This window comes from Oryctolagus cuniculus, chromosome 17 (genome assembly GCF_964237555.1).
Source record: "Oryctolagus cuniculus chromosome 17, mOryCun1.1, whole genome shotgun sequence".
NCBI lineage: Eukaryota > Metazoa > Chordata > Mammalia > Lagomorpha > Leporidae > Oryctolagus > Oryctolagus cuniculus.
Genome location: NC_091448.1, coordinates 65,848,694 through 65,983,309, shown reverse-complemented (window position 1 = coordinate 65,983,309; position 134,616 = coordinate 65,848,694). Strand labels below are relative to the sequence as shown.

General features: G+C 58.9%; 4 protein-coding genes and 2 long non-coding RNA genes across 10 annotated transcripts; 2 read left to right on the top strand and 4 right to left on the bottom strand.

Annotated features, from left to right (window-relative positions):
* Positions 1–18,764: 18,764 nt before the first annotated feature.
* LOC138846333 (uncharacterized) lies at positions 18,765–24,390 on the bottom strand. The gene is made up of 3 exons (XR_011383801.1): positions 24,065–24,390; positions 23,611–23,778; positions 18,765–18,943 (listed from the first exon to the last, which is right to left on the bottom strand). It is a non-coding gene; the product is annotated as an uncharacterized lncRNA (long non-coding RNA).
* A 126-nt stretch (positions 24,391–24,516) lies between these two features.
* On the top strand, positions 24,517–66,539 carry DHRS7B (dehydrogenase/reductase 7B). 3 transcript variants are annotated; one of them, XM_051839777.2, is made up of 8 exons: positions 24,517–24,558; positions 26,917–27,178; positions 53,020–53,198; positions 58,484–58,593; positions 63,092–63,308; positions 63,605–63,697; positions 65,047–65,199; positions 65,842–66,539. In XM_051839777.2, exons 2-8 carry the CDS (start codon positions 27,159–27,161, stop codon positions 66,045–66,047), a joined length of 978 nt encoding a protein of 325 aa, XP_051695737.1. In that variant the 5' UTR covers positions 24,517–24,558; positions 26,917–27,158; the 3' UTR covers positions 66,048–66,539. The 3 variants fall into 3 exon arrangements, with proteins under 3 accessions (XP_051695737.1, XP_051695736.1, XP_051695738.1); XM_051839776.2 differs by lacking the exons at positions 24,517–24,558; positions 26,917–27,178 and adding exons at positions 44,274–45,207; positions 46,772–46,897; XM_051839778.2 differs by lacking the exons at positions 24,517–24,558; positions 26,917–27,178 and adding an exon at positions 44,274–45,207.
* A 1,676-nt stretch (positions 66,540–68,215) lies between these two features.
* TMEM11 (transmembrane protein 11) lies at positions 68,216–79,187 on the bottom strand. Its single transcript, XM_002723651.5, has 2 exons — positions 79,037–79,187; positions 68,216–68,964 (listed from the first exon to the last, which is right to left on the bottom strand). Exons 1-2 carry the CDS (start codon positions 79,096–79,098, stop codon positions 68,448–68,450), a joined length of 579 nt encoding a protein of 192 aa, XP_002723697.3. The 5' UTR covers positions 79,099–79,187; the 3' UTR covers positions 68,216–68,447.
* An 8,559-nt stretch (positions 79,188–87,746) lies between these two features.
* On the bottom strand, positions 87,747–96,583 carry NATD1 (N-acetyltransferase domain containing 1). Its single transcript, XM_051839772.2, has 3 exons — positions 96,246–96,583; positions 90,889–91,007; positions 87,747–90,380 (listed from the first exon to the last, which is right to left on the bottom strand). Exons 1-3 carry the CDS (start codon positions 96,379–96,381, stop codon positions 90,264–90,266), a joined length of 372 nt encoding a protein of 123 aa, XP_051695732.2. The 5' UTR covers positions 96,382–96,583; the 3' UTR covers positions 87,747–90,263.
* Positions 96,584–112,810: 16,227 nt separating this feature from the next.
* MAP2K3 (mitogen-activated protein kinase kinase 3) lies at positions 112,811–130,412 on the top strand. Of its 3 annotated transcripts, XM_070061737.1 has the most exons (13): positions 112,820–113,097; positions 113,752–113,788; positions 123,391–123,457; positions 123,710–123,758; positions 124,385–124,498; positions 124,628–124,747; positions 125,309–125,425; positions 126,141–126,192; positions 126,590–126,717; positions 127,016–127,093; positions 128,892–129,031; positions 129,151–129,196; positions 129,616–130,412. In XM_070061737.1, the coding sequence occupies exons 2-13, from the start codon at positions 113,764–113,766 to the stop codon at positions 129,697–129,699; spliced, it is 1,020 nt and encodes a 339-aa protein (XP_069917838.1). In that variant the 5' UTR covers positions 112,820–113,097; positions 113,752–113,763; the 3' UTR covers positions 129,700–130,412. The 3 variants fall into 3 exon arrangements, with proteins under 3 accessions (XP_008250508.1, XP_069917838.1, XP_069917839.1); XM_008252286.4 differs by lacking the exon at positions 113,752–113,788 and having other exon boundaries at positions 112,811–113,097; XM_070061738.1 differs by lacking the exons at positions 112,820–113,097; positions 113,752–113,788 and adding an exon at positions 115,694–115,886.
* On the bottom strand, positions 113,782–115,442 carry LOC108176058 (uncharacterized). Its single transcript, XR_001792733.3, has 2 exons — positions 115,170–115,442; positions 113,782–114,560 (listed from the first exon to the last, which is right to left on the bottom strand). It is a non-coding gene; the product is annotated as an uncharacterized lncRNA (long non-coding RNA).
* Positions 130,413–134,616: the final 4,204 nt, after the last annotated feature.

Below are 134,616 nucleotides of genomic sequence, written 5' to 3'. Positions count from 1 at the left end.
TCCTGAAACAGAGAGTGGGAATGCGGGGACAAGGACGCAAAGAATGGAGCCAAGACAAGTCCTGATCAAGGCTCGTTTATTGAATAAATCCAGTAGTATTTAAACATGACCAGTTGTTTACAAGAAGGAGCACAAAAGATTTACATATCAAAAAGGCTCTTAAGGTTACAAAGAGTTCCCGATAAGGTTCTTAATTATTGATTACAAGGGTACAATAAAACACTGAGGTGATAAATGCAGGTTACAGGTGTGACTGATTATCTGTATCATCTCTTGTGAGAGGTTTAGGTTCTTCCTGCCTCTTCCGGGAATCTCCCTAGCACAATTGTCTCCATTCATTTGTTTAAGTGTAAACAAAGGGACTACCTGTGGCTGCCCACACGTTGCTTCACTCCCTGAACAGCGGGGGGGGGGGGGGGGGGGGGGGGGGGGGGGATGCTGAATCAGAGCCAGGAGCTTCCTCTGGGTCTCCCACATGGGTGCAGGAGCCCAAGCACTTGGACCATCTTCTACTGCTTTCCCAGACCATACCAAAGAGCTGGATGGGAAGTGGAGCAGCTGGGACGTGAAGCAGTGCCCCACATGGCTGACAGAGGCTTTACCTGCTAAGCCATAGCGCCAGCCCCATACATGACTGTTTAAAACAAAAATTATGACATTGTTTTGAAGGGTTTATAATGCATAGGACACACATGGCAACTATGACACAAAAGATTGGCGGCAGGTGTGAATTAAGTTACAAGGTTCCGAAACTTTTTTTGGAGTCAAAGGTAGGTTATTAAAAATAAGGGGTGTTGAGGCTGGCTCTGTGTTTGCAGGAGGTAAAGCTGCAGCCTGCAATACCAGCATCCCATTTGGGCACTGGTTCGAGTCCCGGCTGCTCCACTTCCCATCCAGCTCCCTGCTAATGCACCTGGGAAGGCAGTAGAAGATGGCCCAAGTGCTTGGGCCCCTGCACCCGTGTGGGAGACCCGGAAGAAGCCCCTGGCACCTGACTTTGGATCGGCCCAGCCCTGGCCATTGCGGCCATCTGGGGAGTGAACCAGCAAATGGAAGACATCTCTCTCTCTCTGTCTCTCCCTCTCTCTGTCTGTAACTCTTACCTCTCAAATAAATAAAAACGTTAAAAAAAAAAAAAGCTGCAAAGTGTCAAACCACTGTGGGTACCTTCCCTGGATACAAAACCAAACCCCCCAAATACTTTGAATATAAAAACAAAATATTTTTTAAAAAGAAACAGGAAGGAGGAAGAAGCACCAAAAAAGGTGGCATTTTCTATGACTGCATCCAATCAAAAATCACCAAGCATGGGAAATGCAACCCATTGTAGGACCCCAAAAGCGGTGTCCTTTTGTGACGACCCCAGAAACACAGACTCCAGACCAGACGATCCAAAAGAACAGGAGGCAATTTTATTTCATTTGCGCAAATGGGCCCTCTGCTGCTGCAAGCAGCGAGCAAGAGAGAGGAGCCCTGAACAATCATTTTACACAGTTTTTAAAGGGCAAAACCACAAAATTAACATACCATAGGGTGGCGTAAGTTTATTGGGCAACTACAAGGGGAGGAGGTCGTCGAGGAGGAGGAGAAACAGGGGGCTACGTGCCCTACGTGTCTAAGCTTGGATATGGGGAGGGGGTCCTTGAAGAGCAGAAAGGGGTGGCTACGTGCCCTACGTGCCTCGCGGTTTCTTTGTTAAGCTTGAACAAGCACAGGGGAGGGGGCTTAGGTGCGTACCAGGATGTTCTGTCGCCCTTATCTCTGGGTAGTAGCCCTTATCTCTGGCTAGTAGCTATCTGCCTTCTCTGTGAACTTAGTTTACTCCCCATTTCCCAGGACTGTTTTATTAAGGCCATTCTTATGGCGGCTCTTGGCTCTCGGCCGTTCCTTTCACCCATAAGAAGGAGAAATATAAGGAGACAACACACGGTGACTGGTTCCACAGGCTGGACGTTAAAATGACAATGATAATTATATTCCAAAGTGTTCAAAAAGCTAGATAGGAGGCTGGTATTTCACCTAGTGGTTAAGATGCTGGTTTGTGGTTGGTTCGAGTCCCAGCTGCTCCACTTCTGAGCCGGCTCTCTGCTATGGCCTGGGAAAGCAGTGGAGGATGGCCAGGAAGAAGCTCCGTGCTCCTGGCTTCAGCTGGCCCAGCCCCTGCTGAAGTGTCCGTTAGGGAGTAAACTAGCAAATGGAAGATCTCTCTCTCTCTGTTTCTCCCCTCCCTTCTCTGTCTTCATAACTGCTTTCTACCTTTCAAATAAATAAATAAATAAATACAATTTTGGAAAAAGAAAAAGATGCTAGTCTGGATACCTGTGTCCAACATCCGAGTACCAGGGTTCCAATCCTGGCCCCACTCCCAACTCCAACTTCTTGCTAATGCTCACCCTGGGAGGCAATGGTGATGGCTCAAGAAACAGCTCCTGCCACCCACAGAGGAGGCTTGAATTGAGTTCCAGCTCCCAGCTTTAGCCCAGGCCATTGCAGGCATTTGGGGAGTGAGCCAGCAGATGGGGATTATGTCTGTTTGCTTCTGTCTCTCTCTCTCTCTTTAAAAAAAAAAAAAAAAAAGGAAAATTAGAAGAAAGACAAATTTTTTTTAGAATTTTTAACCAGCAGATGGGGACTATGTCTGTTTGCCTCTGTCTCTCTCTCTCTCTCTTTAAAAAAAAAAAAAAAAGGAAAATTAGAAGACAATTTTTTTTTAGAATTTTTATTTATTTGAAAGACAGTGACAGAGAAGGAGAGACATAGAGAGGTTTTTGTATCCTCTGGTTCATTCCCCCAAAATGGGCTGAGCCAGGCCAAGGCCAAGAGCCAGGAGCTCCATCTGGGTCTCCCTGGTGGGTGCAGGGGCCCTAGCACCTGAGCCATCTTCTGCTGCTTTCCCAGGAACATTAGCAGGAAGCTGGATCAGAAGTGGAGCAGCCAGGACTTGAACGGGCAGCCATATGGGATGCCTATGCTGTAGATGGTGGCTTTACCCGCTATGCCACCTCACCGGCCCCTTAACGGAAGTTAAATAGAATGAAACAGGCAGGTCCTAAGCCAGGCCAGTCAGGCCAGCCCAGGGCTCAGCAACAGCATGTGGCTGGCAGGTGAGGGGAAAAGAACTTGTCACTTGAGGAGGAGCGGTAGAGACCTATGGGCACACAGAAGGGACAGGACCCCCCCCCCCCCCAGAGAACTGAGTGGCGTGACCACTCCACCTCCTCAGGCGGATCTCATGGGGATCGCGGAAACAGTGAGCATAGTTAGGGATCTGCTCAGTCCCTTGGGTCCCAAACCACAACCCAAACAGATCTCTGCTCTTTGTGGGAGCAGCCTGAGCCACTGCCTGCAAACGAGCCAGCCAGCCCCTCCACCAGTTAGAAATGCAGACGCAACAGGTGGGCCAGTGTGTGTGTTGGGAGGGGGCACGAGACTCCCCAGAGCACCCCTCACTGGGCAGTGCCGACTCGCTGCGCCCCCGGGTTCACCAAGAACCACAGGTGCACGGCCAGCACCCTACTCCCCACCACGAGCCTTGGCCTGACAGCCTGAAAACAGGGGGGCTCGCTGGCACAGAGACTGGGGGTGGGGGGCCCCCAGCGTGATGTTGACGCAAGGGTGGGGGATGGAACAGGCTGCTGTGGTCCTTTCGATCTAGCCCTGTCCACCACCCGGGCGGCCGCCTCCCCTGCTTCGCTGTGAGTTTCTCTGACAACGGTCGCCCTCGGTTATGACTGTGGCCCTGCAGATCTGCTGCTGGGGACGCGTGCTGCAGAGATGCGGTGTTCTCTAGGACCGCAGACTGTCGGCAGCCGTGCTGCGTGAAGCCCTGTGGTGAGACTGGAACATTCTGCCAGACCCAGGGAAGCAGGCTTCATTAGCAGCACAGGTGCAGGGCTCTGGGTAAGGGGTTTGCAAACACAGCAGCCCTTTGTGGTTTCCAAGGTAACAGGACCCCGAAGGCCACTTCTCAGTCCAGGCCTGGGCATAGCCCTTCCCACCTTCTCCTGCCTGCCTGGGCCCGCCAAACCATGCTCAGACCCTGTCGCCTGCCCCCCTCCACACCCGAGGGAGGAAGAGCCAGCTGCCTCTGGCAGTATGGAAGTTGATAAATTGGTTGTTGTTGGACTTCAGGTTAACCCCGTTTGCTTTTTTTTTTTTTTTTTAAGATTTTATTTATTTATTTGAGAGGTAGAGTTACAGACAGAGAGAGGGAGAGACAGAGAGAGAGAGAGAGGTCTTCCATTTGCTGGTTCACTCCCCAAATGGCTACAAAGGTAGGAGCCAGGAGCTTCTTCCAGGTCTCCCATGCGGGTGCAGGGGTTCAAGCACCTGGGCCATCTTCCACTGCCCTCCTGGGCCACAGCAGAGAGCTGGATCAGAAGCGGAGCAGTGGGACTTGAATTGGCACTCAGATATAGGGTGCCAGTGTCGCAGGCGGTGACTTAACTCACTGCCCAATGGTGCTGGCCCCTGGGACCATTGTGACTCCTTCACAACCTTCCCTATGATACTCCCTTTGTTCCTTTAAATCAATGCCTCTCTCTGATTATCAGAGTGTACCGTCTGGGGCCAGAGCTGCGGTGTAGTAGGCTAAGTCTCTGCCTGCAGTGCCGGCATCCAATATGGGTGCCAGTGGCAGTCCCAGCTGCTCCTCTTCCAATCCGGTTCTTTGCTACAGCCTGGGAAAGCAATAGACAATGGCCCAAGCCCTTGGGGCCCCTGCACTCTCATGGGAGACCTGGAAGAAGCTCCTGGCTCCTGCCTTCGGATCATCCCATCTCCTGCCATTGTGGCCATTTGGGGAATGAACCAGCAGGGGGACGACCTCTCTCTCTCTGTCTCTCCCTTTCTCTGTAACTCTACCTCTCAAATAAACAAATGCATATTTAAAAAAAAAAAAGTACAGTCCAGTCTCTTTACAAACATAGGAGCCTTTGCAAAATCCTCTCTCATGGACAGTTTCTGAAAATAAAAAAAAGTAGCCAGAAGAATATTGTGACAAATCTTCAAGTAAGCATACACCATGCAGCTTAAATAATGACCGATTTGGGGTCACTCCGGTTTGGGGTCAATCTTCTTTTATACGGGGTTCCCCAAGTCAATGCTCCCCAGATCATCTGGACCTGGTGTTCCAAAGCAGCAGCACTGAATGCCGGGGTGATCGGCCCCAAGCGGTGATGCGGGCGACTGGTAGAATGGGAGACAAGAGGCGTGCGCCCTAAGTGGGGGGCGGGGTCTTGGAGGGAGATTTAAGGAACTGGGCTCAGGACTGGTTTCCACGTCTTCAGCCACTCGTTGGATCTTTCAGTGTTTCAGGACGCAACCTAAGCAAGTTGGACAGTGCCTAGGAAAGTTCAAGGTCCTGGCATGGGTGGCCCCGGGTCAGCACGGTCAAGGACTCTGTGTTTCCTGGTCAGAACCGAGGAAGCAAGTGGGGAGGGGGGAGCCTGGGGGACATATTCGTACTCCCACCTCCTCTGGGGAGCTTTGCCTTCAAGCTCGCCCTAGGAGATCGCGGATGAGCCGCTGAACAAGATGCGGGATTCAGCAGGAACTGTTAGGTTATCGTTTCGGGTCTGGTTGGCTGGACATGGCTGCCACGGTGTTCCACGGGGAGGGGCGTCTGTGCCATGAGCTGGCTGCTCAGGTCTGGGCTGACATTCCATGTAACGTTCATGTGATTGGAGCTTCCTGCTGCTATTGGGAAAAGCGTGGTCTACCGTTTGCTAAAGCACACTGAGAGTGAAAAGTAAAACTGTCGCTACTGCAATATAACAAATAGTCACTTCCCTTATTTTCTTTTACTTTGCTCTTTTTCCTAAAGAAAAGTCACGAGAATAGTGCAGAGAGCACTGCACACCCCTTGTGGAGAAGCTTGTGTTACTCACACACCTTTTTTTTTTTTTTTTAAAGATTTATTTATTTGAGAAGCAGAGTTAACAGCAGAGAGGGACACAGAGAGGGGTCTTCCATCCCCTGGTTCACTCCCCAAATGGCCACGACAGCCAGAGCTGGCCCTATCTGAAGCCAGGAGCCAGGAGTTTCTTCCGGCTCTCCCACATGGGTGCAGGGGCCCAAGCACTTGGGCCAACCTCTACTGCTTTCCCAGGTGCATTAGCAAAGAGCTGGATTGGAATTGGAGCAGCTGGGATTGAACCAGCGCCCATATGGGATGCCAGCACTACAGGTGAAGGCTTTACCTGCTACGCCACAGCACCAGCCCTGTCATGTACTTTCTTAAAAATTTTTTAGACTTTTTTTTTCAAAGATTTATTTGCAAATCAGAGTTATACAGAGAGAGAAGGAGAGGCAGAGAGAGAGAGAGGTCTTCCACCTGCTGGTTCACTCCCCAAATGGCTGTAACGGCGGAGCTGTGCTGATCCGAAGCCAGGAGCTTCTTTCGGGTCTCCCATGGCACCCATATAGGAGGCTGGCACTGCAGGTGGCAGCTCTACCCACTATGCCACAGCACCAGTCCCTCTTTTTCTATTTTTAACCCAACTAATGGATTGGGCATTGTAGCATAGCAGGTTGAGCCACCTCTTGGGACAGGAGAGCATCCCAGAAGAGCACCGGTTCAAGTCCCAGCTGCTCCACTTCTGATCCAGCTCCCTGCTAATGCACCTGGAAAACCAATGGAAGATGGCTCAAGTGCTTGTGCCCCTGCACCCATGCGGGAGACCCAGAGGAAGCGCCTGTCTCCTGTCTTCAGTCTGGCCCAGCTCCAGCTGTTGCAGTCATTTGGGGAGTGAACCAGCACATGGAAGACATCTCCCCCACCCCCCACCCCCGCAACCCTGAACTCTGCCTTTCAATAAAATAAACAAATCTTTTAAAAAAAAAATCCAGCCAAGGATCTCACACCGCCCCCGATTTCATGTCACATGCGACAGTGTTGTGAAGTTTCTCTGTGTGGGCAGGGCAGGCATAGAAGTGATCCCTGGAAGGGACCAGGGAATGCTCTTTCACCTCAACGCACTGCAGAACTGGGCTCCAAGATTCCCAGACCACTGTGAGCAGCCCCCTCCCTCCATCCGCCCTGCCCTGGAGTTGTTTTTTTTTTTTTTTTTTTTTTTTTTTTGACAGGCAGAGTGGACAGTGAGAGAGACAGAGAGAAAGGTCTTCCTTTGCCGTTGGTTCACCCTCCAATGGCTGCCGTGGCCGGCGCGCTGCAGCCGACGCACCACGCTGATCCGAAGCCAGGAGCCAGGTGCTTCTCCTAGTCTCCCATGGGGTGCAGGGCCCAAGGACTTGGGCCATCCTCCACTGCACTCCCAGGCCACAGCAGAGAGCTGGACTGGAAGAGGAGCAACCGGGACAGAATCCGGCGCCCCGACTGGGACTAGAACTGCCAGCCCTGCAGTTCTTGCCAGCAACAAACTTGTTTGAAAAATCACATGTCCGGCCGGCGCCGTGGCTCACTAGGCTAATCCTCCACCTTGCGGCGCCGGCACACTGGGTTCTAGTCCCGGTTGGGGCGCCGGATTCTGTCCCGGTTGCCCCTCTTCCAGGCCAGCTCTCTGCTGTGGCCTGGGAGTGCAGTGGAGGATGGCCCAAGTGCTTGGGCCCTGCACCCCATGGGAGACCAGGAGAAGCACCTGGCTCCTGCCATCGGATCAGGGCGGTGCGCCGGCCGTAGCGTGCCAGCCGCGGCGGCCATTGGAGGGTGAACCAACGGCAAAGGAAGACCTTTCTCTCTGTCTCTCTCTCTCACTGTCCACTCTGCCTGTCAAAAAAAATTAAAAAAAAAAAAATCACATGTCCATGGTTCTTTTTTTCTTTTTCCACCAGAAGGGCAGAGGGGTGGTGCCATCTAGAGCAAGGAACTACAGGTCCCAGGGGGAGAGGTGACAGCATTGGGCAGGTGCAGCAGTCTGCCATTGTCCAGAAATGGGTGGGACAGGTCCCTGAGAGCCAAACCCTAAGCCACACACACTTGCCAGGTACATGGCCTCAAGGCGTGGCTGCCTGAGCCAATTTCTACAAAATTAGACATTTGGACATGCCAGAATACACGTCGTTTGAGTATCTCTTGCCACATGAAGTGTCGAGTTTTGTAGCAATGGGCACTGCATCACGAAGTCTCCTCTCTGGGCTTGCTGTGACGAATCAAGAGACACACTCCAGCTCGCTTAAGCAATAAAGGAGACCAGGGAGCCTCCAGGAGGCCACAGAGCCAGCACTCCTGCAGGTACTGCCCTCAGAAAGTGGCTCCTGCCCCCAGGCACGTCTGAGCCACGGAACTGCTGCCTTTCACACCTTGGAGAAACGGCACACTGGGAGACCGAGTCTCTGACCTTCTAGGGAATGGATGTCCATGGGCTGGAGGCTTGGTCCTCAATGGGGTGAGACTCAGAGGTGGGAGCCCTAAGAAGTGAGGCCTCGAGGCCAGCAATGGTGGCACAGTGGGTTAAGCCACCACCTACAGCACCAGCATCCCATAGGGACGCCGGTTTGAGTCCTGGCTGCTCCACTTCCAACCAAGCTCCCTGCTAATGAGCCTGGGAAAAGCAGCGGAAGATGCTGCTGCTGCCACTCATGTGGGAGACCCAGGGAGTTCCAGGGTCCTGGGTTCGGGTATTTCATTGCAGAAAGTCAAAGCTGACGAATTCATAGCTGAGACATCTTCAACGAGGAAGATGAAGGAAGATGAAGCCCAGGCAGCTGCTATGGGGCACTAGGAAGCCACTGAGTATGACAGCACCCTACTGGTCACCAAGGAAGAAACAGAAATCCTGTGGGGTTCCTTTTAAAAAATAAAAATATTTGTTTTTATTGATTTGAAAGGTGGGGTTACAGAGAGAGAAAGAAAGAGAGAAATCTTCCACCTGCTAGTTCCCACCCCAAATGATCAGACCTAGGAAGAAGGAGCTTCTTCCATGTCTCCCACGTGGGTGCAGGGGCCCAAGCACTTGGGCATCATCTGCTGTTTTCCCAGGTCATTAACAAGGAGCTGGATTGGAAGTGGAACAGCTGAGATTTAAAATGGTGCCTATATGGGAAGCCAGCAACTAAGGCAGCGGCTTAACCTACTTTTCACAATGCTGGCCTTAGAATATGACTTTTAAATTTTTTTAAAGATTTCATTTATTGGGGCTGGTGCTGTGGCATAGCAGGTAAAGCCACCGTATGTGGTGCTGGAATCCCATATGGGCACTGGTTCAGATCCTGCCTGCTCCACTTCCGATCCAGCTCTCTGCTATGGCCTGGAAAGTAGTAGAAGATGGCCCAAGTCCTTGGATCCCTGAACCTACATGGGAGACCTGGAAGAAGCTCCTGGCTCCTGGCTTTGGATCAGCACAGCTCCAGCTGTTGCAGCCATTTGGGGAGTGAACCAGCGGATGCAAGACCTCTCTCTCTCTCTCTCTCTCTCTTGCTCTCGCTCTCGCTCTCACTGTCTCTCTCTCTCTCTCTCTGCCTCTGCCTCTCTGTAACTCTGCCTTTCAAATAAATAAATCTTTTTTTTTTTTTGACAGGCAGAGTGGACAGTGAGAGAGAGAGTCAGAGAGAAAGGTCTTCCTTTGCCGTTGATTCACCCTCCAATGGCCGCCGCGGCCGGCGCGCTGCAGCCAGCGCACCACGCTGATCCGAAGCCAGGAGCCAGGTGCTCCTCCTAGTCTCCCATGGGGTGCAGGGCCCAAGCACCTGGGCCATCCTCCACGGCACTCCCTGGCCACAGCAGAGAGCTGGCCTGGAAGAGGGGCAACCGGGACAGAATCCGGCGCCCCGACCGGGACTAGAACCCGATGTGCCGGCGCCGCTAGGCAGAGGATTAGCCTAGTGAGCCGCAGTGCCGGCCTCAAATAAATAAATCTTTTTAAAAATAATTTAATTTATTTATTTGAGGTAAAGTTACACACAGAGAGGGAGAGAAAGAAAGAAAGGTCTTCTATCCACTGGTTTACTCCCCAAATGGCTGCAAAGGCTGGAGCTGGGCCAATCTGAAGCCAGGAGTCAGGAGCTTCTTCCAGGTCTCCCATGTGGGTACAGGGACCCAAGCACTTGGGCCATCTTCTACTGCTTTCCCAGGCTACAGCAGGGATCCGGATCAGAATAGGAGCAGTCTAGTCATGAATAAGTGCTCATATGGGATGCTGGCCGTGCAGGGGGAGGCTTAGCCTACTTATGTCACAGCACCAGCCCCTTTAAAATTTGTTTAAATTAATGATCATAAAAATGGGAAGCAAGCATATGTCAAAGTTGTGGGCTTTTTAATTTTCTTTAAATATTTATTTATTTGAAAGGCAGAGTTACACACAGAGAGAAGGAGAGGCAGAGAGAGAGAGAGAGAGAGAGAGGTCTTCCATCTGTTGGTTCATTCCCCAAATGGCCATAAGGGCCGGAGCTGGGCTGATCCAAAGCCAGGATCCAGGAGCTTCTTCTGGGTCTTCCACATGGGTGCAGGGACCCAAGGACTTGGGCCACCTTCCACTGCTTTCCCAGGCCATAGCAGAGAGCTGGATCAGAAGTGGAGCAGCTGGACACGAACCAGCACCCATATAGGATGCTTTACCCCCTACACCACAGCACTGGCCTTGAAAATTGTGTTTAATTCAGTAAAGAAACCAGCAGGAAGACCGACAGATCAAAAGATAGCATGCAAAAATGGAATTCTTATGCTCAGTGGGGGAGGGGAGGGAACACTATGGTCAGGCTTGCTAGTCAGGGCCTGGCATTTGATGCGGTAGTTAAATCGCTCTTTCAGGTGCCTGCATCCCCTACCAAAGTGCCTGGTTTGGATCCCAGCTCCTCTGCTTTCAATCCAGCTTCTTGCTAAGGCACACCCTGGGAGGTAGCAGGTGAGTCCCTGGCACCCCACTGGGAAAGTTGGAGTTCCTGGCTCCTGGCTTCCTCCTGTCCAGCCCCAGCTGTTGTGAGCATCTGGGGAGTGATCCAGCGGATGGGAGATCTCTCTCTCTCTCTCTCTCTCTCTCTTCCTCTCCCTCCCCGCCCCCCATTTCTCTATCACTCTACCTTTCAAGTAAATAAAACGTAAAAAAAAAAAAGTTGTAAGTCATCTTTTACTTTATGTCTAAGCTTTGGAAAACTTGTCCCATCTCCATTCATTAATTTTCATTTCATTCATTCATTTTCATTCATTCATCAAGTCATTGCTTGAGTCAGACAACGCCCCCTCACCGCCAGCTGCTCCTCTTTTCCCAGCATTGCCCACTCCCTGGCTTCTACCCCACACTACTCTGTTCCCACAGTGTATTCTCCGCTGAGCTGAGTCTGGGATCAGACTGTGTGGCTTTCACACTGGTCTCCAACACTCAGCTGTGGGTGGCTGCGAATGAGTTAATTAACTACCCAGTGCATAAGCTGCAACTTTTTTTTTTTTTTTTAAGATTTATTTATTTGAAAGGTGGAGTTACTAGAGAGAGGGGGAGACACACATATACACACACAGATCTTCCATCCACTGGTTCACTCCCCAACAGCAGGAGGGCCTGGGCCCTGCTGAAGCCAAGAGACAGGGACTCCACCTGGGTCTCCCACACGGGTGCAGGGGCCCAAGCACTTGGGCCATCCTCTGCTGCTTTCCCAGGTGTATTAGCCGGGAGCTGGATGGGAAGTGGAGCAGCCGGGACTTGAACCGATGCCCATAAGGGAAGCTGGCATTTTGGGTGGTGGCTTAACCCTCTGCACTACAGCTCCAGCCCCTTAATGCAGAGGTTAAGGTCAGTGTTCACCCCACTGGGTGGTTGTGAAGACTAAACAAGTTATAACAAGTGAAGGATCTAGGACAATGCTGGGCATGGGATAAACGCAACCTTTCTACGTAGTAAAGCAAATGCCATCCTGGCCATGAGAGCATGGACTGAGTGCCTACTGTGTACTGGGCACCCTAGTGCTTGCCTTATCCACGAAGATCTGGGCTAGATAGCTCAGTCAAGCCTGCCAAGGTCACACAAGGTCAAACTCTTGCTGAACCTTGCAGCTCCGCCAGGCAGCAGGCCAGCGATGGACCTACCCTCTTATGAGGAGCCCATACGGGGGGGCTTCAGACTCGGCAGGAAGCCAGATCCCTGCTAGTCACTCTCAGGGTGTCTGTAAGACTTGGATATGCCAAGGCTGAGAAGTCCAGCTCCGGATGGAGCAGGAGCAGGCATCATGTGGCTCTGTACACAGCGGCTCTCAGCTGTGCCAACAGGATGCGGGGGCAGCTAATCCCTGCTTCTGCCCTAAAGGAAAAGCCCTGTGTGGAACTGCCTCCCTTCCAACCCTCCCTCTCCTCCCCACCCACCCCGTGCCAGAACCCAGGAGGACGGGAGCTCAGCAGAGCACCCCACCACCACCATGCCTGAGCCTCCAGGGGCTCCTCGGCCCCCTGAGGCAGGGAGTAGGGACTGCAGAGGGTGCCGCTGAGCTTTGAGGAAGAGGGAGAAGGGGACAATCCCCTAGCCAGCACTCAGTACCCAGGTCCGGAGGTGGCGGCTGGGACACTTGGGAGGTACTTCTCAACTCACACAAGTTTCCGCTGTGGACGACAAGGGGGTTGCGTTCCCCGCGCGTCCTCTGTTGCACCCTCTCCTCCAGGAGACTGTGGATCCGCCAGGAAGCCAGGAGAGCAGGTGCCCGCAGGGAGGAGCCTACACCATGCTCAGCACCAGCTAACCCCAAGGCAGCATAGGACCCGGCACCCCCGCTGCCCATGTTCTGGGCTGCGGTGCAGTTGCTGTGAGCGCCAGCAGATGCGTCTTCCTGTCTGTTTCTTCCCCAGTGGCAACCGCAGAATCCTGTGGCCTCACCAGCCTGGGCCCGCCCCGCTCAGAGCCCTACACCATCTCCCACAGTACCCCATCAGAGCCAACTCCGGAAAAAGCCCTATATGTCCATCAGAGGACGAGAGGATCCTCAAAATGTGGTGCATCCTTCAAATAACACTTATATTTTCAGGTTTATTTATTGATCTGTTTGTTGTGAAAGGCAGAGGGACAGAAGGAGGGAAGGATCCAGAGAAAGATCCTCTACCCACTGGTTCACTCCCCAAATGGCCCCAGAGGCCAGGGCTGGGCCAGGCCAAAGCCAGGAGCTTGAAACTCTGTTTGCATCTCCTATGTGGGTGTAGGGCCCGGTGCTTGAGGGAGGCATCCTTTGCTGCTTTCTATGGCGCATTAGCAGGGAGCTGGATCTGAAGAGGACCAGCCCGGACCTGAACTGCATCGCAAGTGGCATTTCAGCACAATGCCAGCCCCAAAGAGCTTTTAAATCAGTCCATCAAGTTGGTGCCCTAAATTGTCTCAGACCAGAGAAACGGGTGCTGAAAGAAAGACACGAAACACACAGCAAAATGAAGAAAAGCAGGGCTTTCACAGGGGAGCACAAGAGCCCCGTTCTCTCTCCTTCTGATGTGTATCGGGGTCCCAGCAATTAATCAGTGTTTCATGGGTGACAACAACATCGCAACCAAACAAAGTGATCAAAACCCAGAAAGCTATACGTCTACTGGCACAGAACATTCAGTGTTTAAACGTGATGATCAACAAGCTTGTGACCTGTCTGAGTGCCGAGGGGCCAGGCTGCCATCAAGGTCAACAGGTAACCTTGATCCAATACGGCAAAGACCCCAGCTGTTGGGCTGCCTAGCGCCCTGTGATGACCGCATGCCTGCCAGCCATCATGCGGCGAGATTCATGTACTGAGCCGAGACACCAAGGCCTGTTATTATTTATGCCAGCATAAGGCCCAGGTGGAATTTCTTATCCAAAAACCTGAGCCCTGAACAAAGAAGGATTTTTTTTCCTTTCTTTTTCCTTCTTCTTCTTCTTCTTTTTTTTTTCTTTTTTTTACAGACAGAGTGGACAGTGAGAGAGAGAGAGAGACAGAGAGAAAGGTCTTCCTTTGCCATTGGTTCAACCTCCAATGGCCGCTGCGGCCGGTGTGCTGCAGCCGGTTCACCGCACTGATCCAAAGGCAGGAGCCAGGTGCTTCTCCTGGTCTCCCATGGGGTGCAGGGCCCAAGCACTTGGGCCATCCTCCACTGCACTCCCTGGCCATAGCAGAGAGCTGGCCTGGAAGAGGGGCAACCAGGACAGAATCCGGCCCCGACCGGGACTAGAACCTGGTGTGCTGGCGCCGCAGGTGGAGGATTAGCCTAGTGAGCCGCGGTGCCGGCCAGGATTTTTTTTCTTATGTACACTTTTAGCTTCTTTGTCTTCTTTATATGGCTGCAGGTATACATTTGATTGGCTATTCTTTTTTTTTTTTAAAGATTTTATTTATTTTTATTTGAGAAGTAGAGTTACAGACAATGAGAAGGGGAGACAGAGAAAGGTCTTCCTTCCGCTGGTTCACTCCCCAAATGGCCGCGACGGACAGAGCTGCGCTGATCTGAAGCCAGGAGCTTCTTCCCGGTCTCCCATGTGGGTGCAGGCGCCCAAGGACTTGGGCCATCTTCTCCTGCTTTCCCAGGCCATAGCAGAGAGCTGGGTTGGAAGTGGAGCAGCTGGGACTAGAACCAGAGCCCATATGGAATGTTGGTACCGCAGGCGGAGGATTAACCTTTAGCACCCCTTGATTAGCTATTCTAACGTTACGGGACAGTCACATGAATTGGTACAGTACTGTGCCTGGGTGCATAGATGTTGATGCTATTTTCTCTCCATACACACACTGGGCGGTAGGCTGTGTGGTGAGGGGTGACATCTCTGCTCTGTGCTCACCAGCGGAGTCGGAAATGGTTACATACAAGCAGATAATGATACATTTAACTAACTAGAAGCATTCATAGGCAAGCAGATAACAAATACATTTCATTCCCAGAACAGATGTCTCCTTTTTTCTTTCTTTTTTTTTCTGGCCTGGGAAGGCCTTTGCTACACCTTTAATCATGTCAGTTAGAAACAAGTTTAATTAAAAGACACAGGCCTTTGCCACAAAAACACCCTCCCAAGCGCTCCTCCCCTCCTCCCTACCGGGTCACGGCCAGAAGACTATGCGGAACGTTTAGGACGTCAGTCCCAGGGCAGTTTTCGAAGCTTGTCTCAGACTCCCTGGCTTATCTAACGGGTGAGGCAGTCCCCAACAGGTCCTCCTTTTTCCATTTGTTCACCTTCTTAGTTTTACGCTTTTGATATCTGGGTATGTAGCCTCTTCCCACTTTCGGCTTTTCCTTAATGTTCAGATGAATCTGAATTTGTTTTATGTTCTGAGTAATTATCATAGAAAGGCGGGACAGAATGCAGGGGCCAAACAACAAATATGAGATAACAATCAGAACCGGCTCTAGAAACGGAGAGAGCCACGCCAACCAAGAACCTTTTAGATTCCAGATTCCCAGAGATTGATGCAAATGATTAAGCTCTTCCTTCCTTTCATGTCTTGATTTCCTCCTGTATCAGGTGGGAATTATCAGTTATATTAAAACAACACACGCCAGGGAATCTCCAGCATCCAATGTGTTCTTTTAGCAACAAGTAATCTATGGCGGCCCTATTTTGTAATACGCCTCCTCGAATCTGGCTCATTTCGGTGTTAGTATAGGATAACGTCGTGGCAGAAATATTAGCAATTTTGGATACAATGCAAGCCAATTATTTTATCGCTTTGTGAACTCCCAGCATCACCACCAGTGCAGGCAAAATTCAAGTTGTCACCACAGCTGCAGTGAACAAACTCAATAAATTCAGGTTATCATCACAATCTGGCTGCAAAGATCTGAGCTCTGGCTATCCGAGATGTTTTTTGAAGCAGAGGCAGTAATAAAGGAACCACTGGTCCCACAGAACAAAAGCCAGAGTAAAAAGGTGGCAAAGTTACCTGGAAGTAATTCCCACAGAGGAACGCCCACCCTGTAGACAAAGAAACAGAAGAGGAGAAATTGACATGCGTTATTTTGGAGCAATTCTGCAGTCCTGCAGGATCGCACTGAATACAGAGACATTCCTTATGTAAAGTGGAAGAGATAGGCAGATAAGAGACAGAAAATTTGAATGTGCCACGAGGCAACTTAGGGAGCTGATAGCCTCTTGATCGTTTGAAATATTCGACAGAAGTGCCCAGTCCAATTAAATTAGTCATCAGGATGTCTGGTGGGGAGGTTCTGTCTCTCATACAAAAAGAGGTTTGATTCAAAACCTTAGAAGCCATATGTAGCCAAAAATTGTTACTGGGACCCTGGGACCCAAGGTATTCAGATTTGCTTTCACGTTCACTGTGGTGTTTTTTTGTTTGTTTGTTTTGTTTTGTTTTGTTTTGACAGGCAGAGTGGACAGTGAGAGAAACATAGAGAAAGGTCTTCCCTTGCCGTTGGTTCACCCTCCAATGGCTGCCGCGGCCGGTGTGCTGCGGCTGGCGCACCGCGCTGATCCGATGGCAGGAGCCAGGTGCTTCTCCTGGTCTCCCATGGGGTGCAGGGCCCAAGCACTTGGGCCATCCTCCACTGCACTCCAGGGCCACAGCAGAGAGCTGGCCTGGAAGAGGGGCAACAAGGATAGAATCCAGTGCCCGGACCAGGGCTAGAACCCGGTGTGCCAGCGCCACAAGGCGGAGGATTAGCCTAGTGAGCCTTGGCGCCGGCCTACGTTCACTGTTATATTAGATTGTATAAAACCTTCACGATGATAGTAACCCTTGGTGCAGCTATAAATTCCACTATCTTCCATAATAACCTGTGATTTTCCAATAGAGAACTCACGGACGCCCCCTTTCGGGAATTTTCTATCAGTTAAATTATACCAATCTTTGTCTTGATAGGGGGGGAAGTAGACTATAACACCTTTTCATTTTTGTGCCATTCCACTCGTCCCGGCATATAGTTAGAACAGTTCAGTACACACGCTAGACTAATGGTGCCCTTTCCTTTCCCCCACGTCAATGACAGGTGTTTCAGCTGTTCAAGTACATGCAGAGGCAGAATTTACAATAGCCAGCATCGCCAAAAAGAGGGTAGCAGCTGTTCGAGGCTGTTGCTGTTGCTCAACCAATTTTTCCACCTCCAGGATCAATTTTTTGATCTGTCCCCAGGTGGGAGGCGTTGTTTTCTTGGTGTTAGCAGCCGGGCTCTGCGTCGCCTTGAGTGTCATTCTGTGAAATTCTATTGTCAGAGGGTCGTCGAGGTCAATTCTGGCCCTGTTGGCCATGTCTGGGTTTAATCTGGCGAGGAGGTAACCGCTCGGGACTAGATTCTGTGGAAACACAAGCATACCCTTGTCTCCATGTTGCAACCTCTCCAGCTTTGTGCTGTCCCGTGAGTAGATTTTTTTTTTTTTCACCATAGCGGCTGAGGAGCCATCTCATCGTCGGGGAAGGTCATTGCCTCCACCTTCAGCCCTATTTTATCTCCACTTAAAAAAGTTATAGTGGGGCTGGTGCTGTGGCTCACTAGGCTAATCCTCCGCCTTGCGGCATCGGCACACCGGGTTCTAGTCTGGGTCAGGGCGCCTGATTCTGTCCCGGTTGCCCCTCTTCCAGGCCAGCTCTCTGCTGTGGCCCGGGAGTGCAGTGGAGGATGGCCCGAGTGCTTGGGCCCTGCACCCCATGGGAGACCAGCATAAGTACCTGGCTCCTGCCATCGGATCAGCATGGTGCGCCGGCCGCAGTGCGCCGGCCGCAGCAGCCATTGGAGGGTGAACCAACAGCAAAGGAAGACCTTTCTCTCTGTCTCTCTCTCTCACTGTCCACTCTGCCTGTCAAAAAAAAAAAAAAATGTTATAGTGGGGATGACACTGTGGCGCAGTAGGTAAAGTCTCCGTCTGCAGTGCCAGCATCCCCTGTGGGCACTGGTTTGAGTCCCCGCTGCTCGATATCAGGTCCAGCTCCCTGCTAATGCACCTGGGAAAGCAGCGGAAGATGGCCCAAGTGCTTGGGCCCCTGCACCCACTTGGGATACCTGGAAAAAGCTCCTGGCTCCTGACTTCAGGCTTCCATTGCAGTCATTTGGAAAGTGAACCAGCAGATGGAAGACCTCTCTCTGTGTGTCTCTACCTCTCTCTGTAATTCCATCTTTCTAATAAATAAAGTAAATCTTAAAAAAAATAAGTGGACCGTAATTAGCAACTTTTCCATTACTTTTACCATCTGTAAAATAGGTTGGAGCATTAAGAAAAGGTTTATCTTTAAGGATAGTGGGGTAATATCCAAGCTGTCTTTAAGAAATTAAATAATCTCAAAGAGTGAAAATGACAATCCAGTATACCAAACAAGTTTGCTAAAGCTCTTTGCCACCCAAGAGACTGTTGAACAGCTGATTCAATTTGCGTTTCACACAGAAGTATAATATGGTCAGGATCCTGTCCAGCTAAGACTTTTAGTCTTTCATGTCCTTTTTCTATAATCAATCCTATTTTTTCTAAAAAAGTTTACATTCTGGGGCCGGCACTGTGGCCTAGCAGGTTAAAGCCCTGGCTTGCAGCACTGGTATCCCATATGGGTGCCAGTTTGAGTCCCAGCTGCTCCACTTCCAATCCAGCTCCCTGATAATGGGCCTGGGAAAGCAGTGGAAGGTGGCCCAAGTCCTTGGGCCCCTGCACCTGTGTGGGAGACCCAGAGGAAGCTCCTGGCTCCTGGCTTCGGATTGGTGTAGCTCTGGCCATTGTGGGCATTTGGGGAGTGAACCAGTGGATGGAAGTCCTCTCTCTCTCTCTCTCTCTCTCTCTCTCTCTGCCTCTGCCTCTTTGTAACTCTGCCTTTCAAATAAATAAATAAATAAACAAATCTTTAAACAAAGGTTTGTTTCTTAACTGAAACTCCAGAAGAGCAGAGAATTGCCTTCAGTTTTTTTATATATTAGGAATTTTTAGTCATTTTGCCCCATTCTTACCTTGATGTCCTGAGCGAGGATCCTGCTGCACACCGCAGACCCGTCTGTCTCCTCTGCTGCTTCTGTCTGTCGCACACTCTGTCTTCCAGGACGCCCTCCGACTTCCACCTGCTTGAGCCCCACGCTGGGCGCTGCTTGTCACACACCAGCCGGCTGACAACAGGAGCAGAGAAACGGGCGCTGAAGGAACAAGAGACACAAGGTAAAACAAAGGAAAGCAGCGCTCTCACACGGGAGCGCAAGAGCCCCCTACGTATCTGGCTCTTAACGATTAATCGGTGTTTCATGGATGATAGCAACATCGCAAACCAACATAGTAATCGAAGCCTAGAAAGCTATACCGGTATACTCCCACAGAACATTCAGGGGATAAACGTGGTGGTTAACAAGTGCAGTGGAGGATGGTCCAAGTGCTTGGGCCCTGCACCCCATGGGAGACCAGGAGAAGCTCCTGGCTCCTGCCATCGGATCAGTGCGGTGCGCCGGCTGCAGCGCGCCGGCCGCGGAGGCCATTGGAGGGTGAACCAACGGCAAAGGAAGACCTTTCTCTCTGTCTCTCTCTCTCTCTCACTGTCCACTCTGCCTGTCAAAAAAAATAATAAATAAATAAATAAAATAAAAATAAAACAATGTAGCTTCTTTATTAAACAAAAAATTTATTTATTTATTCATTAGAAAGGCAGAGTTACAGAGAGGTGGAGGCTGAGAGAGAGAGGTCTTCTACCCTCTGGTTCACTCCCCAAAGGGCTGCAATGGCCAGAGTTGGGCTGGTCCAAAGCTAGGAATCAGGAGCATCTTCCGGGTCTCACACGTGAGTGAGGGGGCCCAAGGACTTGGGCCATCTTCTACTGCTTTCCCAGGCCACAGCAGAGAGCTGGATGGGAAGTGGAGCAGCCGGGTCTCGAGCCGGGGTTCATATGGGATGCCGACACTTCAGGCTGCAGCTTTAATCTGCTGTGCACAGCCCCAGCCCCTGGGCCCATACTTTCTTTCTGTATGAGGATGAAAGTCTGTGCTAGTCCAGATGACCTCATCATAACTTGATGAGGTCTGTGACGGCCTTATTTGAAAACAAGGCCACTTTCCCAGGTAAGGCGGGGACTTCAACTTATCTCTTGGGGGACACAGTTCCACTCACAACCATGGGCAAAGTCCCTGCGAGAGAACTCTGTGTTGTACCTTGGGATTCATTTTTGCTGGAATGGTTATGTCTAAAGGCAGCAAGCACAAGAGATACATTGTGTTGAAAATAAAGTAGCCAGAGGGCCAGTGCTGTGGTGCAGCAGGTTAATGCCCTGGCCTGAAGAGCCGGCATCCCATGTGGGCATCAGTTCGAGTCCCGGCTGCTCCTCTTCCAATCCAGCTCTCTGCTATGGCTTGGGAAAGCAGTAGAAGATGGCCCAAGTGCTTGGGCCTCTGCAACCACGTGGGAGACCTGGAGGAAGCTCCTGGCTCCTGGCTTCGGATCGGTGCAGCTCTAGCCGTTGCGGGCATTTGGGAAGTGAACCAGCAGATGGAAGACTTTTCTCTCTCTCTGCATTTCCTTCTCTCTCTGTGTAACTCTGACTTCCAAATAAATAAATAAATCTTAAAAAAAAAAAAAAAAAGGAAAGAGAGTTGGAGTTACAGAGAGAGGGAGAGAGACACAGAGAGATCTTCCATTTGCTGGTTCACTCCCTAGATGACCAGGACTGGGCTAGGTCAAAGCTGGGAGCTTCCGGGTCTGCCATGTGGGTAGCAGGGGACCAAGCACTTGGGCCATCTTCTGATGCTTTCCCAGGCCATTAGCAGGGAGCTGGATTGGAAGTGGAGCAACCGGGACTTGAACCGGTACCCATATGGATGCTGGCACAGCAGGTGGTAGCTGTACCTGCTCCACCATAGTGCTGGCCCCGTATAGTTTTTCCATAACACACATTTCCCATGAACTTGTTGAAGACCCCTTGTACCTAGATGAGCTGGCTTCTTCATACTGGCTGGGTTAGGCTGTGAGGATTCATTGGGAGCCCCTGGGGGAGTGCACAGCACAGACAGTCAGGCTGCAGCCTGGGGCTCACGGGAGGCAGTCTCTGGCCATCACCCCTGGACACTCATCACCACTGTCACCACCAGGAATCCTCTCTGCCTACCATTGCACCTTAAATCATTCCCTTTAGAATCCAGTTCCAAGGCACTTGCTGATCCTTACTCTCCTGCTGTAGCCTAGAGGGCCAGGGTCGCCTTTACCCCCCTGGCCTCCCAACAAGTCCTGGAGGATCCCCCTCCAAATGGGAAGAAGGCTACTGCAGAGGGATGGGACAATTGGAGGACATGCTTAGCACACACTCAGTGCACACTCAGCGGCGTCCCCAGCATGTAGAAGTAGCTCTTAGTGTTCAGAGTAAGACGAGGTACCAGGCGTCATCGGGATGAGTGTAGCAGCCAGCTTTCCACTCCTATAAGGAAATAGCCATGGCAAGCTTCTTATGCAGGAACCAGGTTGGTTTGGCTCACAGTTGTGGAGGTTCACAGTCCAAGCTCGTGGTGGGGGAGGGGCAGGGGGGACCACTGGTTCACTCACCTGGAGTGAATGGAGGATGGTGATGGTGGGTGGTGTTACAGGGAGGGTCCCCTGGATGGGGATGGTGGAGCGTGTGCAGGGAGGGTCACAAAGTAACAGATGGTACCGCGTGCGGCTGAGCTGCCACAAGAACTTACTGTCCTGACTCAAGGCCAGGCACCGGCTCCTGCGGGGCTTGCTGACCCTGATCCCCGATCCCTCCCACTGAAGGCGTAGAGGATCAGCAAGTGCATCCCAGAGCTGGCCGGCCCACTGGCCTCGCAATGCCAGCAATCGCCGCTGCTGAACAGTGAGGGAACTGTGTCCTGGCTCTGCCGAGAGGCGTGAGTCGGGGAGCAGCTGGGGAAGGGGGCACTGCAGGCAGACGGGGAGGGCAGGACGGGGGGAGAGGCCAGGACAGGAGGGGTAGGTTTGAGCAGGGAGCCGGCAGGCAGAGCTGTGAGAGTGAAGGGAGCAGGGGCTGCGCAGGGCAGGGGCAGGTTTACCTCGTCTCCATGTCGGTCACCTCACCAAACACCTGCAGCAACAGCAGGGGCTGGACCAAGGGGAAGCCAGGAGCTTCTCTCACGTGGGTGGCAGGGGTCCCCAAGCACTTGGGCCATCCTCCTCTGCTTTTCCACTAGCAGGAAGCTGGGTCGGAAGTGGAGCAGCTGGGCCTCAAACCGATGACTGTATGGGATGCTGACGTCGCAGGCTTAACCTGCCATGCAGCAACACCAGTCTCTCTCTCTCTTTTTTTTTTTTTTTGACAGGCAGAGTGGACAGTGAGAGAGAGAGACAGAGAGAAAGGTCTTCCTTTTGCTGTTGGTTCACCCTCCAATGGCCGCCACGGCCAGAGCGCTGCAGCCGGTGCACCGCCCTGATCCGATGGCAGGAGCCAGGAGCCAGGTGCTTCTCCTGGTCTCCCATGGGGTGCAGGGCCCAAGCACTTGGGCCATCCTCCACTGTACTCCCGGGCCACAGCAGAGAGCTGTCCTGGAAGAGGGGCAACCGGGACAGAATCTGGCGCCCTGAACGGGACTAGAACCCGGTGTGCCGGCGCCGCAAGGCGGAGGATTAGCCTAGTGAGCCGCGGTGCCGGCTGAAGGAATCATTTTGAAGTCAGCTCTTCTATCTTCAAGACAGATAGCAGGATTCCCTGATTCTACCTCTTAGCATGTCACTGGTCTAAGCAATGGGTTCACGTGCTGCCATCGCATGCTAATCGTTTTCAGTACGGCTCTTGCGTGTTTTGTAACGGACCTAGGTACCAAAGTTGAATGTGTGTGTTGTATTTCATGTGCTCTCTGTTGCCTCCATTGCGTTTCATTACTTTAAAATGTTGTTTTAAAGGAGTTAACTCTATGATTAGATCTGGCCTGCAGTCTTGGTTAAAATGCTCAGACCCAACTTACTTTGCCCAAATGTTTTAAACCTCTGGCAATTCTTTGGCATCTAAAGCTCTCACACTGAGTCTTGGAGGCTTCCGGCTGGATCCCTGGAACTCTCAGGAGATGAGGCTCTCGCTTGGGAGAGTAACTGTCTTACACCCTCTGTGTGATCCAGGACCAAACAAGCGGAAGCCCTCACACTCCAGACAGTCCTCCAGACGACGCCCTGGGGAAACCTGCCTTCCACCCGGGACCCTTGGAGTCACCCTCAGAAGACTGCTCTGCGCTGACGACACTCAACAACGCCCCGTTCAGTGTGAAGCAGCCATACCCCTAATGACAGTCAGGGTTCATCCTTCCCAGGGGAGGGGGCGATGTGAAGAGTCAGATGCGTTGGCCGGTGCCGCGGCTCACTAGGCTAATCCTCCACCTGCAGCGCCGGTACCCTGGGTTCTAGTCCCGGTCGGGGCACCTGATTCTGTCCCGGTTGCTCCTCTTCCAGGCCAGCTCACTGCTGTGGCCCGGGAGTGCAGTGGAGGATGGCCCAAGTGCCTGGGCCCTGCACCCCATGGGAGACCAGGAGAAGTACCTGGCCCCTGGCTTCGGATCAGCGTGGTGTGCTGGCTACAGCGCGCCGGCCGCGGCAGCCATTGGAGGGTGAACCAACGGGAAAGGAAGACCTTTCTCTCTGTCTCTCTCTCACTGTCCACTCTGCCTATCAAAAAAAAAAAAAATAATAATAATAAAATGAGTCAGATGCGCTAATAGGCAGTTAGGTCAGGTGCCTCTTGAAATGAGAAAATGGGCAGAGGCCCTTTAAGAGTAGATTAGATGCTTGCTGTCTTCAGCAAGACCAAATGCTGACCCCACCCCTCTGAGTGTCTAGTTTTATCAAGAGAACAGAAAGATGAAATTACCAGTGCCTGGGGCCAACGCTGTGGTGCAGCAGGTAAAGCCACCGCCTGCAGTGCCGACATCCCATATGGGCGCCACTTTGAGTCCCGGCTGCTCACATCCGATCCAGCTCCCTGCTATTGCTCCTGGGAAAGCAGCGGAGCATGACCCACGTGCATGCGTTCCTGCACCTGTGTAGGAGACCCAGAAGAAGCTTCTGGTTCCTGGGCCCAGCCCTGGAGATTGTGGCCATTTGGGGAGTGAACCAGCAGATGGAAGACCTCTCTCTGTCACTCTACCTTAAAAATCAACCATTTAAAAAAACTGCATTTTTTGTAATACACATGCAGTAAATACAACGCTCTAGTCTCGGGGGTACAGATCTGTGAACTGCACACCAGTGTGCACGCGTGAGCTGCGGGCACCAGCGGGCTCTCCCGCGGCCCCTGTACCGCCTTGCACTCCTGGCGCACGCACCCTCAGGCCCCGGCCCGGCATCCCCGAGGCCCACGGTGACTCTCCAAACACGAGGTCGCCTGCGCCGGGTAGCGGGCGCCGTCTGAGGGCCGCAGCCTCCACACCAGGACGCGGTACGGTTGCCATGGCTCCGCGCTCCGGCTTCCGGGCCCTTCCGGGCTGCAAGGGACGCTGGGAAATGTAGTCTTCAGCTGGGAGGCGGAGTGACCAGCTAAGAAGCGGCGGTCCTTTAGTACTAAATGTTGATGCACACCGATAGAAAGATTCTGTAGGCGGGAACGATCAGGGGACCGGGACGGCGGGCTGGATTCGCACCGCAACACACACAAAACGCCCGCCCCTCTTCTTTTTGGGCCTTGCGCAAAAGCCCTAGAGACAGAGCCTGATTGGCCCAGCCGTGAAACACGCCCACCCATTGGTGGAGACTTCATGATTGACAGCCCCAAGGGTTTCTGGGCCGTGGTTGACAGCGCTGTGGTTTCTGGGCCAACTCGGTGAGCAGGCTCGGGGCGGGGACGGAGGGGTTCTGGGTTTGGTAGCATCACTGCACAGGATCTGGCCTTACTTTGCTTTCTTTTCTTTTTTTCAATATTTTATAATTTATTTAAGAGGCAGAGTTAGACACACACACACACACACACACACACACACAGAGGTCTTCCATCCTCTGGTTCACTCCCCTGATGGTCCCAATGGCTGGAGCTGTGCCGATCCGAAGCCAGGAGCCAGGAGCTTCTTCCCGGTCTCCCACGTGGGTGCAGGGCCCAAGCACTTGGGCCATCCTCCACTGCTTTCCCAGGCCACAGCAGAGAGCTGGAGCAGAAGTGGAGCAGCCGGGACTAGAACTTGCATCCCTATGGGATGCCAGCACTGCAGGTGGCGGCCTTACCTGCCACAGCACAGCGCTGGCCCCAGCACGCATTCTTACACCATACAGAGGAGGAGCTTGAGGGCCAGCGGCTGGCATGCAGGAAGCAAAGGGACAGCAATGCCAGTCACTGCCTGCCGAGCAGGTAACAGGAGGAGGTGGGATCCTGAAATGCCCCTGGGGCAAGATGTCCCCTGGTGGCAGAGAGAGAGAAAGAAGAGGAGAGGAGAGAGGAAGGGAGGGGAGGCGAGGGGAGGAGAGATTGTTGCTCCTGGTAATCTCACACCACTGCCAACTGGCAGACTTTCCCATGCATTCTGCAATTGTCCTGTCCTGTCTGGGACACAAAGGCATTGCCTTGCATGTTAAAAATAATTGCTTGGGGGTCACCACCTGCAGTGCTGGCATCCCATATGGGTGCCAGATCGAGTCCTGGCTGCTCTACTTCCAATCCAGCTCTCTGCTGTGGCCTGGGAAAGCAGTGGAAGATGGCCCAAGACCTTGGGCCCCTGCACCCGTGTGGGAGGCCTGGAGGAAGCTCTTGGCTCCTGGCTTAGGACTGGCGCAGCTCCAGCCGTTATGGCCATCAAGGGAGTGAACCAGCGGATGGAAGCCCCCCCCGCCTCTTTTTCTCTCTTTGTGTAACTCTGACTTTCAAATAAATAAATACATCTTTAAAAAAAAAAAAAAAAGCAGAGAAGCCGGTACTTGAACCAGCACCCACATGGGATGCTGACACTGCAGGCAGCTGCTTAATCCACTACACCACAACACCAGTCCCTTTTCATTTTTTCAAAAACATAATTTCAGTCCACTCTGTCATCACAGGCTTAGTGCACCACTAACCATAATATTCAACAAGGCCTCAGATGCTCTTAACACAATAAAGTATTTGAGGTGGTAGATATGTTGATTAGCTGGACTTAATTATTCCATGTTGTATTCACAAATCATAACATCAACCGATAAATATAGACAATTATAGTTTCTCAGTTGATAGTAAAATAAAATGTTAAGTATCAATAGTAAAATGATTAAAAAGGAAAATAATTCAGGATAATTATAACCCCATTTTGGCATTCCCCCCTTCATTGATTATATTATTTTTTAAAATATTTATTTATTTATTTGAAAGGCAGAGTTAGACAGAGATCTTCCATCCACTGGTTCACTCTTCAAATGGACACAACAGCCGGGCCCGGGCCAGGCTGGAGCCAGGAGCCAGGAGCCTCTTCTGGGTCTCCCACGCCGGTGCAGGGGCCCAAGGACTTGGGCCATCTTCTACTGCTTTCCCAGGCCATAGCAGAGAGCTGGATTGGAAGTGGAGCAGCTGGGACTCAAACCGGCACCCATATGGGATGCCAGCACTGCAGGTGGTGGCTTTACCAGATACCCCTCAGTGCAGGCCCCTCATGCTGCCCTTTACCAAGCAAACAGTGCCCCAGAAATGATTTTGCTTTGCAAGTACATAGAATGGAGCTGGCACTGTACAGCAGTTAAGCATCTCGTATGGGCGCCGGTTCGAGTCCTGGCTGCTCCACTTCCCATCCAGCTCCCTGCTAATGCACCTGCGAAAGCAGTGGAAGATGGCCCACGTGCTTGGGCCCCTGCACCCGCGTGGAAGATGCGGATGGAGTTCCTGGCTCTTGGCTTTGCTCTGGCCATTGTGGCCATCTGAGGAGGGAACCAGCAGACGGAAGATTCTCTAACTCTGCCTGTCAAATAAACAAAATCTTGAAAAAACAAAAGTTCTGTGAACTTGAAAAAAATAAACAGTTTTTCTCTGTGGCATGATCACGACATTCTGCTATGTCGCTGTCCAGAGTTCACATATATGGATTCTTCTGCCTTCAACTGAACTCGCAATATCTGTGCGGGTTCCAGGGGCTGCTGGGAGCCCAGGGAATGGCCAGCTTCTTGTGGGCCTGTTCCCAACCTCTCTCTTCTTTCCACTGCCCTTTTAATCTTTGCGCTGTGGTTTTAGGATAACTGCAGGTCAATTCTCCAACTTCTCCCAGAGGCGCAAACCACCATCTGCAGCTGTGAAGCGGAAGGGGCGGAACTTAGTCAAGAGGACGCCACTCAAACCTCGGGGCCCTGCACATCCCTCCTGTGCCGCGCGGGGGCGCACTGCAGCCGCACATGCGCACCGCCGAAGCTGGGATTGGACGGAACGCAGCGGCCCGGCTACGTCACTTCCGAGGCGGGAGGCGCAGTTGATTGACTATGGTCTCTCCGGCAACCAGGTAGGCGCTGAGGCGCGAGGGCCCTCCGCGGTGAGGGAGGGGGGCTGCGTCCGGCCTTGAGGTGTGTGTCTCGACTCGAGTCAGCCCTGGACCCGAGCGGGAAGGAAGCGGTTAAAGCTTAATGGAGGCCGCGGGCCCCGAGCGGGCGGCTTCCGGGCTCCAGCAGCCGCCTCCGCGAGGGCCGACTGAGCTCAGGCCCGGGGACCGGAGCTCCGGCTCGGACATGTGCTCGCGGGGGCCCCGTCTGTCTCCGAGGTCGCGGGGGCCCGGTTTCCGCGGGCGCCCACCGGCGCGGGGAGGGCGGCGGGTGCCCCTGGCTCGCGCGCAGCCGGGGGCGTGTGCAGGTGTGGGGGCGGGGCGTGTGCATGTGGGTACGTGTGCAGGTGTGCAGGTGTGGGGGCGTGTGCATGTGTGGGGGGTGTGCAGGTGTAGGGGCGTGTGCGGGTGGGGCCTATGCAGGTGGGGAGGCCTATGCAGGTGTGTGGGGCGTAGGGGCGTGTCCATATGGGCATGTGCAGGTGTGGGGGGCGTGTCTGTGTGGGCGTGTGCTGGTGGGGGGCCTATACAGTGTGAGGGGGCGTGCAGCTGAGGCCTTGTGCAGGTGTGGGGGCGTGTGCATGTGTGGGCACGTGTGCGGGTGTAGGGGCGTGTCCATGTGGGCGTGTGCAGCTGGGGGCGTGTGCAGCTGTGAGGGTAGCTGAGGGTGTTGTGCAGCTGGGGGTATGGGGGGGCGCACATCTGGCGGGACATGTGCAGATGGGGGGTTATGTGAAGCTGGGGGTGCACTTGGGGGCTTGTGCCGCTGGGTGTGTGTGAAGCCAGGGTGTGCAGCTGGGGGGAGGGTGTGAGGTGGCCCAGGGCCGAGGTGCCCTAGCCGGCGACCAAGAGTCAGCAGAGCAGAGCAGACCCCGTTTCGCAGAAGGCGGGCGCTCCTGGCTGTCGGAACTCCCCTGATTTTGCACCGCAGCTGCCTGGCGGTGCCGCTCCGAGTGCAAGTCCTGTTAAATGCCTAGTGCTGCTGTCCTTAGCTGTTTAAAAGTCAGAGAGAATTCTTCCATCTGCTGGATCACTCCTCAGTTGGCCACAACGGCTGGAGCTGCGCTGATCCAAAACCAGGAGCCAGGAGCCTCTTCCGGGTCTCCCACGCAGGTGCAGGGGCCCAAGCGCTTGGGCCATCTTCCACTGCTTTCCCAGGCCATAGCAGAGAGCTGGATCGGAAGTGGAGCAGCCAGGACTTGAACCAGCGCCCATATGGGACCTCGGCACTGCAGGCGGCGGCTTTACCCACTATGCCACAACGCCGGCCGCATACAGCCTTTGACCTCAGGTTGCAAGAGAGATAGACATTGAATTGATAATTAATCAAGGGCAACTAATGGGCTGGCACTGTGGCTCAGGTTAAGCCACCGCTTGCAATGCTGGTGCCCGTATCAGAGTGCTGGTTAGAGTCGTGGGTGCTGTGTTCCTGCCGGTCCAGCTCCCTGCAATGCACCAGAGACAGCTTGGGTGGCAGCTGACCGCCACGCGGGAGATCCGGATGGAGCTCCTGGCCCTGGCCTGGCGTAGCCTCAGCCGTTGAGACCAAGGAGTGAACCAGCGAATGGACGATCTCTGTCTCTCCCTCTTTCTCTGTCACTACTTCTTTCAAAGGAGTAAATCTTAAAAAAAAAAAAAAAAAAAAAAAAAGTATTAGTTGTGATTGTGCTACGTGCTGTGCAGGACGGTAGAGGGCGCTGTGGGAGTAGAAAACAGGTTCACTCGCGGCGGCGGGGGCGGGGGGGGGGGATGAAGGAGGGGCTTTGCTGAGAAAATCACACTTGAGTTGGAGTTAAATTGGGCAGAGAGTTACCAGGGCGGGACCGGGCGCGTTTGCAGCTAGGAGGAAAGGGTGTGAGGTCAGAGGCCGTGTGTAGGCGGGGATCTTGTCCCGAGACCAGTACTGCTCCCAGGTCTTGGTATTTCCTTTTGAAAACATCCCGTTTGCCCTATTTACAGCCCCCCACCCCCCAATATGGGATGCCAACATTGCAAGACGGCAGGCAGAGGCTTAACCTTCTACCACAGAGCGCCGGCCCCCTAACGATTTATTTATTTGAAAGGCACAGTGACAAAAAGAGAAAGAGATCTTCCATCCGCCAGCTTGCTCCCCAGATGGCTGACATGGCCAGGTCTGGGCCAGCCTGAAGCCAGGAGCCCGGAACTCCATCCAAGTCTCCCATGGATGGGGTGGTGGCAGCCGGAGCAGGGAGCTGGAACTTGAACTGGCGTCCTGATTCGGGTGCTGGTATCTCCAGCCACGGCTTAACCCACTGCGCCATATTGCCTGCCCCCCTGAAATTTCTTTTACATGTATATATTTTTTTTTTCAGAGAAATGTTACCAATAATGTTACTTAAAACTTGTGGGTTTCTAACCAAAATTTTGGTCCCTGGTGGTTAGCCCGGACAGAACCTGTCTTATTAGTGAGGTCACTGACATCCTTTCTGGCTGCTACCCAGTTACACCCGAGAGCCCGTCTTTGGCAGGTGGGGCTATCTTGATGTTCTGGAGGGGCGTATGTGTTGGGGTGAGTGTGGAGGCTCCCTGCTGTGCAAGGTTCCCCATCCATAGCGGGAGCCGAGGCTGACTGGGACGGCCTCAGCCCTTTGTTCCACGCAGTAGGGCCGCTCTTTGTGCTAGGAACACTACCTTTGGAAGGCGGAATGTGTTTTTCCAGGTTTAGTGAGCAGCCCCTGGGGGTGGGTAAGTTGGAGGCCGTATTAGGAAACAGCTGCTGTTTCCCCGTTCTCGGAGACGGGGCAGGCGTTAGCTGAACCGCATCGGGGGTGCCCGGCTGCGTGGGGGCTGCGGCTGTCCCTGAGGTTTGGGACAGTGGAAGAGCCCTTCCTGAGGTAGGCCCCAGCTGGTGGACTGTTGCGGTTCTAGTTGGTTCGTTTTGTCTCTGGTCCTTATTTGATGTGCTTCAGAACGAAGCTTGTGGGCTTTGGATTCGGACTCGCTGGGTCCGGCTGTCTCCTCGGTCGCCGGCTCTGAGCTCAGGCACTGTCCTCGCTTCTTCGGTGGATGGAAATAGCTCTCGTTCCTGCCTCAGACGATTGCTATGAGGATGGAATGAGATCATGGGTGTGCAGGATGTAGTGCAGTGTCTGGTACATTGCAAGGACTAAAAAAAAAAAAAAAGTATTTGTTATTAATATTTTCCTCTCCACCATAGCCATACATGGTCACAGGCTAAAACTTACTTTCTAAAGGATGATGTGGCCATTGTGTTACGTTGTCCCCTGTACTGGAAACAGCCACAGAAGAGGAAAGATTAATGATGTCAGAAATGAAAAGGTACTTGTGGTCTGAGGACTTGTGCGTCCTGTCACAGTCCGAGAGGAGTGAAGGATTGTAACCTCGGGCCTCCCAGCATCCCGTAATACGAAGTTCGCCTCCTAAGGAGTGTGGCCCCTGTCTGTCTGCCTGTCAGTTGCCAGGTTACAAATTATAGCAGTCAGATAGCTTCACACTCGGCACTGTGTGCACCTGCCCGGGCCCGCCCAGCAGCTGGCGCAGAAGAGCTGTGATCTTGCTGCCGCCGACCCCCGGGATCGCGCACAGGAAGCAGAGATGGATCAGGGAGCTCTTGGAGATCACCCAGGGCAGGCCGAGTGCCCTCAGTCGCTGGCAGACAGTTCTGGGCTTTCTCTCGGTCACTCTCGACCCTGGCGGGTGGAGACACTCCCACCCAGAGGTGCCAGCCGACCCCGTTCGACCTGTGGCGCTTCACGGTGTGTGAGGACCTGCTCCGTCTGCCTCCTGTCCTGTAACTGTCATGGGGAGAGTGTGGATTGTGTCCCTGTTCCCTAGGTGGGCAGGCTGGGGTCCAGCGAGGGTAAGTTCAGGGTCAAGCAGAGGAAGTAACAGGTGGCAGCGTTGTGACCCTGTGGTGACTGGCGTTTCGTTTGCAGTGCTGGGCTGCCTCAGTGTGATGAATGCACGTTGATAATCGCCCAGGTTCAGTGAGTGGCCCAGGCGGCCATGCTAACTGTGTGCATTGCAGAAAGATTTCCTAACAAACACAGGTGTACAAACGGGCATCTGGGGTTTGTAATTGCCTGAAATAATTTCCATAATTTTGCATATACTTGCATTTTAGCAGAGACATTGGTGTTTTTAATCAGATATTTTTAAAATCAGTTGTGTGTATTTTTTTTTAAAGATTGATTTATTTAAAAGGCAGAGTTGCAGAGAGAAAAATCTTCCATCCCCTGGTTCACTCCCCAAATGGCCGCAATGATCAGGGCTGAGCCAGACCGGAGCCAAGAGCTTCTTCTGCGTCTCCCATGGGGTGCAGGGGCCCAAGCACTTGGGCCATCCTCCACTGCTTTCCCAGGTCGTAGCAGAGAGCTGGATCAAAAGTGGAGCAGCCAGGACTTGAACCGGCACTCACATGTGTTGTTAGCACTGCAGGCATCGGCTTTACCTACTGTGCCACAGCACTGGCCTCCATTAATCATCTGTCAAAAGAATCTATACTGAGGAAGGTTGGAGAGTCCCACCATTGTAATAGATTTTTTTTTTAAAAATTAAACATTTACATTTAAAAAAAAATTTATTTGAAAGTCAGAATTACAGAGAGGCAGAGAGAGAGAGAGAGCTCCCATCTGTTGGTTCACTCCCACAATGGCTGGAACTATGATCCAAAGCCGGGAGCCAGAAGCTTCTTCTGGATCTCCCACGTGGGTGCAGGGCCCCAAGGACTTGGGCCATCTTCTTCTGCTTTCCCAGGCCACAGCAGAGAGCTGGATCAGAAGAGGAGCAGCCGAGACTGAAACCAGCACCTGTATGGGATGCCAGCACTGCAGGTGGCAGCTTTACCCGCTATGCCACAGCACCGGCCCCAACATTTACATTTTAAAATGATGGTAGAGTGACTTCCCATAAAATGTGACTAAAAGAAAGCATGCAAGTGCAGCATTATTGCAGGTGAACGCGGGTCGCATTTCTTAGTGTGCTACCTGAGTAAAAGCTTCTCAGTAGTGAAGCGGGTGAAAGGCCGCAGTCTCTCCCGCCCGTCGGCGGGTGAGGGCCAGTAGGAAGCACCTTGAAACTGGTTGATTTGGTTGCCTGTGGGTTCCGGCCACGGCGAGGGCGATGAGCGTGCACCTTTTACTGGTTCCTTCTCTTCGCCGTCTCTCATGCTCTCTGCCACCCTCTGGGTGTAGCTCTACAAGTCGCCCTTGTTTGTCTGGGCCCTGTAAAGCAGGGCAGGTGTGACAGAGTTCGCAGATGAGAACTTGCCCGGAGCCCCTCACCCAGCATGCTGCTGCCCGCGTGTGTTTGGACCGAGGCCGCGGGTTCCCAGACGGTTTTCCAACCAGTAACTATTTGAAATCAGCACTTCTGCCCCCTGATTGATTGATTTATAGATCTTAGTGGAAAAGTGGCTGCTGGCAACTTGATCGTAGGCCAGAGCAGCTGTGAACTTAAAGGGAAACTGCTTAGTGGAACAAGAACTGACTTGTGAGAGGCAGAAGTCGGACCCTGGCAGGGCTGGAAAGATGGTGGCACCTAATGCCAGGCTGGGTGCTGGACACAGGAAATGGGGCTCCTGACAGCAGCAGGTTCTGCCTTGTTTCCCTCTCATTAGCTTGAATAGAAGGTTATTGCCTTTCCCCACCAATGTTTTTTACTTAACTTGGCAAAGATAACACTTTATAAGGTATCTCTCTCTCTCTCTCTTTTTTTAAGATTTATTTATTTATTTGAAAGGCAGAGTTCTACAGAGAGAGGAGGAGAGGCAGAGAGAGAGGGCTTCCATCTGCTGGTTCACTCCCCAAATGGCCAGAGGTGAGCCAGTCCGAAGCCAGGAGCCTCTTCCAGGTCTCCTGTGAGGTTGCAGGGGCCCAAGCACTTGGGCCATCTTCCACTGCTTTCCTAGGCCATAGCACGGAGCTGGCTTGGAAGTGGAGCAGCCGGGACTCGAACTGGCGCCCATGTGAGATGCCGGCACTGCAGGCTAGGAGTTTTAACCCACTGAGCTATAGTGCCAACCCCTAAGATACCTCTTCTTGAAAGTTCCTAACTGACAGGCAGTATTTGGTGATGAACATGCAGATAAGAGTTTTTGAGGGGAGTAATTTCTTTTTTAGGATTTATTTATTTGAAGGGCAGAGCAACAGCAGGGGGATGGGGCACAGGCAAGCAAGGAAGGGAGAGGCAGGGAGAGATCTCTCATCTTCTAGGTCCCTCCCCAGTTGGTCGAAGACAGGAGCCAGGAGCCAGGACCTTCCTCCTGGTTTCCCACATGGGCGGCAGGGGCTCCGATACTTGAGCCATCAACCGCTGCTTTCCCAGGCACTGTAACAAGAAACTGAATCAGAAGACAGCAGCCAGGACTGGAGCTGGCGCTCTGATAGGGGATGCCAGTGTCCCTAGCAGCGGCTTAGCCCACTGCGGCACCACGGGCCCCCGAGAGACAGAATTTCTGAGATTGGGTGTTTGTGCCTGTTATCAGTAACATCTCGCAGTACATCATTATGTGTAGTCCTTGGGACAGGAGCAAGACTTCTTGTGATGGTGGCGAGAGGAGACAGATCTCAAATACCAGCTGTACACAGAGCAAAGGTGTCTAAACGGCTGTTGCAGGGTTTCGGAAATTGACCAAAGGCTTCCAACAAATGAAGAAGCATTGTTCAAGAAAACCAGTCATCGCACTTCGGACAAGAGTGACGGGAGTCCACCGTGAAACCAGTAGTCTCACCGTGAGAGGAGGCTGGCGCTGTCTGGAACAGAGGAAAACCCAGAGCAGTCCAAACCCTGCCAGCCCCTTTCTCAGGAAGCAGCCTGGGGGCACGTGAGTGGGGGAGGCAGCGGTTCTGCTCTGAGGTTGTAGCCCTCGTTGGGCAAGCAGTGGACCAGTAAAGCAGCCGGAAACTGGACAGGAAGTCTTGTGAGAGGCTGTAGACAGGGTTGAGAAACTCCCCCTGGATCCCAGGTGACTGCAGTACAACGTGGGTCAGCAGAGGAGACCGGGAGGGCCTGAGCTTGTCCGGCGGCTGTGTGCACCTGCAGAGGAGGTGGCAGAGGGCCTGGTGGGAAGTCAACGCCCAGGGGACTTGGAAGTCGTCTGCCCCTGGAACACACCTCCCATCCCACAGGAAGCCCTGCTCAGCTGTGTCTGAGGGCAGACTCTGCCCGGTGATTGACCACTAAGCTGTACAGATGTCGAGGCTACCCCTAGTAGAACACCAAGCATACAAATAAAAGCAGGAACAAGAACGGAGATGTGTCAGTGACTGCCCTGCAGGTGGCAGTGAGTCAAAGTTCATAGCTTTGGTACCAGAAGGCTACTAAACAAATAAACCACTAACCAAACCAGTCTTCAGACAGTCAGAAGCTAGATGCGTCCAGTTTTCAACAACAACAACAAAAATTACTGAGTGTCTAATTAGCAACAAAAAGCTGTAAGGTGTGTAAAGAGTGAGGAAAGCCTGTGGCCAGGAGGTAATGGCTGGTCACAGGGCACCCCCTGCCCCAGTGGCCCGGATGCTGCCCGTAAGAAGACCTCCACACAGCTGTTGTGAATGTCTGAAGGACTTGAGGAAGTGGGGACCCCAGGTAGAATGTGGGGGCACTTCAGAAAGATCACAGATGATGGAATTAAAAGATAAGCTGGAGCCGGCACTGTGGCGCAGTGGGTTAAAGCCCTGGCCTGCAGCACTGGCATCCCATCTGGTCGCCAGTTCGAGTCCTGGCTGCTCCACTTCTGATCCAGCTCTCTGCTGTGGCCTGGGAAAGCAGTAGAAGATACCCCAAGTCCTTGGGCCCCTGCACCTGCACGGGAGACTCAGAGGAAGCTCCTGGCTCCTGGCTTCAGATCAGCGCAGCTCCGGCCGTTGTGGCCATCTGAGGAGTGAACCAGCATACAGAAGACCCCACCCTCCGCCCCGTCTCTTTCTGCCTCTGCCTCTCTGTAACTCTGCCTTTCAAATAAATAAATATTTTTTTTAAAAAAGATAAGCTTATTTTGTTGCAAATAAAATGGAAGTCTGCGTATGTGGGAACGATGGTTTTGTGATGACTAACTCCTCTCATAGACGGCAGTGGCAGGACTTCTAGTTTCTGGGCTGGCACATAAGGGCCTTAGAAGTTGGCTACTTTTTTTTTTTTTTTTTTTAATCACTTTATCCAAAGAACACGTGGAAAGGTGAACAGCAGGGACATGAATTTACAGGGTGAGCCCCTGCCCCTCAAATTACAGACAGGTGAGTATACAGAATCACACCGACTGCAGCAAGCACACCCATAAGCGGGGTGGCATTTGGTGTAGGAGTTAAGGCACTGCTTGGGGGGCCGGCGCTGTGGCGTAGCAGGTAAAGCTGCCACCTGTAGTGCTGGCATCCCATATGGGCGCCAGTTCGAGTCCTAGCTGCTCCACTTCCGATCCAGCTCTCTGCTATGGCCTGGGAAAGCAGCGGAAGACGGCCTAAGTGCTTGGGCCCCTGCACCCATGTGGGAGACCCAGAAGAAGCTCCTGGCTCCTGGCTCCTGATCAGCTCAGCTATGGCCACTGCAGCCATTTGGAGGGTGAACCAGCAGATGGAAGACCTCTCCCCTCTCCCTCCCTCCCTGTCTCTGCCGCTCAAATAAATAAATAAATCTTTAAAAAAAAAATGAAAAAAAAAAAAAAAAAAAAAAAAAAAACAACCCATAGACAGAAAGTTCTGTGAGAACCAGCAAGGTGGCAGGGAAACCTGACCTGTACGTGACAGGCTGCTGGAGACACAGCAGGACGCACCTGAGGTTTTAAACCTCCGTGGACCCGGTCACAGGGTCCTTTGGGAATTTTGTCTCCACTATCATGAGCTTCTCACAGTGAATACTGAAGAAGAATCCCCCCCCCCACCAGGGGGGAGGCAGCTCGCCAGTCTGAAACACAGCAGGGCATCCCACGGTGCAGGGCCCGCCCTTGGGAGAAGCAGCGTCACTTCATTCTGAGAAAGCTTGTCCCCACCCCCGGCTCATGCTCGCCTCCCTCCCACGGAGCCCCTCCTGGCCTTCCTGTCCCACCTGGGGGAGGAAGCTGAGAGGCACTAGTGAAGTGCATACCCCAGGAGCTGTGGAACGCCTCCCGCTTGCCCTGCACCCCTAAAGCCTCGCTTAAGGAATGCGGTCCTTTGCACAGTGCGTCAGCCCCACCCCCACCCCCCCAAAAAAAAAAAAAAAAACTTAAAAGGCCCACGGAAACAGAGCACCAAGTTCAAAGAGACTAAACAGGCTCCAGACCCAGAGTCTGATGTGGTAGCAATGTGGGGGTTATCAGACCAGGAATGCTTCTAAGACTATAATTAGTCTGCTGAGGGTTCCTCTGTAAGACGTAGACAACACGCAGGAACAGAGGGGTACTGTGAGCAGAGACGGGACATCTAAGCGAGAATGAAAAAGTCGCTAGAGCCCGAGAAACCCTGCGGCCGAAATGAGGAATGGCCCCCGAGGGACTAATTAGAGGACTGGATATGGCTAGAGAAGGAGTCTGAGCTTTGAGAACAGGACAGTAGGACCTTCTGAAACTGCGAAAGCAAAGAGGAAAAAAAAGGGGTGGGGGAGAAACCAAACCGGAACAGTGAGGTGACTGTGAAGATGTGTGCACAAGGGGAGTTTCAGGAGGAGGAAGAAAGGCCCGGAGATATCGGGGCAGGCGTGATGGGGGTTTCCCTCAGATCCACCTCAGACGGCAAACTACAGCTCCAGGAGGCTGGGGACACCCGGCAGCACGTCTCAGGCTGCCTGTGCTGAGACAGTATATTGAGGCCAGCACTGGCGAAGCGGGTAAAGCTGCTGCCTGCAGTGCCGGCGTCCCATACGGGCACCGGTTCAAGTCCCGGCTGTTCCTCTTCCGATCCCGCTCTCTGCCATGACCTAGGAAAACATAGAAGATGGTCCATGGGCTTAGGCCCCTGCACCCGCGTGGGAGACCTGGAAGAGGCTCCTGGCTCCTGGCTTCTGGCTTCGGATTGGCCCAGCTCTGGCCGTTGCAGCCATTTGGGGGGTGAACCAGAGGATGAAAGGTCATCTCTCTCTCTCTCTGTCTCTCCCTCTCACTGTCTGTAACTCTAACTCTAAAATAAATTAAAATCTTTAAAAAAATAAAGAAAATCATAGGGCGGGTGATTTATAAAGAACAGAAAATTATTTCATAGTTTGGAAGGTTGGCAGTGCAGGACCAGTACCCTAGCCGGGTCTGGTGGGGGCCTCCTACCTGGTGTCACCCGTGTCTGCTCACAGGACAGAAGGGGGGGAAGGGGACCAAGCCTGCCGCCAGGGTGCCGGACCCCCTTCCCGAGGGCGCTTCGTTACTCAGCCACCTCCCAGAGGCTTTGCTTGTGCTGCTGTTGCTTTGAGGATAAAATTGTGCTGTGAATTTCGGAGGGGACTCAAAGACAAGCTGCCTGTAGGCTAACACATTGAAACTTCAGAAAATCAAAGATAAAGAAAAAAAAAAAAAAAAAGACGGTGAAAGAAGCCAGAGGTGAGAATCCAATGCTCACCTGACTTCTCTGCCACCCTGCAAGCAAGGGCGGGGAGCGGGCAGTGGGAGATAACCCCCGGCCAGGAGCCTGTGCCTGCAGAATTAGCCAGAGCCGAGACCCAGGGGAATCCGTGGCCAGCAGACCTGCCTTGCAGGAGAGGTTGACGGAAGTTTTCAGACAGGGAGAGCGATGCAAGTTAGAAACTTGTCTGAAGAGGAGCATTGGAGAAGAGTGAGTGAACGCGAAAGAGAAGCTCTTGTTCACGACTAAACCATTACAGCCGGCTGGAGCAGCAGCAGGGTATCTGACTGTGAGCGCTCGGGGGCCATCAGCCAGCTGTGCATCAAAAGTAGCAAAAATGGCTTTTGTACTGAAATGCGCAGCCTTTTTTTTTTTTTTACCATTATCTCCTGATCAACATGGGGTAGCCATGATTTGCGTGTTATCAGATGTTGTAAATAACCTACAGGTAATTTAAAGTATGTTGAGGGGGGCTGGCGCTATGGTGTAGCGGGTAAAGCTGCTGCCTGCAGTGCCAGCATCCCGTATTGGCGCTGGTTCAAGTCCCGGCTGCTCCACTTCTGATCCAGCTCTCTGCTGTGGCCTGGGAAAGCAACAGAAGATGGCCCAAGTCCTTGGGCCCCTGCACCTGCATGGGAGACCTAGAGGAAGCTCCTGGCTCCTGGCTTCAGATTGGCGCAACTCCGGCTGTTGTGGCCATCTCGGGAGTGAACCAGCGGATGAGGGGTGTGTGTCTGTATGTGTCTGCCTTTCAAATAAGTAAAAAAAAAAAAAAAAAAGACAATTTAAAGTGTATTACTGTTTAACACCTCCCACCCCAGTGAAATGCCTCCAGACCGTTTTGTGAGGCGTGTGGGGGACAGAACAGCCACCAGTGCACAGGGCCGTGGGGGTCCAAGTCCTCAGGAAGGGGAAGGGATGGAGGTTGAAGATGGCGCAAATGGGTTCAAAAAAGGCATTGTGCAGAGCGGTGTGGAGGTGGGAGCCAGGCTGTCCCAGGCACCTGGGCTCCCTTTGGTGACCTGGTATGGGGGGGAGGGACTTGAAGATTGTGTGCAGCTGCTTCCGGCAGGTGAGGGCGCTGAGGTTGAACACTGGGGTAGGGGTGTGGAGGGCCTTGGTAAGGGAGGCTGGCACCGGCCTGGTCCCTGCGGGTGGTGGCCGGCGGGTCACCCCGGGATAGGCCCAGGGTCTCGTGTCTTCTGTAGGCAACTGCAGAGGTCCTGGGGACATCACGATGTGGCAGCCCCCATGAGGTTGTCCTCAGAGGACGTGAGAGCCCAGCTCCGGCACCCGCTTTAGGGCTGGGTGGCTCTGCATTTAAATAGTGCTTCTGATGCAGGTAGGACTGGCTCTGATCCCAGCTGGCTCCTGGAGTGCATGAGGAAGTGAGGCCTGGCAAAGTGCAGCCCCCTCAGGCCCAGTGAGGGGCACAGAGACCCCGCCCCGAGCTGCCCCGAGAGACGCGGCTGTGGCTCCAAGGTGCTGGATTTGCTCCTCAGGGCCTGCTAGCTGGAGGATTTATTAGCCGACGTTGTCATACAAGGGATGCGTGTGACAGGGCTGATTATATTTACTTTTGCAGCCTCATTTGAGGAAAGCAGACATGAGACGTGCATTGCAGACATGCTCAGAGGTGCACAGAAGTACAGCAGTGGGCCAAGCCCCCTGGAGTCAGGACACTTGGTCTTACACTTCCTGGCCCACATCCTTGACCTTGAATCTGTCTGCCTTTGCCTTGTCCTGTGGCCAAGCTTAGTATGCTCGTTATGACCCTGAGCTAGCTCTGGTCCATAGCTGGATGTATTTGCCTTTGTAATTTAAACGCAGCGTGGAAAGGTGGTCCCTACACCATTACCTGCATTGCCAAGGACTGTAATGGATAGTAAAGATTTTTTGAACTTCAGGCATTTTTTTTTTTCCTTTTTAATACTTTGGAGTTAGCCAAATAGATTTTCTTTCCTTTTTTTTTTTTTTTTTTTGTTTGTTTTTAAGCCTGAAAAAACCCTATGAGAGAAATAAAGGGAGAGAAATGTATCTGTGCGGAACAGTGGGAAATGTGCTAGCGGTGGATGAGATAGATTGAGTGTTTACCGTGGCCTGTCCTGAGGTGACACGGGAGGCCTGGTGACAGGCAGTGATAGTGCTGGCTGGGCTATTTTTGGGTGAAAGGACAGCCGTTGGCGGTGGCGCAGCCTCTCCGGTTTCTGTGCGTTTCTTCCCCCTGTCCGTCTTGCCGCCCTCTGGCCCCGTCTGCCTGGGCTTGCAGTGTGGAGGTCGGTGCCCTGGCAAGGTTCACGTGGACTCGGAAAACCCTCCCTCCCTCTCTCCCTCCCTTTCTCTCTCTCTCTCTCTCTCTCAGAAGCTGCTTCAGAGAGTAGAGCATTTCCTAGTTAAATTTCATAATAACGTTTTTCAGTTCTATAAATAACTCAGATTCCGGGCAAGCCGCCGGCCTGGATAAGTTACAGTAAGGCAGATTGTCCGAGAGACCCAGGGGTCAGAGGCGGGGCTGCTCTCCAAGTCCACCAGGAGGCCCGGGGCCCAGCATGTGTTGGGATTCAGGCTAATCTGATTCCAGCCCTGATTCTCCACATCTAACCCTTTGTAAATGACATGTCTTTGGGGCCGCCGTTGTGGCATAGTAGGGCTTAGCCTCTACCTGCAGTGCCCAAATCCCATAAGGGTGCTGATTTGAGTCCTGGCTGCTCCACTTCCGATCCAGCTCTCTGCTATGGCCTGGGAAAGCAGTGGAAGATGGCCCAAGTCCTTGGGCCCCTGCACCCACGTGGGAGACCTGGAGGAAGCTCCTGGCTCTTGGCTTCAAATCGGTTCTAGCTGTAGCGGCCATCTGGGGAGTGAACCAGCGCATGGAAGACCTCTCTCTTTCTCTGCCTCTCCCTCTCTCTCTCTGTAACTCTGCCTCTCAAATAAATAAATAAAAATCTTTAAAAAAAAAATGACATGCCTTTATCCCGGTTGCTTTTACTGGTGTCTGCAATTGTTGTCCAGAAAGGAGCTGTGGCCGGGTGTGGTTCATACGGTGACTGGCCCAGGGCCAGAGCGTCCACTTGCTCCTCAGGCTTCGTCCTGGGGCTCTTGCGCATTACCAAGTAGAAGCAGTACAGCTGTGGTCTGAGGGCTGCCTCAGTTAATCTCCACAATTTGGCCTCACTCGGGAAGGCGTGGAAGGTGCTGGAGGCAGAGGGTGCAAGGCCAGACGCCCTTCTCAGAGGGCTGTGTGGATGTGGGGGGAGGCAGCTGCGCGGGCGTCACTGGGCTCTGTGTGGAGGCACGCAGGCTGCCCCTCCCTGGCAGTGGGACGTCAGGGCTGCCACAGGACACCCCGGGCGGGGATGCAGGTTGAGTAGGAGCTGAGGGGCGTGTGGCAGAGGCAAGAGCCTCCCGTTGCCATTCACCCCTGGAAGAATGTCTTCTGTCACAAAGGCCCTGAAAGTGCTGATTCACTATTTCTTGAGTACCTTTGGTACCATTGAACATACAGGCCCAGTCTGAACATCGAGTTCAGTGCGAGAGACGTGGCTTTGGTACAGTGTCAGGACTTGGGGGGCGCTACCCCTTGCCTGTCAGTCAGTCCCCTGTGTGTGGACCACCTTGCTGTATTTCAGTGAGAAAAGCACATTAGAAACCAAAATTGGGTCTTTATTTGTTTATTTGAAAGAGTGGCAGAGACAGAGAGGCCTTCCAGCTGCTGGTTCACTGCCCGAATGCGCACAACCACCAGCACTGGGCCAGGCAGAAGCCGGGAGCCACCGGCTCCACAGGGATCTCCCGCGTGGCCGGCAGGGGCCCTGGCAGTTGAGCGGCCATCCCTTTCTGCTTCCCAGGCACATGAGCAGGAAGCTGAACTGGAAGCACAGAGTAGCCGGGGCTTGAACCAGTATGGGATGCAGGTATCCCAAGCACCGGCTTAACCCGCTGCACCGCAAGGCCCACTCCTGAAATCGGCTTTTGTTGGGACCGGTGTTGTGGTACAGCAAGTTAGGCCACCACTTGCAACACTGGCGTCCCCTGTGAGTGCTGGTTTGAGTCCCGGCCGCGCTACTTCTGATCCAGCTCCCTGCTAGTGTACGCGTGGGAAAGCAGCAGAAGGTGGCCCAAGGGCTTGGGCCCCTGCCACCCATGTGAGAGGTCCTGGTGGTGTTCCCAGGCCCCTGGCTTCGGCCTGGCCCAGCCCAGGCACTTGGGGAGCTGCAGGCATTTGGAGAGTGAGCCGGTGGGTAGAAGATCTCTCTGTCTCTCTCTGTCTCTTTCTCTCTCTCTCTCTCTCTGCCTTTCAAAGAAACACTTTGTTTTTTTTTTAATGGCTTTTGCTGTGTTTCGTTCCTGCTCTAAACCTCCCTGAGCTGGCTCGCCGTGAGGAAATCCCATGGAGCATTGGTTCTCTGCCCTGCCGTAGTCTGTGGGCGCCGTGACCCCAGAGCCCGGGTCCCGCTCCCTGGCTGAGGTACCCGAGGCGCTGGCTGAGAGGTGAAGGAGGCCTGTGGCCGAGAAGGCCCGAGGCTGACTGTGCACTGCCGCTGCAGGTGTCCCCTCAGGCCTGCCTGCTCCCGCCACTGTCTCGTCTCTGTGAAGACAGTCACTTCCTTCCTGTTTGGTTCTCTGCAGCCCAGAGCCTGGGACAGATTGCACGCAGTAGGCGCTCAGTAAATCCTCACAGCCAGCATAGCGGGTGCTGTGTTTTGTCCTTGAGTGTCTGGGAGCGAGGCCTGCACATGGTTCCCGCCGCATACTCTGGCTTAGGGTCTGTTGGCTCCTTTCACACACATTAGGTTCTCGCCTTCATCTTTGCATTGACACTTCTCCACCTTGTTGCTGCAGAGGCAGAGAGAGAGAGAGGGAGAGACACTTCCCAAATGTTGAAACGGCTGGAGCTGGGCCAATCCGAAGTCAGGAGCCAGGAGCTTCCTCCAAGTCTCCCATGTGGGTGCAGGGGCCCTAGGACCTGGGCCATCTTCTGCTGCCTTCCCAGGCCATAGCAGACAGCAGGATTGGAAGTGGAGCAGCCAGGACCCGAAGTGGCACCCATATGGGATGCCAGCACTGCAGGCAGCGGCTTTTGTTGCTACGCCACAGCGCTAGCCCTGAGGAACAGCTTTTTGAACTATGAGCCTATTCAGAATACAATTTAGGAAGCTGACTCTGGGGCTGAAAATACTTTAAAAACTGTTTGAGGGGGGGCCGGGGGAGCAGGCATTGTTGCACAGCAGATGAAGGCCCACATCCCATGTAGGAGTGCCTGGATCTTTGGCTCCAGCTTCCTGCTGGTGTGCACCCCGGGAGGCTGCAGGTGATGGCTCCCTACGGTGCTCCCCTGCCACTCATGTAGGTTGTAGGGGAGCAGGATGGAGCTCCAGGCTCCTGGCTTCAGCCGGGCCCAGCCCTGGCCGCTGCATTCAGGGAGTGAGCCACAGGTGGGAGATCTTGCCCACTGTTTCTCTGCCTTTTCAAATAATAAAACTTACAGGGGGGATTATTTATGGTTTTAGAATTTTTTTAAGATTTATTTATTTATTTGAAAGAGTTACAGAGAGAGAGGAGAGGCAAAGAGACAGAGGTCTTCCATCTGATGGTTCACTCTCCAGATGGCCGCAATGGCCAGAGCTGGGCTGATCTGAAGCCACGAGCCAGGAGCTTCTTCCGGGTCTCCCATGTGGGTGCAGGGGCCCAAGGACTTGGGCCATCTTCCACTGCTTTCCCAGGCCATAGCAGAGAGCTGGACAGGAAGTGGAGCAGCTGGGTCTTGAACCGGTGCCCATATGGGATGCTGGCACTTCAGGCCAGGGCGTTAACCCACTGTGCCACAGCACTGGCCCCTATGGTCTTAGAATTACATGGAGGTGACAGCTGCACAGCCTTCTTTGTACTAAAATGCCCTCAGTTGCACACTTTATTTTATTTTTTTATTTGACAGGTAGAGTTATAGACAGTGAGAGAGAGAGAGAGAGAGAAAGGTCTTCTTGCGTTGGTTCATTCCCCAAATGGATGCTACGGCCGGCGCTGCGCCTATCCGAAGCCAGGAGCCAGGTGCTTCTTCTGGGTCTCCCACGTGGGTGCAGGGCCCAAGGACTTGGGCCATCCTCCACTGCCTTCCCGGGCCACAGCAGAGAGCTGGACTGGAAGAGGAGCAACCGGGACTAGAACCTGGCACCCATATGGGATGCCGGCGCCGCAGGCGGAGGACTAACCAAGTGAGCCATGGTGCCGGCCCCAAGTTGTACATTTTAAATTTTTAATGGTTGATGTTATGGTACATGAATTTTACCTCAATTTTTAAAAAAAGTATTTCTGAGGCCATAGTACAGGACTTAGGCTTAGGATTCAAAGATTACCAAGAGGGAAGAAGGATGGGAATATCCTTAGGTTCTTAGAACTGTAGCTACAAAACATATCAAATCTGTTGAAAACTGATTAAAAATTAAAAAAAAAAAAAAAACTAGTAGTTGAGTGGAGGAGCTGGCGACCTAGGACCCGAAGTGACCCACAGCTGTGGGTGCAAAGTTATAAGCATGGTCCTCTTACGGCACACACTTATTCAGACTTTATTTACTGATTGATTTATTTGAAAGGCAGAGAGAAAGAGAGCGAGCGAGCGAGCTTCCATGCGCTGGATCCAGAACTTAATCCAGGTCTCCCACGTGGGTAGCAGCGGCCCAAGTCCTTGACTCGCCCCTGCGCGCATACAGACCGTATTGAATGTGAAGAGCCCTATTACTCCTGTGTTTGCAGCTTTGGGTGCACCGTTTGCCGGGAGGGGGATGGCCCCGGCCAGCCAGCTCGGGAGCCAGCAGCACGTTTGCGTCTCTTCATGGGGATGAGCGTCGCCATCTCGGTCAGAGGACACCTTGTCGCGAGGCCCGTGTCCCACACCTGTCCACGCCGGGGACACTGAAACCAGCTCCCTAGAGCTGACTTGCGTCTGCTCTGCCACCGCGGCAAGTTGTCCACTGTCCACCCGGGGGGCTGGGCCTCTTGCAGACACTCGGTTCACTTTAAAGGCACACTAGAAACCAACAGCGTTTCTCTGCCGAGCATCTCGGTAGCCACGGCGGGTGCGTGTGCATCCTGTCTCGTGGCCACCCGACTCCTGGGAGCCGCACCACAGGGGCCGGGCTGGCCGCTGGCACCTCCCCTGGCCGCGCTGGCCAGGTTGCTGTGAAGCTGTGCTCAGCGTCTTACTGGAGAGCAGAGTCCCCTGCCACAGGCTCCTCTTCCCAGCACCGAACGCCCCGGGGACAGCCTGAAGTACTCCCAGCCTGCCATCTGCCTCCACCAGTGCCAGCCCGCACTGCTTTAAACCCAGGGCCTCCGGGCTCGCATCCCAAAATACACCCCATGGGCCGCTCGGCCGGGGCTTGTCCCAGCATTCCAGGGAGGGCCTGCTGACTCGAAGGTATCCTCTGGCTTCTGGCCTCAGCCGCTCTGCCCGAGGCCCAGGACCTGCCACGGGCACCGTAGCCGCCACCTGAGGTAGGATATTGTTCTTTCTTTCCAGTCAAAGGCAGCTTCTCAGACACTTGAAGTAAAATGAAGCAGCTTTATTCTGCTTTTACTTTGTGGAGATAAGGACTTTTTTCAGATGTGGGTCCCGAGCATGGTCCGTGGCTGTGTCACCTTAAATAGACCAGCCGATCAGAGCTGGTGGTCACTTAGGAAACGCAGGGCTCTGCGGACGTGTGTGGGAACAGCGCCCTGTGTGCTCCCGGGGTCCCGAGCGGGCTCCCTCTCTGCCCTCTGCCCTTCGGCCTGCTCTCCTGGAACATGGCAAACCGTACCTCAACTAATCCTTCTGACAGGCCTCCGTTCATTCTTTCTTGAGCTTCAGAGGGTTTTCAGATTCTCCCCTTTGATTCCCAGATACAGGTGTCCCGTTTCCATGCATGCTTTCTGGGTGGACACCAACAACCTGTTTTCCTGGACGAGTCGTGTTTGTCTGTCTGTCTTGCTGGAGCCAAGAAGGGAGTCTTGGGAACAGAATCCATCTGTGGGACGCAGTGCAGGGCCCAAATGCCCAAGTACAAAGGGTGGGATGCCTGGCAGAAAGGGAGGCGTTCCTGGCCAGAGCAGCTTTCTCATTTCTGGTTTGAAAGTCCTTTAAAAGCACCCCCCGGGGAGCAGCTGAACTCCAGGGGAACCTCACGACCCCAACTTCCCCAGTCCTACTGGACGGGGCCTCTCCCCCGCTCTGCGCGCCTAGCCCAGGTGAGAGTGCCCTGACCTGGTGGCACATGGAGGATAGGGGCAGGTGGGCGTGGCTCATCCGCCCACACCCCCGTGGTTGATGGCTTTGCATATGCCTCAGTTGTGGGTGCTGCATCCTTCTGATGACCACTGCATGACGGCTTCTGTTGTGGGGGTGTCTCCTCCCTTCTTTTCTGGCCCCGCCCTCTCCCTCTGTGTCCCTGTCCTGCTTCCTGCCAGGGCTCACAGGGGTGCTGGACAGACTGTCCCTTCTACTGGAAAGGAAACTGTGAGCGAGTTGCATTGTTCCCTAGCCCCTTTTTAATACGATCAGTCCTGCCTTCCCAGGCCGTAATCTGGCCGTATGTGTGAGAGGAGCAGTTACGAAGCATTCGGTGTCAAAGCCTCAATGTATAAGCTTGTTAGAGTGAGCCCGCGTCACGTACTTCCCCGAGAAAGCAGCTCCCCCTGCGTCACGGGGCGATCTGCCTCCTGGTCTGCAAGTGTGGCAGCTGGGACGCGGTTCCCTCCTGCTGAGGCAAGACAGCCACAGCTGCCACAGCAAGGTGGCTCCCTCCCATCGAGGTCCTGGCTGCCCAGGACAACAGGAAGGAGTTGGCACAGCTCTTGCTGGTAGCCTCACTCCCCAAGGGCCCATCGCTGTGACCAGGTGCACCGGGGAAGCTGTGGTGACCCTGAACCTGATTTTCAGCCAAGTGGCCGGCCGTGCAGTCTGCCTTCCACCACCCTCCTGCCCCAGCCCGGGAGAGTCAGTGCCGACTCCTGGTCTCCTGTGCCTCCCGGTGCTGTCCCGGCTTGCCACACTGAATGCACCTGTGCGCTCTCCCCACAGACAGTGGCCGTGGGCGAGGATGGAGCCTGTCCACCCGGCGCCACGTTTGCCCCCAGGGCCGGGAGACCCAGGCTGGCCCGCGCTGTTGAGTCAGGCGCTCACGGAATCCCACACGTGTCCCAGACGGTGTGTAGCTCTCTCTTTTTCTTCATGTCCCGGCTGGCTGGCTTGAGTTCTGATTCGGTTGCATGAAATTGCGGTGTGAGGGGGAAGCTTCGCCAGTCTTCCGCTGGGGCCCTTCCTCAGGGGGAGCCCTGCCCGGCCAGTCCGTGTTCACACTGCTCCTCCCCGGTGCACAGCAGGTGCCTGTGTGCTCACTGTCTGCTGTGCTGGCCTTGACACGAAACTTGCGGTCGCAACACGGGATCATGGCTGCCTCTGGGGACATCATTAAGTCAAAGGGCTTGCGGAGGCCTCACGGACAAACTGCACTGAACTCTGTTTAATGAGTGTCCTTCCTTTGCCAAGAAAACCCCAGTACTCATGAACCAGGGGCTCTGTCAGGCTGCCTTGGAAATCTAGTGGTTGGGAAATGCATTCTGTGCAGTGTGGGGGGTGGGGGTGCCAGTTCATTGTGGGCAGCTGTGTTGCAGCCCCACGTGACTCATCTAACCTCAGACCACACCTGGGTGTGGGGGGGAGCGGGGTGCTCCCACTCTCCCCTGAGGGTTAGGCTCCTTCCCCCAGGCTGCTGGGTGGCTGAAGCAGGCTACCTCTGGAACCTGTGCATTTTGGGAGGCAACAGGCTGCGTGCTTGATGCTTAAGCCCCATGGCCTTGCGTGGGGCTCTGGGCCCTGGCCCCAGGGCTGAGTGCTGCCATCCCTCCCTAAGCAGCACCCCCAATCCCTCTCCACCCCCTGCTCCTTGCAGGCAGTGGCTGGGCCCTGGGCCGCTCTGGGCAAGGCAGGGTGGTCCCGCTCAGAGCCCTGCCCGACACAAGCGCCTGGAATTGCAGTGCGGAAAAAAGCTTTTCCCAAACAGCCACCCAGCTGGGTTGAATTCTGCCTGGCCTGGCCGTTTGTTGTGTGAAAGTTCTAAGCTCTGTTTACCTCAAAGCCTACCCGTGCTTTCTGTCACTTGCTGTCATTTCCTGTTTGTTGGTGTACCAGCAAAAAGCTCCTCATTCCTGCCCTACCCCCACCCCACCCCGCAGTTACTGCTCCTGCCCCCCGGAAGCCCTCTCAGTCCCTGCATTCAGGGGCCAGGCCCCATGGAAGACCCCAGGCAGCACTGCAGAACCAGGATGGCGTGGACACCAGTGCCTGTTCTGAGCCAGGGGCCAGACAGAGGGTCCGTGGGGCCCGGCACCTCCCTGGGACTCGGCGTAGCCTGTGGCCCGAGCACACCTGGGCTGAGCATCCTGTGGTGGGCAGGGACGGTTCCAGCAGCAACTAGGGAAGGAGCTTGGCGCTTGTGATGCCACCTTCATTCCCAGCTCCTCAGGGTGTGCTTGGCACGACGTAGGCTCAGAGGGAAACACATCCACTTAGCCTGTAGAAGTGGACTGATAGAAAACAGTCTTTTTTTTTTTTTTTACAACCCAAGAACATTGTTCCTTTTGGGTGGATCAAGAACTTAGGTGTCCCGGTTGCCCCTCTTCCAGGCCAGCTCTCTGCTGTGGCCCGGGAGTGCAGTGGAGGATGGCCCAGGTGCTTGGGCCCTGCACCCCATGGGAGACCAGGATAAGCACCTGGTTCCTGCCATCAGATCAGTGCGGTGCGCTGGCCGCGGCGGCCATTGGAGGGTGAACCAACGGCAAAGGAAGACCTTTCTCTCTGTCTCTCTCTCACTGTCCACTCTGCCTGTCAAAAAATAAATAAATAAATAAAAGAACTTAGGTGTATTTGGAAAGGCAGGTTTGTGGTGGCCATTCCAGCTGGAGGCAGCGCTGTTGCCTGGCGGGGGGTTCCCTTAGGTCAGGGCAGCCCTTGAACGTGAAAGCAGAAAAGCGTTGTAAGTTTGTGGGGCTGAGGCCCTGCGGCACTTAGTACGTGGGTGAGGGTTTTGCATACTCTCGCATGTTCCCAAGCTGATGAAGGATTTAAAGCTTCAGGCTGGGGTGGACATTGGGGACTTGGGACACCTGTGTTGCACAGTGGAGGGCCTGGTTTGAATCTGAGCTAGTCTGCTTTTTTTTTTTTTTTTTTTTTTTAATTTATCTGTTTGGAAGTGTGGGGAGCAACTCGGACTAGACTAAGTTACTGGAATTAAGACTTATTCTATGCATCTGCTCTCCCACAATATGGCGCTGAGAAGGGGGAAACAGCTTCTATACAGCTGCCTCCAGTTCAACCAATAAACAGCAGGACCTGCTCCTGATTGGAGGAGAGCAGCGTACTCGGCGTGTGGGCAGCCGAGTTGGGACTGGCGGAAGAGGACTATAAAGGAGGAGAGAGACAACATGCACCGGGAACATCTATCTGAAGGAACACCTGTGCAGCCCCCGAGAGAGCCGGCCGGCGGTGTGCCGCTCCCCCGCGGAAGTGGGGAAAGTGGCTAGGGGGAACCGCCCTTCCACGGAGGTGGAAGGGACGGTAGCCAACCCGGGAAGAACCAGCAGCAAACCCGGGAAGGGCCGAGCAGACAAAAGAACAGCGCAGGGTCCTGTGTCGTTCCTCCGCGAAGAGGGGGAGTGACATAATGGTGCCGTGACTCGGATATGAAGCCCAGGCAGGGTTTAGTGTCGTTCCTCCACAAAGACGGAGAGCGACATAATGGTGCCGTGACTCGGATATGAAGCCTAGGCAGGGTTTAGTGTCGTTCCTCCACGAAGACGGGGAGCGACATAATGGTGCCGTGACTCGGATAGGAAACCTAGGAGGGAAGAAGCGGGAAGAAGTGGGAAAATACCGGAGAGACTAGCAAAGAGCCTAGGGAAAGCCGGACGGAAAATGTGCCAGAAGAAGCTATCGAAAGCCTAGGCATAGACTCGGATATGGACTGTGGGAAAGAAGTTAGGATTAAAAGCGAAAGTGAAAGCTTTCATAGACTCGGATGCGGACTATGGCGGGGAAGCTAGGAGATTGAAAGCGAAAGTGAAACCTGGAGGAGGCTTGGACTCGGATACGGACTGTGGGGAGAAGCCAGGAGAAATGAGGGAGGAATATTGTTGGAAGAAAACTTAGGGAAACATACCGGGTAGAGAAAAATGTTAGGGAAATTGAAGCCGCGGGGGGCAGGCCGAGGCGGAGACGTAAGCCAGCTTGGAATTCTTTAAGTCAGCCCGGGTAGCAAAAGGCGAAAAGTTAAACCAGAGGCAGAAACGTGGGCCAGGTTGGAATCCGTCAGATTAGCCCGGGGAGCAAAAGACAGGAAGCCAAACCATAAGGCGGAGATGCGTAAGCTAGGTTGAATTTGCCAGGTTAGCCCGGGGAACTTAGATTGAATACCGGTGGTGGCGGAAACGTAAGCTATGCTGTGTGACTCGCGGAAGCTGCCGCGTGCAGAGAGAGCGCGCGGGGCGTGAATAGATAGGGAACGTGGGGCTAGTGCGAGGCCGTGGTGCGGGCGCGAAGGGGCGCGGAGACTGCGGAGTGCGCGCGCGAAGCCGGGAAGCCGCGCAGATGAGAGAAGCGCGGGCTGAAGTGGCTCAGACCCGGGAAGCCGCCGAGAAGCAGCCTCGGGGTGGGCGCCGGGAAGCCGCAGGGATAAGAGAAACAGAAGTTTAGAAGTAAAATGAGAGAAATAGGAATGCTGGTAGATAGAAGTAAAATAGGAGAAATAGGAATGCCCGGAGATAGAGAAATAGAGAAATAGAAAGGCCTCCCCACAACATGGCAATGAGAGAGCTTGGATTCGGTCTGCCTGATTAGGGAGGTGGTGAGCACCTGCGGGCGGCTAGCAGCTTATGCGCCGCAGGTCACCGAAGACAGGCACGAATTAACATCAATAAGTCTCCCCACAATACCACAATGAGAAGGCTTGGATTCGGTCTGCCTGATTAGTAAGGCGATAAGCACCAGCAGGCAGCTCGACCAGAGTATGAGCTGCAGGTCACTGAAGATAGGCACGAATCAACACCAATAAGTCTCCCCACAATACGGCAATGAGAAGGCTTGGATTCGGTTTGCCTGATTGGTAGGGCTTGTAAGCACCTGCAGGCAGTTCTAGCAGAGCAGAGCATGCGTTGCAGGGCACCGAACACAGGCACGCATCAGCGCCTAAAAACCTCCTCACAACATGGCGAAGAGAGGACCCGGATTCGGTTTGCCTGATTGGTAGGGCTTGTAAGCACCTGTGGGCAACTCTAGCAAGCAGAGCAGAGTGTGTGCCGCAGGGCACCGAAGACAGGCGCGTATCAACGCCAAAAAATAAAAAGAAAGGGGGATCTGTGGGGAGCAACTCGGACTAGACTAAGTTACTGGAATTAAGACTTATTCTATGCATCTGCTCTCCCACAATGTGGCGCTGAGAAGGGGGAAACAGCTTCTATACAGCTGCCTCCAGTTCAACCAATAAACAGCAGGACCTGCTCCTGATTGGAGGAGAGCAGCGTACTCGGCGTGTGGGCAGCCGAGTTGGGATTGGTGGAAGAGGACTATAAAGGAGGAGAGAGACAACATGCACCGGGAACAGCGCAGGGTCCTGTGTCGTTCCTCCGCGAAGAGGGGGAGCGACATAATGGTGCCGTGACTCGGATATGAAGCCTAGGCAGGGTTTAGTGTTGTTCCTCCACGAAGACGGGGAGTGACATAATGGTGCCGTGACTCGGATATGAAGCCTAGGCAGGGTTTAGTGTCGTTCCTCCGCGAAGAGGGGGAGCGACATAATGGTGCCGTGACTCGGATATGAAGCCTAGGCAGGGTTTAGTGTCGTTCCTCCACGAAGACGGGGAGCGACAGGAAGTCAGAGTTACCAAGAAGGAGGGGCAGAGGCAGAGAGAGATCAAGATCTTCTGTCCGCTGGCTCGTTCTCCAAATGGCTGAAGCCAGGAGCCAGAAGCTTCTTCTAGGTCTCCCACGTGGTGCAGGGGCCCAAGCACTTGGGCCATCTTCTACTGCTTTCCCAGGCCATAGCAGAGAGCTGGATCGGAAGTGGAGCAGCCAGGACTCGAACCAGTGCTCACAGGGGATGCCGGCACTGTAGGCGGAGGATTTACCCACTATGCCGCAGCCCCGGTCCCTAGCTTCCTGTTGATGCAAACCCTGGGAAGCAGCAGGCGACGGCTCAGGTGGTTGGATTCCTTTTGCCCGTGTGGGAGGCCCGGGTTGAGTTCCAGGCTCCTGGCTTTGGCCCTGTCCAGCTCTGGCTGTTGCAGAGTGAGCAAACAGACCTGTTTCTCTTTTACCTCTCTGCCTTCCAAATGAAATGAAAATAAGTAAAGGAAAACTGAAGCTTCGGGCTGGCTCTCCAGGGTGCTGTTCTGGGTTGGCAGCGCCTTCCTTCCTGAAAAGGATTCCTGTGGTCATAGCACCGCAGCCCTGGGGGCCGACGGGGGCCTCTGGCCTGCTTGTCAAGCCCCTCCCCACCCCCACTTCTCACTAGCTCATCCTTTGCCTTCCTTCCCTGGCAGTGGCTTTGGGTACAGGAGCATGGGTGAGTGACAAGAAATAGGGGGGCTCAGGGGGCACAATAAAAGTAAGAGCATCCATGGGAAAAAGTGATACATTTCCAAAGGACGGCAGCACACTTGACGAGCGCTCACGTGGCCGACAGGGTCCACGGAGACTGCCCAGCGAGAACGCTGTGTGTGTGTGTGTGTGTGTGTGTGTGTCTGTCTGTCTGTCTGTCTGTGGGCGGTGGCACAGTGCAGCCCTGCCCTGAGCCCCTTGGGGCATCCGTGGGCCTGTGGTCGGAGGCTCCTCTGTGGTGTCACAGCTGCCGCCCAGAGCTGTCCTGCCCGGAGGCCCCTGTCCCTCGAGGGTTTGCTTAGAGGTGCAGAAGTGCCACGGTTCCCTTTTTCCTTTGCTTTAAAACTATTTTTTTTAAAGTCTCAAAATTACTCAGGGATTGAAAGTGATAATGGGCATTACTTAAGTTCCCGAACGTTAAGGAGAATCAGGTCGGCCGCCCTCTCCGTGACGCCCTCCGGGAGCCGAGTCCCTGAGCTGGGTGATAGCCTCAGCGTGTGCTCTGGGGACCGCGTGGGGTGGCGTAGCTGGAGAACAAGCGACGCGGAGCGCAGGGTCTGGAAGCCCCTGGCCGGGGCTCAGAGCGAGGGCAGTTGGGAGCGGGCAGTGTGGCAGTCCCGGGAGGGGCCTGGGCCCTGCCGCTCTGCCACTGCTCTGTCTGGTTTTGTGTCTCCCAGGAGGAGTCTGCTGCGAGTGCGGGCCATGGACTTCCTCACGTCCACCGCCATCCTGCCCCTGCTCTTTGGCTGCCTGGGCATCTTCGGCCTCTTCCGCCTGCTGCAGTGGATGCGAGCCAGGGCGTACCTGCGGGGGGCTGTGGTGGTGATAACGGGCGCCACGTCGGGTCTGGGGAGAGGTAGGTCCCGAGGTGGGGCTGGGGGGGGGGGGGCGGCGGCACGCCAGGGGTGTGGAGCAGCTGCGCTGGACACAGGAAGTGCAGATCAGGGGGCGGCCGGACGTCACCATCAGTGGTCCTTTGGAAAAAGCTGGGGCTTAAGTGCATTGCGAAGTGGCCCTGACTCTCTGCCTTGGGGTGGGGCCAAAGCCAGTTCTGACTCAGGCCAGCTGGAGACTACGTGGGCAGCCTCACTCTGCTCCAGCTGCTTATTTTTTGTTAAAAACGTCATTTTATTATTTATTTGAAAGACAAGGAGAGAGAGGTCTTCCATCTGCTGTTCACTTCTCAAATGGCTGCAATGGCCAGGGCTGGGCCAGGCTGAAGCCAGGAGCCAGGAGCGCCATCCAGGTCTCCTATGCAGGTGCAGGGACCCAGGCACTTGGGCCATCCTCCCATTGCCCTCCCAGGCGCATCAGCAGGGAGCTGGGTCAGGAGTGGAGCAGCCAGGACTTGAACAGGCGCTCCGATATGTGATGCCTGTGTCACAGGCAGTGGCTTAAGCTGAGCCACACACCAGCCCCCTCCAGCTGCTTAGTGAAATGGGGGGGGGGGGGTGTCTCTGTGTGGAAGTTCAGAATCTTCAGACAACAGACAACTAATTTGAAAAATGTTTTTAGGTTCCATTCTGATTCGTGAATACCCCGCCTCCGAGTTTCAGGGACTGTGTGCTGGGATGAGGGCCTGGAGTCGGTCGGTCAAGCCCCCGCCCACTCCCCCTGGACAGAGGAGCTGCAGAGGCCTTGTCCCTTGCCCTCTACGTACAGGCGTGCCGCACTGTGCCCCCTGCCCTCCAGCCTCGGCTTCTGCACGCGAGCACACGGCACACTAGCACGCCTTCCCCTTCCCAGTGCGGTTCCGCGGGCCAAGCGCTAGGGCAACAGAGGAGAGGCAGGGTCCCTGCCCTCCAGGGGGCCGCAGTCCACGGAGAAGGGCGCCTTTGCCTCCTGGTGTTGCCGTGCCACCAGGGACGTTCGCAGCGGGCCTGCTGGGCCAGGCGCATGTGGGCGTCCTCCTTTGCTCAGCAGTTTGAGGCGCGTGGTCTCACTGGATGCCCAGAGCTGAGAGGCCGTGCCCTGTGGGACCCAGAACTCACCGTCCGGAAGCCTCACCTGGCGAGACGGTGGGGCCGCCAGGCGGTGGGACTAGAGATGGGTGCAGGCAGGCGGGTCCTGCCTGGAGGGTGAGGGAGGGGCCCGCAGCCTGGCTTCACTCGTAGGCCCCTGTGGATAGGAGGTGACGCATGGGGACATGGGGGTGAGTGCCACCTCTGGCACTGGAGCTGCAGGCTTTCCAACGGACAGCTGCCTCCAGGCTCGCTGCCACCTGCCTGTCCTCGGACCTGACTCAGCTCCTATGTATAGGCCCGGCAGCAGCCGCTGCGCTGGCTCCCAGAGAGGAAGTGGGTCTGCGAGCTGGCTGGGGCGGAGCGGCGAGCGGCAGGTGCCCCCGAGTGCCCTCCTCGGTCCCACCCGCTGCCCGACCGCACCGTGGAGGGAGGAGACAGCACACTTGAGAAAAGCAAGCCTCTGTCCTAGGGCCCAGGGCGTTCTCTCTGAAGAGGGGCTCACAGGGGGCAGTCACTCTGCTTATGCTGTCGCAGGGAAAGCGGGGACAGGTTCTTTTTTTTTTTTTAATATTTACTTATTTATTTTGAAAGAGCTACACAGAGAGAGGAGAGGCAGAGAGAGAGAGAAAGAGAGAGAGAGGCATTTCATCTGATGGTTCACTCTGGCTGGAGCTGGGCCAATCTGAAGCCAGGAGCCAGGAGCTTCTTCTGAGTCTCCCATGCAGGTGCAGGGGCCCAAGGACTTGGGCCATCTTCTACTGCTTTCCCTGGCTATAGCAGAGAGCTGGATGGGAAGTGGAGCAGCTGGGACTCGAACCGGCGCCCATATGGGATGCCGGCACTTCAGGCCAGGGCGTTAACCTGCTGCGCCACAGCGCCAGCCCCAGGGACAGATTCTTAACCACTGGCCACCTCGAGTGTGACACCGCCGTGGCTGCCGCCGAGGACGCACTGCTGTGCCGTGGCTTCTAGGAGGGCCCGCTGGCCGTGCCAGCTCCGTGGAGGGTTGGGATTGCGCGGTGTCCAGACGGCTCCCTGTCTCTCTCCCGGCGGTCTCCTGTTTTGTGTGTTTAGGCTACGTGAGCTGCCCTTGTAGAACAGTAGAACCATTGAGTAGACGCACAGAATGTTCTGGATGCCTGCTTCAGCCAGCCCGAGCCGCACGGCCCTCACAGCTCTCCTGATTTATGAGCAGGCGTGCCGGCGGCACTGCACCGGCGCCTGCAGCCCCGGAGACACGGTGCCTTGGAGCTGCCCCCCCCCCCCCCCCCCCCGCCCCGACCTTCCTGTCTCCCTGAGGAAAGGCCGGTGGACTGCTTCCAGTCTCTTGTTCCCATGTCTGTCCCCGCCCTGCACAACATCTACTTCCTGCCGCCCCGGAGAGCGGAGAGCGGAGAGCGGGAGCAGAACCGAGGCGCCCGTCTTGGAGTGGTGATGCGCAGCACGCCTCCCTCCGTGTTCTGCGTCTTTGCCCCTCGGTAGCACCTTGCAGCGTGGTCCAACAGGAGGAAAAAACCAACTGAGCCCCAGGTTCCCGTCTTCGGGGATGCCTGAGCAGCCCCTCAGGAATGCTGGCACCGGCTGGGAGGGCCGCCCCGCCCCGCCCCACACTCACAGGCCTCTCACCAGGAAGGGGCTGGCGCTCAGGCCACGCCAGACCACCCCGGGACAGGCAGTAACTGTCTGCCCTTCTGTCCAGCGGGCCGGTGAACAAACCCAGGAGAAGCTGAGGAACACACCTGAGGGATGCCTGCCTTCCATCTCAGCCCCTCCTTCCGGGGAGCTCCAGGGGAGGGCTGAAAGCTGTTCACACCGCAGGAGCCCCCAGCCCTCTCCTCCCCGCCAGAGATGTCACAGCCTCCCCCCCTTCCCCCCCAGCAACGGCTCGCCCTGAGGGCAGGCCTGCCCCTTCCGCGAGCCGCGGAGACTGGCTTCCGTGTGGGACGGCCTGGGTGGCTCGCTGGCTGTGCCGTGGTCACCCAGGGGCCTGGGCAGAGAGAGAGATGAAGCCTTTGCCGAGCGCAGGCAGCCCCTCTTTGCACACGCCACGCGTTCCTGTTAGGCAGGTTCTAGAACATGCGGGAAAGGCCACTTCGAAACACGAGAGCGGTGGGCACTTGCGTGGTGCCTTCTGTCCACTCAGCGCAGTACTGAGTGCTCACCTCTTCCAGCTCCGCAGTCACCCCTGAGTGAGGCTGTCTGGCTACCTGTATCTTACGGAAGGGGGAAATGAGAAACAGGCTGTAACAGCGTGGTCACACAGCCAGTAGCGTTGGGAGTTGGCTTGGATATGGGAGGTCCAGCTCAGCCTGTTCTACTGACCGCTGGGCTCTATAGCTTTTCAAAACTAAGTTTCCAGGGACTGGCGCTGTGGCTCAGGGGATTAAGCCACTACCACCGCCACCGCCTGCGACGCCAGCATCCCATTTGGGCACCTGTTTGTGTCCCAGCTGCTCCACCTCTGATCCAGCTCCCTGCTAATGGCCTGGGAAAAGTAGGGGAAGATGGCCCAAGCGCTTGGGTGTGGGGTGCAGGTACACACCTGTGCCGTGCGGGGAGCGCCGTCACAGGGTTCTCATATGCTGGCGCTCCTCTTACCAGCACTGCAAGTCCCCCCCCCCACCATGGAGAGAGCCTCCCCTTTCTTCCTCCCGGATGGCTCATCTTTGGGGGCGCAGGTGATGGTGGGACTTGGCCGTGACCTTTTCAGATTGTCACAGTTGTGAAATAGGTCACACACATGCCATGTACCATTTCAGCCATTTCCAAGTGCGTAATTCGGCGGCATTAGCCACTGTCCACATCCACGTGGCACACCTGGAGGAAGCTCTCGGCCCCGCCCTGGCCGTCACAGCCATCTGGGGAGTGAGCCAGCGATGGGAGATTCTCTCTCCCTGTCTCTCCTTCTCGCTCTCCAACTCTGACTTTCAAATAAATGAATCTTCGAAAAACAACACTAGGTTTCCAGGCTGCTGAAGCTTTCGGCAGGACACACCCGTGGGAGGATGAGAGAGTCTCCCTCTGCCCTGCCCCCGGTCCTCGGGGTTCACCCCCTGCCTCCAGAGGATGTCTGTCTGACGAGGCCCAGGGCCGACCGCAGGCCTCCCCTGGGACTCCAGCAGCGGAGCTAGGAGGAGACAAGATGAAGGCTTTGTCCCAGAAAGCAGGGCGGTGGTGTCAACGGGAACCCAGGGCTGCCCACACGTCCCATTCCTGGAGAAGCCGCCGGGCTGGGGAACAATGGCGAGACAAGACCTGCCGGCACTTGAGAGAGCCGGGCACCTCTGCCTTGGCTCCAGCCGCCCCAGCCTTGGCCGTCAGCTCTTTCTCTTCGCTCTTGAACTACCCCAGCCCCTCTGATTTGTGCTCGTTTTGCTGTGTCCCAGTGTGAGTTGAGCTCTGTTTCTGGTAACCAAGAGAATATTGAGTGAGAGGCCCCCTCCCTGCTGTGGCCCTAGCTCAGGTCCTTTCTAGTGGGCTTGGTGGAGCCTGGTGTCTCGCCCAGGCCCCGCCGTCCCAGCAGTAGTGAGCCCGTTACACAAAGACACCCTGGGTCCTTTGCTGTTGCGGGCATTAACCTGTGACCTCCACTTGTGTCGTTTTGCTGCCTGAACTCATCCCCCCAAGCCCGGCCAGGCTGTGAGACCCTCCACTTCGGCCCAGTGTCATCGGTCCCCAACCCTCGGGTGCAGCACCCAGGAAAGTGGGCCGCCACGTTTCAGGACTCCCGAGCTGAGCCATATGAGTACCCCAGCAAATCTGAGCAACATGGGAGCAGTGTAGATAGGGCTACAGCACGGTTTTAGGAGACCGTGGCGCCAGGGTGGTTGGCTGCCCCCACCAGCTACGTGGGGTAGTTTTGCCGCCTGTCCCTGGGAACACTCCTGCGGCCTACGTGACTTCCTCAGCTGTGAAAATGGGACGGAGCCCAGAGGACTGACTGTCGATGGAAAGTTCTGAGCACAGAACTTAGCCTAGCTGTCTTCCGCCTGCCTGCTCCTTGCCCTGTGGACGCCCATCACCAGCCGGGCCCTGACGGTGGCTCCGTGAGGTCTGCAGGTCCTCCAGTGCGGGAAGGATCAGCCAGGCGTCCTGCAAGCCTGGATGAGCCCGCCCCACCCCGGGGAGAGGGGCTTTGCCCTTCCTCGGCCGTCAGGGTTCTCTCTTCCTCCCTCAGAATGTGCCAAAGTCTTCCATGCCGCTGGTGCCAAGCTGGTGCTCTGTGGCCGGAACGTGGAGGCCCTGGAAGAGCTCACCAAAGAACTCAGCGCTTCTCACGCCACCAAGGTGAGCCCAGGGCCGTGTTTCGTGTGGGTGTGGGCTGCAGGTGCACACCTGGGCCGTGTGGGGGCTGCCGTCACGGGGTTCTCATATGCTGGCACCCCTCTTACCAGCACTGCAAGTCCCCCCCGATGGAGAGAGTCTCCCCTTTCTTCCTCCCGGATGGCTCATCTTTGGGGGCGCAGGTGATGGTGGGACTTGGCCGTGACCTTTTCAGATTGTCACAGTTGTGAAACAGTTATGTTGCACACATACCATGTACCGCTTCAACCATTTCCAAGTGCCTAATTGAGTGGTATTACCCACTGTCCGCATCTGCGACTTTGCAACAGCCCCGTAGCCTCCCTCTCACCATGTGTCTCTGTGAGTTGGCCCGCCCCACCCAGGGGGGAGTCGTGCAGTATCCGGGTGCGTTTGTTTCCCTGTCTGACTCACCTCACTTGGCACCACGTCCACAAGCTTGTCTCCAGGCCGCAGCCTGTGCCGGAGGCCCCTTCCTCTTTAAGGCTGGGTAATGTTCCACGGTGCGTACGTGCCACATTCTGCTTAGCTGTGCCCATCGGCGGACACTGGATGGTTTCCACCTTTTGACCACGGTGAGGAAGGCCGCCGTGGCGTGGGTGTACGAGGATCCTCTCTTGGAGTTTCTGCTGTCACTGACCCAGGACAGACACCTAGGGGCAGAATTGCCCGGAGGTCTCTGTTCACCCTGGGGAGGGGCCGCAGTAAGGCCACGGTCTCTCCACCCCCCACCCCCGGCAGTGCCGCAGTCCGGTTTCAGCCTGCCCTCCTGTAACCCTTGGGACGCCTCCATCCTGGGAGGTAGGACGCGAGAGCTCGCCGTGCGTCCGACCTGCGTCTCCCGAGTCGCAGGCGATGCTGAGCGTCTTCTGTGTGTGCCGGGCACTTGTGTATCCTCGAGCGGTGTCCCGCTCCCTTGCCCTGCTCACAGTCACGTGGTCGTCACTGCTGGCTTGCGGCATTCTGTGTGTGTGCTGGACTTCCAGTCCTTAGATACTGTCTCTCCCATCGAGTAGATCGTCTTTTTCAGTTTTCTTCATTCTGTCCTTTGAAAAAAATCATTCCTTTTGGTGGATGAAACCCAGTTCATCGGTGTTTTTTTTTTTTGCCTGTGCCTTTGGTCACATCCATACACTTGCCGCCAAGTCCAGTGTCAGGTAGGTCTCCCCACGTTTCCTCCTGTGCGGGTTTTCACGCTCACGTCTGACCCAGCGGAGTTAGTGGCACTGTGCGGTGTGAGACCAGTCCAGCGCCCCCTTGGACAGCACCGCTGGCTGACTGTGCTTGCTGGATCTGTGTGGCGCCTGGGGAGAGAATCAGCTGGGCGCGTACGCTGAGGCTCTTTATTCTGTTGCATTGGTGATTACTACATCTGTCAATGTCGGTGCTGTACTCTTTCTTTTTTTTTTTTTTTAAAGATTTTATTTATTTATTTGAGAGGTAGAGTTACAGACAGTGAGAGGGAGAGACAGAGAGAGAGGTCTTCCACCCGCTGGTTCACTCCCCAGATGGCCACAACAGCTGGAGCTGCACTGATCTGAAGCCAGGAGCCAGGTGCCTCTCCTGGTCTCCCATGTGGGTGCAGGGCCAAAGCACTTGGGCCATCCTCCACTGCACTCCCGGGCCATAGCAGAGAGCTGGCCTGGAAGTGGAGCAGCTGGGGCATGAACCAGTGCCCATCTGGGATGCTGGCACTGCAGGCGGCGGCTCTACCCACTATGCCACAGCGCTGGCCCCGTGGGTCATCTCTTAAAAAGATCTGTTCTGGCTGTCTCTCTTGCTTGGAGAAGTTAGCCTGCTTACCACGCATGGAATCACGGGAGAGGGAGTTCTGCCCATTTTCTCTCTCCCGCATGCCTCCTAGCTCTCCCCTCACTCTTCCTTTACTGCGCCCGTTTGCGTTTGGTTGAATTATTTTGGTATGAAATGCTTTGATTCCCTTCTCTTCCCCACCTGTATGTTTTCGTCGCGGTCAGCTGGGAATTACAATCTAAGGTGCCACAGCTACAACACTAATTGAAATGCATACCAATTAGTTTCAGTGGCTAGGAAGACTCTGTCCAGCCCTCCCAGGCTCTCTTTCTGCTATAAGCGTAACAATAGGTTTGCTCCATAGGCTGTAGCTGTTTGTTATTCATCGTCTTTATAGTGGCCTCCAAAGCCAACATCACACCGCAGGCTCTGGGAGCACCCCCCCCCCGCGTGGCCGCCGCTCCCTCTGCTCCCGAGCCTGGAGGCCCTGAGTGCTTCCTGTATCTGGGAACATCTTGGTTTTCCCTTCATTTTTGAAAAAACAGCTGTGCCAGACACAGCATTCTTGTGTTTCTGTTTATTTGTTTTTGCTCTTAGCACTTTGAATATGTCAACCCCATGGGCCTTGGCTTTCAAGGTTTCTGATGAAAATCCCACCGAGGGTCACCTTGAGGACCCCTTGTACGTGAGGACTGCTCTGCCCTCGCTGAGCTCAGTCCCCGCTTTGTCCCTGTGATTTCTGTCTCCCGACGGCTTCGCTGTGTGTATCCGCGAGTCTCCTCCCCGCGTCCTCACCTGGAGTACCTAAGACACAGTTGTGTCCAAGCCTTTGCCTGGTTGAGTACATCACGTGGCTTTCTCAGGCGTGTTTGCCAGAGGCTTGTTTATGTTTTTGCACCTCTCCCCCAGACGGGTAGAGCACCTTTAACTGCACTGGAACTGGGGCTGCCATGAGGGGTAGCGGGTGGAGCCCCTGCTTGTGATGTCGGCACCTCCGTGCTGGGGCGCCAGGTTGTAGTCGGGCTGCCCCACTTGCGATACAGCTCTCTGCTAGAGGTGCCTGTGGGAAGCAGCAGGTGTTGGCCCAACTACTTGGGCTCCTCCCACTCACGTGGGAGACCTTGATGGGGTTCCTGGCTCCTGGCAGCCATCTGGGGAGTGAACTAGCAGCTGGAAGACCTGTCTCCCTCTTAGTGCCAGTCTGCCTTTCAAATAAATACATCTTTTTTTTAAAAAAAATCATTTATTTATTTCATTTAAAAGGCAGAAATACAGAGAGAGAAGGAGAGAGATACAGAGTGTCTTGCATCCATTGGTTCACTCCACCAAGTGGCCGCAACGGCCAGGGCTAAGCAAAGCCGAAGCCAGGAGCCAGGAGCTTCTTCTGGGCCTCCCACGTGGGTGCAGGGCTTCAGGCACTTGGGCCATCTTCTGCTGCCTTCCCAGGTGCATTAGCAGGGAGCCGGATGGGAAGTGGAAGAGCCGGGACTCGAACCAGTGCTCATATTAAGGCAGGCGGAGGCTTAACCACAGCGCTGGCTGCAATAAATAAATCTTAAAACAAACAAAGGGAAGCCTACTCGAGGCCGCTTTGGCTGGTGATGGTTGAAACAATGCTCATGTACTTCCGTGCTGCCCCCCAGCCAGGTGAGCCCCTGACCCAGACCTCAAGGTCAAGGTCCTTCTTGCCCATTCTGGTTCCCTCCAGCCACCCCAGAGGTATGGGCTGCCTTTCCCACAGCTGACGGCCGCCGGACCCAGATGGCCCCACCAAGCCGAAACTAACCACAGCCTACCGGCAGGGCTGTGTGATACCATACCCAGTAACAGCGTCCGGGTCTGCCCCCGACCCTTTATTTCAGGACAGCGACCCCCTGCCCGCCTGGCTGGTCCTGCTCTCCAGCCCCAAAGCTTGAGTCTTCCTGATGAGGTCTGAGCAAGGTGCTGAGGGGCCAGCTCCAACCAGCTCAGGCTGGCTCCCTGTTGGATCTGAATGTGTAGTCTCCCCTCTGCCTCCTGATGTGGGAACAGATCGGCCGTCCTCCCTGGCCCGGCATCCTGGGCCCAGGTTATCCCCAGGAAGCCTTCACTCTCCCAGAGCTCCCTTCTTCACGTCCCCAAGTCCCATCCTGGGGAACAGAAGCCCCCCTCGACCCCCGCGCTGGCAGCTGCAGACCCCAGAGACCCAGCAGACACTTGGAGACTCAGGCTGGGCTCCTGCGCCACCTCTGCCCTCACCCCGACTCGTCCCGCTGGTTTCTCCCCCCTCGCTCCCGCAGGGAAGCCCCCGAAGTGAGCTTGCGCAGTGACTCGTTCTCCAGCAACATTCACAGCCAGGGGCTGGTCTGTGCCTGCTGCTGGGTCCCCTGCCTGGCGCGGGGGCGTGCGGGGCGGGGGGGGGGGCGTATAAAGAACATTTCACAAGCAGGTGAAGCCGAGTGGCCTAACCTGGCCCGGCCAGCACCCGCAGGGCTCCGCTGAATGCCGTGGCTGCCCGGGAGGAGTGGGCAGGCAGAGCATCAGGCCTGACCCTGGCCTGTGCCCGACCCCCAGGCAGGGCGGGGCAGGAGTGGCCCCTAGATTAAGTCCGAGGCTCCCGCCGCCGGGAAGCAGCCCGGGCCGCCGCCCCTTGGGAAGAGGGTTGCTGCAGGCAGGCGGGTCCCTAAGCAGGAGCGTGTGGTTCACGTGGCCGGTCCCTGAGGTGTGTCTGCTGTCTGTGGCATTTGACCAGGTGCAGACGCACAAGCCTCACACAGTGACCTTCGACCTCACAGACCCCGGGGCCGTAGCCACAGCAGCCGCCGAGATCACACGGTGCTTCGGCCACGTGGACATCCTCATCAACAATGCCGGCATCAGCTACCGCGGGGCCGTCCAGGACACCACACTGGACGTGGACAAGAGGGTCATGGAGACAAACTACTTCGGCCCGGTTGCTCTGACGAAAGGTATCGGTCTGGGGCCGGAAGGGAAGAGAGCCTGGCCCGGCCTCCCTCACCGGGCTCAGCCCCACCGGGCCCCGCCCCACCGGGCCCCATCCTCCCCGGGCCCCATCCTCCCCGTCACCCTGGGCATTTGCTGCACCTGGCTGATCCAGATGCTCCCCCCAGTGACGGGCTCAGCTCCTCTCCTGGGTGGCCTGTGGCCGGCACTGGCAGAGGGAATTCTGCGGGCAGCGGAGGGGGCTCCCGCGGGTCTCCCCGGCTGGCCCGGGGGTGGCCCAGCCTGCGCCCTCTCTCCTCAGCACTCCTGCCCGGCATGCTCAGGAGGCGGCAGGGCCACGTCGTGGCCATCAGCAGCGTCCAGGGCAGGATCGGCATCCCCTTCCGGTCGGCCTGTGAGTACTGCCTCCCCACCCCCGCTGTCTTTACTCCTGGTCGTAAAGCTGCCACAGGGTGGGCACTTCCCAGGAGGCGTCCCCCCCCCCCCCCCGGGCTTCAGGTGCCAGGGCGCTCCGAGCCGTGCACCCCCCAGCAGGTGGATCGGGCCTCCGCCGGCCCCTCTGCCGGCCGCTACGCTGTCACGCCCCGGGCGGAAACGTTGAGCACGTTGGGGCTGTGACATGAGATCTGTGCGTCCTCTCCGTCTCCTGAAACTCTGGCCGGGGGCCCTGGGCGGCTGCGGCATGGGGGTGGTCGCTGGGAGGTACCAGGGCGGGACAAGAAGGCGGGGCCTCAGGAGGAGGAAGTGGCGCCGAGTGGCCGGTGGTGCGTCAGTTGTGGCTGTGTGGCCAGTGCGGCTCCCCGGAAACCCCAGAGAACGGCGTTCCTTGCTTCCACACAGCTGGACCCGGCGGGTCCTGGAGGCGGCGCCCCGGGGGGAGGGCAGGGCGGCCGCACAGCCCCGCAGTCTCTCGCCCACGTAGCTTCCATGGCCCCCGGGACACGCGCCCCCCCCAGCTCCCTGGGCCGCACGTGTGGACGTGAGGAGGGGTCCTGGCAATCCACGGGTGAAAACCTGGGGCCTTGCGGCTGCCGTCCACCGTGGGGGGCAGGGGCCATCTCGGGACCGAGCCCCCAGCCACGGCCGGGTGGGCTGGGTCAGGACGGGGTGAGTTAGAGGATCCCCCAGCTGCTGGCATGGTCTGACCCCACCCGTGGCGAGTGCAGCTGTGGGGGGGGGGGCGGGCGTGGACTTGGTTTTGCTGCTGGGCAGCACGTGCCACCAGGTTTTCCTGCGTGGACTCAAACACAGAATGACGGGGCGCGCAGTGGGAACCCTCCCGCGCGGCAGGGTGCGTCTTGGCACCGGGCCGTGGCCCTGCCGCAGCTAAGGATGTGACTTCGTTACACAGTGGCAGGTACACGGAGTGTAGGTTTTTTTTTTTTTTTTTTTAATTGATTTGAAAGGCAGAAAGAGAGAGCTGCAAATTGCTAGTTCACTCCCCAAATGTCCCGACAGCTGAGGCCAGACCCAGGAGCCTGTAACTCAATCCGTCTTGCACGTGGGCGGCAGGAACCCCATTACTTGAGCCGCCCCTGCGGCCTCCCCAGGTCCTGGCTGATCGGCACCGATCGGCACGTGTGTCATAAATACAGCCCCCCCCCCCGGGCGTGTGTGCGCATGCGTGAGCGAGAGTGAGCAGGCAAGAGGATAGGAGTGAGGGGTGGGCGGGGTGGATGGGCGGCAGCCCCCGCCCGGCAGGGCACCCACCACCCACCCACCACCCACCGCCCCGCCCCGCAGACGCGGCCTCCAAGCACGCGACCCAGGCCTTCTTCGACTGCCTGCGCGCCGAGGTGGAGCAGGATGAGATAGAGGTGACGGTCATCAGCCCCGGCTACATCCACACCAACCTGTCGGTCAACGCCGTCACGGCGGACGGCTCCCGATACGGAGGTGAGGCCCGGCCGGCCGCAGAGGGCGCTCGCCTCCGGGAATCCCTGGTCACTTTTACGTGGAACATACTGTCACAGGAGACGTGCCGCAGGGGCGGGGGACTCCTCTCCATCCCAGCCGCCCCGTGCCCGGGTCCCGGGGCCAAGGCGGTCAGCCCCCACCCAGTGTGCCTGACCAGTGACCCGCTTCAGGGTCTCCCTCCCGTCCCACGCGCTGGGGCCGCTGGGGCCGGCCTGCCCTCCCCCTCCAGCGCAGCCCCCCAGTGCCTGCCTCATTGAGAACAGCTGCTCGGCCCTCCCGGGGTCTCCTGGAGCCCTGGGTCCCCCCAGAACCCCGGAAGGCTTCCCTGTGGTACTCGGCAGCGGGTACAGCTGGGCCTTCCTGGCCGTGAGCTGGTAGCGCCCGCGGGGCCAGGCCACCCTGCCACGGGTTGTTCCGGCCGTCAGAGGTCAGGAAGCCCCTCCTCAGGCGGCGCTGGGGGCTTGCTTGGAGTGCGCTCCGGCCGGCCTGTGCCCCAGACCACCAGGCAGTGACCGGGGTCCCATCGTCCTGGACCCTGCGTCTCCCCAGAGCGCAGAGTCGGCAGGGGAGGCCCTGCGCTGCCCCAGGCCTCATGTTTGCGTTGTGTTGTGTTTACCTCAGCCATGGACCAGAACACAGCCCAGGGCCGCAGCCCCGCCGAGGTGGCGCGGGCCGTGCTGGCCGCCGTGGGGAGGAAGCAGAAGGACGTGGTGCTGGCCGACCTGCAGCCGTCCCTGGGCATCTACCTGCGCACTCTGGCGCCCGGGCTCTTCTTCCGGCTCATGGCCTCCAGGGCCAGGAAGGAACGCAAGGCCAAGGACTCCTAGGGCCGCCTCCTGCCTCCCCAGGGGTGAGGGGCAAAGGTGAGAGATAAAAATACGCAATAAACAGCCAGGCCCCCGGTGCTCCAGGCCTGGAAGAAGCTCGCGTCTCTGAATTCCAGCCCTGCCAGCTCCTGGAAGTCGGCGTCAGAACCGCCATGTGCGAGGTCCGCACCGACTGCTGGGGTGCAGGCCACACCTAAAAGGAACCCCCATCCCCCCCACCCGCTCTCAGCACAGCCCCTGGACGGCGGATGAGCGCACTGGGCGACAGCGGCCGATAGGGGGCGCAGGAGGCTGCCCGGCCCAGCGTGCTCTGGGAAGCCGGCGGAGGGGCAGGGCCCGGACCCAGGCCCCTGGCGCAGGGCGGCCTGCAGTGGTTGGCCTGCTTCCGCTCTGTAGGGGCTCCCTGAGCCAGCCTCACTTCTCAAGTTGAGGGAGCAGCCCACTGTACACTTCCCGAAATTGGAATAAAATCCTCCCAGTGTGGACACCTTGCTCCGAGTCCCAACTCTGGCCCGGCTGGGCTGGCGTCTTCTGTCTGATGAAGCTCCACCTAGACCTCCCACGTGGGTGGCAGGCACCCAAGCACCCGAACCATCACGGCTGCCCCTCCAGGTCTGCGCCAGTCCAGGGTTCAAACCCGGGCACTCGGATGCAGGACTCAGGCATCCTAAGCCCTAGGCCCCACGCCTGCCCGGCCCGTGACAGGTGACGCGAGATGCAGGTGCACACAGGATGGGCCTCAGCTCAGTCTTCCGCAGCCGCCGCTCTAGAGCTCAGCCCGGGTCAGCAGGACGCCCAGGGCACAGCAGTAACGGCACGATGCCACCCGGGGCCTGGCCGTCTCTCCATGAGGCCGAGGTGTCTGGTTTGGGAGCCCTGTGACAGGCCCACACCCCAGCACCGTGGGAGGTGCATTTACCTAACATTTTAAAAAAACCAATGCACTCTGTAAAACCTACTCTGTGGTCAGTGACACACATAGGAAACTACACGGTGCGACCTGAGCAGCCACTCCAAGCTCCATGCAGCGGTCTGCCGCGAGGCCCAGGGCCTGCTCCTCCCGGTCAGAGGCTGAGGCCTGTGGGCCCGTGAGCCCTGGAGTCCACACTGCTCTGAACTGAAGCCGCCTCGCCCCAGGACAGGGCACCCTCAACGAAGGAAGCGCAGGTGTGCAGGGCCCTTTCTCGGGGCCCGATCCGGCTCCTGCTCGCAGCTCTTGGCTCTATGCTTGGCTTTGCCGCACGACCATGTGCCACCTGGGGCAGTCCCATGGCTCTGCTCCGGTACTCACCTCTGTCCACAAAGCACGGGGTATGTCGGGGCCCCCACGCGTCCCACTGCTCGGAGATGCTCTGTACTTTGCTCCTCGGGCCTGGGGGTGTCGAGTTTCCTGCCAGCGCAGACCGGTGCGGGAGGCTCTGGGGAGGGCCCCGTGGTGTTCTTGGTCTCCCAGTTTTGGCCCAGCCCAGTCCCAGCTATTGTAGATATCACGGAGCAGACAGGAGCTTGTTCTCAAAAAAGAAGTCGACTAAAAAACCACCACCACAAAGACCAGGCCGGTTTACCTCGAGGATGGCCTGATCTTCCCAGGCCGTGGTACCACACGGGAGGGCCGCGGGGACGAGGCCTTGGGGTGACTGCACGCTGTCCCTGCAGCAGCTGCCACAGCACAGGCCCAGGAAGTGACAGCCCCTCCGACCTGGCTCCCCGCACCCGCAGAGCCCCCGCCCTTTGCACCCGGTTTCTGTTTGGGGGGTGGGCTTCTGCTCTGTTTGTCATTCCCGCCTGGCCAAGGGGCTGCAGGCACCACTCTCACAGCTGACCCTGTGTGGCCCAGGCAGGCGCTCTGATTGCGTCCCTGACGTCGAATGGCCACCCTGGGCCACGAGAGCCCCGCCCCCAGGCTGCGCCCCCCTTCTGGACTGGTGTCAGATGCGGGGGACCCCCCTGGCTGTCCTGGCGGAGGCAGGCCTGAGGAGTGGAGGTGGGGGAATAAGGCAGGGCGGGCCCACCAACCCAAAGCCGGAAGTCCCAGAGCCGACTTCCCGTGTGCTCCTCGCCAGCCCCACCCCCTGCGGAAGGGTCCCGGGCTCCCCACCCCCCCTCCGCGCGCCAGGGCCAGCCCCGGGACCCCCGCCGCAGCAGCCAATCAGGGAAGGAGAACGGCGGGCGCTGAAATTGTCATCATTTTAATGGTCAGCAGCTTCTGGTCGGCTCTGGATGGTGCAGTTTAACAGCTCACGTGAAGCCCCCCCAAGCGCGCACCCCCGCCAGCGCCGCCACCGCACCCCACGCGGCCTCGGCCCTTCCGGGCCGCGGGAAGCCGCCTCTTAGTGTAACGAGCTGGAAACCCCTTGGCACACCCATGATCTATGAACCGCACACGTCGGCGGGCCGCAGTCATACGGCGCAGAGCTCGTAGACCTTCTTTACACAGTACACCAGCGCGGCCAGCGCCACCGTGTTGTGCAGTCTCTTCCTGTGCAGGTCGTCCTTGCGCACCAGCACCACGGGCGTGGACGAGGTGAGCGTGTGCAGCGGCAGGCGCGACAGTTTGTAGGCGTCGTACTCCACCTGGTACTTGCAGCACGGGTCGAACTGCCACGAGATGCCGTAGAGCGTGCAGCAGGCCAGGCTCAGCACGCCGGCCGGCAGGGAGATGTAGTGCGAGTAATCCAGCGGCAGCGCCCAGGGCGTGCAGAGGCACGCGGTGCCCGCCAGCACGGCCGTCTTGTGCAGGCAGTTGCCCACGGTGATCCAGCGCGCCGTCTCGTCGCCGATGCGCGTGGGCTCGATCACGATGTACTTGTACTGGGCCTCCAGGGCCTGCTCCAGCTCGTACTCAAACTGGTCCTGCGCGTTCTCCCCATTGTAGATCTCGTGCACGATGTAGCAGTCGGTGGCCGACAGGCTCACCCTGGGGAGAGAGGGCAGAGGGTGAGGCTGAGAGGCGCGGAGCCCAGGCTCCCGGGACGCCCACGCCCGGGGCAAGCGGCGGCAGCGGCGCCGAGGTCTCCGTCCACGGGGTCACCCGGCCAGACCCTGTTCTGAGAAAACACAACGGGCACCTAAGAGGGGACAGCAACAGGCCACCTGCAGGGGGGAGGAGCACTGGAAGCCCCCAACACAGACACACAGAGAAGAGGGGGACGGCCGGCTGCGCCCTGGACAACCAAACTCCCAGCCGTCTGGCCCCACAGGCCTTCAGAGCCAGGCCTCACTCAGCCCTTGGGGGCAGGTCACCAGAGCGCCTCTTGCAGGACTGACTGGCCCCCGACATGGGCACAGCCCCCGCTGGCGAGAGAGGTTTCCAGAACCGCGTGAGCGCTCGGCTCCGCGGCCCTGTAGCCTGGCATTTAGTGGCTCTGGGTCCGGACCTGAACACAGTGCCGTATTTCCCTGGCCTGTTCCGCCTGCCCGGGGCGGTGTGAAGCTGCAGGCCACCAGCAGCACAGCGGGCAACAGCACTGGCGACAGCCTGGGGGGATGTGGGAGGCAGGGGCTGTGGCCCGTGGGTTAGGCCTCCACTCCTAACACCTGTGTCCCATAGCACGGCCCAGTTTGAGTCCCAGTTGCTCCGCTTCCGATCCAGCTCCTTGCTACTGCACCAGACGACGGCCCAGCTGCCCTGGTCCCAGCCACCCACATGGGACACCAGCTCCTGGCTCAGTCCCAACTGTCGTGGCCACTTGGGGAGGGAACCGTGGATGGAAGACGTTTCTTTTGGTAGATCTTCCTTTCAAACAAGTCTTTAAAATGGAGATTTGGGCACAAAAAACATTGGGATCCACACACACTCCTATTTCTCCTTGTTTTAAGCCACCTGCTTTCCTGACAGGAAGCCATTTTTAACAAGTTTTTTAGGGGGCGGCGCTGTGGTGTAGCAGGTAAAGCCGCCGCCTGCAGTACCGGCATCCCATATGGGCACCGGCTCGAGTTCCGGCTGCTCCACTTCCCATCCAGCTCTCTGCTGTGGCCTGGGAAAGCAGTGGAGGATGGCCCAAGTGCTTGGGCCCCTGCATCCACGTGGGAGACCTGGAAGAAGCTCCTGGCTTTGGATCGGCGCAGCTCCAGCCTTTGGGGCCAACTGGGAGTGAACCAGCGGATGGAAGACTCTCTCTCTGCCTCCTTCTGTGTAACTCTTTCAAATAAATAAATAAATCTTTAAAAATTTTTATTACTATTATTATCATTATTAGAAAGGCAGAGGTCTTCCATCCGCTGGTTCACTCCCTAGATGGCCACAATGCCACGGCTGGGCCAGGCCAAAGCCAGGAGCTTCTCCCAGGTTCCCCATGCGGGTGCAGGGTCCCAGTACTCGGGCCATGTTCCTCTGCTTTCCCAGGTGCACCGGCAGGGAGCTGGATGGGAAGCGCAGCAGCCGGACTCAAGTTGGTACCCAAATGGGATGCCAGCACTGCAGGCAGCAATTTAACCCGCTGTGCCATGGCGCCAGCCCAGGAAGCCTTCCGTATCCAAGTCAGACAGGGCCAGACCAGGTTTTCTAACTCAATATTACCGCCCAGAGCCGGGGTGGGACGGTACAGCCCAAGGGCCTCAAGCCCTGTGAATCGCCTGGTGTGCGCCAGCGCAGGCAGCCTACAGTGGGTCACTTTTAGGTCAATGGCTTTGTCCTGCAGGGTGATATAAATATCCAAGCAGCCCTCAGCAGAAAAAAAGTTCCCGCCCCTGCCAGACTCCTTCCACGCCACTCCAGAAGGGCTCGCACCGGAAGCTACTTCCAGCAGACCTAAGAGGAGGCTCTGCTCTGGCTGTGTAGGCGGGCCCCCAGAGCAGAGAGCGGGGACTCCACTCCGGGAGGAGCCCCCGATCGCTCTGGGCAAGGCGATTCCCCAGGGAAAGTGCCTGTAGTTCAGCAGCGCCGAGGTGGAGCCCCCATCACAGCACCGGCGCTAACGAAGCTGTGTGCTCCGGGGCGAGACCCGTTCCCCAGGGGAGAGCAGGGGTGCTGCCTGGCGTCCTGCATCCGTGCCCGCTGCAGGGAGAGCCCGCCCGGGACAAAGGGTGTCCCTCCCGGGTCCTGCCCCATCGTCGGGGAACTCCACTCCAAGGGCTGCAGAGCAGGGGACAGACCATGCATGCGGCCACCTGCCAGTGAGGGCGGCTTCCTGTCCATGTCATCCCACCGCCACCCATGGACACGAGCATGGGGCATGGTGTGCAGGCAGGAGTCCACGCCCCCAGAGGGGACCCCCGGTGCCTGCCCCCAGGACACTCAAACACAAGTACTGGCCCAGCCCTGGAAGTTGACAGCACCCACTCTGAAGTCGAGCCAATTTCCAGGGTACACAGCGGGGAGGGCGGCACGGTTCAAACCAGGACAGGCACGAAGCAGGGGGATCCCTGTCAGAGCCCCAGCTGCCTGGCACCTACTACCCACGCGTGCTCCCGTTTCTGGCTGAAGGGTGACCTACGGCAGGAACAGCCTGTGAGGTGCCTAGGGCCCTGTGCACCTGCCCAGCCTGCAGGGCAGGGGAGTGGCACCACCCAGTCCCTGGCCCACTGGGCGGGTGCAGAGCCAGTGGCCCCTGCTTGGTCTTGAGAGGGGACCAGCGAGGGAGCCAGGTGCGGGGCAAGTGCCTGCCGAGCCGACGGAGGGCCTGGGGCGGCGCCCAGCTCCTGCCACCCACAGCGGAGACCTGGACTGAGTTCCTAGCACCGACTGCAAGCACAGACGCCGGCACAGGCACCTGGGGAGTGAAGCAGAGGCTCCGAGCTCTCGCTTTCTGCTTCTGTGCCTCGCAGATATGTTTAAAGAGTATAAAAAGTGCCTTTTTTTTTTTTTGAAGATTTATTTACTTATTTGAAAGGCAGAATCACAGAGACAAAGAGAGAGAGAGTCTTCCATCTGCCAGTTCACTCCCCAGATGGCCACAATGGCTGGAGCTGTGCTGATCCGAAGCCAGGAGCTTCTTCTGGGTCTCCCACGTGGGTGCAGGGGCCTTGGGCCACCTTCTACTGCTTTCCCAGGCCATGGCAGAGAGCTGGATCAGAAGCAGAGCAGCCAGGACTCAAACCAGCGCCCATCTGGGATGCTGGCACTGCAGGCAGCAGCTTTACCCGCTACGCCACAGCGCTGGCCCCACATTGTGGCACTGTGGGTTAAGCCACTGCCTGTGATGCTGACATCCCACATCGGAGCACTGGTTCGAGTCCCAGCTGCTCCACTTCCAATCCAGCTCCCTGCTACTCCCAGGGGAGACCCAGATGGAGTCCCAGGCTCCTGGCTTTGACCTGGCCCAACCCTATCTGTTGCAGCCATTTGGGGAGTGAGTCAGTGGGTGTAAGTTCTTTTTCCCTCATCACCCCACCTTTCAAATACATAATCAATGAGTGAAGTAGTGCTGGGAAAGCCAAGACCCCGTGTCTACAGTGTGCCAGCTGAAAACAGACGGAAGGCCTCACTGTCACCAGGGAGGGGGCTGCGTGGCTCGGAAAGGAAAGCCCCCACCCGACTTGGATCCGTTTCAGTCTGGCATCACTCTGCCTCACACTGCCTCCTGCCCTCAACTCTCCAGCAGGGCAGGGCAGTGCAGGGCGTGGGCCCTGGGGCTGCTGACGGTCCCCTAAGGCCCCACAGGACAGCCTGTGTCCCTGTGAGGCCAGGCGCCCAGCCCCAGGCCTGCAGTCCACCCGCGCCGGGCTGCTCTCCCTGTTCACGTTGAGAGCTGGTGGGAAGAGAGCCGCAGGCATGCCTCAGTGGGACCACACCTCCACAGCTCATGGCCCTGGGAGCCTGACACTGGGGGTCACCATCCCAGCAGTCACCGCCCAGACAGCTGAGGGGTGAGACGGCCTGTGCCTGTCTTGCTGTGTGGACCAGGGCAACACTGAGTCCCTTCTTCTTTCTTTATATATAAAGATTTACTCTGTTTATTTGAAAGGCAGTTACTGAGAGAAAGAAAGGGAGGCAGAGAGATCTTTCATCCACCTGTTCTCTCCCCAGATGACCACACTGGCTACAGCTGGGCCAGACTGGAGCTTCGGGGGCCCCAGCACTTGGGCCATCTTCCACTGCTTTCCCAGGTGCATCAGGATCCAAAGCCAGGAGCTTCTTCCGGGTCCCCCACACGGGTGCAGGGGCACAAGGACTGGACCATCTTCCACTGCTTTCCCAGGGCATAGCAGAGAGCTGGATCGGAAGAGGAGCAGCCGGGACTGAAACCGGCGCCCACATGGGACGCCGGCTTTACCCTCTTCGCCCCCCAGTGCTCATTCCCTACCTGAACTGTGGTGAGATAGGTAGTAAATCTCCCACCTGCGCTGGCACTGGGGTACAGGTTAAGCCGCTGCTCCCAACACTGCCATCCCACGTGTGAGCACTGGGACTCCCGGCGGCTCCTTTCCCTGCTGGTGTACCAGGGAAGCAGCGCAGACACTCGGCTGCTTGGGGCCCTGCCACCCAACGTGGGAGACCAGCTCTGAGCTCCAGGCCCCTGGCTCTGGCCTGGCCCAGTGCTGGGGTGCCGCCGTCTGGGGGAGTGAACCAGCAGATGGAAGCTCGCTTGCTCTTCTTTTTGTCTCTCCCTGTCACTCTGCCTTCAGGTAAAATAACAAAAATAATAGTAAGTACCACCCTGACCATGAAGTGACTCACTCCCGTGTGATCCATCTCCAGAACTCCCAGCCCTGCGCACCTCCCGGGGAGAGCCACCGCGCCCTCACCTCACCCGGCACACGGTCCTCAGACTCCCCACCTCACTGTGGCCCACCAGAACCGCCCTCCCGCTCGAGGTGGGTGACGCGCCCCCCACTCTGCACAGGGCTCCAAGGCCTCGCCGGCACTGGCTCCTGGCTGCTTGGTTTAACAGTTGCCATTCCAAGGGAAGGCGGTGGTAAATCTCACTGGGACTCCCCTTGCTATCTCGTTTGTATTTGTATTTTTGCTTTGTGCTTATTTGAGAGAGAAGGACGCATGCTTCCATCCGTGGTTCACTACTCCCCAAGTGCCTAAAGCGGCCAGGGCAGGGCTGGGGCCGAAGCTGGCAGCCAGGAATTGAATCCAGGTCTTTCAGGTGGGTGGCAGGGACCCGGCCACGTGGGCCTCCCAGGGGCCACGTGGGTAGGAAGCTGGAGCCACGGCCTCCGCCGTGGGACACAGGCACCCTGGCCCGCCCTGATCCGCACGGTTTTGTCAACGTGGACATCACAGGCCACAACCACCACCCCTTTAAGGCGGGCAGTCCAGTGCCCCGCGGGGTCAGAGCTGCGCAGACAGCGCCTCTCATCGCCTCCAGAGGGAAGTCCAGGCCCTTGCAAGGTCAGCACTGAACGTGTTGGCCCAGCTTTATAAACTTTTACTTTTAAAATGCATCTGAGAGGCAGAGCAGCAGAAGGCGAAGACAGGTTTTTCCATCGAGTAGTTCACTCCCCACACGCCTACCATGGCCAGGCAGGGCCAGCCCAGAGCCAGGAGCTGCAGCTGGCTCTCCCTCATGGTGGCAGGGACCCGAGGACTTGAGCGCCACCCACCTCCCAGGTGCACTACAGCAGGAGGCAGAGGCCCGCGGGCACCCACGCTGCGGCCTGCCCCGCCCCTAACTCTGGATGTGCTCCGGTGCTTTTAGGAACCTGCGACCAGATGACGGAGTGTCACAGGAGCCACACAGTGGTCAACGCTGGCTTCTCCACACGGAGGCCTCACGGGGGACTTACATTTTCTTTTTCTTCCTGCTTTTCTATATTTTCCCCAAAACCAAATAAACAGGTACTTCTTTTCCAATGATAAAGACAATTGTACACTCTTCTTCTTCTTCTTTTTTTTTTTTTTTTTTGACAGGCGGAGTGGACAGTGAGAGAGAGAGACAGAGAGAAAGGTCTTCCTTTGCCGTTGGTTCACCCTCCAATGGCCGCCACGGCTGGCGCACTGCGCTGATCCGATGGCAGGAGCCAGGTACTTATCCTGGTCTCCCATGGGGTGCAGGGCCCAAGCACTTGGGCCATCCTCCACTGCACTCCCGGGCCACAGCAGAGAGCTGGCCTGGAAGAGGGGCAACCGGGACTAGAACCCGGTGTGCCGGCGCCACAAGGTGGAGGATTAGCCTAGCGTACACTCTTCTTAAAAACAAAAGCCTGGGCCGGTGCCGCGGCTCACTAGGCTAATCCTCCGCCTGCGGCTCCAGCACCCCAGGTTCTAGTCCCCGTTGGGGCACCGGATTCTGTCCCGGTTGCCCCTCTTCCAGGCCAGCTCTCTGCTGTGGCCCGGGAGTGCAGTGGAGGATGGCCCAAGTGCTTGGGTCCTGCACCCCATGGGAGACCAGGGGAAGCACCTGGCTCCTGCCATCAGATCAGCGTGGTGCACTGGCCGCGGCGGCCATTGGAGGGTGAACCAATGGCAAAGGAAGACCTTTCTCCCTCTCTCTCTCTCACTGTCCACTCTGCCTGTCAAAAAACAAAAAACAAAAACAAAAAAAACCACAAAAGCCTGGCTCACCCGGCACCCCCTCAGTGTGCAAGTGCAGGGCTGGACCCCCACCCCTGCCAGAGAATGGGATGGCCCACGCGGGGATGCTGCTCCCCAGGCCCCTGCACAGCGTCTCAGCCTGACCCTAGCAGGTTCCACTCCAAGCTTCCGCTGGGAGGGGCAGGCTGCCGCTGCTTTCCCACACGGTCACATCTCCCCGGCAGGAACCCCACCGTGGGCGGACCGGAAGGAAAGCAGAGCGATGGCGCAGAGGAGTCAGAGCCCCCAGCGCTGAGGGCGGCGCGGGCAGTGCAGGTAAGGGGCGAGGCCTGGATCCACGCCCCCTCTCAGCCACCGACTTGGGCAAGGGCAAACACTCTGGTTCTCCCCTGCCCGGGTGTGTGGGGCACAGGGGCAGCGGCCAGGCGGCACCCCGTGCAAGGCCCCTCAGGCCATTCACACCTAAATGAGCTAAAACCAGATGAATCCCCCACCCCAGTCCTCGGGCACACCCAGCTGTCAGGACCACGAGTGGCTCCTGGCTTTTCCCAACAACTCCACGCTCAGATGCCGCCGGCACCAGGGCAGACCCGGGACACCTCCCACAGGGGCTCCCTGGACAGCAGCTCAGAAGGGCACGGGCAGCAGGCTCCATGCGGCTGGACCCAGAGTGCCTGGGTGAATCGGGGAGAGCAGAAACTCCCCCCACCCCAGCCCAGGGCTGGCGCTGTGGCTCAGCGGTGAGAGCCACGTGGGAGCCCCGGGAGCCCCCACCCTTCCCCAGCCAGGAGAGCTGAACCTCCGCCCCACGGTGGCCCTGGGTGCAAATCCTGCGTGCACTCATCTCAGCCCGACCAGGGGAAGGAAACCATTTGCCACGGCATCCCGGGTCTTTCGGGGGAAATTAAAGCCCCCAGACTCTAAGGGCTCTCAGCTCCGAAAGGAAAGCACGGGATCAGGAAGGGGGGTGGCTGTCGCCCCAGAACACAACTCCACCACACTGGAGGCTCCCGGGCCCTGGGGTCAGCAGCACCGGGCACCCACCCCGCCACGACCACCTGAGACCTCGTCCACCGGAACCCAACAGGAGGACGAGGTCCTGGGGGGACCACAGCACGGCACAGGAAGACGCACAGGTGACCTGCGGGCTTCCCACCGGGATGCTGCACGGACCAGAGGGGCGGATGGTGCGGAAGGCCACCGACCCCAGGAACCCGGGCGCCCTGGGACCACACCCGCGGGGACTGCTCGGCGGCACGCAGGTGGCAGAACACACAGATACCTGCGCTGGGCTTTCCTAGATGGGCACGCGTGCCTCAGCGACGCCGGCGGGACCAGTGGCAATCTGTGTGGCGTGCTCGCCGCGGCGGGCTGCGCTTTGGGCAAGAACTCGGGCTACAGCTCAGAGTCTGCTGTTCTTCACTGCAGACACTGCTGGGTCCCTGGATTTAACGGAGTGGAGAGGAAAGTCAACACGGAGGCAGCCAGCAGCGGGCCTCGGAGCCCCTTCTGCTCCCGCCTAGGCCAGCTCTGTCCCTGCAGACTTCTGCGCTGTCCCGTGGGCCGGCCACCAGCCGCGAGAGCCCACCTCGGGGACTTCTCCCGGGCACCTGGCTAGCAGCGCCTGAACTGCGGTGAGTCCAGGCGCTTGTTCCCGGCTTGCCCAGAGGTGGCTCAGGACAGCAACACGTGGGGACACTGGCACTGGGCACGGAGTCCGGGGCGCAGGCCAACCTGGCAAGTGCGCCCACAGAGCCGCTCTGCACGGCACCCGCCGGCCAGGTGTGTGCAGCTGAGATCTGCGCCCGCCCGGCTGGGACCCGGGGCAAAGGCATTTCAGAGAGTGGATAGTGGGGGACCCGGCGGGGTGGGGGTGGCCTCGCGTCAGCAAGGCTCTGCCCCGTATCCCCATCCAGCGTCCGCGCTCGCAGGACCCCAGGGGACACCTCCGAGAGCACCCGGCGGGGGCCTCACGGCCCGGAGGGGGCGCTCTCCGGCCACAGCACAGACCTGGAAGGAGGGCAAACGGCGATACCCAAGTAGCCGAGCCAGAAGGCTCACACACCAGTGTGTGAGCAGAAGCCTACAGCTCCAGGCTAGAGGTCGCCGCCGGCGAGCCAGGTGAGGAGCCACACGCCGCGTGCACCTGCCCAGGCCTGCAGCCAGCCAGTCCCCAGTCCCCGCGGACGGCCCCCGTGGCCTCCGTCGGCTGGACAAGGCCCCGGGGATGCCGGAGGGCAGCTCCCCGCCCAGTGAGCCCCTGGTTCAGGCCGACGGGAAAACCACGCTGGGGCTGTCTTAGCCGCATCCTCGTGGGCCCTTCCGGCCCCTCCCCCTGCCTGATCCCGAGTTTTATAAACAGACTACTTCCTGCCACTCGAGAGGAACGCTTGCATGAACGCCTGGAAACCCAGGCCGTAACCTCGGCCCACGGGCTGAGCCACGAGACGCCAGGGCCGGGGAGACACACAGCAAAGTCGGCCCTGCTCCTCGTTTGCATGCAAAAAACTCCCGAGGTCCGCGTCTCGGAGGGGCTGGGATCTTCCAGAAGTTCCCAGAAGACGCCTTAGTATGAAAAAAAAAAAAAAAAAGCTCCGCACGGACTTAACAAGTTTGCACCTAAGCAAATGCGTCCTTTAATTCAACTGCCCGTGCACCGATCGGAAGTAGCCACAACACAGAAAAAAATCCTCTGTTCACCTGCCGGCCCCTGCGTCTCCCAGGCAGACGGCGGGGTGCTGGGGGTCCCAACGCGGCCGGGCCCGGCCCCCCAACCAAGCGATCACCCCTGCCGGCCCCTGCGTCTCCCAGGCAGACGGCGGGGTGCTGGGGGTCCCAACGCGGCCCGGGCCCGGCCCCCCAACCAAGCGATCACGCACAACAGAGACGGCGCCTTTCCCGCTTAAGCCTCACCCGGGGGAATTAGAAAAATAAAAGGCAAGATGGAAACTCTGCTGTCCCAGCCTGCAGCCCAGGCGGCTCCGCCGACTCTCACGCGCGCGTGCACCCCCGCAGGCCTCCCACCGCCCGCCTCGGCTTCCCCGACCCCGGCTGCTCGGCGCTCCCGGCACACGCACGCCCGCGGCCCCCGAGCCGCGACCCACGCACCATTCATTGTCCCGCAGAGGTCACGTCAGAGGACTTCCGCGGCGCGCCCGCCAAGTCGCACGAGGCGTCCCGCGCGCCTGCAAGGCCGGCGGGCGAGCAGCTGCGGCCCGGCGAGGGTCCCGCGGAGACCGCGCCGCCCTGGCCGCCCCCCGGGCCCCCGTCTCGCCACGTGCGTCGGCCAGGCGGGGCGCGACCTCTGCGCCGCCCCCTGCCCGCCGGCGGCCCTGCGGGTCCCTAGGGCCCCGTGCGGCCCTGGCCGTCGCCTCTCCCTCCGGGCCCTCGCGCTCGGCCCAGGCCGCCGCGGCCCGGCGGCTCCCACCGCCGCGAGCCCGGGCGCCCGCGAGCCCCGGCGTGGGGTGAGGGCTGAGCAGCGCCATCCCCGCGTCCCGGGAGGCCCGCCGCGGCCCCGCACCCCCGCGCCGCCCGCGCCCCGCCGGCGCCGAGCCCCGCGCCTCACCTCTCTCGGGCGCTGCCGCCGCTGCTGCCCGGGCCGAGACGCCTCCTTCCCCAGGCGGCCATCTTGGAGACACTCGGCTCGCCGGCGCCGGCGCGGCGGCCTGGGCGGGGCGGGCGGCGGCGGGAAATGTAGTCCGGGCGTGCGCTCGCTGAGGCGGCTGGGAAATGTAGTCCTGCGCGGACCCGCGGGGGCGGCTGGGAAATGTAGTCCGCGCGCGCGCTCGCAGGGACGGAGCCCGGGGCCCAGGGCGGCCCCCGCCGCCGCCACCGCCCCCCGAGTGTGTGGGCGCCCACCCGCGCGGACGTTCTTGGGTGTGCAGAGCGCGCGGGCCAAGGGGAGCGGGAGGGAGGTGCCTACAATTCCCAGGGGTGCGTGGGCCGGGGGCTGGATCCGAAGTGGAGCAGCCGGGGCTCGAACCTGGGTCCATCTGGGATGCCTGCATCGCAAGCGGCAGCTTAACCTGCTGGCCCCCAAAATCAACACCTCTACATTCTTCCCTGACCGGGACCCCTGTCTGCAAGGGGGAATGGTGGAGGCCTGAGACCCCCAGGGGCCAGTCCCCCCCTTGCCACGGTCCAGCCCTCAGACGAGGAGGCCACAGCCCAGGCTGGGGGGAGGGGGCGTGGTGACGTCATGGAGGGCATCGGCAGGGAGAAGGCAGAAGAGGGGCAGCTTGGCAGAAAGGGCGGGGTGCAACCCCAGAGACCCAGAGCAGCCCTGCGGCTCATGGCACTGCATCAACTCTGTTCTTCAAATCGTTCAAGCCTGTAGTCCTGCCTCAGGACCTTTGCAGGTGCCATTCTGGCTCCCTGACAGGTTCCTCCTCCTCCGGATACTTTCATAGCTTGATCTTCCTAGTTAGGCACTCACCTGCTAGGATAAAAGAAAAAAAAATACTTGGTGACAATAATTCACTTTCTCCTTATGCTTGTTGCCTCGGGGTCCCAACATGGCCACCACGCCTCCAGACATTCCATCCACATTCTAGATACTGCATTCCCTGACCTTCTGCCCCAAAATGCCTGACTAGATGCCCTTTTATTGATTTTTTTTAAATAAATATTTGAACTATTTATTAAAAGGCGAGCTCCGGGCAAGATGGCCTGCAGTCTCCCAGACCCAGAGTTGGGGGTGGGGGCAGCGGCTGCCTGCTGGGAAGGGGTCGCCCACGGGGAGGAGCTTCCAATGCCTGTGGAGGTGGAGGAGGGGGCTGCTACCCCACCCCCGGGGCTGGCTCAGGCTGCTGTGGGTCAGCTCCCAGCAGCACAGCAGGGGAGGGAGCAGCAGCACCCCGCCCCCTCTCCATGAGTTCAGGCCCCGCCCCCTGATTGGACTTGAACTTGGGGGGGGCTCCACCTCCCTCTCCACCAACCTCCTGGCATGTGGTCCAGGCACCTTTTCCAGTCACTGCCCAGCAGTCGCCTGGGGTGGGGGAGCGGACCGCGGGGTGGGAGCGGGGCAGGAGCCCCCTCTGGTCCCAGCACTGCCACCAGTGCTCTGATGTCAGCCTGAGGTTCCCACTGCGGGGCTTCACTGGGTTTTCCTAGGAAGGGGAGAGGGACATATGGGTCCCCAAGGCCCTGGAGCTGCAGAGAGAGAGAGAGAGAGAGAGAGAGAGAGAGAGAGAGAGGTCTTCCATCTGTTGGTTCACTCCCCAGATGGTCTCCCACGCAGGTGCAGGGGCCCAAGGACTTGGGCCATCTTTTTTTTTTTTTTGACAGGCAGAGTGGACAGTGAGAGAGAGAGACAGAGAGAAAGGTGGGCCATCTTCTACTGCTTTCCCAGGCCATAGCAGAGAGCTGGATTGGAAGAGGAGCAGCCAGGACTTGAACTGGCGCCATATGGGATGCCGGCAGTGTCACAGGCGGTGGCTTTACCCGCTCTGCCACAGCGCCGGCCCCTTGTGCCTCTGTGTACCCAGTCTGATGGGCTCACCCAGGAGACACACCCAGCCTGTGCCTCTGGCTCGCCCTCTGGGCTCACACCAGACACGGTAGCCGGGGTCAGGACCCCAAACCTTGCCTTACCCCACAGTGTGCACGCTGGGGTCACCCTGCCTTTGGTGACCATGGACAGCGCTGGAGAACACACGGCGGCGCTCAGGCCCTGCTGACGCCCACACAGGCCCCTGCCTTTTGGAATCCACATGCTGTGACCCCACCATGTCCTGTTCCAACCCCTAGGGATCTGGTGACCATCCTCCCAGGTCCCCTGGTCCCTTCAGTCACCCCCTCAGGCAGGACGGGGTCTGGAAGAGCCCCTCTGCCTTCCCACAGCCACAGCGGGCCCTCTCTCTGGGGACAAAATTGAATTACAAGATCTATTTAGGGGCTGGCGCTGTGGCATAGCAGGTAAAGCTGCCGCCTGCAGTGCCAGCATCCCATATGAGCGCTGGTTCGAGTCCTGGCTGCTCCACTTCTGATCCAACTCCCCGCTAATGCACCTGGGAAAGCAGCAGAAGATGGCCCAAGTATTTTGGGCCCCTGCCACCCACATGGGAGACCCAGAGAGAGTTCCAGGCTCCTGGCTTTGGCGTGGCCCAGCCCCAGCCATTGTGGCCATTTGGGGAGTGAACCTGCTCGCTCGCTCTCTCTCTCTCTCTCTCTCTCTCTCCCCTCTCTCTCTGGTTTGCTGTCATCTTTTGCACCTGCTCTGTGGCTCTGTGTCCTGCCCCCCGCCCCCTGAGGCCACCTGAGCTTACGGCAGGGAGGGTCCCGTCCGTGCAGGGGCCTCTCTCTCTCCAGGTCTGGCACACAGAGCCACCAGGTGACGTTCTGGTATGCACAGTCCTCTAGTGGTGGCCGACGCTTTGCCAGCTCTCACCCTGCAGAGCTGGGTGAGAAAGCATTGCTCACGCGTGTACCCCATGGCCCCCCAAGTCCAAGGTGGGGACCGCCGTGGCTGGGGTGCACGGAAGTTCCCGGAGCACTGGCAGGCTGGCTGCAGCTTCAAGTCGCAGGCTGTCACGTGCCAGCCCAGCCGCCCTACTCTGCATGGCGCTTCCATGGTTCGGGTCTCCAGAGGCCCACGGCGGGGAGGGTGGCTCCACCCGGCCGGGCCTGGGGCTCAGCAGCCAGGGCCAACGATGACCCCTTCTGCCTCAGGACCACCAGGCCCTCCCGTGCAGGCCAGAGCTGGTGTGGCTGTTCACGGGTCAGAGGGTGGCCCTTCCTCCATCCAGGTATCATGTACAGGAAAGAAAGCAGAAGAGGCTATGATTCAGCTGTTTCCACCACAGGGTGCTGGGGGGGGGGGGGACAGATTCCAGGTGCCTGGGACAAGAGGGGAGAGAGCGAGAGAGCGAGAGAGCGAGAGAGTGAGAGCTTTCATTCTCTGGTTCACTTGCTAATGTGTGCAATGCTCGCTGCTGGGCCAGGCTGAAGCCAGAAGCCTGGAACCCCATCTGGGTCTCCCTTGTGGGTGCAGGGGCCCAAGCACTTGAGCCGTCATCTGCTGCTTTCCCAGGTGCATGAGCAGGGAGCCAGACGGTAAGAGGCAGAATCCAATCGCACGCATTCCGATACAGGATGCGGCTGTGCCCAGGGCGGTCCCCACTCTGTACCACAATGCCTGCCCCCGGGAGCTCTGGTGGTCTCAATAACATGTTGTAGAAGACCTGCCCCAGGGCCAGCGTTGGGTGTAGCAGGTATAGCCACCACCCTCAACAGCAGCATCCCAAATGGGCAGCGGTTTGAGTCCCAGCTGCTCTGCTTCCCATCCAGCTCTCTGCTATGGCCTGGGAAAGCAGTAGAAGATGGCCCAAGTGCTTGGGCCCCTGCACCCGCGTGGGGGAACCTGGGTGGAGTTCCAGGCTCCTGGCTTCAGCCTGGCCCAGTACTGGCTGTTGTGGGCATTTGGGGAGTGAACCAGGAGAAAGAAGCTCTCTCTGTGTCTCCTCTCCTCTCTCTGCGTAACTCTGACTTCCAAATAAATACGCAGGTCTTCAAAACAAAACAAAACAAACAGCCATGTGTGCAGGATGCATTCTAAGGAAAAAGGAAAACAATTTTTTTTTAAGATTTATTAATCCTTTTTTTTTTTTTTTTTTTTTTTTTTTTTTTTTTTTACAGGCAGAGTGGACAGTGAGAGAGAGAGACAGAGAGAAAGGTCTTCCTTTGCCGTTGGTTCACCCTCCAATGGCCGCCGCGGCCGGCGCGCTGCGGCCGGCGCAGCGCGCTGATCCGATGGCAGGAGCCAGGAGCCAGGTGCTTTTCCTGGTCTCCCATGGGGTGCAGGGCCCAAGCACCTGGGCCATCCTCCACTGCACTCCCTGGCCACAGCAGAGGGCTGGCCTGGAAGAGGGGCAACCGGGACAGAATCCGGCGCCCCGACCGGGACTAGAACCCGGTGTGCCGGCGCCGCTAGGCGGAGGATTAGCCTAGTGAGCCGCGGCGCCGGCCTATTAATCCTTTTGAAAGAAGATTAACAGGCAGAGGGAGAGAGAGACAGAAAGGTCTTCCATCTGCTGGTTCACTCCCCAGATGGCTGCAACAGCTGGAGCTGTGCCGATCCAAAGCCAGAAGCCAGGAGCTTCCTCCAGGTCTCCCATGTGGGTGACAGGGGCCCAAGGACTTGGACCATCTTCCAGGTGCATTGGCAGGGAGCTGGATCAGAAGCAGAGCAGCCAGGACTCGAACCAGCACCCATATGGGATGCTGGCACTGCAGGCGGCAGCTTTACCCACTACGCCACAGTGCCAGCCCCCAAAACCAATCATTTTAAATGTGTGCTTATACTCTGTTGTATGTGGAGTGTCTGCAGCCGATACCTCAGGAAACACCAGTAACAGCCACCCAGGGAGGTATTGCTAAGGATGGAGTAAAATAAACGCATCACTGCATATTATTTTATAATATGAATTGCATATCACTATATTTCCCAATTAGAATTTAAATTCTATTTTAAATATTAGTGTGAGAAGCAGACACACACACACACAAAGAGAGAGAGACAGAGACAGAGAGAGAGAGATCCTCTCCACTGGTTCACCCCTCACCCCCCAAATTCCCACAATGGCCAAGGCTGGGCTAGGGTTGAAACTGAGGAGCTGGAAACTCCATCCGGGTCTCCCATGTGGGAGACAGGAGCCCAAATGCTTGAGCCATCTCTGCTGGCTCCCAGGGTGTGCAGTAACAGGAAGCTGGAGTCGGGAGCTGGAGCCAGGAATCGAACCCAGGGACTCCCAGACGGGACACAGGTGGTCCAAATGTCGGCTCCAAATTACCTTTGCTTCCAGTTGTCCAAAAGGTATTTGTGACCCTCTCGTATAAAACCAAAGATACGTTTTGGGAAGAGTTGCCTTCCCTGGGTGTACCCAGTACTGTTAAGGAGCTCATACTCCCTGCTCCGGCTCCGGACACCTGCAGGCCAGCTGGTGTGTGATGGCTTCTCCCGCTTCTGTCCCCAGCCATGCCCAGCAGCCTGCAAACTACATCTCCCAGACTCCCTCGCCCGCTGGCTCTGCCCACAGGAGGCCCTCCCCCACCCCTACTCCCCATCCCACCCCACCCCACCCCACCCCTGGCTGGACCTGGGCCCTCATGCCACCAGCAGCTGTGCAGTGGCGCCCCTAGCAGGTGTTCCCCCAGCAGGTGTGGCTCCAGGCTCCTGCTTAGCAGTGCAGGGACCAAGGCTTCTGGAAACATTGTTTTTATTTATCTATTTATTTTATTCCACCTCTCCAGCCTGAGGGCTCTCTCAGTACCTCCCAGCTCCCCACCTTCTGGGAGCTTTGTGGACAACACCTCATGTTGACACCTTCCACTTGTTCCAATCTCAATGACCCCCTACCCCCTTTTTAAAGTTGAGAAAGCTGAAATTCCAGAAAAAAGGCAACTTAACCAAAGGCAAGCTAAGAACTGCTCCACCTCAAGGTAGTCACCTGCTCTGCCTGAAGGTGTTCAGTCCCCTGGGCCTGTCACCAGGACACACCAGACCCCCTCCTGACCTGGAGTGACACAATGTATTCTCTTCATGCTGGACTAGCTTGCTCTTCACCCCCCGCCCCCACAAGCTTTGATTGTTTTATTTATTTGAAAGGCAGAGAGACAGAGAGAGAAACAGAGATTTTTCCACCCTCTGGTTCACTCCCCTAAAAGACCACAATGGCTGGAGCTGCGCCGATCCGAAGCCAGGAGCTTCTTCCATGTCTCCCATGCGGGTGCAGGGCACAAGCACTTGGGCCTTCCTCCACTGCACTCCCGGGCCACAGCAGAGAGCTGGCCTGGAAGAGGAGCAGCCAGGACTCGAACCGGCACCCATATGGGATGCCAGCACTGAAGGCGGCGGCTTTACCCTCTACACCACAGCGCCAGCCCCAGGGCACTGTGTCTTGGGCCTTAAGTTCTGGCAATGCTGAGCTGGAAGGCAGGGGTGGAGGAGAATCTTTTCCCTGCCAAGGGCCGCTTGGATGCTGATCACATCATTCATGGGCCACAGGAAACAATCAGCTGAAACGTTAGCCTCTCTGGATCTATTGAGTATGGAGGTTCACCTGCGGTGGTCTTGGTAGGACCAGAGCAAATGATTTTTGTGGGCATTATATGGCCCGTGGGCCAGATGCTTTGGGAATGCTTTGGGGGTGTTGGTTAGAATCCCATCCCATCCATCCATCTACAATTTCCAGCCAAGCACTGGTCTAGATGCTAGGATACTGCAGTGAACAAAATGGAAAACAAAACAAATCCCTGCCTATTCCAGGGAGAGGCAAGCAATGAGTAACAAACAAGAGAAAATAAACAGTATGTATTACATAAGAAGAAACCAGGGTTTGGAAAGATAGAGCACCGGGGAGTTGGGAGTGGAGGGGAATGGAACTGTAGACGGGGGCGGGCGAGAACAGGCCTTCCTACGGCCTCACTGAGAGGGTGGTGGCCGGGCCAGGCCTGAAGAAAGTTGGAGAGGGGCCGGCGCCGCGGCTCACTAGGCTAATCCTCCGCCTTGTGGCGCCGGCACACCGGGTTCTAGTCCCGGTCGGGGCGCCGGATTCTGTCCCAGTTGCCCCTCTTCCAGGCCAGCTCTCTGCTGTGGCCAGGGAGTGCAGTGGAGGATGGCCCAAATGCTTGGCCCTGCACCCCATGGGAGACCAGGAAAAGCACCTGGCTCCTGCCTTTGGATCAGCGCGGTGCGCCGGTCGTAACATGCCAGCCGCGGCAGCCATTGGAGGGTGAACCAACGGCAAAGGAAGACCTTTCTCTCTGTCTCTCTCTCTCACTGTCCACTCTGCCTGTCAAAAAAAAAAAAGTTGGAGAGGAAAACCCTGGGTGGCAGGGTGAGAAACCGCGGGAGGCCGGAGTATAGTCTTGACACAGGCTGTTCTGGGGTCTTTTAGACCCCAGCCCACTTGTCCCTTCTTCCATGTCCTCCATGTCTGGGCTGTCACTTTGCAGCACGAGAGGACGTCCTCTCTCACCCCCTCCGCTGCACTGTCTCAGCGGCCCCGCCTCCTCCCTGGCCACTGAAAGACTCCGCCCCTTCCGGGAGGATTGAGCCTCCTGTCCCCACAGGCGCTAGGAAGTTCTCTGGACCGGGTTTTGGTTCTCAGGCAGCGGGTCAAGCCCCGACTTGCTCCTCCTGCCGCCTCTCCTCTTCCTGGATTCCAGGAGGGAGGAGAGGCCGACCCTGGGCACCCTGATCTAGTAACTCCCAGCGGTCAGGGCAGCCGCTAGGACTAACCCTCCCCAGGGCCCCCCTCCCACGGTCCACCCCTCCCCAATCCAGAAAAACGTCTGAATCTCACTGGGTCAGATCTTGTACCACATCCATGTTTGCTTGGCCTGCAAGGGTCTCCCTTGACCTCCCCAGACAGGGGGCTTTTCCTCATAAGCAGAGACACACACGCTGGGATGTCGGGTGGGTTCTGGGGCCCACCACTCTCCAGCCGTTGGCAACGGTGGATGGGGCCGGGGCCCCACGCCACACCACCAGCTATGAGCAGCTTATGTGCCCACCGACAGCCAGGTCATCAGGAGAGCTTGTCGGGGGGTGCGGGCTCTGGCAGGAGGTGGGATTGGGTGGCTGGGGGGGGGCGGTGATGAGCCCCCTGCACACACCCCCAGCAGCCTCGTGTGGAGTCAGCTGCCTGCACCCTCAGGGAGCGTCCTCCGCTCACCCTCACTGCCTGTCTGTGAGCTTGCGGCTTGCGTAACCAACCCCCTGCTGGGAGCGCCCAAGCCCTTCTCACTCTGCTGAGTGGCGCAGAGATCACCTTCCAGAACGGTCCCTCAAAGCTGGGGTCTACCCCGGTTTGGGCTGGAAAGCGGGCATGACCTCGCTATCGGGTAGGAGTAGGGAATTCGTCCCACACCCAAGTTCACGTGCTGGAAACTTAATCCCCAACGCGGCAGTGTTGAGCGGGGCAGGGTGGGGGCTCACGACTGGACAGCTATCATACTCTGGGGTGGGATCCACAGGCTCGCTTGCCCTTCTGTCTCCCCTACCGTGGGGTGACCTGGATGAAGGCCCCCTGACCTCCCAGGGCTCCTGGGCTCTAAGAAACAAATCTGCAGCTACATAAGCTATCCGGCTTCAGGTACCATCCCAGCAGCACAGACAGGAACTTTATCACCCGTGGAGAACACTCAGAGCCCAAGGGCCTCTTATCACGGTCAAGGTCACCTGGAGACTCCAGAGCCCCCCCCCCACTCCCGCCCCTGCCTGCCGGGAATGTTGGCGGAAACAAACAAGACACAGTACAGACAACGAGACGGTGTCCTCGACAACCAGGAAAGAAATCTCTTTAATATCTCGCAGACGTTAAGACGGATACAGCTGGAAAAAAAAAAACAAAAAAAAACCAAAAAACGGAAAACCCTCCATCCGACCCTGCGCGGGCCGCAGAGTCACAACGCGAGAACTCACAGCCTCGCCGGATCTCTGGTGTGGAATTCTGGGCACTGATCTGGAAGGAGTGACACCCTGAGAATAGCACAGAGACTCTTGGGGTGCACGGGGACAAGCCCGAGAGTCCTGGGCTGATGGGGGCGGGGAGGGGTGTGGGAGCGAGGGCAGCCGCTCCGGGGTCCCGCTGCGTGCAGCCCAGCCACGCACCTGTTGCTCGCGTGCACAGCACCACGGCTGCCTTGCAAGGGAGCAGGAGACCCGCACCTGCATCTGTTTATTGCTTTCTGTGGCCACCTGTCACCTAGATGCTGAGACCCTGCAACACAGGAGCCCAGGGGTGCCATGGGCAAGGGGTGGGGGGGAGACAGCAGGGGCAGGTTTGTACCCCAGGGCTGCTCCAGCTGTGTAGGCCTGTGATCACACCCCCGCCCCCTTCGGAGCCTAAGTCTTATTCTTTGTCCAACAGACCTAGCAGCTGGCAGCTCCAGGAACAGCTGGGAGAGAGAACTGAGGGTGGCCTTGACCCTACCTAGGAGGAAAAAAAAGTCCCTAGGCAAGGGCCTGCGCTGACCTGGCCTGTGGCGGCATCCAGGCTGCTGGGCCAGGGATGGGCAAGTGGGGGGTGGGGGCTGGGATCTGATGCTGCCGCACCCCATGCTCTCACCTGGAAGGCGAGGCCACTTCCGCTCCAGGTTAAATAGAACCACAGCAGGACACCTGCCGAGCACGCCTGCTCCTTGGTCACACCCCAGAGCTCCCTAGCTGTTAAAAGTGCGGTGACAGCTGTCAGAGTGAGACCGGGCCCGCACATGGACCTCCACGCCCGCCCCTCCCCCAGCTCCGGCCCTGGAGTTGGCGGCGAGCCATGCCCCTTCCAGACAGGCATCACGCAATGAACAGGTGCAGAGAGCAGCCGGGGCCCACGGCAGGTCCTGAGTAGAAAGGCACGCAAGTCCTCACCTGTTCCCACCGGCCGAGGAGGAGCAGTGTCCAACCTTGTGCCCCTGCCCCTGCCGAGGGTCTCGTCCCAGCCGTGCACTGGCCCCCAGTGACCAGAGGGCTCCTGGGGCGTCTCGGGCCGGGGCGGGGTGCGGGTGAGGCTGGGACGCCAGAGGGGATGGGATAGCACCAGAGGACAGGCCAGCCATGGCCGTCAGGATATGTTGGCTGAGGGGTGGATGGGAGCGGGGAGGGTCTCCCCTGCGGGACCCCAAGGCCCGTTGGTCAAGTACTGGGAGCACAGTCACCTGTTAGGGGACACAGTGTAGGTCAGGTGGCTCCTGGCTACTCCTCGCCAGGTCACTGTGCCACAGGCATTGGGGAGTCTGTGCAGTGTGTGTGTGTGGGGGGGACGGGGGTGATCCCAGCGAGGGACCCCCTCCCGAGCCCGTGGCCTGCTCTCTCCTTGACCTGCTTGGTTGGGAGGGCACATGGGACAGCGGAGCGGGCCTCCTGCAGCCCTGGGTGACACGGGCTAGGGACGACAACCACTGCTAGTCCGTAGCGCTGTGCGTGTGTGCGCATGCTCAGACTGGTGAGAGAGCGCCCGTGCACACGTGGCTGGGATGGGGACCAAGGAGAGCAGGGGTCTCAGCGCCAGCACTGGGTACAGAAAGGGTGGAGACCCTGGGACCTGAGAAAACCAACAGAAACGCCCCCCCCTTGCCCATAGGAGGGCCGAGGCCACTCTCCCCCTGCCCCACCTCCAAGCCCCAAGGTATCCTTGGGCCCCACAGCCGCCTGAGCTCAGCCCCTGGAGCTGGCTCCTGGTGGACGGGCCGGTGGGGGCGGGGACCTCCATGCCCCGCGTGTTCGCATGTGTGCGTGCGTGCATGTGCGTGTGTGAGTGTGCGCGGCTGAGCCTGGGCTGGCGCTCAGTCCCGGCTCTCCTTGGCTCTTAAACAGCGTCCGTGGGCGCTGGCTCTGGCCGCGCGGCACCTGCCGGGACACAGGATTCTGGGAAGGCGGGGGTGGGCGTGGGCGTGGGATGGAGTGGTGGTGAGCGCTGGTGGCAGCCGGGGCGCGGCGTGACCGCCCTCGGAAGTTGGCACGCGAGGTTTCTTATTGCTCCTTTTGACTTCAGGGGATGCCTTCCTGGTTCGAGCACGGACAAGACAGCCCCGAGGGGAGGGGGTGGTCACAGAAGGCGGGACCCAGGCCGCCCCAGGGTGGGGGATTGAGGGTGGGGGTGGGGCCCTGCGCGACGGCGCTGGCGGCAGGCTGGGGTCCGCGGGCCACTGGGAGCCTTGGACGCCCCTCGGCCCTGCTCCCAGGCACGTCGCCCATCCTCAGCCAGCCGCCTCCGGGAGCCTGACTGGGGGCCCGTGGACGCACGCCCCCGCCCACCCCGCAGGGACAACTCAGTCTGTGCCCGCCCCTGGCGCGGTCACGGCTGCAGGCGCTCCAAGTACTGCGGCAGGGGGTTCTCCTTGACGTACTTCTGGATGTACCAGCACGTGAGGTGAGCTTTCAGGTTCTCCTCCACCACGAAGTCCAGGGCAGCCTGGGGCCAGGGAGGGGGAAAGGGGGGGGCAGTCAGACCCCGCAGCGGACATCCCAGGGCCTGTGCCGTCATGGTCTCACAAAAGATGACGCCAGCCCTCGCCTTCACAGGTACAAGCCCGCAGGCACTACCTCACTCCAGAGCCGCCCTGGGGCGGAGCAGAGGCCAGGGTGGGTGGGCAGAGGCCGGGGCCAGCTTGGAGGGCCATTCTCTGCTACAGCAATTCCCCTTGTCAAGCTGGAGCCGGCTATCCACGTGGCTAGGGTGGGATGAGCCTGTTTGTGTGAACACCTCCCACCCCCGCTCTCCAAAGTTTTTCTGAGCACCTGCTACCTGCCAGGGACTAGGGTCCTAGGATGGGAACGGGTGGCCCAGAACGCTCTTGCCCACACAGAGGTGTGAGGTGACCCTAGTGGGATCACCTGTGCTAGGGGCCTGCAGAACAGAAGCCCTGACCCAGAACAGCCGCTGGCAACCCTGGGAGAAGCCGAGGAGCGTACCCCCTTACCTTGGCCAGGTGCTTGGCGATGCCTCGGCCGCGGTAGGCATCGGGGACCTCGGTGTGCTGCAGGTCCACGATCCGCTTGCCCACATACTCGTAGAGCAGGACAGCCCGGTCATGGCAGCCTGGGCAGTGGGGGTGGGGCGGGGGGAGAAACAGGTGCACTTAGGGATGCCTGAGACCGGAGGCACTCAGGTGCCCCAGGTGTTGGGAGCCATACAGCTGCTGGAGTTGGATCCTGAGCAAACCTCTCCACACCCAGGCTCTGTGACCGTCAGTGGGGTGAGCGGCAATGCCCCTGCCCCTGCCCCCTGCCGCCTTTCGCCCCCCCCCCCCCGCCCACCCGGTGCATGCCTCGGCTACTCCCATCAGTGGCAGCTGCCCCACCTGAGCCCCCTCCCAAGGTCTGAGAGGCCCAGTGCAGGCCACCAGCAGGGCAACTCCAGGAGATTGGGACGAGGCAGAGGTGCGGCAGCAGAGTCCACGCTGACCTGGCACTGGCCCATGAAGCCAGGGCAGACAGGTGCCCACGCCTCCTCGCCAGGCCTGTGAGAACTGCAGCTCACTTGTCTCCACCCCTACCACGTTCCCAGGGGAGAAACACGGAATGGGAGTCCCCTAACCACATCCTCACTGCCCCGACTACCCACCCCTCCACCCATGCCCCTGCCCACCATCTATTAACCCACCTGCTCCCCCACCCTTCAGTCCACTCATGCATCCAACCATCCATCCAACCATTCACCGACCCATCCATCCATTCAACCATCCATCTACCCATACATCAAGTCACCCATGTATCCATACAGCAAGTCATCCACCCACCCACCCACCCATTCATTCACCTCCCGTCCTTCCACACATCCATCCATCCATTCATGAACACATCTATCCATCCAACCACCTGACCACTCATCTGTTAACCTATCTACTCATCCACCCTTTGATCCACTCATGCACCCAACCACCCACCTACCCATGCATGCATGCATCTGTTCATCAATTCAACCATCCACCCACCCATTCATACCCATCAATTCAACCATCCATCTACCCATTCATACTCCCATTCATTCACCTGCCCACCATTCATCTGTCCATTCATCTATCCACTGACCCATTCACTAACAGATCCAGCCAGCCACCCACCCATTCATTGACCTATAGATCCACTCTAGCCCAGCCACCCACCCACTCACCAACCCATACACTTGCTCATCAAGCCATGCCTTACTTCTGTCCACTCTAAATCCACACATCCACCCACCAAACGGTTACTGAACACAGAGAGGGCTTTAGGTACCGGGACAAAGCAACAAACAAGCCAATTAAGAAGTCCTGGTTTCCTGAAACTGACACGGAGGGGGTCAAGGCAGTGAACAAACAAAGCAAGCAGGCAGGGATGGAGCAGCAGTGTCAGGAGTCCTGGGTGGTGGACAGAGACAGGAAGGAGGAGAGGGTGGAGGTCACGTGACGTCTGAGGGACCGGTGTCGTAGGCAGAGGGATCGGCCAGTGCAAAGGCTCTGAGGTGCGATATGGCTGAGCCGGAACACGCGCATTACGGTACATGCAACGTGTGTGGGTCTCTGCTCCCACGTGAGCCCAGCGAGACGTGCTTAGGGACTCCTCTCAGGGTGGCACGTTCGGTCCCCGTCCTCCACTTTCCTACAAATGTCTTGTGATAGGGACAGCAAGAGGGGCTGGGGTGGCTGGAATGGACAGGGGGAGGCTGGGAGAGCCGAGGGCAGGGCGGAAGCAGGAGCTGGGAGCCACAGGAGGGTCCTCCGTGGAGGAGGCACGGGGATGACTTGTGACTTCCCAGGATCCGTCTGGCTGCAGAGAGATGAGCAGGCTGGGGCAGGGGCAGTGACCGCAGAGGGTGGAGGCAGCAGGGGGGCTGACGGCTGACCTGGGCGTGGTCAACCAGAGAAACAAGAGTCCAGGGTAACACCAAGGTCTCATGTCCAGCAGTCGCAAACGCAATGAATAACCCGGGAAGGGCCGTGAAGCCAGCAGGAGAGCACCTGTGAGCTGAGGGGTAAACAGGGAGCCCGCAGTGGCTGGGGGGAAGAGCCAGGTAAGCACAGGCTGAGGGCATGGCCTGTGCAAAGGCCCTGGGGTTGGGAGACCCAATTCTCTGGCCCTGAAAGGGCTGCCTCTATTTCAGAAGCAAACCTTATTTTCATTGTCCTGACTCCCAAGCACTGGAGAACCTCCTCCCAAATGTTTCTTGGGCCCCCAGGTCCTGGCCATGGCAGGAGGAAGACTGACAGGGACACCAGAACAGGGCCCAGCCCAGGGAGGGTGCTTTCTGTTCCCCCAGCGCCTCCCATCTTCCCCCCAAAGCTCCAGGAGGTGACGGTCTCCTCCTCTGTGTCCAGTGAGGACGCTGAGGCCACGCGGCCTGGTCTCATGGTGGGTCCAAGAGGAAGCGGCATCCAGACCCGACCCACGTTCTCGACGTCCCTTCTCTGCCCCATGCTCTCAGGCCCCCTGGCACCAGTGTCTCCCAGTCGTGGGGCCTGATGACCACTCTGTGGATCGTGCCTACTGTGTTTGGCCGTGGCCCAAGCCATGGCCTCCGCTGCTGCCTGCCCTGGCCACTTGGCACAGGCCTTGGGCCTAGGCTCTGCACCTGTCAGGGTTAATCCAGCCAGCAAACACTGGGACACTGTTCTGGCCCTGACCTGGTCACCCAGGGAGCTGCCTGGCCACACAGTGGGGACCTCTCTGGAGCAAGGACCTGCAGAGATCCCAGGGCAGATCTGGAGACGGGCAGCCTGGGTGGTGGGAATGGCATGTGCAAAGGCCCTGGGGTAGGCTGATGAAAGAACAGCAAAGGAGGCCAGGGTGGTTAGGCGGGAATGAGTGTGTGTAGGGTATGTGTGTGTGTGTCAGGTCAGGGGGTCTCCTACAAATAGTCCTGACTCCCACAGCTCCATTCACACCTGGACAGGGAAACTGAGGACCAGAGGGGCTGGGGGCTGGGGGGGTCTTGTCCGTGCTTCTGGTCCCTGTGGTCCCTGGAGACGGCTGAACATGGCCACGCCAAGCTGGAGGCCCCGTAGCTCCCCTGAACTTGCTGATTTTGCATTGGGCGCTAAGCCCCAGCGACGTCCCCGGGGGAGTCGGGCACTGCCTCCCAGGGACGTCCCCGGGTGTGCCCAGGACCACGGGGCGGGGAACCCTTCCTTTGTCGCTCCAGGTGAGCCCCAGTGTCACTTCCCCAGAGGCTTCCTCAGCCCGGTGTGGGGTCAGGGCGTCCACAGATGAGCAGACTGAGGCAGGGGCCCGGCCAGAACCAGGTCTCAGGGAGTGGAGGCGTGCGACCACCCACAAGCAGGTGCAGGAGCAGGTGTGGGGGGAGGGCCTCTCTGGGCTGCCTGCAGGTGCACAGCTTGGTTTGGGGGGGGGACGCGGGTGGCTTAGGGGTGGCCACAGGCCACTCCCTGCAGGGCCATGGCCTGACGTGGCCTGACACAGCCAGCAGGCAGGCAGGCAGGACCAGCGGGAAGGGACTCCCAGCCCCAGCCCTCACTGAGCATGCTGGGATCTCAGCCCTGACTGGGGGGAGGGGGAGGAGGAAGACTGCCGGAGGGATCATGGGGAGGGGGCGGGGCCACAGCCTGCAGGTGACAGCCCTCCTCTGATGGAGGCGGGACCTCTCTTCAGGCTCAGCCACCTCTCTTGCCTTTGTTTTCCTGGCTGTAGAATGGAAAGCTGCCCCTTACAGAGCAGACCTGGGGTCAGTCAACCCTGTGCTCAACTGCTCGGACCTGTGCAGTAGCCACCTTCCAGCTCCATCCTGCCCGCCGTAGTCTTGCTTCCTGCGCAGCCTCTGCTCAGGACCTTCCTGGGAGCCCGTGTCACCCAGAGCCAAGGCCAGGTTCCCCGGGGTTCACACCTGTGAGCCCTGCACCATCTGTGCCCTCCACGGCCCAATCTCCTCTCTCCGTGCCTCCATCTCCTGCTGCTCTGAGCACCACAGGGCCTTTGCGCTTGCTGCTCCCTCCACCTGGACCACTCCCCTGCTGTTGCTCTGTTTCTCACCGTCTTCCGGGACCCCTGCGCCCTGCCACATTCTCCCCACCTAGCCCCCGGGGTCCTGGTTTTCCAAGACACATTCGACAATTCGCTCCATCTGCTGTCCCCTGGAACCTCCCCACTCCCCCAGCACCTAGAAGAGCAGTGCTCAGCACATCCTTGGGGCATGCGATCTCGGTTTTCCCACATGGGAGGGGCAAAGTCCCAGGGCAAGTCCCTGCACGTCTCCTTTGGGAACCAGGAGAGGGGTTTCCGGTGTCTCTCCAGGGATACAGCAAGTGCTCAATAAATGCAGCTGCTCAAACATCTTCCCTCATCCAGACACAGAGCTCGCAGGAAGAGAATCAGCCTAGCTCTGCCACCGGGGACAGCCAGGACACGGACACACACACACACACAGACACCCAGAGCCACAGGGACAAGGCCCTTCCTCCCCTGCAGGGTTCCAAGGAGGCCAGATGCAAACAACACACTGGTTCCCCAAACACCCAGCTTCCGCCCTGCCAGGAGGCAGGTCCCAGAAAGAGGCAAGATGGGAACTGTGGCTGGGCAGACCTGCAGGGCTGTCCTGTGGTCCGGCTGGAAGCCGTGGCTTGACCCGGTGCCCAGCACAGCCCAAATGCGGGTGGGCCTGGTGCCCAGCACAGCCCAAATGGGGCTGGGGGGGGGTGTCCTGCGGGGCGGCTGGGCCCCTCCTGACCTTGGCCAACCTGGGTCAAGCGCGGGTGGGGGCCAACTCCAACTCATTAGCCCCAACTGACTAGCTGACTTGAGACAAGTGTCTCCTTTACCTGGGCCTTTGCCTTCCTGGCTCAGAAATGGGTACAGTAACCCTTGGGAGCTCTCCTCGCTGGAACAGCCTTGGGGGGCGTTGGGGGGGGGGCGTACAGGGAGGGCCTGGTCCCGGAATCCTAATTCTGTCTGCCCCTAGAGAGAGGGCGGGTGTGGGCTGGTATAAAAGTTCTCTCCAGGAAACTGCTGCCACGCGCAGCACCAGCCCGGATCCTGGACGGACAACGCTCCCCGGGGGTGCTGGGGGAGAAACTAAGGCACGGGGGGCGGGGCGAGGCACCCAGCCCAAACCTCAGAGCCGCTGGGGCAGGGGCAGGCCGGTGGGGGCGGTCAGCCCCAGTGCGCCCCCGGAGACGCCAAGACGGCCCGGCCCGGCCCGGGGCAGGTGCGGGGCGCGCGGCCAAGGCCGGGGACCCGCGCGCGCCCCCACCCCCTCCCCGGCCCCGGCCCCGGCCCACCCCGCGCGGCCGCGACGCCTCTCCCCCGGGGCTGCGCAAACAAAAGGCGGGGGCGCGCGGCGCGTTACCGTTGAGCCGGACGGTGAACTGGCGGCGCTGCCGGTCGTGCTCCACGCGGATGGGGCAGCCCTGCTCCAGCGCGCCCGGCGGCGCGGCGGCGGCGGCGGCGGCGGCGGCGGTGGCGGTGGCCGCCGAGTGCGCCATCTGCGCGCGGGCCGCGGGCGCGGGCGGCGGCGGGGCGGCTGCGGGGCGGCGGCGGGGCGGCGGGGCGGCCGGGGGCGCGCGGGCGGCGGCCACACACACGCACAAAAAAGAGACGGCGGGGGGCGTCGGGGCCGCGGGGTCTCTGTGTCTGAGTGTCTGTGTGTCGGGGAGGGGGGCGGCCAGGAAATCAGCTGTGCGGTCACGTGCGGCGCGCAGCCAATGGGCGCGCGGCCTTTTTGTTTTGATACATTCCTGTCGGCTCTTAAAGGGGCCGCGCGCCTCGCGGGCCGCGTGCCGCTCGCAGCCCCAAACAAAACAACGCGCCGGCTGCTCCCCCACCTCGCGCGCTTTCTTAAAATAAATAAATAAATAAAATAAATATGGACACCCTCCCCCACCCCAACTTGGAGGGAAATTCTGATCGTCCTCCAAGGCAGCCAGCATTTATTTATTAGGCGCCTGCTGTATGCACCCAAGTTCTCAGGAGTCTGGGGCCGGCAGGGGCGCGTGGCGCCATTTTGCCCAGGGAGCCCTGGAGGTAGGGGGCTTTATTTCAGCCCTGCCACTCAGCGCAGGCGTCTGCTGGTACTTTCTTGGGCACCCTTGTCGTGAGCGAACATTTATCGCCACCTTGTTGTTTTATGGATGCCTGTTCCGGAGAGGGTCTCTGTAGACCTGGACATGGAGGTGACATGGTGGTCAGCACACCAGGGGGACCCCTGCATCCCATATGACGGCACCTGGCAGGGAGCTCCAGCTCCTGCTAGTGCCTGGAGGGGTAGGTGGTTGGTTTATTTTATTTTATTTATTTATTTATTTATTTTTGACAGGCAGAGTGGACAGGGAGAGAGAGACAGAGAGAAAGGTCTTCCTTTTGCCGTTGGTTCACCCTCCAATGGTCGCCACGGCCAGCGCGCTGCGGCGGGTGCACTGTGCCTATCTGAAGGCTGGAGCCAGGTGCTTATCCTGGTCTCCCATGGGGTGCAGGGCCCAAGCACTTGGGCCATCCTCCACTGCACTCCCTGGCCACAGCAGAGCTGGCCTGGAAGAGGGGCAACCGGGACAGAATCCGGCGCCCCGACCGGGAATAGAACCCGGTGTGCCGGTGCCGCAAGGCGGAGAATTAGCCTAGTGAGCCGCGGCGCCGGCCAGGTGGTTGGTTTAAAAACCCCGTGGGCGACCCGGGTGGCTCGTAGCTCATGGGTGGCTCCTGGGCTGGATTCCCAGTCTTCTGACTGGGGTGCGTTTAGTCTTGGCGGAGACCCCAGATCCGTGCCCGCGGTGGCCCCCATTGTGCCTCCCTCAGCCCCCAATTCTGAGTGTGGTGGGGATGGGGAGACCAAACACTACACTGGTTTCTCCGCCTCTGGGCTTTTGCACCTGCCCAAACAACACCTCCTCTGGGGAGCCCTCCTCCCTGCAGTCATAGTCATTTATTTATACATCTATCCCCAGCTGGCCTGGATTCTCTCTGATTAGTTTCTGCCAGGGCCCCATGTGCCAGGCTCAGATAAGAGCCAGGAGCTTCCTGCCTCTGGTTCCCTTCCCCCCACCACCTTTTTTTTTTTTTTTTTTTTTTTTTTTTTAAGAGAGAGAGGCAGCTTCCATCTGCTGGTTTACCCCCACCCCCCAATGGCCACAAAAGCCAGGGCTGAGCCAGGGGAATCTGGGAGCCAGAGACTCCATCCTGGTCTCCCAGGTGGACAGCACGGGCCCAGCTGGAGCTGGGACTCCAGTCCAGGTGCTGTGATGTGGGATGCAGGGGTCCCGGTGGGCATCTTAACCGCCAAGCCAAACGCCTCCCCACCCGCGGCTGTGCGTGTCTCTTCCTTCTGGGGGCCTCCCCGCTCTGCAGAGACCCTCTCTGGAACAAGAGTCAGTAAAAGCATAAAGTGGCGATTAATGTTTGCCCATGACAAAGCGGCGATGAGTTGTTTGCCTGGTCTCTTAGGACACCTTGGGGAGGGGGTGCTGAGTGAAGGCGGGGCCTGGCGGGGCCGTGTGGAGAACAGGTCGCCGATACTGGGTATCATTTCTTCACTTGGTCATTAATTCACAGAGCAGATAGTGAGTGCCTCGTGTGTGCCGGGAAACAGGACAGGCAGGGACACCGTCGCAATGCCCTTCGGGAGCTTGGCAAAGACAGCAACACAGATCAGTGACCTGGAGGGAGGGTCAGCAGGGGCGGGAGTGGCCTGGGACCCACAGGAGAGACCACAGTGGGCACGGGAGGAGGGGGAGGGAGTTAGGAGGTGGAGCTGGGAAGACAGCCAGTGTAAAGGCCCTGGTGTGGGTTTAGGGACTCTGAGAGAGCCCATGTGACAGGTGCACGGAGTGTCTGGGGGCGGCGCCGGCGGGGGAGCTGTGGGTCCCTGGGTGAGACAGCCATGGAAGACTCGGGTGGGGGTGGGGTGTAGGGGGTTGGGGGGCACGCGTTTAGTGTTGTGCCGCTTGCTTGTTTTTTAGTATCTGGAAGATCACCCACAAGGGTCAGTAAAAGGGAGCAGCATGTGTCTGTCACACGGCAGAGGTTTGGCTTTTGCTGGAGGCGATTTAAGGTGGTGTTTGTGCTGCTGCAGGGCAGAACTTCCTCCTTTGGGACCTCAGTTGAGGCCACTGCTGGGGATGCCTGCCCCTCTCTGGAGCGCTTGCCTTCAGTCTCACCTTCTGTTCCCATCTCATGGGCTCCCTGGGAGGCATCGAGTGGTGGCTCAAGTCCCTGGGCCCCTGGCACCCACGTGGGAGACCAGGATGAAGCTGCTGGCTCCTGGCTTTGGCCTGGCCCAGCCCTGGCTGTTGCAGATATTTGAGGCGTGAACCAGCGGATGGAAGATCTCTCTCTCCGCTCTCTCTGTTACACTGCCTTTCAAATAAAAGGATATATAAATTAAAACTTTATAAAAAAGATCTGATAATTGAAATTTAAAAATTCCTCCTGTCAGCATATTGTTCTGTAAATCTTTTTTTTTTTTTTTAATTTATTTGGAAGGCTGAGTTACAGAAAGGCAGAGGCAGAGACAGAGAGAAAGAGAGAGAGGTCTTCCATCCGCTGGTTCACTCCCCAGATGGCCGCAACATCTGTAGCTGAGCCATTCCGAAGCCAGGAGCCAGGAGCTTCTTCTGGGTCTCCCACGTGGGTGCAGGGGCCCAAGGACCTGGGCCATCTTCTACTGCTTTCCCAGGCCATAGCAGAGAGCTGATCTGAAGTGGGCAGTTGGGATTAGAACCGGCGCCCATATGGGATGCTGGCACTGCAGCCATACCTGCTACGCCACAGTACTGACCCTGCAAATCTTTTTTAAAAATATTTATTTATTTGATTTGGAAGGCAGAGTCTCTCTCTCTCTCTCTCTCTCTCTCTCTCTCTCTCTCTCACACACACACACACATACATACACACACACCGGGGTGGGGGGGACCTCCATGTACTGGCTCACTCCTCAAATGGTTACAACTGCCTAGGCAGAGCCAGGAGAGCTTCATTTGGGTCTCCCACATGAGTGCAGGCGACCAAGCACTTGGCCCATCCTCCACTGCTTTCTCAGGCTATGAGTAGAGAGCTGGATCAGAAGAGGAGCAGCCGGGACTCGAACTGGTGCCTGTATGGGATGCCAGTGCCACAGGCAGAGGGCGGCTCAACCTACCACACCACAATGCCAGCCCCCATTTGGTGAGTTTTGACAAATGCATCTGATTACACAGCCCACCCATACTGAATTATAAAGTAGTATATGCATTCGATATGGCGCCAGTTCAAATCCTGCTGCTCTACTTTGGATCCAGCTCCCTTGCTGATGGCCTGGGAAAGCACTGGAAGATGGCCCAAGCCCTTGGGCCCCTGCACTTGGGGAAGACGCTCTTGGCTCCTGGCTTCTGCCTGGCCCAGCCCCAGCTGTTTCGGCCATTTAGGGAGTGAACCAGTGGATGGAAAATCAATTTCTCTGTCTCTGTCTCTGTCTCTCTCTTTCTCTCTCTCCATCTCTCCCTCCCTCTGTCTGTGACACTATCTCTCAAATAAATGATTCTTTTTGAAAAAAAAAAAAAATTAAGGCAGTTCATCCCCCAGGTCCCCAGCCCCTCCTTAGCCCGCCCGCCCGGTACTCTGTCCCTGTGGCTTTGTCTTTCTTTTTTCTTTCTTTCTTTTCTTTTTTCTTTCTTTCTTTCTTTTTTTTTTTTTTGACAGGCAGAGTGAACAGTGAGAGAGAGATAGAGAGGAAGGTCTTCCTTTTGCCGTTGCTTCACCCTCCAATGGCCGCCACGGCCGGCACACCACGCTGATCCGATGGCAGGAGCCAGGTGCTTCTCCTGGTCTCCCATGGGGTGCAGGGCCCAAGCACTTGGGCCATCCTCCACTGCACTCCTGGGCCACAGCAGAGAGCTGGCCTGGAAGAGGGGCAACCGGGACAGAATCCGGCGCCCCGACCAGGACTAGAACCCGGTGTGCCGGCGCTGCAAGGTGGAGGATTAGCCTATTGAGCCGTGGCGCCGGCTCTGTGGCTTTGTCTTTCTGAGTGTCCCAAGCAGGGGACTCGTGCAGCCTATACAGCCCCCCCAGACCGGACACCTGCCCCCCATAGTGGCTGCAGCACCAAGCCGATCCACACTCTGCTCCCTGCGTTGCGGGACTCGGGGAGTATTTGAGGGTCTGGGTTTTTGAGGACCCCCTGCCCATAATGTGGGGGCAGTGGGCGTTCTCTCCACCCCAGTGGCAGTGCTCTGGGTCCCGAGCATGGAGTCCCGTCCTTGGGTCACACAGCTGCCAGGCAGGGGGCAGGGGGCGTGTGTGTGATTCAAACCCCGCCCCTCCTGTTCTGTCCCCAGGGGTGGGTCTCTGGGGGTGCTGTGACCTCCACTGTGGAGCCTGGGACTTGGGATCCTAACAGCATCCCCGGTCCCTGGGGATCCCAGCCTGGAGCAGGTGGCTCCCCCATTGCAGGGGGAGGGGCTGGGGTGCCTGCCGGTGTTTAGGGACAGATCTAGGATTTGACCCTGAGACTTTGGCTCTGCACCCTCAGGCCTCGGTTTCCTCATCACTCAGTCAGTCACTCACACATTCACTCCTTCATTAATTCACTCCTTCATTTGCGCATTCATTCACTCACGTGTTTGTCTGATGTTTACTGAGCAACCAGTGTGTGTCTCAAATTCTGGGAGCACAGCAGTGAGTGAGGCAGACAAAACTCCTGCTCTAGTTTGACGACAACTGTAGGACAATTGTGGGGTCTGGAGCTGTGGTGCAGTGGGTAAATCCACCACCTGGAACGCTGGCATCTACATGGGCACCGCTTTGAGTCCTGGCTGCTCCACTTCTGATCCAGCTTCCTGCTGATGCGCTTGGGAACGAAGGTGGCGCAAGTGCTTGGGCCCCTGCACCCATGTGGGAGACCCAGATGGAGTTCCAGGCTCCTGGATTCAACTTGGCCAGACTTGGTTATTGTGGTCATCTGAGGAGTGAACCAGCAGATGAAAGATTTCTCCCTCCCTCTCTCTCTCTATATATATATATATGTGTGTGTGTGTGTGTGTGTGTGTGTAACTCTGACTTTCAAATAAATAAAATAATCTTAATAAATAATAAACCTGCAAGTCACGAGTTAATGGCACTTCATGATGAGCGTGGAACCTCGTCCAGTTGTGAGGTTTAGAAGGTGGACCCGGGCGGACTTTAGGTCGCTGAGGCGTGTCCTCTGCCCTGGGACTGTGGCTCTCCAAGGAGGATGGCCCTGGGGAGCTCTGGCCACTGGCTCGCCCCATAACCCTTCCTCTGCACACACCTCACCCCTCTCAGAGCCTGGACCCATGGGGCTGCCTGACCTTGGCCTTGAACTCTACAGCTGTGAGCTCAGCTATCTCACAGCAGTGATGAGCTGACAGCCGCTCTACACACAAGCAGGACTAATGAGAGGCAGGCGTTTGACTCAGCCATAAAGACGCCTGCATTCTGTATTGGAGCGCCTGGGTTCCGGTCCTGGCTCTGATTCCCAGCCCCAGCTCCCTGGGAGGCAGCTGCAATGGCTCAAGTAACTGGGTCCCTGTCAACCATGTGGGGGACCTGGATGGACTTCCTGGCTCCTGGCTTCCACTTTGCCCAGTTCCTGCCTTTGCAGGCGTTTTGGGGAGTGGACCAGCCAATGGGAGCTCTGTCTGTCTGTCCGTCTGTCTGTATCTCTCAGTCACATTTATTGTTTGATAGCCTGTGTATCCCCACCCCCCAAACTTGTTGTTATACAAGAAAGCACAGAATCGTCTTTTGATGCAATTCGATTGGGTAATATATTCATGTTCCAGCCAGCACCACAGCTCACTAGGCTAATCCTTCGCCTGCGGCGCCGGTACCTCTGGTTCTAGTCCTGGTTGGGGCGCCGGATTCTGTCCCAGTTGCTCCTCTTCCAGTCCAGCTCTCTGCTGTGGCCTGGGAAGGCAGCGGAGGATGGCCCAAGTGCTTGGGCCCTGCACCCGCATGGGAGACCAGGAGTAAGCACCTGGCTCCTGGCTTTGGATCAGCGCAGCACGCCGGCCGTAGCAGCCATCTGGGGGGTGAATCAACGGAAGGAAGACCTTTCTCTCTGCCTCTCTCTCTTACTGTCTAACTCTGCCTGTCAAATATATATATATATATATTCATGTTCTGAAGTCTGCCCCCTATGGCTGGCTCCCACCTGCCTGGCTCTCCTCTCTCACAGGGAAACCTGTTTCTCACTCCTTCTTCCAGGGTTCCCCACACATGAACACAAGGAAGCGCAAGGGAGCTTTCTCCCCTCGTGCCAACTTGGTCTCCCCCAAAGCTAGAGTGGGATGTCACAGTTTCTCTGGGAGACGTCTACCTTTGCCTAGTGAGGTGGCCTTGCCCTTCCGCAACTCAGTCATGGTTTCTCATTCAGCCATCTGTCCCCTGCCCCCCTGTGGCAGGGAAGGGAAACTGGAACATAACAAGGCGGGGCTGGGGGCTCCGTTTTCTTGGCTGACTTGTCACCTCCGTCCCAGTTCCCTGGGCTGTTGTAGCTGAGTGAGATTCTGGGATTGACCCACTTTACAGAGGGAGGAAACTGAAGACTTGCCCGAGCTAGAGTCCAGCTGGCCAGGGCACCAAGCTGGCCAGGGCACCACCCCTTCCTCTCCCCCCGTCCCTCCCCCCCCAGCTCTGGGTCAGCAGGTCTGGCGTGGCCACTGCTGTTGCTGTGTGATTCCTGGGGATGCACCTGGCCCTCCTCTGAGCTCCACAGGTGCGGGTTGACGAGGTGACCTGTGGGAAGACCCCTGCCCTGCTGCCCTACACGTGGACAGTTGTATCACATGTCCCTCTGCCCCTGTAGTCTCTCCAGTCCCAGAGCTGCCTGGCTGCTACCTCCTCCAACACAACAACAGCACAGGTCATGGTGCTGTCTAGGTTTGTGACCCTGAAGAATGGCTTGTGGGCATCCTTTTCTCTGCTCTCCTATTGGCAAACTCCTATTTGTTCTCTGAAGCCCAGACCAGATGCTCTTCCCTCTGCAAAACTTTCCCCAACTTCCCCTAACTCGAACCCCCAAGTTGGGTCAGCCCCACCCCACAGCTCTGCAGCTGAGTATCTTCGTTATGCAGGTGCGAGTCTTTCCGCCCTATCACTTGGGAGGGAAGTGGCCTGGGCCATGCCACCCCATTTTACAGAATGACAAACTGAGACCAGCTTGCAACATTACAGCAAAGGCAGGGCAGGGTCTGAAGAGTGGGCGCACCTGGGCCAGTCCCATCGTGGACTCAAGCACTTGGCCATCCCCTGCTGCCTTCCCAGGCATATTAGCAGGGAGCGGGATAGCAAGCAGAGAAACCAGGACTTGAACCAGTGCCCATACAGGGTGCCAGCACTATAGGCAGTAGCTTTACCTGCTAAGCCACAGCACCGGCCCCACAAACCCAGCCATTTAAGTGAACACTTTGATGCTGTGTAACAAGTGCCTGGCCACCAGCACAGTTGTCCTATAGAAGGCTTCTTTCACTCTCTCTCCCCAGCCCAAGTGCCATAAAGAGCCACCCAGGTGTTGTCTGTGTGTGTTGTTCTCTCCTTTTTTTTGTCACCAGTCCACTGATGGGCTAGAAGGCTCGCTCTGTTGGCAGGTGCATAGATGCTGGGGTTCTTACCAGGTCCTGCAAGCTGTGTCCAGGGGTGTGCATACGTGTGTGTGCATGCATGTGTGTGTGCTTTGAGCAGAATGGGTGAGTTGCAGGCAGGTGTGTATTGACTGTGCAAGAAACTGCCTGACTCTTTCGCGGGTGGCTGGAGCCCTCTGGATTTGCACAAGTTCTGCACATCCTCGCCACCCCCCAGAACTGCCCATCGTCTTAGTTCCCGGTGCCTGACAGGTGCGTGTGTTATCTCGCCGTGGCTTTAACGTCGGTCCCCGGGGTGACTCAGGGAGTCGAGCACCTCCCGTGAGCTCCTTTGCCACCTGCGCGTTTTGTGGCGGGGAAGTGTCTGGTCAGCTGTCTTGCACGCTTTTTATTGGGTTGTTTGTTTTCTTACTGTGCTGCTTTGGAATTCCTCATCTATTGCAGACATCCAGCCTCAATCTGTCATATGCTTTTTGCGAGAGTTCTCTCAGAGGGTTGTCTTCAGCATTAAATGACATCACAAACGCTCTGTAAGCAGGCACCCTTATCATTGTTATGGTCACTGTCCTTGTCTGATTACGCCACTGTGTCCTGGAGCTGGGACGAACTTCTCAGCCCAGGGCTGCCAAGTGGCACCTGCCCCTGAGCTTCCTCAGTGCCCCAAGCCACCACCCACGTGGGCTGGGCCTCCCTGCGCTGGTCTGGGTTGTCTGTTGTTTATAATATTCATTTATCAAACCCAGCCAGCTGGTTTCACCCATCTACGGGAGGGGAGTGAGAAGGAGGTTCTATGGGGTGGCCTCCCTGCCTCCCTGCCCCGCCCAAGGGACCAAGCCACAGCTCCCCAGCCCCTGGCCCAAGTGCAGAGCCTCAGCAGGCTGGGTGTCTGTGGGCAGCCAGGTCCTGACTCCTGTTCACCAGACAAAACAAAAAGGCTCAAAGAGGCGAGGTGGCCCAGAAGGGGTGGCACTGGGCTCTGGCTCGGGATCCGTGGCAGTGACACCAGTCACATCCATGTTCAGGCAGCTCCCACACATTGTCAGGCTTGTGGCAAATGACCAGAGCCAAACCGTGTGTACTGAGTCCCCCAAGGACGATCTCATGTTGTTGTCCCATTTTACAGGGGGAGGAAACTGAGGCCTGAGGACACCCAGTGACTCACTCAGTAAATTTGTGGCACAGCAGGATTCCAATCCAGGCCTTAGAGACTGAACCCCGCTCCCAGCTCTTTCCCTTCCCTGGAATCTGCCCCCCCAGATATGTGGCCCAACAGTTCTGGGGGCCAGCCAGGTGTGGTGTGTGCGCGTCAGGAGGAGGCCTCTGCTCCCTTGTCCTGGGATTGTCCCCTCTCCTTCCTGCTTTGAGTTCATCCTGGCCACACTGCTCTGTAGCTGGTCCCTGGTGCCCCATGCCTCCTGGGGCAAATGGGCTCTCAACTGCTCCAACATGGCCCTGGTATGCAGAGGGCAATTTGGCAAGCTCTGTGCATCCCAGGCTGTGTGGGCCCTTGGCCTCGCCACCTGCTCCCAGTGCTGCCTGCCCCGAGCCCCAGTGGGCTGTCATGCTTACCCAGATACCATCTGCAGTTGCGAGGGACCGGGGGCGAGCCAGACGTCTGTGTGCGGGCCTGGGCTAGGACAGCCCCTCCACGGAGCCCACACCCTGAGCTCACCCAGGTCCAATGAGGCCTCCTCCCCCCTCCCCGACTCTGGGGGCCTCAGGAGGGGGCTGGTGGGACCTGTGCCAGGCCCATTCAAATCCTCACCCTAACTGTTGACAGCCAGGACAATTCCAGCTCCCATTTCACAGATGAGTAAACTGAGCCTCAGGGCAGTCACATTCCACTTCCAAGGCTCGCAGGGGGAGCAGGAACTCAATCCCAGAGGCCTGGAAGGAGGATGGTGTCAGCAGAGGGGACCCGGGTCCTAGGAGACCCCTTGACCTGCACTGGGCTCACAACCCAGAGATACACCTGGCTTGGGCTGTGGGCTGTGAGGGCAGCACAGGGTGTGCAGGAGACCTGAGGAAGGAGCACAGGGAAGGCTTCCTGGAGGAGGGGCTGCTGGCGCGTGGCCTGTGAGGGCCCAGCCTTAGCTCACTGCCAAGCCCACACCCAGGGCTCTGCCTGGTTTTATCTTCGTGGTTGGCAGCTCCCACCTGCAATCCGCGGGAGGCTCCGAGCCTCCCCATCACCGTGGCCTCCTCCCCAGGCCTCCATCGCCTTCCCATCAAACACTGCGGGCTCAGAATCTTTCTCAGGTCCCGTTGGCACCCTCCATCCCCACCCGTCAGTGGGGAAGTGCCGCGGTGGTGGTGGTGGGGGTTTGCAAACAGTGAATTCGAGATGGGTGTGGTTGCAAGTTCAAGGTCATTCTTCCATTGTGAGGCTGGGGGGGGGGTCCCTTGGCTGCTTTTCTCCTTCTCCTGGGCCCACTGCCACACCCTGATTGTCTTTCAATGCACCTGGAACTAGCTCAGGCTGGAGCTACTGTCTGCCCCGCTCCTGGCAAAGAATGGGGCAGGACTGGAATCAGGGACCTTTTGCCAAAGCTCCCACTGCTCCCCTCAAACCACCACGCCCACCCAGCTCTTGCGCCTGTTTGAGTCAGGAGTCTTGGGTCACTAGTTGGGGTGGAAATCCTGGCTGTGAGGGAGGAGGATTTGTTTGGGTGATTCAGGAAGCCTGCAGGTCAGGGGTGGGATCTGAGTTGTAACAAATAGGCAGAACTGAAACATAGTATCATTGATGTTAAAATATTACATGGTTAATTATACTGATTGCATCACCATAGTCACATACTAAGCACTTGGGGCCATTGCTGGTAGTAAGTAAAGCTGCCGCCTGCTGTGCTGGCATCCCATAGGGGTGCTAGTGTGAGACCAGGCTGCTCCACTCCCCATCCAGCTCCCTGCTAACGCGCCTGGGAAAGCAACGGAAGATAGCTCAACTGCACCCACGTGGGAGACCCAGATGGAGCTCCTGGCTCCTGGCTTTGGCCTGGCGCAGCTCCGGCTGTTGTGGCCATTTGGGGAGTGAACCAGTGGATGGAAGACCTCTCTCTCTCTTTCTCTCTCTCTCTCCCTCCCTCCCTCCCTTTAATTCTGCCTTTCAAATGAACAAGTCTTTAAAAAAAAAAGATTTAAAAGAAGAAAAATGCAAGGTTCAACCAGCACTAAGGGCAAGTGGCAGGGGGAGACAGCCCACTCACACAGAAGACCCCATATTCAGGGTATGAGGCTGTGGGGGGCATAGCTCACTGCCCTTTGGGCCCGGCTGGGGCCAGGTGTACCAGGCGGGCTCCATCTTGTGGGGCCAGCTCAGCCCAGAAGGCCTGCCCCGAGGAATACCCTGGCTCAGGGCAGTGCAGGGGAGGCACCCCAGGACCTTCTGCCACCGGCCCAGCACATGGGTGCTCCTGGGTACCAGGGAGGACCTGCGCCTTCCCGGAAAGGATGGGTGGGTGAGCCTTTGACCGCGGCACTGGCGGCCTAGTGGGTGATGGGCCAGGGTGGCCCGTGAGCACCCCAAGGATGCAACCACTCTGTTTTTGCCCCAGGATACGGGGCCTCTGCTCTGCAGGGGGTGCCTGGGAACGCTCTCAGTCTTGCCTGGGCTACGCCCCGGGCCCAGGGCAGGCTGGGGGCACCATCCCGAGCTTCCCTCTCAGTCAGGGCTGCCACACCTGGAGACACGGCAGCCAGGGGTGGGACACGCGCTCTCCCAGCCTGCTTTGTGGCCAGGGAGTGCGCATGACTGAAGCAGCCAATCAGACACTTGCTTGGGCTGGGGGTGGGGTGGGGTAGGGTGGTGGTGGCCTGCTGTGGGTGTGGGGAGTGTGGCCAGCCGTGGGTGTCCAGCAGTGGGTGTGGCCAGGGTGTGGCCTGCGTGGGTGTGTCCAGCCATGGGTGTGCCCTGGGTGTGTCCTGCCATGGGTGTGGCCAGCCGTGGGTGTGGCTGGCTGGGGTGTGGCCAGCCATGGGTATGGTCTGGATGTGGCCTGCGTGGGTGTGGCCGCAGCCCAGGCAGTTTCCTCCACCCCAGTGTCTTCCTCCACCCTGCCACCCCGCACTGCACGGTGGCCTGTGGCTATCTTCCTAAATGTGTAGCCTGTAGGCGTTCGTGACTCCAGGGGTTCTGAAAATACTCTGCTTCTGCCCCCCCACCGCGTGGGCCACAGACCTCCCAACCCTGTCTGCCTCTGACACCTGCCCTCCCTCCCCCCACACTCCTGTACCTGTACCCGGTTTGACCCGACTTTTCACCTTTCCAAAGGCAGCGCCCACGTGCCGTGCTCAGGTCAGCCCGCGCTGTAGGCTGTGACAATGCTCGCACAGGTGGCTGCATGGAGGCTGTCTCGGCAGCACCCCGGGCCCTGGGCCAGCACCCACAGAGCGGCCTCCTCCATGCCCGGAGCTTCCCTTAGTCACGGGCCTCTGCTGCTACTGCTGTTGCTTTCTCTTTCTTCTTGATTGTCCACGGTGTCTGACTGAGGGTTCCCCGCCAGTGGAGCTCAGGGATTGAGCTGTTTGGGGTCTCCTTCCCCTCCTGCAAGCCCCTGACCTCACTTCAGCGCAGCTCTGGGAGGCTGCAATCTTGGCTATTGACCACCAGGTGGCCATGTCAACCTTGTCCCTGGCCGAGCACTGAGCTGGGTATGCTCTGGCTGCGTTTTCCTTGTTGTGTCCTTTGTTTTTCCAGGAGTTCATGATTGCCTTGCTTTCTGCTTGCATCAGGCTGGGCAATCAGTGTGTCCTGTCCGTTTGCATACCTTTGGTTGTGAGGAGCTGGAAGGCCTAACACATTTTCAGCTCAGCATCTCTCTGCCTCCCCTGCCCCTGCCCGTCCTCTTGTGCAGCTGATCCCATGAGGCAAACTCAGCACCACTTCAGAAGAAGCTGCCTGTATTTGCAGACCTTTGAGGGACTCTGCCATTGTGGGGAGGTAATCCCAGGCTTGGGGATGCCTGAAGGGAGACAGAGCACTGATAAAAATGGGTGGGTGACCTTGAAGGTGTGGCTGAGATGAGTGACTTGCTCAGGGTCACTTCTGGCTCTGATGGGACAACAGCACTTTGTGGGCAGCTGGTGGAAGCCAGCTCTGTCCAGGTGTGCTGCTGTGTCTTTTCTTCCTGGGGCTGCCTTGTGACCATGGGCACTCCATGGTGCAATATGGTAAGAAAGACCCCCACAGGCTCAGATCCCAGGGAACTAGCGCAAGCCATCCGGGATGAGCTCCAAGCACAGCAGGCTCGTCAAATTATCACGATGACTTGGGTAAAAATTTGGCTTCCTCCTGCCCGGCAGCAGGACCTGGGCAAGCTGTTCCAAGTCTTGGGCTCAAAGCCTAATGGGTAAGGTGAAGGTCTAGCCATACCGGCTTCACCAGGCCATCAAGTTGCCAGGAAGTGCCAAGACTGAGGCTGCTGGGACCCCAGGGAGCTTCTGTGTAGCCCACAGGGAGCGGGACAGGCTGGCCCTGAGAATACTGCCAGAGGCAAGGAGCTGGCTTCTTTCCAGGTGGCAGCTGTCTTGCTGAGAAGGGTGTGTGGCAGGAAGGGGTAGGGAGGGCCATCTTCACGAGACAGACCAGGATGTCAGTCATAGCTCTGCCACTAATGGCCCTGGGCACACTCCAGCACCTTTCTGAGCCACGCTGTTTTCTTCTTATTATTATTAGGTAAACGTACCTGAAAGCAATCAGATGCACCTTGTCGGGATGGCGTGAGTTTTCCTGTGTTCCACCAGTGTCTTCCAAGCACCTACTGTGTGCTCTGCAGCATAGTGGGTCCACAAGAGGAACTGATCCTTGGAAGAGGGGTGGGGAAGGTAGGGGAGGGGATTTCTGGCTGAGGGCGCAGCCTTTGCAAAGAGAGGCTCAAGGAAGCTTGGGCTGGGAGTGGCTGGACACGAGGGGGTGTGCGCGGTCGGCAGGGGCCCAGGCACCTGGAAGCTGAAGGGTGGGGGTGTTGGCTGGTCCTGGGTTCGGTGCTGCGGAGCATGGCTGTGCCAGGACTCACCACCAGAGGGCGCTGTGGGCCAGCAAGCCGTGGCGGCCCCTGCTGGTGGCAGAGTCAAGTACACAGCTGTGCGCAGCTGTTGCAGGTGTTTTGGGTCCACCACTGCACGCGTGCCCGTGCATGACCACACGCGTGCACCCTGTTGTGTGTGTGTGTGTGTGTGTGTGTGTGTGTGTGTGTGTGTGCCGGTGGGCTTGGGTACTGCGGCCAGCACATGGGGTTGAAACTGTGCAAGCCCATGAGAATCAGCAAGTTCAGGAGTGCATTTAGCTGAGAACTGGGACCGTGTGCCTGGTCTCTTTGAGACTCCCCTAGCAGCCATCCCCTCTCGGCCCCCAGCCTTGCACGTATCAGCTCCACCCCCCATGCCTGCAACACATCCCCTGCCTCCCCTGCTCTGCTCACCGGGCACCTCTTTGAAACGGGCGCTCCGCTTTGCCTGCCTTGCTGCTCCCACAGATCCAAGTCTGTGCAATGAATGCGGAATGAGCCGCCCGCCCGCATCCAGGCCTATGCCCTCTCTCCAGGCCTCTGTCAGCCCACGTCCCGCCCACCTCAACCTCAGTTTCCCGGTGCCTGCTTGGCACTGAAGGTGAGAGGCAGCCTGCCGTCACTCACCTTCTGGCTCTGAGTGGTCGTGGCACCCCTGGGCCTGGCCGTGCCACTGAGAGGCAGGAGGGCAGTGAGAGAAGAAGGACCGGGGGCCCCCAGCTCTCGCTCTCCCCAATCCTTGGCCTCCACCATTGCTTCTCTGCCTCGCAACCTCCTAACTGGTCCTCAGAGGAGCAGTCGCCAAGTCACCTCCTCCGAGGAGCCTTCCAGGACCCCACCCAGGTGGAGTCCAGCAGCTCATGCACCTGTTTACAGCACCCCACGTGGAGTGTTGTGATTCCTGGGGCGTTTGTCAGGTCCTCTGACTAAGCCATCAACTCCCCACGTGCGTGCGAGGACCTCTTCTGAGTCACCTACTGCCCCGGAGGCCGGTCCGGGCCCAGAGTCGCTTCACCCCTGGCCATGCCACCCTTTCCTGCTTCCCTGGGCCCGCAGTGGGCCGGGGGGTGGAGTGGGAACGCTGCAGGGAGTGGGACCCAAAGCCGTCCCGCTCAGCAGGGCACGTGAGCGCAGGGCTAAAATGAGGCAGAACCAGGGGCGTGGGTGGAGGATTAGCCTGACCGGGGCTGGCCACCCAGCAGGCATCGGAGTAGCACCGAAGGGGACAAGCCCTGGGAAGCCTGGTGTTGGTGGGGGGTGGCAGGCATGAGGGGCGTGGGCAGGTCCAGGGCCAGCCCCCAGCTGTGGATACCCGCGGGGCGGGGAGGGGCGTGCCGGCGGGAGGAGAGGAAGCTGGGGCAGAGAACCTGCTGGATGGGGCTTTAGTTCTGACCGGGAGGCCGCCACCGCTGGGTGCCCACTCTGCAGATGGGTCCTGAACCCCATGCCTGGCCTCCTACAGGAAGTGGGCCCAGGTGGAGTCCTGCCTTGCCCGGGCTGGGGAGACTGCCAGGTCCTTGCACGGGGGTCGGGGGGCTTGCAGGCCTGAGTGGCTGGAGATGCGCTCCCACCCGGGACAGGGGCGCGCACGCGGCACGGAGCTGCGGTGGCCGCTCCGGGGCCACAGAGCCGGCCTGCGGCTCGCCTTTCCACCGGACCTCGCCCCTGAGTGGGTGCGGCCTGCGGGCATCACCCCCTGCGGTGCACACAGTAGGGGGTGGCACCTGCCGCCCTCACGTGTGAGATCCTGCCCGGAGGCCAGCCTGCGACCTCTTGACCTCTGCCGGCCCGAGTAACCTGAAGCCTGGGGCCAGGTGGGTCAGCGGCCTCTGAGGTCTCCACCCCACCCCGCCACGACCCCGCCACGAGGCTCGGTGCGGGAGCAGACGGAGGGCGCGGCCGTCCGGCAGCTGGAGGCCCAAGCGAGGCCAGGGGCCCCGCGCAGCGCCAGGCAGCGACCTGGGCACCGGACTGCCCCTGAGCAGAACGTACCGACAACGCCACCGTCCTCTGGCTCCTTCCCGCGAACAGCCCGGGGGCCCGGGGCGGGGCGCCGAAGGGGCTGCGGAGCTGGGAGCGTGGCCCAGCGCGGGACGCGCGCGCTCGGCGGGCACCCCCCCCCGGCATGGGCGTGGCTTGCATCTTGACAGGCAGCGGGAGGCGGAGCCTGCCGAGGCCTGAGTTTCCCGAGGAGGGGCGGGGCCGGATCTGGGCGGGGTTCGTGTTTGACGGGCAGTCCGAGGCCAGCACTGATAGGCAGGGGCCGGGCCCTGGAGACCGCCGGGCCAATCCGACCGCGGGACCGGGCTCGCCCCGCCCGCCCCCCGCGGCGTCGCCCGGCCGGGCCTCGGCGCCGCCCGCCGCAGTCGGGATCTGCTGGCCGCCTGGGTCCTCGCCGCCGCCGCCGCCGCCGCCGCCGCCGCCGCCGCCGCCGCCGCCGCCGCCGCCGCCGCCGCCTCGCGCGGGCCGCCCGTCCGCAGCTATGGCCGCGCCCGGGCCCGTGAGGGTCCGCCGCACGCTCGCTTAGCCGCCCGCCGCCGCCGCCGCCGCCGCCCGGGGCCCGCCTGCAGCATGGAGTCGCCCGCCCCCGGCCAGCCCGCCGGCGTGCCGCAGTCCAAAGGTAGGCGCGCCCTCTGCACGGTCCCGGGACCGCAGCTCCCCAGCGCGCCCCGGGGCCGCAGCCTCGCCGCCACCTCTGGGGAGTGCGCCTGCAGGCGTGGCCGGGCTGCCCCCAGCCTTCCATCCTCCTGGAATCTCTCCCGGGCTTCCCGCCACAAGCGGACCCAAGAAGGAGCCCCCAGGACCCTCCCCTCCCCCCCGTCCGGGTCCAGCTCCCGGCCCCAGGGCCGAGTCTGGGGTCTCTCTCCCACTCCGCGCCTGGGCCCCGGCTCCTCGCTCGTCCTGCCGGGGCAGGTGCGCTCGGGGCTTCGCGTCTTGTCTTCCCCCAGCCTGGAACCCCTGCACGCCGGGACCCTCGTCCGGCAGCCCCATTCCCCGGGACACCCCCCCGCCCCCCGCCACGACTGCTCCTTCTTGTCTTGACTTTGCAAGCTTCGCCCTGCACTTGGGCTGGCCTTGAGCCGCCTGGACGCCGGAGGTGGGGGGAGGTCCAGCCCCCGGGCCAGAGGTGCCTGCTCAGCACAGGGTCTCTTGCAAGCCACTGGCCTTCCGGGAAATTTCTGTGCGGTGGCCGCTGCGGCGGCAGCATTTGTCATGCAGAGGGCGGTGGATGAGACTTGGAGGGTGAAAGGGGAATTTTTTTTTTTTTTTTCAGGAAGAGGAGAGCATGTTTTTGGCGTGCCCCAGTCTCGGTAGGCTGGGTGGTGGGAGGGGTTTCCAAACCGGACATGGCTGTAATGAATGGGCTCTGTGAACCTGCTGTTGCCTCGCCCTGGGGAGCCCCATGACGGGCTCTGGGTCTGTTTCCTTATCTGTGAGATGGGGGGTGGGAGACAGTCACACCTACTTCTGTGGACAGGGACGTGTGACGTGAGAGAGGGGGTCAGCAGGTGCACAAGCCAGCAAGGCGCCTGCTCAGCTGCACACAGTAGGTGCACACAGTAGGTGTGCAGGAAGGGAGTAGCTGTTGCAAGCGTTACTGTTGCCGTTTTCAACCCCCCCCCCCCCTTGCTGGAGAGACCTCAGCCATGCGGCTGCAAGAGGGAAGTCTCCTGGGGGGGGCGCCTGGGCACTTAGTGGGTGCCTGTTCAGGGGCTGTCCCCTCTGCTCCCCTCCTTCCCTGGAGGGGTCCTGGGGAGGGTGTGGGCCCTTCCTGGGCCCTGCTGCCAGTGGCTGCGGTGGCTGTGGGCTGGAGCCGGGTGGGCAGGGTAATTACGGCTTACGTAAGCCGGAGGCCGGATCCCCGACAGCATTGCCCAACCTCTGAGTAACTCAGCAGGCACTCGCGCCGGGGAGGTGGCCGGGGAGGGCCCTGCTCCACGCACAGACCTTGTGGAGCTTGGGAACCGGGAAATCAGACACTCCTCGGCTCCAGAGGGTCGGGAAGGGGTGGGAAGCCGTGTTGATCTTGAAGCCGTGTCAGCCCTTCCAGGCAGGGCAGAATAAACCGCTGAGGTTGCAGGGCTGTGGAAGAAGGGACAAGAATGCTCCAGGTGCCGTGTGACTTGGGGCCACCCCCTGCCCTGGGTTTATTTCTGCCTTGGGGATCCAGGGAGCAAGATGATGCCTACCTAGGGGGTTGCGTGGAGGGTCAGGGGCCCTCCATAGATAAGGAAACAGAACCTTGGTGTCACAGCTGTAAGGTGTCACAGAGCGAGTTAGCTCTCCACCCAGCACCGTTTGTGTCCATGGTGGTCTCCCCAGGGGTCCCGTGTCCCATTCCTGTGCTGGGTGCTCGCCTTGGCCAGGGGGACGCCCCCACCCTCACCCGCGTCCCTCCTGGACCTGGAGGGTGGGCTGAGGCAGAAGTGTTGCCCATCCTGTGCACTGCCCCGTGCACTTGGAGTGTTGACTGCTTGCCGCAAGCCAGCCCATTTCGCAGATGCAAAACTGAGGTCTGGTGGTGGGTGGGGTGGGGAGTGGCTGGTCTGAGGCCACAGAGCAGAAGGCCTGCCTCGTATGCCCCCCCCCCATTCCTGGGCCCCAGGCCCCCAGCATGGAGCTTTTCTCGACCTGCTCAAGGGAATTCGGACAGAGCAGGGAGTGGCTGCTGGGTGACCTGAGAGCTTTTACCTCAGAACTTCCTGCCTTGCAGTGGATGTCCTGCTTGTGTTCTGGGCAGGGCCTGGGCCCTGGCCTCCCGGCCCACGTGCTGTCTCCGGCTGGGGTCAGAGGTCACGGGCAGCTGGTGCTGGGACACACGTGGTCGGCGTGGTCTGGGTCTACGGGCCGCATTTGTCCTTGGCTGTTCCCGTCTTGGGTTCGGCCGCTTGGGGAGGCTGCCAGACAGGGCACCCTGAAACTGCAGAGTATTGCCTGCTGGGGCTGCTGTCCCCCCCCGCCCCCCCGCTGCACAGCCCTGTCCCCCAATCCCGGCTGTCGGAAACACTGGAAGGTGGCACCTTGGGGAGTTCCCCCACCCCTGTCGTGACGCACAGGAAACTCTCTATCAGCCAGCATGTGGCTCTGGGCCCGAGAGGAGCAAAGTTCTCCATCAGCCCTGTGTGGTGAGAGGGCCGGGGCAGTGGAGGCTTCCGGTGAGTCAGCGGGCACCGGGCGCTGACTCACCCACCGGGCACGCCAGCCGGCTGCTTGCAGCTTAAAGGGGCATTGCCCACCGGCCTGCTGGCTGGGACGGGGCTGCTTGCCTGGGCCCCGCCAGCAGCACCCGGCCCTGAGCTGGGGTGCCGGAGGGGGCCCGTCCTGGACTGCAGGCTGGGCTGCTCACCCAAGAACTTCCTCTGTCAGGCAAAGGGGCTCCGCTTCCTCTTGCTCACGGAGCAGAAGCAGGTGGCTGTGGCTGTTTTCCGCCCTTGGCCCAGGGGACTCCTGAGGCGTAGCCGTGCAGCTGGGGGCTCGGAGAGTGAGGGCTGGAGGCCGTGCAGGGTCAGCCGGTGGCGGCCGCGGTGCAGGGACGATGGGGCGGGAGGGTGGGGTGGCGGCGGTGGTTAAGGGCTCAGGCTCAGTTCCAAGCTCTGCCCCTACTTGCACTGGGCGAGTCGCGCGCTTGGTCCCTTCCCTGCACTCTGAATGACTGACGTTCCCTGGGCCCAGCTTTCAGCGAGGACAGGCCTCAGTTTCCTGACCTGCAGAATGGGTGCAGGGGACCCTGGCTGCCCGGGTGCAGACAGCTGCATTCCACTCCTGCCTCGTGTCAGGTTCTGGTCACAGCAAGGTTGCCCTCTGCCCACAGAGGCAGGAAGTGGAGGTGGAACCTGGGCTTTGGCGCCTCCTACCCCACTGGTGCCTAGGCTGGAGGTAGGGTTGCCTCCTGGGCTTTCCTGAGCCCGCAGATCTGCCTCTGCCCTATCTCTGGCATTCCAAGGCTGAACAGGGGAACCTTGGCTAGGAGGGCAGTTGGGATGCATCCTCTTGGGCCAGCCCCATAGTATGGGGGACACTTGCATGGAGCCCGGGCCGGGTGAGCAGCCCAGGTGCAGGCCCAGCTTGGGTGCCTGGCCTAGAGGGCCAGGGTCTCAGCAGGGGTCCCTGGGGAGAAACACAGGGGGAGCAGCTGGAAGGTGCCCCCCGACGGGCACTGGTACCACCAGCCTTGAAGGCTTATGCTGAGGCGGGCATGCCCAGTGCCGGGCAGGCTTCCTGGGGATGGAGCCTGGGGGAGGTGGGCAGGGATGGGGCAGTGTGGCTGGCATTGGGCAGGACGTACCGCATCAGGGCCGGGACAGCCAAGCGAGGGCTTAGGGCATGCCCCGACCCCGCTTGTCCTCTGCCTGTCTGTGTCTTGGCTCAGCCTCCTGCCGCTGGCACTGGGCACCCTACCCTGGTTGCCAGGTTCCCAGCCTGGCTCTGCCCTGGCCCATTTAAGAGACGTGGTAATGACGAAGGCAGCGGGGCCTTGGTCGAGGGAAGGGGCTTCAACTGGTTGGCGTGCACAGACGCCTGCACCTGGCCACAGCCTGAAGCTCCCCAGGACCCCAGGCCCAAACTCCGCCATGTTTCTCGGAAGGTCTGGCAAGGACCCCACAGGATTCTGGAAGCCTGGTGCGTGGGGGCCCCTGGCCTGTGCGTGCCACACACATTACATGCACGCTCTCATTATGCCTTCGTGGTCACCCGGCATCTGGGAGGGTGTGGTTGTCACCCTGTTTTACGAGTGACTAAACAATGGCCCAGGGTCACAAAAGTCGGTCAGGAGTGTGACCTTGTCCTGACCCCTGACCCTTGCTCGCCCTTTCTTAGAGATCCCTGTTGCGGCACCCATGCATAGAACATCACAGGGAGAGACGAGACTCCGAGAGGAACTGTGGGTGCTCACGGGCTCCCTGGCACCGCTCACTGCCCGCTGGGGGCAGATACTGCTGGAGCTGCTTGCCCAGGGCTCAGGCCAGTCCTCGTGGGTACCCTGGGCAGGCCCCTGGGCATTTTCCCTCTGTGTGGGTGCTGGGTGCCCCGTCACAGGTGGGCAGGAAGGAGGACCCTCTCCTTCTTCTCTTTCTTATCCTTTTTTTTTTTTTTTTAATTTTTTTTGACAGGCAGAGTGGACAGTGAGAGAGAAAGACAGAGAGAAAGGTCTTCCTTTGCCGTTGGTTCACCCTCCAATGGCCGCCGCGGCCAGCGCGCTGGGGCCGGCGCACCGCGCTGATCTGATGGCAGGAGCCAGGAGCCAGGTGCTTCTCCTGGTCTCCCATGGGGTGCAGGGCCCAAGCACCTGGGCCATCCTCCACTGCCCTCCCTGGCCACAGCAGAGAGCTGGCCTGGAAGAGGGGCAACCGGGACAGAATCCGGCGCCCCAACCGGGACTAGAACCCGGTGTGCCGGCGCCGCTAGGCGGAGGATTAGCCTAGTGAGCCGCGGCGCCGGCCTCTTATCCTTTTTTTTTTTTTTAAATGTATTTTATTTATTTATTGGAGAGGTAGAGTTACAGACAGGGAGAGAGAAAGGTTGGCTTCTGTTGGTTCACTCTCCAAATGGCCACAATGGCTAGAGCTGAGTCGATCTGAAGCCGGGAGCCAGGAGCTTCTTCCGGGTCTCCCATGCAGGTGCAGGGGCCCAAGCACTTGGGCCATCTCCCACTGCTTTCCCAGGATCAGAAGAGGAGCAGCCGGGACACGAACCAGTGTCCATGTGGGATGCCGGGGCCACAGGTGCAGGCTTACCCTGCTACACCACAGCGCCTGCCCTGACCCTCTGCTTCTTGTGTGGCTTAAATTGCAGGCCTTGCTTGCCATCAGAAATGTCAGGGAGCAGCCAGGGTGTTCTCTTGCTGCTCCTGGGAAGGCTGTGAGTGGAGGTGGTGGGCGTCATTCATCCTCTTGCACACTGCCCCTTCCCTCTAACTCCTGGCTCCTGCTGTGCCTTGGAGATACTCTGGGCATCCCGCCTGGGGCCCCACGGGACTCTCACCCCGTCGAGGCTGGGAGATCTCTTTGCGGGTGGAGCTTACGCTGGAGGGGGTAGCGAGGGGGTGGGGTTAGAGTGAGCCATAGCCAGAGTGCCACGCACAGGGTGAGTGGGAACAGGGCTCACCCAATACTTGCAGGAGATGAACTGTCCTGGGGGCAAGTGGAGTTTTTGGGGCAAGAGGGATGGGCATTTTGGTGTTCACAGGGAGCCAGGGAGTCCAGCCCAGCGAGATCTGGCGGGGGAAGGAGGGGAGGGCTGCCGCTGCCTGCTGCCTGCTGCCTGCTCTGTGCCCTGCCTGTCTCAGCCTGTCCCTTCCTTCCCGTCACTTCCCAGCCCCTCTACGTGTGCTGTCCTTGGGTGCCCCGGCCGCCCTGAGCCCTGGGTCTTTCCACGACCGCCTCCTGCCCCTGTCACCCTCAGGGCACACCCCTGCTCAGGGAGGCCATGTCCTCTGTCCCCTTCCCTCACTTCAGTGTGCTGCTTGTGCCCGTTGGCTGTTTGCAATTTCGGTCCCCTGGCTCTGTGCGCGTCTTAGGCTGGCCCACCTTTTGTGGTGGGGGCTATGCACACCCTTAGCCACCACCGCCGCTGAGTGCCCAGCTTGGGGTGAGTGCTACGAGGTGGGCAGGGTGACCCCAGGCGGCTGGGGGGAGAGCGAGGGCAGGCTGTGTGGTCAGAGGTTGCGGTGCTGGGGCACAAGGTGGCAGGACGCCTGGATGAAGGCGGGACCCGCTCCTGGCACATAGTAGATGGTCAATACAAGATAGAGCCCTGCCTTCTCCTATACCCCAGGCTTCCTCCTGGGCCAGGGTCCCTAGGCCCTGCCTGGGGGTGCTGACTGCTCCTGCTCCTTGGGACCTCTGTGGGGGCCCCGGACCCCAGGGAGAGGCCGAGTATGCGTCTTGGGCTTTGGCTTCTGGAAGCTGATAACCGTTAGGGACGGAGGTCTGTCTGCCCACACAGCAGCCCGCCCCTCCCCTTCCTGGGGCCTTGGTGTCCAGTGGGAGGGGTCTACCTCGCCGCTCTCTCTTTCCCCTGCGGGGACAGCAGGAGGCCCAGGACTGGGATCCGGTTGCACAGGAAGGCCCTCTGTAAGCCAGAGCAGCCATGCAAGGCTTGCCCTTGGGAGCCACGGGGTGGGACGGAGTGGTTCCGTCAGAGGCCCCAGGGGCGGTGGGGCTGGCCCTGCCTGTCTGGACGCAGGAGCCAGGCTTCACGCCACGTGCATCCTCAGCTGCCTCCCTGGCCCGCGTGCTACCGCGGACGTGGAAGCAGGCCCCTCAGGGAGCTGCCGAGGGGTGGACGCGGGTTGGCTGGGGCCGAGGGCCTGACGTTATCTCGGGAGCGTCCAGATGGCCCCTCTGATGTTCTGTGCGTCAGGCTTTGCAGAGTCAGGGCCCTGGCAGCCCTGGGAGGTCCGTTGGCCTCTTATCCCGGCTTCCCAGCAGGGCGAGGAGCTGCCAGGGGTGCAGACGGCTCCAGGCCAGGCTCTCAGGGGTCTGCTGTCTGCTCCTCTGAGCCAGTGCTTGCGGGCAGGGTGCAGAGAGCGGTGCCCTTGAGGGGGGCTTAGCTGGGTGGTCCAGGAGGCAGGGGTGGAGCTGTAGGGAAGGGCATTCTGGGGCAGCAGGGACAGCATGTGCCCAGGCCCTGGCGTAGGAAAGAAGGCGATCCATTCGGGGAGCGGCTGGCGGGAGTTGTGTCTGAATCCGCCCCCCTCCCCCTTTAGAGCAGCGGGGTAGCCTCGGGGTGGCCTCAGTTCCCTCCCCACCTCCCCCCGCCTGGGAGCTGTGTGAGGCCACAGCGACCGGAGGACTCATACACCCGGCACTGGTTCGCCTGCTCCAGGGCCTTGCGAGCTGGGGCCGGCGGCAGCTCGTGGGGGTTTTCCTGTTTGTTATGGTGACGGTCTCCATTGCAGCCACACCTGGGCAGCCCCAGGCTGCCTGGCCAGCTGGGCGGACAGTGACAGCGGCTGGTGGCCCGAGGGCTCGCCCGCTCCCTCTGACAGCTGTCAGAGCCCAGGTCACCCCTGACGCAGGCGCTGTCCCAGACACAGGTCACGGCTCTCCCAGCTGCGGGAGGAGGGGCAGGCCTCACTCACCCAGCCCAGCCACAGGCATAAAACAGTTTATTAGAGAGAGAGAGAGAGAGAGAGCGCATGCACCCCAGGTGTTCCAACAGAATGCAGGCATCTCAGCCACTGGGCTAAACGCCCATCCCCTGGTTGCAATTTTTAGCACAAAACATGTTCTGTTTGGATTTTTAGCATAAAACATGTGCTAGTTACCAGCAGCCTCAAGTCAATAATGAAAGCTGTGTATGATCCTGGCTGCTCGGGACAGGGTTTCTCGCCTCTGCCGAGGGGTGGCTGTGTGTGTGTGGGCCGGGATGAGGCCATGCGCCAAGTCTCACAGACGGGGGCTCACGTGGGCGCACTCAGCCCCGCTGTGGCTGTGCCGGGCGGGTGCTCTGCTCTGCTCTGCAGGTGCAAAACCTGGGGTGCAGGCTCCGTGCTGGATCTCAGAGCCGGGCGTGGGGCAGGGGTTGGCCTTGGCTCCGGGCCCGCCCAGCGTGTGCAGCCTGCGGCTCAGAGCGCCTGCCCAGTTTCTCCAGAGCTTTGACCAAGAGGCAGGACTGAAGTGGCCTCAGGATCCCTCTGCATGTCTGGCCTGGCATGCTGTGGCTTTTCTCTGCTGCTTTTTTTTTTTTTTTTTTTTTTTTTTTTGACAGGCAGAGTTAGACAGTGAGAGAGAGAGAGGAGAGACAGAGAGAAAGGTCTTCCTTCCGTTGGTTCACCCCCCAAATGGCTGCCACAGCCAGCATGCTGCGCTGATCTGAAGCCAGGAGCCAGGTGCTTCTCCTGGTCTCCCATGCGGGTGCAGGGCCCAAGCACCTGGGCCATCCTCCAATGTACTCCCGGGCCACAGCAGAGAGCTGGACTGGAAGAGGAGCAACTGGGACAGAACTGGCACCCCAACCGGGACTAGAACCTGGTGTGCCGGCGCCACAGGCAGAGGATTAGCCTAGTGAGCTGCGGTGCCGGCCCCCTGCTGCTTTTTATTTCTTGTCCTGCAATATGTACTGTGAGCTGTGGACAGCCTTTGGGCTCAGAAATGACCATTGGCCAGATCCCTGACTTGCTGTGTAACGCGGGGCCAGTGCCGTCACCTCTCTGATCCCCAAGTAAAATGAGGCCAAGAACCCTTTGTCCTAGGACTGTTGAAGCATCTAGAATGATAGGCCATGAGTGTGTCCCACAGGGGACAGGCATCTGACAGGGACCCAGCTGGCCTCTGATAGCCGCTGCGGTACCTAGACTCACAGCGGGTCCTGAGTTGGGTGTGGGTGCGGGATAGACCCTGTGACCCTACCCCTCACTGGACAGGGTACCAGGCTGCCCCCTGGCTAGCTGGCTGGCTGGCCACTGTGTGTGGGCCCTGCCTGCTAGGGCCCAAAGAGGAGGCCGCTCAAGGCTGGATCCCAGGCTAGCCCAGGGACTGGGGTCTGTCTGCTTGGCAGGTGTTGGCATGGCTCGGGCTGTTCCCAGGCCCCAGGAGGCCGAGCAGGTGGCAGGGTCTTGCCTGGGTGGTGGGAGGAACCTCCTCAGGGGCAGGCACGTGGAAGGCATGGGTGGACCCTCGCTTGGCCCCCCGCTGGGTGCTGGGTGACCGGCATAGTCCCTTCCCTCCTCTGGGGAAGGATAGGACCCAGGGCTTCTATCTGTGCGCCTCCCTGGTCTCTCTGCTCTCACCTGCGTCTTCCTCAGATGGTGGCTTCTTGCTCACTCCATCCATGCTGAGCCTGCCTCAGTCCACCCCCCCACCAGGCCACCATCAGCCATACCCCCCCCCCCCGACAGGAGTGGACACAGGCCCTCCCTGGCCGAGGCCGAGGGTCTCTGGACTTGGCCCTGCCCGGGCCATGGGGTGGGAAGCAATGCAGAGGTGGCTCCGGGCTCAGCTGCCGCGCTGGTTGGCCTGGCTTGGCTGGAGCTCCCTGGAGGGCAGCCGGGCTGGGGTCCTGGTCCTGCTCGTGGCTCTGGGTGTCTCCTGAGTGCCCACTCCTATGTGTGGTGCCAGCACAGTCCCCCTGCCTGAGCTGTGAGCCCGGGGACAGTGCAGGCTGCAGGGCCTTGTCCACACCCTGCCCACCGGGTCCCTTCTCAGTCTGCATTGCTGATGCCAGGCAGGCCCCGGGGCGTGGGCAGGGGCACAGCACAGCCCCGGGGCCATTGAGATGGCTGCTCTGTCCTGCTTTACCCCACTGCTGGCCCTCGACACGAGGCGGTACCTCCTGTCCCCATCCCCTCCGCCAAGTGATTGCAACCTTGGCGGTGCCGCTGGTGATGGGACGCCAGCCGCGTCTGGCGTGCGGTGCCTGTGCTGTGTCTCAGTTCCCGCCCTGTGCCGTGGGGACGAACAGCTGTGCCCTCAGTTGGGAGCTGTGGCGAGCGCGTCAGCAGGTCACCCTGGGTCGGGGCCTAGCACTGTCCCTTCCCCCTACCAGTGCAGGGCCTGGCAAACCCCAGGCACTCAGACCTGGCCCCGTGCCCCGGTGCTGGACAGGCTGCGAGCCTCGTCCCCTCGTCCCTCACGCCTGGTGAGCTCCTGGCGGGTTCTGGGTGCAGCCCAGCTCCTGCGGGCCCACAGGGCTTGAGCCTCAGCCATGTGTGGGGCCAGCACAGTGTGGGGTGTGGCCCTGAACTGGGCCCCGGGGCGCTGCTCCACCTGTACCATTGCTGTGAGGGTGGGTGCTGAGCCCCGGGCCGCCCCGGTGCTGGGAGACCCTCAGGCCCCTGTGAGTGGGAAGCAGGACCCCCTTGAGAGGGGGCACCTTAAGTCAGCTCTGTCCCTAGCCTGGCCCGTCCCTGGGGAGCCTAGGGCATGTTGGTGGACTGGGGGTTGACCAGATGCCTCTTCTCTCTTTTTAGGAAAATCCAAGAGGAAGAAGGATTTACGGATCTCCTGTGTGTCCAAGCCGCCTGCGCCCAACCCCACGTGAGTCGGTCTCAGTTTCCCCCGGCTCATCTTGGACAGGCTTCCTGGGGTCCCGGCGGAGGGAGCCCCGAGGAAGGGGGCTGGCCCTGCCCTGAGTGGCAGAGGGTTGGGGGGGGAGGTCCCAGCATCACTGAAGCTCTGTGCCCCACCCCATCCTGGGGGCTTGGCCCATGTGACAGCTGGGGTCCCCTGCAGCTCCTCAGCCCACCCTGGCCCTCTTTGAACTCAGTGTCTGCTTCCCCTCCCCCACAGACCACCCCGGAACTTGGACTCCCGAACCTTTATCACCATCGGAGACAGGGTAGGTGCCGCCGCCGCCGCCGCCGCAGCCCTGGGCGCAGCCTCGCCATTCTCTGATGAGCGCACCACGCTGAGCCGCTGGGAGGGCCCTGGGAGGTGGAGGAGCCTGGCTCCTGGGGTTGCTGGCCGTGGCCCTGGGCCGCCTTCTCTCTGACATCCCTGCAACCTGGGGTCCGTGGGGAGCCGAGTGAGCATGGCGCTCTCCGGAGCAGGCTCCTGGGCCAGCCAATGCCCCCACGTGCCCACCCAGGCTTGCCTGACCTCCGGGGCCCTCCCTCGACTGCCCAATCGCTGTTCTATCACCTGCACACTCGTCTCTCCTGGTGGAAGGAGCCCCTTTGAGGGCAAGGCCTTCCTTTTGTTCTCACTGGGAGACTTGCACGTGGCAGGTGCACTCAAGTGGCCGGGGGTGGGGGCGAGGGAAAGGGCAGCTCCCGGGCTCCCTTGGGTGTTGGTATAATGAGCAGCTCAGAGAGGTTCAGTGACTTACCCAGGGTCACACAGCAGGGACCGAGCCCAGATCTGAAAAACCGATCTTCTCTCTCCACGGTCCCAGCTGTCCCCACTGGGCCAGCTCCCAACTGGGTGCCCACCAACCCCCTCTCTATTCTGCCCCTCCCTCCCAAGAACTTCGAGGTGGAGGCCGATGACCTGGTGACCATCTCAGAGCTGGGCCGTGGCGCCTACGGGGTGGTGGAGAAAGTGCGGCATGCCCAGAGTGGCACCATCATGGCCGTGAAGGTAAGCGCCGTGCCCACTCGGCTCCAGGGCCTGGAGGCAACCGGGAGGGCTGCCTGGAGGAGGTGTGCGGGCGAGGGCTGTCTGCCCCCTGCCGGGGCGGCCTCTCCACTGCAGCCCCTTTCCCCGCAGCGGATTCGGGCCACCGTGAACTCACAGGAGCAGAAACGGCTGCTCATGGACCTGGATATCAACATGCGCACAGTGGACTGCTTCTACACCGTCACCTTCTACGGGGCGCTCTTCCGAGAGGTGCGGCCTGGCAGGGTGGGGGCAGGGGGTGGGGTGTCGAGGGGCCTGCGCCAGTCTGCCTGTCTGCCAGGAGCCTCTGTCACTCAGCCCCGCCTTTCTGCATACCAGGGGTTGGGGACACGGGGCAGGCTAAGCAGAGCCTGCACAGCTGGGATCTTAAGCAGCCCAGGCCCTGGCATGGGACGGGCCCGGCTCCCTTGCCTGCCATCTGGCACTGCCCTGCTCTGTGCCTCCGTTTCTCTGTCTGTGACTATACGCACCTCTCAGCGCCCTCCTGTGGTGGGCATGGGGGCTGAAGCCATGCACCAGCAGGTGCAGCTGCAGCCTGGGGGTCGGGGGCGGGGCCTGGCTGTGCAGGGGTGAGGTTCTGGGTCTGCAGGAAGGGCAGGCGAGGCAGCCAGGGCTGAGCCACCACAAGGCAGGGGGCAGCGAGGCAGGCCCGTGTTGCTGGCTGGCTCACGGCTGTCCTGGAGGGCTGTGGGTTTAGGAAGCAGAGGGAGAGGCCGACGTCCCAGGTCGGCGCAGGCGCGCAGGCCCGGCTAAGCCCGGTGCCGCCCCCAGGGAGACGTGTGGATCTGCATGGAGCTCATGGACACGTCGTTGGACAAGTTCTACCGCAAGGTGCTGGAGAAAGGCATGACAATCCCGGAGGACATCCTGGGGGAGATCGCCGTGTCTGTAAGTAGGCTTGGCGGGGGCGGGTTTCCAGGGCCAGGGCCAGAGGCCCCCTGGTACTGCTCAGCTCCCTGACTCCAGACCGGAGCCTTCTCGCTGGGAGATGCCAGACCAGGCTCCGGCCTCTAAGAGCAACTCTGTAGCCCCTGCCATTGTTAAAAAAGAAACTTAGCATTTCCACCTGCCTCCCACCAAGCACAGCGCAGGGCAGCTGCAGGGGTGCAGGCCAGGCTGGGGAAGGTCCGCATTGAAGCGCTGGGTCTTGGAGGAGGGCTGGAGCATCCTGGCAGCCAGAGGGAAAAGGGCAACGGGCTTCTTGGTACCACCAGAGGCTGTCCACCCTGAGTGGGGACATTGAAAGCAGGGTGACTTCCTACGAGGCCAGCAGCTTGCCGGACCAGGGCAGGGGACTCGGGGAGACTGGGCTCTGCCCCAGAGGAGCCTGGTCGGTGGTGTGATGGCCCTGGGAGGGGGGTACAGCCTGGGATCCCTGGGGGTCCGGGGCAGGGCTTATGACCCTGAGGGTGAGAGGGGGCGGGCAGGAGGTGGGCGTGTCTGGGCCAGGATATCCGGGGTGCCAGGGCAGCTGCTGGGTCATAGGCAGGAGTCCGGGTGGGGGCGGGGGTGGCAGGGCTGCAGGGGGCTCAGGAGGTGGACATAGGGTTGTGGGAGGGGTCTGGCTGCTCCGATCCTCACCGGCCGGCCCTGCCCTCCCCAGGTGGTGCGGGCCCTGGAGCACCTGCACAGCAAGCTCTCGGTGATCCACAGAGGTCAGTGCTGTGGGAGGAGCCTCGGGCTGTGGGGCGGGGAGGCAGCTGGGGTGGGGGACCCCCTGCCCAGCCCAGAGCCTCCTCTCCCGCCCCGTGCCTGGGGCCACTTGTCCCGGCTGGGGATCAGTGTCGCATTCATTGGCCCGCCTCATGGCCTCATCAGCAGGCCATGACTCAGGGAGGAGAGCCCCTGGGACCGCCCAGTGCCCACCCCGTCCCCGCCCCTGCCCCAGAGAGACTTGGCTCCCGCTAACCCTGGCTGTGTGACCGTGGGCTGACAGCACCTGCCTCAGCCTCATCCAGTCCTCGGGGGAAGGGGGGACGGGGGGAGGCGGGGCAGGGGGTGGGCACAGCGTCTCCCTTGGTCAGGGCTGAGTATGGCGCGCCCACCCCGCAGACGTGAAGCCGTCCAACGTCCTCATCAACAAAGAGGGCCACGTAAAGATGTGTGACTTCGGCATCAGCGGCTACCTGGTGGACTCCGTGGCCAAGACCATGGATGCCGGTTGCAAACCCTACATGGCTGTGAGTGCCCTCAGGGAGCCAGGGGCCTGGGGGCGGGGCCTTCCATGGATGTGTATCTCCGCACCCGGAATGGTCCCTGGGCATCAGCGGGGTGGGGGTGGGGGTCTCCCCTGGGCAGATGCGTGCGGTTTCTGCGGGGCCCAGCTCCGTAACCCCCATGTCAGGAAGGTGAGGGGCCGTGAGGTCAGGACTGGGCCTGGCCGTTGTGGGCCTGTTTCCCCCTTTTTGTGGGTGTCGGGTGGTGAGGCAGGGCACAGCCTGGAGGGGGCGCTTACACCTTGCCCTGTCCCCCCTGCAGCCTGAGAGGATCAACCCGGAGCTGAACCAGAAGGGCTACAACGTCAAGTCCGACGTCTGGAGTCTCGGCATCACCATGGTAACGCGTGTGTGTGCGTGGGGGGCGGGGCTGGCTGGGGTGGGGGTGGAGCTTCAGACCTGGGGCGGAGACGCACCTTGCGGAGTTCCCACCTGTTAGGGGCCACCACATGCCACCGCATCCCTTCCTGTAGTGGGTGTTCTCTCTGCTCATGAGGAAGCCCAGCCAGCGTCAAATCCAGCGAGCCCCAGGCAGGCCAGTCATCCGCACGCAAAATCAGTCCTGGCCGGTGGGCTGGAGACACCCCCGGCTTGAACGACAGGGAGGCTGGGCTGGGGTGGACGCACCCGCGGCCCTGGTGCAGGGATGGGCCCTCGCCCCATACCTGTCAGAGCTCAGGGAGGGGTGGGGTCAGGTGTGTTTAATTGTGTCTGGCTCCTATTCCGGCCTCTGTTATAGAAAGCCCAGTGGGGGTGGGAGGGAGGGGATGATGGGCTGGGCACGTGAGGGGTCTAGGAGCCGGCCCCACCCCTCCACGAAGCCCAGCGGGAGGTGTCCTGGAATCCAAGGCTTCCCTGTTCACCCTGGGCCAGGGAAATCCTTGCCTGCCTGCCCTGGGCCCTGTGGCAGTGGGTGAGGGGCACGTGTGTGTGTGTGTGTGTGTGTGTGTCTGTCTGTCCTGGGCGATCCCCTGGGACTGACATCAACGACCTGGAGTTGGTGCAGACTCCACGGAGCTAACGGCTCAGTCCCACGAGACTGACTCCAGCCGCTTCTTCCTCCGGGGCTGCCAACGGAGCAGCTAGGACTCGGGGGCTCCCAGGCCCGCCCCTGGCTTGAGAACCTGCCACCAGCTGGGGTGACGGCTGGCCTGGGCTGGGCTCTCTGGTGTAGTTTAGTTCTTTGCCTCATGGGTTACGAAAGTAATAGAACCTGATTTAAATACAGAGAATAGTAGGTGCCCCCCTACTTTTTGAGCTCTTTAGAAGGAATTCCCAGAAAAGCATTTCTGCCTTTCTAAGTATCACCCCCCACCCCTACTGGGCCCTTGGTACAGATTGGAATCAGGGAAAAGAGGATACTGTGTGGCCACGCCCCTACCCACCACAGTGCAACTCCGCCCCTCCGTGGGCGTGGCCACGTCTGGGCTGCTCCGTGCTGGCCAACAGCGGGCCGGCCTTTCGTGTTAGCCTGGATCGTCTCCGCTCCTCAACATGGCCTGCTGGCCGGGCCATGCATTGGACCCACGGATTCTGCGCTGTTGCAGGCAGGGGGCCTGGGCTGGCTCTAACAGCCAAAACCCGAACCCAGGGTTCCCTGTAAGCCAGCCTGGCCCTTCCACAAAAGTCCTGCCGCCAACAGGGGTTGGGGGCCCAGCAGGTGGAAGGAACGGTCAACCCAGCGTCGCTCAAGAGGAGGCAGACTCTGGGGGAGGCTGGGCCAGCCCCAGGAGGTTGGAGTGACCACCAAGAGGGATGGGCTCCCTGGAGGCGGTGCCTGGCAAAGCGCCCCTATCGGGTCAGGTTCCCCCTGCAGCCAGAGGCCCGGTGTGAGAGCCACCTGTGACCTGCTGCCTTCCAGGGGCAGGGCCCAAGGCTGCCAGCTCCTCCCACAGTTCCAGCGCGGCTGGGCCCCGGATTAGGTACAGTCTTTCTGAACGCAGGCCGTTAGCAAAGCTGGTGCCTGCCACACCAGTCCCCAGGCTGCCGCGTTGCACTGGGACAGGCAGCGTTGCAGCCCCTCGGCCTGCCCTGGCTCCCGGCACCGGGCCGGGCCGGGCTGGACAGATCCTGCCGACCCCTTGGCTTCTGGCGCAGGGTGCGGGTGCGTCCTGCTGACTCCCGCGTCCCCACTGCAGATCGAGATGGCCATCCTGCGATTCCCTTACGAGTCCTGGGGCACCCCATTCCAGCAGCTGAAGCAGGTGGTGGAGGAGCCGTCCCCCCAGCTCCCGGCCGACCGCTTCTCCCCCGAGTTTGTGGACTTCACCGCGCAGTGGTGAGTCTGGCCCTGCTGAACCCCTGAGCGCCCCTCAGTAGACAAACCCCAGATCTCCCCCCTGGCCCTCAAAACACGCACAGCCTCAGCCTGGCCTCAGCCTCTTTCTTCTCCCACAGCCTGAGAAAGAACCCCGCCGAACGCATGAGCTACCTGGAGTTGATGGTAAGTGCAGGCAGGTGGGCTGGGGGGGCAGTGTCCTGGGGAGGCCGCACCCCTCCACGTGCAGACAGGCAGCTCCCGTGTTTACTCATTTTGGAGTACTCGGTCATCCCTGGCTCCCTCCACCACACCAGGCCCTGTGGGACAGGGGGATAAGCAGTGGCATCAGGGAAGGCTGCATGGAGGAGGTGGCCTTTGAGACTGGGAGGAGGGGGCGTTCCAAGCAGAGGGTGCAGCGTGTCAGGGGGAAGAAGGCGTTTGGTTCTTGTGGCCAGACGGCTGTGGAGGAGCCATGAAACCTATCTCTGGCAGTCATGGAGGGCTTCCCTGGGCAGGGGTGGCGGTGGTCCCAGCAGGGAAGTTAGGAGTTTGTCTGCAGGAAGAACCCACGTGGTGACATTGCCTCCTGCTGTCACTTGCAGGAGCACCCTTTCTTCACCTTGCACAAAACCAAGAAGCCAGACATCGCTGCCTTCGTGCAGGAGATCCTGGGAGAGGACTCATAGGGGCCAAGCTGGGGCCCCGCCCACAGCCATAAGCTACTGCCCTCCTGGCCCTGGGCATCCAGGACGAAGCCAGGGGCTGCTCCTGCCTGGCTGTGTGAGGAACTGTCGGTCACAAGCGCCGAAGACCTGAGACCCTGGACTTGGAGGGGCCTGGCCGCCCCTGCTGGACGCTGCTGCCCCCTTGTGGAGAAGTGCCAGTGCCGTGTGGGCCGTGGCCAGCCAAGCTGTATATATTTTTTTAATCTCTCAACTGAATGGACTGTGCACCCTTTGGTCCTGGCCTTGGTGTGGGGGATGAGCTGCGTGGATCTGCTCCCCCCCGCCAACGAACTCCCGCCCAGGCTGTGACATTGGCACCTGTGACCTGGGGGACCCAGCCACCGGCCCCCACCGCCACTGCCAGGGGTCGCTTCACTTTTTTTTTTTAATTTATCCTCTGTTGATCCCCCCCCCCCCCCATTTCTTTCGCTTAGTGGGTTTGGCTGGTTTTTCTTGCATGGATTGACTTTTCCACCCTGTGGGCTAAGCAGCAGGTGCACCCCAGTCCCCTGGGCTCACGCCGGAGTCTCGGCTCACAGAAGTGCCTGGGGAGCCCGCTGGCTCCCTCTCCCTGGGGACCTGCTTGACAAGGGCTATGAATTTGCTTTGGTGGTGTTTGAGGAAAAAAACAAACAAAAAAACCAAAAAAAGGAAAATATATTTTTATGAAGAAAGAATTGTCCATCCTGGGTCCTTTCCCCAAGAGGCTGGGGCAGCCACCTGGTTGTTTTTTTTTTTTTTTTTTTAATAAAGATTTATTTATTTGAAAGAGTTACAGAGAGGCAGAGGCAGAGCAGAAGCAAAGAGAGAGAGAGAGAGAGAGAGAGAGAGAGAGAGAGAGAGGTCTTCCACCCACTGGTTCACTCCCCAGATGGCCGCAATGGCCAGAGCTGTGCCCATCAGAAGCCAGGCGCCAGGAACTTCTTCCGAGTCTCCCACGTGGGTGCAGGGCCCACAAGGACTTGGGCCGTCTTCTGCTTTGCCCTTGTCATTGGGGTGAGGACGCTGTGACAAGGGACCTCAATCTGTGACTGGGTGCCCCCCGCCCACCCATGTTGGATGCTGGACACAGCAGCAGCCCCCCAGGCCTGGTCCAGGGCTGCACATGGCCACCCACCTCATTGAGGGCGTTATACTGCCTGCAGCTTATGAGAGCAGTGGCAGGCGCAGGGACAGGTGGCCTCCCTCTGGAGCTGAGGGGTGTGGGCGGGGCTTGCTCCTATAAGCAGGCACCTGTGGGGTCCCGCCCTGATGGACACATGTCTCAGTGTCATGCTCACCCCCACCCCCAGGGCCTCTGCCCCTGCCTCTAACCGGCTGGGCAAGGAGTCACGTGCTCACCCCCATCCCTGGGCCAGCCACAAGCCAGGTGGACAGAGGCGAGGGTCAGAGCCAGTGCTGGCGTCCAGGAGCGCCTCCCCCAACCCCGCCCCGAAGCTGGCCTGGCCCATGGAACCCGTGAGTCAGCCCAGGCGGCCACGGTCGGTCGCTCGCCTTCGCTGACCCAATGCGCTGACCTCAAAGCCCCGCCCCCAACCCGTGGCTTGCTCGTGCGCTCGGGAGCCAGGAACAGGGGCGCGGCCCTGCTCGCCTCCTCCTGCGGCCGCCAGGGGGCGGCAGAGCCCCGGCCTGCCCCGCGTTCCTGCCTCCCCCACCCCCAGCCCGGAGCCACGCCCTGGGCCCGGAGAGGGCGTGGCCAGGGGCCCGCACCGACCCCTGCCCAGACCCCTGCCCAGACCCCTGCCCAGACCGGCGGAGGCCCGGGCGCTGGCTCCCCTGACACCGCCCTCGCGTCCAAGATTCAGGCAGGCGCGCGGTGTGCGGGGCCTGCGCGGGTTTGACAGCGCGGGACCTCGGGTGGCAGGGGTCAGCAGGCCGGGGCCTGGCCTGGCAGCGCCTACCCCTTCCCCGGGTCGACTGGTGGATACTCAATAGCAGTCTTGGGCTTTGCAGAACATGGGCAGCCCCGCCCCATGAAGACCTGTGCAGCCTTCTTGCCCTGGGACCTTGCTGCCCTCCTGCTTTGCCCCTGCTCTGGGCTCCTCAGCAAACCCCAGGGCCTTTGCACAGGCTGTGGTCCTCGGCCAGATGCCCTCCCCCAGATTCTGTGCTTGGGGTGGCTCTGCTCAGCTGCCACTTCTTCCGAGAGGTCTCCCTGACTACCTTGCCTTGTTTATCGGCTTTTTGCCCATCATCTGCCTCTCTCTGTGCAGCGTGGTTGGGGGGGGCGCCAGGAGCCTGGCTCAGTGCAGGAGCCGGTCAGGTCACCTACCCTTGTGGCCCTGAGGACTGCGTTTCAGGGCCGGATAGCAGGTGGCACTGAAGCTGGGACCTGGGCGCCCGCATTGGGGGGGGGGGTCTCCTCCTCCAGGGGCTGCTCAGCTCCAGGATGGACCCCTGTCACTCGTCAGGGTCCCAGAAGCTGTGTGGGCAGCCCCGGCCCGGGGCCGGCCAGCAAGCAGCTCCATCCACCAGCTCCCTGGGGTCTTTGTGCACAGAGGCACGGAGGGCCAGAGTCGCCCCATCTCTGGGAAAGACTCAGCATCTGACAGCACCCTTGTCCCTCCCACGGGCCCCCCAGCCCACCCTCTCTGCTTTGCATACTTTCCCCGATGGGGAGCTCACTCCACGCGGACACGCAGCCCTGTTTTAGCTCCCCAGGCGTGCGGGGCCGAATGCTCGTTTCTCTGCCTCCCGGAACGGCGCTGTGGATCCCTGGGAAGCCAGGTGGGAGGCTCTATATATACACCAGCCGTACTATGTTTGCAGTGCCCTGTGCATCATGGCTGTGACCCTGGAGGCCACCGTGCTCTGTGAGGCTCAGGCTCTGGGCCTGCCTGAGGCCACCCCGAGGGAGGCAAGGCCGGGGGTGGGGTGGGGTAGCCCAGGGACTCAGGTGTTCAGTCCCCCTCCCCCACCGTGGTGCACCTGCCGAGTCTGGTGCACCCGCCTCCAATCTTACAGAAGCCGGGGGCCTGAGGCTGGACCAGACTTGTGGGAGACTAGGACTGGGGGAGGCAGCTGCAGCCGCCATTTCTGGCTGACACCAGGAGAGTTGCTTTTTTTCTTTCTTTCTTTCTTTTTTTTATTTTTGACAGGCAGAGTGGACAGTGAGAGAGAGAGAGAGAAAGGTCTTCCTTTGCCGTTGGTTCACAATCCAATGGCCGCCGCTGCAGCCGGCGCATCGCGCTGATCCGATGGCAGGAGCCAGGTGCTTTTCCTGGTCTCCCATGGGGTGCAGGGCCCAAGCACCTGGGCCATCCTCCACTGCACTCCCTGGCCACAGCAGAGAGCTGGCCTGGAAGAGGGGCAACCGGGACAGAATCCGGCGCCCCGACCGGGACTAGAACCCAGTGTGCCGGCGCCGCAAGGTGGAGGATTAGCCTAGTGAGCCGCGGCGCCGGCCGACACCAGGAGAGTTTCTCTGTGTCCCGGTCTTTTCCCCCAGCTCCCAAACCCTCCATGGCCCCCTCTTGCCCCTGACATCAAGAGACAAGGAAGCCCCATGTGCCCCGTCCTGCAGCAGGGCCTTGTCTGGGTTGCTCTCTGTAAGACTTGAGAGGTCCTACTATGCGCTAGGCGGTATTCTAGAAACTGGGGCCAGGGCAGGGCCGAGCCAGAGCTGGTTGGCCCTCTGCCGGGGGCAGGGATGCGCAGATGCCCTGAGCAGTGTCTCTCACCTTTCCCGTGTCACTCCCCGAGGAGAGACACCGAATGAGATGAACGGCAATTAATTGGCCCATTTAAACTAATGAAGGTTAATTACAACAAAGTGATTTGACTCGATTGGTTAATTAAATGATTTAGATTTGAATTTCAAAGCCCCCGAGGCAGGACGGGGCTTGGTGCAGGGGCAGAGGAAAGGGACAGGAGGAGAGCTGGCACTGGCTTCAGAACTCGGCAGAGGAGCTGGTCTTCACATTTGGGGTGCACGGGAGCCACAGAGAGGGGCAGAACACTGGGGGTCACCCCTCTGCCTTAGAGCCTGCTCCAGGCTCCCTGGCTCTGGGGGTCCGACAGCCTTGAGTTGGACTTTGTCACCCCCCAGGGTGTGGGACCTCAGGATGTCACAGCAGCTCTCTGTGACTCAGTCTACCCATTGCAGCTCAAGCCCAGTGGGACAGGTACACAGTTGGTGCTCAATTAATGAGCTGCTTCCCCTCCGGGCCTGTCCCCCAGCGCCCCCTCTCCTCTCTGCAGCTGTCTGTAAACCCAGGTCGTCTCTGTGGGTCCCCCGAAGACACACACAGCCAGGTGGCCCTGGACTTGAACTTGAAACCTGATCAGTGGTCTTTGGTGAGGTCCTGGGGCTGTGGGATTCCACAGCTGCTCTGGCGGGAGGGGACAGTGTGGCTGTCTTGGGTAGGGACTAGACAGGGTGCAGGGACAGGGTGCAGGGATGGGGTGCAGGGACTGCCTCCTTGCCAGGAATCACCTACCCTGTGTCTGTGTGCTTCCCTGGCTCACTCACAGAGGACATAGTCATGGCAGCTGCCTTCTCTGCCTGTCGAGCTCCTACTCAAACCTCAAAACCCTGTCCACTGGCTCTGCTTTCAAGAGGGTGTGCTTGCTCCCACTGAAATGGGCGTGCACCTGCCCTGGAAGTCCTCGCCTTGAGTGTGTGGCCACCTGGCTCCTGCCCCAGTCCCCCTCCCCCGCCTCCCCCCCCAAAGCTTCCTCTGGGACTGCGCTGCCAGATGAGGCTACATGTCCCTTGTGGGCAGCCCAGAAGCCAAGAGAGAGGACTTGGAGGGGGCTGTGCCGAGGGAGCTGCGGGTGCCCCGGGACAGCTGTGGTCATTATTTTATTAATGAAAGATGTGATTGTTTATTTGAAAGGCAGAGTGACAGAAAAAGAGGGAGAGATACAGACACAGAC

Bases quoted from the DNA above. Each gene is read 5' to 3' on its own strand.
- MAP2K3 (XM_008252286.4), top strand. From the start codon at position 113,049: ATGGAGTCGCCCGCCCCCGGCCAGCCCGCCGGCGTGCCGCAGTCCAAA. The intron at 113,098-123,390 runs GTAGGCGCGCCC...CTCTCTTTTTAG, and splicing joins CGGCGTGCCGCAGTCCAAAG to GAAAATCCAAGAGGAAGAAG. The intron at 124,748-125,308 runs GTGCGGCCTGGC...TGCCGCCCCCAG, and splicing joins ACGGGGCGCTCTTCCGAGAG to GGAGACGTGTGGATCTGCAT.
- NATD1 (XM_051839772.2), bottom strand. From the start codon at position 96,381: ATGGCGCACTCGGCGGCCACCGCCACCGCCGCCGCCGCCGCCGCCGCC. The intron at 91,008-96,245 runs GTAACGCGCCGC...CCCACTGCCCAG, and splicing joins GTTCACCGTCCGGCTCAACG to GCTGCCATGACCGGGCTGTC. The intron at 90,381-90,888 runs GTAAGGGGGTAC...CCCTGGCCCCAG, and splicing joins TCGCCAAGCACCTGGCCAAG to GCTGCCCTGGACTTCGTGGT.
- DHRS7B (XM_051839776.2), top strand. From the start codon at position 46,791: ATGGAGCCTGTCCACCCGGCGCCACGTTTGCCCCCAGGGCCGGGAGAC. The intron at 46,898-53,019 runs GTGTGTAGCTCT...TGTGTCTCCCAG, and splicing joins TCCCACACGTGTCCCAGACG to GAGGAGTCTGCTGCGAGTGC. The intron at 63,698-65,046 runs GTGAGTACTGCC...CCCGCCCCGCAG, and splicing joins CATCCCCTTCCGGTCGGCCT to ACGCGGCCTCCAAGCACGCG.
- TMEM11 (XM_002723651.5), bottom strand. From the start codon at position 79,098: ATGGCCGCCTGGGGAAGGAGGCGTCTCGGCCCGGGCAGCAGCGGCGGC. The intron at 68,965-79,036 runs GTGAGGCGCGGG...CTCTCTCCCCAG, and splicing joins GGCGGCAGCGCCCGAGAGAG to GGTGAGCCTGTCGGCCACCG.